Consider the following 122,886-nt stretch of genomic DNA (forward strand, 5'->3'; position numbering starts at 1 on the left):
GACAGGGAAGATGGTTAAAATTGATGGGAAGATGGATGGAGCCAAATACAGGACCATTCTGGAAGAAAACCTGATGGAGTCTGCAAAAGACCTGAGACTGGGACGGAGATTTGTCTTCCAACAAGACAATGATCCAAAACATAAAGCAAAATCTACAATGGAATGGTTCAAAAATAAACATATCCAGGTGTTAGAATGGCCAAGTCAAAGTCCAGACCTGAATCCAATCGAGAATCTGTGGAAAGAACTGAAAACTGCTGTTCACAAATGCTCTCCATCCAACCTCACTGAGCTCGAGCTGTTTTGCAAGGAGGAATGGGAAAAAATTTCAGTCTCTCGATGTGCAAAACTGATAGAGACATACCCCAAGCGACTTACAGCTGTAATCGCAGCAAAAGGTGGCGCTACAAAGTATTAACTTAAGGGGGCTGAATAATTTTGCACGCCCAATTTTTCAGTTTTTGATTTGTTAAAAAAGTTTGAAATATCCAATAAATGTCGTTCCACTTCATGATTGTGTCCCACTTGTTGTTGATTCTTCACAAAAAAATACAGTTTAATATCTATATGTTTGAAGCCTGAAATGTGGCAAAAGGTCGCAAAGTTCAAGGGGGCCGAATACTTTCGCAAGGCACTGTATAGACCTAATAGGTTCCACCTATTGTCAACAAGTAGACCTAATAATACTATGGCAAGCTCTGTCCCTCCAGTTTCCCAGAAAGAAAACGATCAATTCAATGTGTGACAGAACTGGGCGATAACCCTAACTCTAACTCTAACCCATATTGCGATAAATTCCATGAATTGATGCGACCACGATAGATAGAACGATACGATCATAACATAGATATCTACCACAGTTTAACGTTTTTTTTTTATTATCCTTTAAGCTACTACTAGTTTGATGGCTGTAGCCATCAATTGTCCCATTAACAATCAACCATAACTTATTTAATTTCATAACTTATAGGCTAGTATAGACTTAACTTTATCATAATGAAATGCCTGCGATAATTGATCGTGTCGATAGTTTTCAGTTTATCGTCCCAGCTCTAGAGTGACATAACATAATTGAAAACCCATTTGACATTGGAAGTACACATGCCTGACATCTTCCCCTCCTGGTACCTCTCATTTATGAGCGGTCTAAGGCACTGCATCTCAGTCCAAGAGGCGGCACTACAGTCCCTGGTTCGAATCCAGGCTGTATCACATCCGGCTGTGATTGCGAGTCCCATAGGGCGGCGCACAATTGGCACAGCATCGTCCGAGATTGACCGGGGTAGGCTGTCATTGTAAATAAGAATTTGTCTTAACTGACTTGCCTAGATAAATAAATTATAAATCTCAGCCTATGAGAGCATAGCATAGGCCTACTACTCAGACTAGAGCAGGGCTTAGATTAAGTTCACTTTATTCACCAATTGTACACAATGTCCAACCGAAATGAGACTTCCACTTCATCCCAACCTCCGAAAGACACACATACAGTGCATTCAGAAAGTATTCAGACCCCTTGACTTATTCCACATTGTTACATTACAGCCTGATTTTAAAATGTATTCAATCTTTTTTCTCAATCTAAACACTATACCCCATAATGACACATCAAAAACAGGTTTTTCTTATTAAAAAAAAAAACAGAAATACGTTATTTATTTACATAAGTATTCAGACCCTTTGCTTTGAGACTCGAAATTGAGCTCAAGTGCATCCTGTTTCCATTGATCATCCTAGAAATGTTTTTACAGCTTCATTAGAATCCACCTGTGGTAAATTCAATTGATTGGACATGATTTGGAAAGGCACACACCTGTCTATATAAGGTCCCACAGTTGCCAGTGCATATCAGAGCAGCGGAACTCTGGGACAGGATTGTGTCGAAGCACTGGGGAAGATCTGGGGAAGCGTACCAAAACAATGTCTGCAGCATTGAAGGTCCCCAAGAACACAGTGGCCACCATCATTCTTAACTGGAAGAAGTTTGGAAGCACCAAAACTCTTCCAAGAGCTGGCTCTGACAGAGCTCCGGAGTTCCTCTGTGGAGATGGGAGAACCATCCAGAAGGACAACCATCTCTGCAGCACCAATCAGGCCTTTATGGTAGAGTGGCCAGACGGAAGCCACTCCTCAAAAGGCACATGACAGCCCGCTTGGAGTTTGCCAAAAGGCACCTAAAGGACTCTTAGACCATGAGAAACAACATTCTCTGGTCTGATGAAACCAAGATTAAACTCTTTGGCCTGAATGCCAAGCGTCACGTCTGGAGGAAACCTGGTCCCATCCCTACGGTGAAGCATGGTGGTGGCAGCATCATGGTGTGGGGATGTTTTTCTGCAGCAGGGGCTAATAGTCTAGTCAGGATTGAGGGAAAGATGAACGGAGTAAAGTACAGAGAGATCCTTGATGACCTGCTCCAGAGCGCTCAGGACGTCAGACTGGGGGGAAAGGTTCACCTTCCAACAGGACAATGACCCTAAGCACACAGCCAAGACAACGCAGGAGTGGCATCGGGACAAGTCTCTGAATGTCCTCGAGTGGCCCAGCCAGAGCCCGGACTTGAACCCGATCGAACAATCTCTAGAGAGACCTGAAAATAGCTGTGCAGTGATGCTCCCCATCCAACCTGACAGAGCTTGAGAGGATCTGCAGAGAGGATTGGGAGAAACTTCCCAAATACCGGTGTTCCAAGAAGACAAGGCTGTAATCACTGCCAAAGGTACTTCAACAAAGTACGGAGTAAAGGGTCTGAATACTTATGTAAATATGATAGTTATTCTTCTTTTTTTAGCAATTTGCTTTGTTATTATGGGATAGTGTGTGTAGATTGAGGGGAAAAGACATTAAATACATTTTTGAATAAGGCTGTAACGTAACAAAATGCTGAAAAAGTCAAGGGGTCTGAATATTTTCAGAATGCAAAGTACATATATACAGGTTGGAGCAGGGGGGCTGTTAGATACATAGAGGTTGGAGCAGGGGGCTATTAGATACATACAGGTTGGAGCAGGGGGCTATTAGATACATACAAGTTGGAGCAGGGGGCTATTAGATACATACAGGTTGGAGCAGGGGGCTATTAGATACATACAGGTTGGAGCAGGGGGCTATTAGATACATAGAGGTCGGAGCAGGTTAAGTGCCTTGGCTCAGTGTGTACATAGTTTTAATGCATTTACGTAGTCGACCACGGAGTTTGTGTGCGCTCTCATGTGAGTCTCATTAGAGTGGTGGTGGGATACAGACATAATAGGCAACGTGATGGCTGGCACTGGGGCTAACCTCTGTCTCTCTACTGCACACACACACCAGCTGAAATGGTCCTGAGTATTATCACACACTAAACAAAAACATCAAACAAGCAACCATGTTCAGAGCTGATGACTGAGAATCTCCTCATGTGCTGGCTGTCAGATAAAGCCTAGAGTGGTGCTGTAAACCCAGGCTTCTAAAAGTGGAGAGGTACTGCAGGGGGTCCGTGCCCCGATATCAAAACAATATATAAAAACATCTGATTGCAGAAAAAGCCACTTTGGCAGCTGACTGCGTCAACATGAGATTCTGACATGAAAACCACTAGGCAATCTGAGGTTTGTAATTAAATGGTCTGCATGCATTTGGAGGTGAACTCCCATCAGGACACAGCCTGCGGATCAATTCAGGCATGCTGCACCGGTCTATCGTTTTATGCTGTAGTGTTGCACTGTGTCTTTCTAGAGGCATACCTGTCAATCATCACTCACCCTCAAACATTATGCTGCTAAAAACATAATGAGGAACCTTGTAATGCAAGGTAGACTACAGAACACCATGGCAAACATTGGTATGGTCTTTCTGCATAGTCTTGTACAGATGGTCCACACAAGCAAAAATGTCCTGCAAGTAGCAGTCGGACAGGAAGAGGTTTTGCAATGCAATGTTTCATCTCAAATTGTACACCACTGCTTGACAGAAATAAACCTGACCACTTGAGTACAACTCATCATTATGACCCAGTATGGGTGAGAAAGGCAGATATGAATGAACATACATTTTCAGACACTGAGTTCTCTAATGTTAGTACTTACATAAACTCCCCAGAGAACTCAATCAGTGACAGTAGCCTGGGCTCCTTCTGACCGGACAGCCTTACCTCCTGTCCTCTTACAGTTTGAGCATCACTATTAAGGAACCAGCAGTAATGATGAGAGGGCAGGGACACACACTAGGGCAGGCTAGAACTTGAAGATGAAACTACAAATAGGCCGAGTGACCAGAATATTGGCTATGATTTGGTCAACAAATATTTAACCACACTAGCTATTCCAGACTGTTGTCTATTCAAGGTTGTTGTGAAATACTTCAAATGGAGCTATATGTTAATAACAATGGAAGACGTGTATAAGGCTTATGTAGTATTATTGAGAGAAAAAATTGTTAAGCTAGTTAGTACAGTTGCACAACCTACAAACAGTAAGTCATCATGACCATATACTGTTTTGTTTTGGAAACTGAAGCAAAAAGCAAGAGTTTGTAGGCTGTTGCGATTCCAAGACATGCACAGCTGGACAGAGCCATAGAGATCCTATTTAATTCTATTTTGTATTATAATTCTATGGACAGAATATTCCTAGCTAGCTAACTAGGCTTACTGGGTTAACAAATCAAACTTTATGGATGCAAATGCAGAGAACAAGGACTGTAGAGTCTAATCCATGGTAAAAAATAATAATAATAATAATTTAAAAAGCTGAAATGTAATAAAATAATATATACAAAATATGAATTATCTAAAAGAACTGAATGACTAAAAGACTAAGAGCACCCTGTGGAAAAACAAAGATAAAAAGGTGTTAAACATCTCTTTTAAAAAATGCCCAAAGTTTCACAGTTTAAAAACTCAGGTTCTCTGGCAGGCTGTTCCAGGGGCTGAGGGCATAGTAACTAAAGTCTGCCTCTTGGTCCAAGGCTTTGGGATAGTTAAAAGGCTAGTGCCAGAGGAACTGTGGGACCTACTGGGTACATTCTGCATGTCTGTCATGTATTGGGGTGCACAATCGTGAAGTGATTTAAAGACTAATAAAATAATATTGTCTAAATAAATTCTAAAACTTTCAAAATCTATTCTAAAACACACAGAAAACAAACACAGATAATTAAAAACCGGTGTAAGGTGTGCTCTCCATATGGTCTTGGTCAGTTGACAAAACGCTTTCTTGGGTAGTATTAAATCAACCCTGCTAGTAAAACATGGATCATTATTTCAGTGTCAGACTGAGAAAAACACTAATCAGCTGAAATATTCAGAGTAAACACAACAAAATGTTTGACCTGCAAGACAATATTATTACAAATATAAAATGCAACCAAACCTAAACAGTTAATTTAGCTGGATAACTTAGCGACCTAAAAACCTATAGCTATGTTAGCATGTTAACAGCTACCTAGTTTTAAAAAAGCTAAACAAAAAAAATGGCAGACTTTCATAAGGATATTGCCAAGCACTGCTCGTCACTCCCGAAGCCCGAGGAGGAATCCATTCTCACCAATATATATTTAGCTACGGGTGGTAACTAATGGTATATACACGGACCGTCCAGACGTTTACCCAAGGAAAGTTCCAGGTGACAGCTGTCTACCGGGACGTTTAACCGGCGGGGGAGTGCTAGGGCCTAGGCTAATGTAGTCATGCTATGTTGATATTGCTGTCATGAGAAAATGTTAGTCTGGTCCTGGAAGTTTGTTTTCAGACGCAACTCGCGTTCGCAGTCACACAAAATATGCGTGGCAGTTAACTAACGTTAGCTGTGTTTATCAAAATGCCGGTAGCATAGCTAGCTTTTATAATAATGTATTTAGATCGCTAGTAAATCCTCCATGTGGCACCTTGTCTTCAATGCTGTCTTCCCTCCTCTTCAATGTCACAGCTTCCAGATGCCAGGCTAGACAACTAGCCATCCAGCTGCTACGAAAACCCCGGACTTGCGAGGTGTGGTTACAGCCAGTGTCAGATTTCGCTAATGAGAACTTCTACGCTGCGCATCATTTGCGCATATATATTAAAAGAGAAGGACGGGTCATAATATGGAAAGGGAAAACAATATTAATTCCCATACAAAGGCTACATCAGAACAGTATGGACGTATATTATCAGAATCATAAGGCCTGCTCCAGCATCAAAGTGTGTTAGCCCAAAGGCCGGCAGATGGAGATATTGATTGAGTCTTTTCCATCATACCGTCCAACGCATTGTATGCAGCCGGCAATACAATCATATCCCCGTGGATTGGTTTGTACCTAAAACCTTCTCCATGCAGGCTGCAAATGCATCGATTTCCTCCTTAACTAGATTTAATGGCAAGAAGGGGGGAAATATGCGTACTTTCTTTATGAAACACAATTTTCCACAACTAAATGTTACATATTGCATCCTGGTGGTGGAAAATTGAGTTTCATGAAGAAAGTAGTCATATTTTCAGACATTAAATCTAGTTAAGGAGGAAATCGACGCGTTTACAGCCTGCATGGAGAATGTTTTAGGTTGAACCGGTCCATGGGGATACGAGTTTTTGCCGGCTGCATTCAATGCATTTGGACGGTAAAATTAAAGCATTAATACCAGCTCAACATAGCCATCTGCCGGCCTTTGGGCTATATGTGTGGGTATGATGAAAGGTATAGAATATAATTGGTTGCAAATTGATCATACCTTAAGGAATGAGTCCATAAAAACCCCTTTAGCTCCTATTCACTTTATTAGGATAATACAGTACCTAATTAGGGACTACGTTTACAAAGCTCTCTGATCCGTTTATAAAAATGATAATCTCTTACCTGGACTAACATTATCAATAATGTGTTTGAGACACAGTTGAACCTATGCGGCAGGAATCCTAGTGGTTAGTGTTGGGCCAGTTTTCAAAAGGTTGCCAATTTGAATCCCAGAGCCGACAAGGTGAAAAAATCTGATGTGCTCTTGAGCAAGGCACTGAATGCTAATTGCTTCAGGGTCGCTGTTGATAATGGCTGACCGTGATCCCATTATCCAAGGGTGTTACAGGGGGAGTTGGGATATGCAAAAAAAAAACGTTTCCAATTGTGAAATAGGACAAATATAAGCACCCACCAAATTATTATTATTTGCTTGATGGACAGTTTAGTGTAGGCTACATTAAGATCAAATCAAATGTATTTATAAAGCCCTTTTTACGTTAGCAGTTGTCACAAAGTGGTTATACAGAATCCCATCCTAAAACCCCAAACAACAAGCAATGCAGATGTAGAAGCACAGTGGCTAGGAAAAACTCCCTAGAAAGGCAGGAACCTAGGAAGAAACCTAGAGCGGAACCAGGCTCTGAGGGGTGGCCAGTCCTCTTCTGTCTGTGCCGGGTGGAGATAGTACATGGCCATTAAGGCCAGATTGTTCTTCAAGACGTTCATAGATGACCAGAAGGGTCATTTAGAGGTCAAGACAGCAGGCGTGGTAGAGGGAGAGAGAGTCCTCTTTACAGTTGAAGTCATTTAATAGTACAAAATCAAACAAACATTTGATTTGACTCAGTGCAACTGAAATTGATCTGTAATTTCCCAAAACTTCAAAGCAATAAGTTGAAAGACCTCACCAACTAAAACCATGATGTCATGTTATTGTGTGTATGGTTCACTCAAGTCATCTCAATATAAAGAGGTTAGGTCACCATATCATATACTACCAGAGTTGGGTAGGTTACTTTCTGAACGTTATCTGTTACAGTTACTAGTTACCTATCAAAATTGTATTCAATAGCGTAACTTTTGGATTCCACAAATTCAGTAATGTAATGTGATTACTTTCAGTTACTTTTGAATTACTTTCCCCTTCAGAAGCGTTAGAAGAAGACAAAAAGGATCCAACAACAAACTTCAACTTGCTCCTTTTTTTCCATGCTGAATTGAATGTCATTGAGAAAACAGAAAGGTTTCATCATGAAAAAATAACTATCGGAAAAATCCTTTCTGAATTTAAAAGTAATCCAAGAAGTAATCATCTAGTTTTTCAAAGGTATCTGTAATCTGATTACAATATTGTCACTGGTAATGTAACGGATTAATTTTTTGTAAACAGATTATATGTAACATTTACATGTAATCAGTTACTCCCCAACCCTGTATACTACATATATTAAGGAAAGGTAGATCACATGAAATAACAAGAAAAAGGCCTCCCGGGTGGTTAAGGGCGCTGTACTGCAGCGCCAGCTGTGCCATCAGAGTCCTGGGTTCGCGCCCAGGCTCTGTCGTAACCGGCCGCGACCGGGAGGTCCGTGGGGCGACGCACAATTGGCCTAGCGTCGCCCGGGTTAGGGAGGGCTTGGTCGGTAGGGGTGTCCTTGTCTCATCGCGCACCAGCGACTCCTGTGGCGGGCTGGGCGCAGTGTACGCTAGCCAAGGTGGCCAGGTGCACGGTGTTTCCTCCGGCGCATTGGTGCGGCTGGCTTCCGGGTTGGATGTGCGCTGTGTTAAAGAAGCAGCGGCTTGGTTGGTTGTGTATCGGAGGACGCATGACTTTCAACCTTCGTCTCTCCCGAGCCCGTACGGGAGTTGTAGCGATGAGACAAGATAGTAGCTACTACAACAATTGGATACTACGAAATTGGGGAGAAAAAGGGGTAAAATTCAAAAAAAAAAAAAGAAAATAAATAATAATTGGTACTAAATGTTAATTTTCAGTCTATGATTAATGTGTTGTTGCTGTCTATTCCCACCAGCTTCCCCGTGGATTCTCAGGTATTGCAGGCCTTTTAGAATATACATACATACAATAAATCCCTGTAGATATTCAGACACTGCAGGCCTTTATGCCCCATCTCTGTCAAGTCCTTGACGTCCCTCGCCACGGTGGAGCGCAGGCCGAATAGACAGAGCAGGAAGACTAGACCGGGGCAGATCCCTTAGACCAGGGGTGTCAAAGTCAAATGGACGGAGGGCCAAATAAAAAAATCAGCTACAAGACGAGGGCCGGACTGTTCGAATGTTCATTGAACATTTTTTAAATGACGCATATAGTCTAGTGAACCTAATTGAACCTACTGAAAACCTAACAAATATATTACAATATGATCAGATAAATAAAGCAATATTTTCTTATGGCTCTGTCAGTAATCTTTAATTTTCAACAGACACAAAAGACAAATTTCCTTTATATAAATATCCCCATAACATGAACATTAAATGAAAGAAACCGGTATTCAAGGCACCATCAGTAGACTATATTTTCTATTTTAGCAAAAGTGGGCTAAATTTACTTCAAAGAAAAAACAATAATAGCAATTTTCTATCATCCACTCAACTGAAATATTTTTAAAATATAATTGGATTGAAATACAAAAAAATAAAGTGCAAAAATCTATTAATCAAAAACAACACTTTGTTTAAGGAGAAGTAACATGCAGTGAAAACAAATATTAAATTTTAACTTTTAAACTTGAACTGAGTAAAAACTCTAAATATGTGATTGCACAGTAATGTTCACTTGTTTGAGGTTGAGGGTGATACTTGGTGGTGTCCCATCTTTTCCACAAGTTCATCAATGTTCGGGGTAAGGCTCTGAGCTGAAGAAATCCTCAGAATTGAGTGGAGGTGGTCAGCAGTAAGTCGACTTCTGTGTGATGTTTTGTTCAGGTTCATCAAAGAAAACAGTTGTTCACACAGGTATGTGCTGCCAAACATAGACAACGTTTGAGCAGCCTGGATGCGCAGCTGGGGCATTGTGCCGGGGAGGAAACGGGCAAACTCCGCAGCACCCACTGCCGCATATTTTTCCCTCAGTGCATCATTGCATTGGAGCTCAATCAACTCCATTTGGAGGTTTGGTGGTGAGCTTTCCACGTCAACAGCAAATGGGTTACCGAGCAGTTCCAACCTGCTTTTTTGTGCTTCAAAGTCAGCAAATCGGCGTCGAAAGTCAGTGGTAAGCATACCTATTTTATCAGCCAACTGTGTGCTCGGGAACGCACTGGTAGAGAGCTTCTCTTTCATGGTCTGGCAGCTGGGAAAGTGGCTCAAATTTTCTTTCCGCATCTGCGTCTCCCACAGAGTCAGTTTGGTTTTAAATGCCTTCACTGTACTGTACATATCAGAGATGACACGATCCCGACCCTGCAGCTGCAAGTTTATTGCATTCAGATGACTCGTAATGTCACACAGAAAAGCCATTTCACACAGAAACATTTCGTCTCGGAGTTGTGTTGTGTCTTTCCCTTTGCTGTCCAAGAATAGACAAATCTCCTCACGAAGCTCGAAACATCTTTGAAGCACCTTTCCCTGGCTTAGCCATCGCACCTCTGTGTGATAAGGCAAATCACCATGCTCCGTTTCTAACTCCGTCAGAAATGCCTTGAACTGGCGGTGATTCAAACCTTTGGCTCTGATAAAGTTAACTGTGCGCGTGATGATGCTCATTACATGCTCCATTTTCAAGGCTTTACCGCACAACGCTTCCTGGTGTATGATACAATGATAAGCTGTCAGCTCACCTGTCGCGTTTTCCTCTTGCATCTTTTCCCGTATCTTCGCCACCAGTCCGCTCCTGTGTCCACACATCGCAGGTGCTCCGTCGGTTGTCAAACCCACGAGTTTTTCCCAAGGCAGCTCCATCTCATTTACACATCTTGACACCTCTTCATACAAATCATGCCCCGTAGTTGTGCCATGCATAGGACGTAAAGCCAAAAACTCCTCTGTCACGCTTAGGCTGGAGTCCACTCCGCGGATGAAAATTGACAACTGGGCAATGTCAGAAATGTCGGTGCTCTCATCCACAGCCAAGGAATATGCAATAAAATCTTTTCCCTTTTTCACAAGCTGCTCTTTTAGATTGATGGACAACTGGTCTACTCTCTCGGCAATGGTGTTTCTGCTCAGACTCACATTTAAAAAGAGTTGCCTTTTTTCTGGGCAAACTTCGTCACAAACTTTAATCATGCAGTTTTTGATGAAATCCCCCTCCGTAAATGGCCGGGCTGATTTAGCGATCTCTTCTGCCAAAATAAAACTGGCCTTGACAGCAGCCTGGCCTTGTGATTTGGCTTTTTTGAACAGAGCCTGTCGAGATTTGAGGCCTCGTTTTAATTCCTCTGCCTTTTGTAGCCTTTGTTCCATGTCCATATTCTTGTTTTTGTCCGCGTGTTTCGTTTCATAATGTCGTCTCAGATTATACTCTTTCAGTACCGCCACACTTTCTCCACACAGAAGACACACAGGTTTTCCAGCTACCTTCGTGAACATATACTCCGACTCCCACCTTGTTTGAAACCCCCGGTTCTCAGTATCCACCTTCCGTTTTGCCATTTTTGATGGGTATCTGAAAGTTAATTTTACTGTGATGCTGACGACTGCTGTGCCAATAAATATTGAAATGAAGCAGCCTACTGCTCGGTGCGTCACCTTTGCATTGTGGGAAATGTAGTATTGGTGCGTGTAAAAGATCTGCGGGCTGCCGGCTTGCTGCGGGCCGGTTCTAATAATACACATATGTCAGAGTCAAGGCCCGCGGGCCACATCCGGCCCGCAAGAAGGTTTTTTACGGCCCCTGGGATGATCTTGATTTATTATTAGAACCGGCCCGCAGCAAGCCGGCAGATCTTTTACACGCACCAATACTACATTTCCCACAATGCAAAGGTGACGCACCGAGCAGTAGGCTGCTTCATTTCAATATTTATTGGCACAGCAGTCGTCAGCATCACAGTAAAATTAACTTTCAGATACCCATCAAAAATGGCAAAACGGAAGGTGGATACTGAGAACCGGGGGTTTCAAACAAGGTGGGAGTCGGAGTATATGTTCACGAAGGTAGCTGGAAAACCTGTGTGTCTTCTGTGTGGAGAAAGTGTGGCGGTACTGAAAGAGTATAATCTGAGACGACATTATGAAACGAAACACGCGGACAAAAACAAGAATATGGACATGGAACAAAGGCTACAAAAGGCAGAGGAATTAAAACGAGGCCTCAAATCTCGACAGGCTCTGTTCAAAAAAGCCAAATCACAAGGCCAGGCTGCTGTCAAGGCCAGTTTTATTTTGGCAGAAGAGATCGCTAAATCAGCCCGGCCATTTACGGAGGGGGATTTCATCAAAAACTGCATGATTAAAGTTTGTGACGAAGTTTGCCCAGAAAAAAGGCAACTCTTTTTAAATGTGAGTCTGAGCAGAAACACCATTGCCGAGAGAGTAGACCAGTTGTCCATCAATCTAAAAGAGCAGCTTGTGAAAAAGGGAAAAGATTTTATTGCATATTCCTTGGCTGTGGATGAGAGCACCGACATTTCTGACATTGCCCAGTTGTCAATTTTCATCCGCGGAGTGGACTCCAACCTAAGCGTGACAGAGGAGTTTTTGGCTTTACGTCCTATGCATGGCACAACTACGGGGCATGATTTGTATGAAGAGGTGTCAAGATGTGTAAATGAGATGGAGCTGCCTTGGGAAAAACTCGTGGGTTTGACAACCGACGGAGCACCTGCGATGTGTGGACAGGAGCGGACTGGTGGCGAAGATACGGGAAAAGATGCAAGAGGAAAACGCGACAGGTGAGCTGACAGCTTATCATTGTATCATACACCAGGAAGCGTTGTGCGGTAAAGCCTTGAAAATGGAGCATGTAATGAGCATCATCACGCGCACAGTTAACTTTATCAGAGCCAAAGGTTTGAATCACCGCCAGTTCAAGGCATTTCTGACGGAGTTAGAAACGGAGCATGGTGATTTGCCTTATCACACAGAGGTGCGATGGCTAAGCCAGGGAAAGGTGCTTCAAAGATGTTTCGAGCTTCGTGAGGAGATTTGTCTGTTCTTGGACAGCAAAGGGAAAGACACAACACAACTCCGAGACGAAATGTTTCTGTGTGAAATGGCTTTTCTGTGTGACATTACGAGTCATCTGAATGCAATAAACTTGCAGCTGCAGGGTCGGGATCGTGTCATCTCTGATATGTACAGTACAGTGAAGGCATTTAAAACCAAACTGACTCTGTGGGAGACGCAGATGCGGAAAGAAAATTTGAGCCACTTTCCCAGCTGCCAGACCATGAAAGAGAAGCTCTCTACCAGTGCGTTCCCGAGCACACAGTTGGCTGATAAAATAGGTATGCTTGCCGCTGACTTTCGACGCCGATTTGCTGACTTTGAAGCACAAAAAAGCAGGTTGGAACTGCTCGGTAACCCATTTGCTGTTGACGTGGAAAGCTCACCACCAAACCTCCAAATGGAGTTGATTGACCTCCAATGCAATGATGCACTGAGGGCAAAATATGCGGCAGTGGGTGCTGCGGAGTTCGCCCGTTTCCTCCCCGGCACAATGCCCCAGCTGCGCATCCAGGCTGCTCAAACGTTGTCTATGTTTGGCAGCACATACCTGTGTGAACAACTGTTTTCTTTGATGAACCTGAACAAAACATCACACAGAAGTCGACTTACTGCTGAACACCTCCACTCAATTCTGAGGATTTCTTCAGCTCAGAGCCTTACCCCGAACATTGATGAACTTGTGGAAAAGATGGGACACCACCAAGTATCACCCTCAACCTCAAACAAGTGAACATTACTGTGCAATCACATATTTAGAGTTTTTACTCAGTTCAAGTTTAAAAGTTAAAATTTAATATTTGTTTTCACTGCATGTTACTTCTCCTTAAACAAAGTGTTGTTTTTGATTAATAGATTTTTGCACTTTATTTTTTTGTATTTCAATCCAATTATATTTTAAAAATATTTCAGTTGAGTGGATGATAGAAAATTGCTATTATTGTTTTTTCTTTGAAGTAAATTTAGCCCACTTTTGCTAAAATAGAAAATATAGTCTACTGATGGTGCCTTGAATACCGGTTTCTTTCATTTAATGTTCATGTTATGGGGATATTTATATAAAGGAAATTTGTCTTTTGTGTCTGTTGAAAATTAAAGATTACTGACAGAGCCATAAGAAAATATTGCTTTATTTATCTGATCATATTGTAATATATTTGTTAGGTTTTCAGTAGGTTCAATTAGGTTCACTAGACTATATGCGTCATTTAAAAAATTTTCAATGAACATTCGAACAGTCCGGCCCTCGTCTTGTAGCTGATTTTTTTATTTGGCCCTCCGTCCATTTGACTTTGACACCCCTGGTCTAAGGGATCTGCCCCGGTCTAGTCTTCCTGCTCTGTCTATTCGGCCTGCGCTCCACCGTGGCGAGGGACGTCAAGGACTTGACAGAGATGGGGCATAAAGGCCTGCAGTGTCTGAATATCTACAGGGATTTATTGTATGTATGTATATTCTAAAAGGCCTGCAATACCTGAGAATCCACGGGGAAGCTGGTAGGAATAGACAGCAACAACACATTAATCATAGACTGAAAATTAACATTTAGTACCAATTATTATTTATTTTCTTGTTATTTATTTTTTATTTTTTTGAATTTTACCCCTTTTTCTCCCCAATTTCGTAGTATCCAATTGTTGTAGTAGCTACTATCTTGTCTCATCGCTACAACTCCCGTACGGGCTCGGGAGAGACGAAGGTTGAAAGTCATGCGTCCTCCGATACACAACCAACCAAGCCGCTGCTTCTTTAACACAGCGCACATCCAACCCGGAAGCCAGCCGCACCAATGCGCCGGAGGAAACACCGTGCACCTGGCCACCTTGGCTAGCGTACACTGCGCCCAGCCCGCCACAGGAGTCGCTGGTGCGCGATGAGACAAGGACACCCCTACCGACCAAGCCCTCCCTAACCCGGGCGACGCTAGGCCAATTGTGCGTCGCCCCACGGACCTCCCGGTCGCGGCCGGTTACGACAGAGCCTGGGCGCGAACCCAGGACTCTGATGGCACAGCTGGCGCTGCAGTACAGCGCCCTTAACCACCCGGGAGGCTTTTTTCTTGTTATTTCATGTGATCTACCTTTCCTTAATATATGTAGTATACAGGGTTGGGGAGTAACTGATTACATGTAAATGTTACATATAATCTGTTTACAAAAAATTAATCCGTTACATTACCAGTGACAATATTGTAATCAGATTACAGATACCTTTGAAAAACTAGATGATTACTTCTTGGATTACTTTTAAATTCAGAAAGGATTTTTCCGATAGTTATTTTTTCATGATGAAACCTTTCTGTTTTCTCAATGACATTCAATTCAGCATGGAAAAAAAGGAGCAAGTTGAAGTTTGTTGTTGGATCCTTTTTGTCTTCTTCTAACGCTTCTGAAGGGGAAAGTAATTCAAAAGTAACTGAAAGTAATCACATTACATTACTGAATTTGTGGAATCCAAAAGTTACGCTATTGAATACAATTTTGATAGGTAACTAGTAACTGTAACAGATAACGTTCAGAAAGTAACCTACCCAACTCTGGTAGTATATGATATGGTGACCTAACCTCTTTATATTGAGATGACTTGAGTGAACCATACACACAATAACATGACATCATGGTTTTAGTTGGTGAGGTCTTTCAACTTATTGCTTTGAAGTTTTGGGAAATTACAGATCAATTTCAGTTGCACTGAGTCAAATCAAATGTTTGTTTGATTTTGTACTATTAAATGACTTCAACTGTAAAGAGGACTCTCTCTCCCTCTACCACGCCTGCTGTCTTGACCTCTAAATGACCCTTCTGGTCATCTATGAACGTCTTGAAGAACAATCTGGCCTTAATGGCCATGTACTATCTCCACCCGGCACAGACAGAAGAGGACTGGCCACCCCTCAGAGCCTGGTTCCGCTCTAGGTTTCTTCCTAGGTTCCTGCCTTTCTAGGGAGTTTTTCCTAGCCACTGTGCTTCTACATCTGCATTGCTTGTTGTTTGGGGTTTTAGGATGGGATTCTGTATAACCACTTTGTGACAACTGCTAACGTAAAAAGGGCTTTATAAATACATTTGATTTGATCTTAATGTAGCCTACACTAAACTGTCCATCAAGCAAATAATAATAATTTGGTGGGTGCTTATATTTGTCCTATTTCACAATTGGAAACGTTTTTTTTTTGCATATCCCAACTCCCCCTGTAACACCCTTGGATAATGGGATCACGGTCAGCCATTATCAACAGCGACCCTGAAGCAATTAGCATTCAGTGCCTTGCTCAAGAGCACATCAGATTTTTTCACCTTGTCGGCCCTGGGATTCAAATTGGCAACCTTTTGAAAACTGGCCCAACACTAACCACTAGGATTCCTGCCGCATAGGTTCAACTGTGTCTCAAACACATTATTGATAATGTTAGTCCAGGTAAGAGATTATCATTTTTATAAACGGATCAGAGAGCTTTGTAAACGTAGTCCCTAATTAGGTACTGTATTATCCTAATAAAGTGAATAGGAGCTAAAGGGGTTTTTATGGACTCATTCCTTAAGGTATGATCAATTTGCAACCAATTATATTCTATACCTTTCATCATACCCACACATATAGCCCAAAGGCCGGCAGATGGCTATGTTGAGCTGGTATTAATGCTTTAATTTTACCGTCCAAATGCATTGAATGCAGCCGGCAAAAACTCGTATCCCCATGGACCGGTTCAACCTAAAACATTCTCCATGCAGGCTGTAAACGCGTCGATTTCCTCCTTAACTAGATTTAATGTCTGAAAATATGACTACTTTCTTCATGAAACTCAATTTTCCACCACCAGGATGCAATATGTAACATTTAGTTGTGGAAAATTGTGTTTCATAAAGAAAGTACGCATATTTCCCCCCTTCTTGCCATTAAATCTAGTTAAGGAGGAAATCGATGCATTTGCAGCCTGCATGGAGAAGGTTTTAGGTACAAACCAATCCACGGGGATATGATTGTATTGCCGGCTGCATACAATGCGTTGGACGGTATGATGGAAAAGACTCAATCAATATCTCCATCTGCCGGCCTTTGGGCTAACACACTTTGATGCTGGAGCAGGCCTTATGATTCTGATAATATACGTCCATACTGTTCTGATGTAGCCTTTGTATGGGAATTAATATTGTTTTCCCTTTCCATATTATGACCCGTCCTTCTCTTTTAATATATATGCGCAAATGATGCGCAGCGTAGAAGTTCTCATTAGCGAAATCTGACACTGGCTGTAACCACACCTCGCAAGTCCGGGGTTTTCGTAGCAGCTGGATGGCTAGTTGTCTAGCCTGGCATCTGGAAGCTGTGACATTGAAGAGGAGGGAAGACAGCATTGAAGACAAGGTGCCACATGGAGGATTTACTAGCGATCTAAATACATTATTATAAAAGCTAGCTATGCTACCGGCATTTTGATAAACACAGCTAACGTTAGTTAACTGCCACGCATATTTTGTGTGACTGCGAACGCGAGTGGCGTCTGAAAACAAACTTCCAGGACCAGACTAACATTTTCTCATGACAGCAATATCAACATAGCATGACTACATTAGCCTAGGCCCTAGCACTCCCCCGCCGGTTAAACGTCCCGGTAGACAGCTGTCACCTGGAACTTTCCTTGGGTAAACGTCTGGACGGTCCGTGTATATACCATTAGTTACTAAATATATATTGGTGAGAATGGATTCCTCCTCGGGCTTCGGGAGTGACGAGCAGTGCTTGGCAATATCCTTATGAAAGTCTGCCATTTTTTTTGTTTAGCTTTTTTAAAACTAGGTAGCTGTTAACATGCTAACATAGCTATAGGTTTTTAGGTCGCTAAGTTATCCAGCTAAATTAACTGTTTAGGTTTGGTTGCATTTTATATTTGTAATAATATTGTCTTGCAGGTCAAACATTTTGTTGTGTTTACTCTGAATATTTCAGCTGATTAGTGTTTTTCTCAGTCTGACACTGAAATAATGATCCATGTTTTACTAGCAGGGTTGATTTAATACTACCCAAGAAAGCCTTTGGTCAACTGACCAAGACCATACGGAGAGCACACCTTACACCGGTTTTTAATTATCTGTGTTTGTTTTCTGTGTGTTTTAGAATAGATTTTGAAAGTTTTAGAATTTATTTAGACAATATTATTTTATTAGTCTTTAAATCACTTCACGATTGTGCACCCCAATACATGACAGACATGCAGAATGTACCCAGTAGGTCCCACAGTTCCTCTGGCACTAGCCTTTTAACTATCCCAAAGCCTTGGACCAAGAGGCAGACTTTAGTTACTATGCCCTCAGCCCCTGGAACAGCCTGCCAGAGAACCTGAGTTTTTAAACTGTGAAACTTTGGGCATTTTTTAAAAGAGATCTTTAACACCTTTTTATCTTTGTTTTTCCACAGGGTGCTCTTAGTCTTTTAGTCATTCAGTTCTTTTAGATAATTCATATTTTGTATATATTATTTTATTACATTTCAGCTTTTTAAATTATTATTATTATTATTTTTTACCACGGATTAGACTCTACAGTCCTTGTTCTCTGCATTTGCATCCATAAAGTTTGATTTGTTAACCCAGTAAGCCTAGTTAGCTAGCTAGGAATATTCTGTCCATAGAATTATAATACAAAATAGAATTAAATAGGATCTCTATGGCTCTGTCCAGCTGTGCATGTCTTGGAATCGCAACAGCCTACAAACTCTTGCTTTTTGCTTCAGTTTCCAAAACAAAACAGTATATGGTCATGATGACTTACTGTTTGTAGGTTGTGCAACTGTACTAACTAGCTTAACAATTTTTTCTCTCAATAATACTACATAAGCCTTATACACGTCTTCCATTGTTATTAACATATAGCTCCATTTGAAGTATTTCACAACAACCTTGAATAGACAACAGTCTGGAATAGCTAGTGTGGTTAAATATTTGTTGACCAAATCATAGCCAATATTCTGGTCACTCGGCCTATTTGTAGTTTCATCTTCAAGTTCTAGCCTGCCCTAGTGTGTGTCCCTGCCCTCTCATCATTACTGCTGGTTCCTTAATAGTGATGCTCAAACTGTAAGAGGACAGGAGGTAAGGCTGTCCGGTCAGAAGGAGCCCAGGCTACTGTCACTGATTGAGTTCTCTGGGGAGTTTATGTAAGTACTAACATTAGAGAACTCAGTGTCTGAAAATGTATGTTCATTCATATCTGCCTTTCTCACCCATACTGGGTCATAATGATGAGTTGTACTCAAGTGGTCAGGTTTATTTCTGTCAAGCAGTGGTGTACAATTTGAGATGAAACATTGCATTGCAAAACCTCTTCCTGTCCGACTGCTACTTGCAGGACATTTTTGCTTGTGTGGACCATCTGTACAAGACTATGCAGAAAGACCATACCAATGTTTGCCATGGTGTTCTGTAGTCTACCTTGCATTACAAGGTTCCTCATTATGTTTTTAGCAGCATAATGTTTGAGGGTGAGTGATGATTGACAGGTATGCCTCTAGAACACATATGTCAGAGTCAAGGCCCGCGGGCCACATCCGGCCCGCAAGAAGGTTTTTTACGGCCCCTGGGATGATCTTGATTTATTATTAGAACCGGCCCGCAGCAAGCCGGCAGATCTTTTACACGCACCAATACTACATTTCCCACAATGCAAAGGTGACGCACCGAGCAGTAGGCTGCTTCATTTCAATATTTATTGGCACAGCAGTCGTCAGCATCACAGTAAAATTAACTTTCAGATACCCATCAAAAATGGCAAAACGGAAGGTGGATACTGAGAACCGGGGGTTTCAAACAAGGTGGGAGTCGGAGTATATGTTCACGAAGGTAGCTGGAAAACCTGTGTGTCTTCTGTGTGGAGAAAGTGTGGCGGTACTGAAAGAGTATAATCTGAGACGACATTATGAAACGAAACACGCGGACAAAAACAAGAATATGGACATGGAACAAAGGCTACAAAAGGCAGAGGAATTAAAACGAGGCCTCAAATCTCGACAGGCTCTGTTCAAAAAAGCCAAATCACAAGGCCAGGCTGCTGTCAAGGCCAGTTTTATTTTGGCAGAAGAGATCGCTAAATCAGCCCGGCCATTTACGGAGGGGGATTTCATCAAAAACTGCATGATTAAAGTTTGTGACGAAGTTTGCCCAGAAAAAAGGCAACTCTTTTTAAATGTGAGTCTGAGCAGAAACACCATTGCCGAGAGAGTAGACCAGTTGTCCATCAATCTAAAAGAGCAGCTTGTGAAAAAGGGAAAAGATTTTATTGCATATTCCTTGGCTGTGGATGAGAGCACCGACATTTCTGACATTGCCCAGTTGTCAATTTTCATCCGCGGAGTGGACTCCAGCCTAAGCGTGACAGAGGAGTTTTTGGCTTTACGTCCTATGCATGGCACAACTACGGGGCATGATTTGTATGAAGAGGTGTCAAGATGTGTAAATGAGATGGAGCTGCCTTGGGAAAAACTCGTGGGTTTGACAACCGACGGAGCACCTGCGATGTGTGGACACAGGAGCGGACTGGTGGCGAAGATACGGGAAAAGATGCAAGAGGAAAACGCGACAGGTGAGCTGACAGCTTATCATTGTATCATACACCAGGAAGCGTTGTGCGGTAAAGCCTTGAAAATGGAGCATGTAATGAGCATCATCACGCGCACAGTTAACTTTATCAGAGCCAAAGGTTTGAATCACCGCCAGTTCAAGGCATTTCTGACGGAGTTAGAAACGGAGCATGGTGATTTGCCTTATCACACAGAGGTGCGATGGCTAAGCCAGGGAAAGGTGCTTCAAAGATGTTTCGAGCTTCGTGAGGAGATTTGTCTATTCTTGGACAGCAAAGGGAAAGACACAACACAACTCCGAGACGAAATGTTTCTGTGTGAAATGGCTTTTCTGTGTGACATTACGAGTCATCTGAATGCAATAAACTTGCAGCTGCAGGGTCGGGATCGTGTCATCTCTGATATGTACAGTACAGTGAAGGCATTTAAAACCAAACTGACTCTGTGGGAGACGCAGATGCGGAAAGAAAATTTGAGCCACTTTCCCAGCTGCCAGACCATGAAAGAGAAGCTCTCTACCAGTGCGTTCCCGAGCACACAGTTGGCTGATAAAATAGGTATGCTTACCACTGACTTTCGACGCCGATTTGCTGACTTTGAAGCACAAAAAAGCAGGTTGGAACTGCTCGGTAACCCATTTGCTGTTGACGTGGAAAGCTCACCACCAAACCTCCAAATGGAGTTGATTGAGCTCCAATGCAATGATGCACTGAGGGAAAAATATGCGGCAGTGGGTGCTGCGGAGTTTGCCCGTTTCCTCCCCGGCACAATGCCCCAGCTGCGCATCCAGGCTGCTCAAACGTTGTCTATGTTTGGCAGCACATACCTGTGTGAACAACTGTTTTCTTTGATGAACCTGAACAAAACATCACACAGAAGTCGACTTACTGCTGACCACCTCCACTCAATTCTGAGGATTTCTTCAGCTCAGAGCCTTACCCCGAACATTGATGAACTTGTGGAAAAGATGGGACACCACCAAGTATCACCCTCAACCTCAAACAAGTGAACATTACTGTGCAATCACATATTTAGAGTTTTTACTCAGTTCAAGTTTAAAAGTTAAAATTTAATATTTGTTTTCACTGCATGTTACTTCTCCTTAAACAAAGTGTTGTTTTTGATTAATAGATTTTTGCACTTTATTTTTTTGTATTTCAATCCAATTATATTTTAAAAATATTTCAGTTGAGTGGATGATAGAAAATTGCTATTATTGTTTTTTCTTTGAAGTAAATTTAGCCCACTTTTGCTAAAATAGAAAATATAGTCTACTGATGGTGCCTTGAATACCGGTTTCTTTCATTTAATGTTCATGTTATGGGGATATTTATATAAAGGAAATTTGTCTTTTGTGTCTGTTGAAAATTAAAGATTACTGACAGAGCCATAAGAAAATATTGCTTTATTTATCTGATCATATTGTAATATATTTGTTAGGTTTTCAGTAGGTTCAATTAGGTTCACTAGACTATATGCGTCATTTAAAAAATTTTCAATGAACATTCGAACAGTCCGGCCCTCGTCTTGTAGCTGATTTTTTTATTTGGCCCTCCGTCCATTTGACTTTGACACCCCTGTAATAATAAATCAAGATCATCCCAGGGGCCGTAAAAAACCTTCTTGCGGGCCGGATGTGGCCCGCGGGCCTTGACTCTGACATATGTGCCTTAGACAAAGTAGAGGACCACTCTCTCTGGAAGACCTGTGGATGGAGTTTCTTGGGTGAAACTAGCATGACATTGTTCAATGAGGAATAAATAGAAGAACTATCATGATATTGTTCAATGAGGAATAAATAGAAGAACTATCATAATATTATTTAATGAGGAATAAATAGAAGAACTATCATGATATTGTTCAGTGAGGAATAAATAGAAGAACTATCATGATATTGTTCAATGAGGAATAAATAGAACTATCATGATATTGTTCAATGAGGAATAAATAAAATAACTAGCATGATATTGTTCAATGAGGAATATATAGAAGAACTAGCATAATATTATTTAATGAGGAATAAATAGAAGAACTATCATGATATTGTTCAATGAGGAATAAATAGAAGAACTATCATGATATTGTTCAATGAGGAATAAATAGAAGAACTATCATGATATTGTTCAATGAGGAATAAATAAAAGAACTAGCATGATATTGTTCAATGAGGAATATATAGAAGAACTAGCATAATATTATTCAATGAGGAATAAATAGAAGAACTATCATGATATTGTTCAATCAGGAATAGATAGAAAAACTAGGAGGATATTGTTCAATGAGAAATAGATAGAAGTAACATGATATTATTCAATGAGGTATAAATGGAAGAACTAGCAGGATATTGTTCAATGAGGAATAAATAGAAGAACTATCATGATATTGTTCAATGAGGAATAAATAGAAGAACTATCATGATATTGTTCAATGAGGAATAAATAAAAGAACTAGCATGATATTGTTCAATGAGGAATATATAGAAGAACTAGCATAATATTATTTAATGAGGAATAAATAGAAGAACTATCATGATATTGTTCAATGAGGAATAAATAGAAGAACTATCATGATATTGTTCAATGAGGAATAAATAGAAGAACTATCATGATATTGTTCAATGAGGAATAAATAAAAGAACTAGCATGATATTGTTCAATGAGGAATATATAGAAGAACTAGCATAATATTATTCAATGAGGAATAAATAGAAGAACTATCATGATATTGTTCAATCAGGAATAGATAGAAAAACTAGGAGGATATTGTTCAATGAGAAATAGATAGAAGTAACATGATATTATTCAATGAGGTATAAATGGAAGAACTAGCAGGATATTGTTCAATGAGGAATACATAGAAGACAAAGCCTATGTTGGCAGCTATACAATCAAGAGAGTTACATTTGGTTGGCCTGGTCCCAGATCTGTTTATGCTGTCTTTCCATCTCCTACAGCTATACAGCACAAACAGATCTGGGACCAGGCTAACGATTGGTGCCTGCTGATCATTAAAGTAAAACAAGGCATACTATATACAGTACAAAAAGCCCTGCATATGAGAAACCAGCCTACATGCACACAGCAAACAATAGACATACCCAGTAAAGATTTCAAGAGAGTTTGTATGAAACACGTTTTGAGGCCTGATGATGCTGGGGCCGGTGTTCCAGTAACAAAACACCAATACACTGATAGACAAGGACAGTCACACACATTTAAAATACAATTATATACAAACAATACAACTCAAATAATACAATAAAAAAATAATGTGTGTGTGTGTCTGTGTTAGTGTGTCTTAAAGTGTTTGTGTTTTAAAGTGTGTCTGTGTGTGTGTTTGTGTGTTAAAGTGTGTGTGTTTGTGTTTTAAAGTGTGTGTGTTTGTGTTTTAAAGTGTGTCTGTGTATGTGTTTGTGTGTTAAAGTGTGTGTGTTAAAGTGTGTCTGTGTTTGTGTGTTAAAGTGTGTGTGTTTGTGTCTTAAAGTGTGTGTGTTTGTGTTTTAAAGTGTGTCTGTGTGTGTGTTTGTGTGTTAAAGTGTGTGTGTTTGTGTTTTAAAGTGTGTGTGTTTGTGTTTTATAGTGTGTCTGTGTATGTGTTTGTGTGTTAAAGTGTGTGTGTTAAAGTGTGTCTGTGTTTGTGTGTTAAAGTGTGTGTGTCTGTGTCTTAAAGTGTGTGTGTTTGTGTTTTAAAGTGTGTCTGTGTATGTGTTTGTGTGTTAAAGTGTGTGTGTTAAAGTGTGTCTGTGTTTGTGTGTTAAAGTGTGTGTGTCTGTGTCTTAAAGTGTGTGTGTTTGTGTGTTAAAGTGTGTCTGTGTGTCCCCTCACAGTCCCCGCTGTTCCATGATATGTTGTTGAATCTTTTTTTTAAAGATAATTTTGCTGTTTGCTTGAGTAATTGGAGATGGAAGGGAGTGATGGCAACACGTCATTCAGGGCAGGTGGGCTGAGCCCCACCTGTTTTTTTGGGGGGTTGTTGCTGGTTTTGCATGTTATTTTGGCATTAATATGTGTCAGATATCAGTTTGCAAACAATGTAAAAAGTAAATAAATAGCCTCTTATCCGCTAGTTGTCCCCTTATGCCATAGTTTGTACATCTCAATTGTCAGTAAAAACCACATTTGTTTAAGCAAGTCACCATTTCAGCTTTGTTTTTTTTAAGGCAGTAAATGAGGCTGAATGAACTGTTTCGCTGCCGGACAAGGCTCCGCTGATAGCCAGGTGTATTTGATTATGCTGACAATCTGGAATTTTCATTACAGTAATACTTCTCATAAAAACTAGGAGATGCTATTCATCTCTGGTCAACCCTCAACCCAGAAAGACTGGCATGCATGCTGTTGATGTTAGTTCTGTATGTGCAATTAAGGGAAAGGCGTGCTGCTCCGTTTTGAGCCAACTGCAGCTTTGCAGGCATATTACCAGACAGTAATCAAGATGGAATGATACCAGAGACTGAACATCTAGATCTTTGTGTTACACAGATCATCTTTTTGTAACAGCCATACCCCTCCCCATCTTCACAACTTTGTCAATATGACTTGACCATGATAATTGACCATCCAGTGTTGCACCTAGGAATTTAGCTTCCTCAGCTTGCTCAACGGTCACACCCTTTATATGCAACATTATCAATAACATCAAAGGCTGCACTGAAATATAACAATACAGCTCCAACTATCCTCTTTTAATCCATATCTTTTAACCAATCATCAGTCATCTGAGTCAGTGCAGTACAAGTTGAGGGCCTTTCTCTATATGCATGCTGAAAGTCAGTAGTTAACTTGTTCTCTGAAAAATAGCATTGTATTTGGTCAAACACAATTCCCACCATCAGTTTACTAAGAGCATGCAGCAAACTGATTGGACGGCTGTTAGAGCCAGCAAAGGGTGCTTTACAGTTTCACAATTAACACACGTTTGCTGAAACTACATCTCAGGTACTCAAAACAGTTAGCCAATTTCTCCAAACCCCACAGACATCTTGCAAAATGAAACACAGCAATCAAAATAATCTACTCCCTGCTCAAAATAAAAACATACATCAAATTAATCTAACTTTGTGGTAACGAAGATCACACTAATGGGACATTCAAAACACTACTATCAGAACCTATTTCAGTGTAAAGACTATGATTTTGTTGTACTGTCTGTTGTTTGTGTGTACTCAAACTAGAAAGTAACACAATTGCAAAAATGTACGTTTTATATTTCAACATTTATCAACATGTCAAACAGCATACTGTATGCACACATACAGTAAAAATGCAAACATACAGCAAATATATTTTGCATATTCAAAGGAATAAAAATAGGCCTATTTGTACTACTGTACTGTATGTTAGATCAATTGTACAGAATAGATAAAGAAACTCTCAAAATACAGTAAAATCATAAGTCAGGAAACAAATACTCTATTGCAAAAACAAAATCAGTCATATCTGTTGTTTTGGCCCAGCAACAGATTTTCATCAACATCACAGGCAAAATTCTCCTTGGCCAGACAGCGGGGGAAATACCTTCTGGCATGATTCATCCACCCCTGAAAGGATCGGAATGTCACCACAGGCGACATTGCCTGGAGAACAGCCATACGTTCATGGGGTGTGCGATCATACACCTTCCACCCCCATGCGGAAAACAAATCAATGGGATTGAGAAATGGTGAATATGGTGTGAGATTGAGAATTGTAAACCTGGGTTGGTCATGGAAGTAGTAGCAAAACTCGCGTTGTCCCAAATTAGAACATACATTTGCTGCTCAGAATCGCCTGGCCCTCTCTGCTCTGTCTGAAAAAGATTGTCATGTAAAGTGTTCAGGAAATTAAGGAGATGGGCAGTGTGTATGGTCCAAGGGTGGCATGGCAGTGGAGGACCCCATTGAGGCTCATAGCTGCGCATATGGTGACATTTCCCTCGCGCTGGTCAGATACCTCAATGATGGCGCGTTGACCAATGATGCTAAATTGAATCCAGCCTCACTTATGAATATGAGTTTCTGGGGGACAGGACTTGCATCCAAATCCATGATTCTCTGAAATAAGAGTAAACATTGTAATTGCTGTATGGTAAAGTTCACTGGCAACATCAATGAGTCTAATGTTTCAGGAGTGTAATACCACTACATTGCTTACTTGCACATATTCGTACAGTTTATTCTTCACTCTTTGGGAATTCCTTTCAAATGGGACTCTGTAGATTTGCTTCATCTGGAGATGGTGTTTCTTAAGGATGTGAGCTATTGTTGATAAGCTCACTGATGTTTTCAGTGTTTTCAATAATCGGTTGTTGGATTTCCGCAGTGTTATGGCATTATTTTCAACTACCATTTGCACAATGGCAACCTCCACGTACGTGGTGGTCGTCTTTCAGTTCTACAAAAACCGAAATAGCATAAAATACAGTAAACACTACAGTAATACAGTATACAAAATAAACATGTTGCAAAGTAGTATATCTCCGAATTTCATACATACAGTAATACATGATACATTGACTTTGTTTCCCCTTACAGTATGTATTGGAATCTACAGTCTTTACTCAGCTTGATGTACTACTGTCAGGTAGTAAAAGTAGTAGAGAGGTCCAATGTCTGCAGTACATACCAATTCTCATTTTGGAACGTCTGGATGATGGATGCTATGGTGAAGCAGCTCAGATTGGCCAGCACTCTCTGCCCAGCCTCTTGCATGGTCAAACCATGGTTGACAACATGGTCCACCATAGTCGCCCAAATTTCATCAGAGTTTACTCTGTCCACCTCCACCTTTGTCCTGCCTGTTCGGGAGGCACTCTTGGTCGTCGTCACCGGTCTACTGGCTGCCGCCTTTTTTCCTTTTCTGTTTGTTATGTCTGTATTGATTTCACCTGATCCTTGTTTGAGATTTGTTTTAGGGCTATTTAAGCCGGTTAGGCCCGCCTGCTTTAGTGCGGGCCTGTTTTCTGTTTGTCTGTGGATGGTTGCGTGTGGTATGTTCTCTGACCTTTTTGGTGTCCCGTTTTGGGTCGGTCATATTTTTTCGCCTGTTGTGTTGGCGTTGACCACTTTCCCATTGACCGAAATAAAGTCTGTTTTCTATGAATCCTCTGCCCTCTGCGCCTGACTCCGCACCCACCACTCCTAGCTGTGTGACACTTCCACTGTTCTCCAAACACCAGAGTACTCACTGGTGGCCTTTTTTTATCCATAACAAAGGTCTGATTGCAAAGTGAACATTTAAGCAATTAGTGTTTGCACATGTGAAGAGTGAAAGTGATCAATTGGTAATTGAGCTTAGCTTGTTGAACAGTGTTGTTTTTAATTTACACACAATATATTTTAGTTGTGAAGGTTGTGTCAAAGGTAGCGAATTGCGTGTTGTCAAATGTTTATTATAGAATTGCAATCTGAGTGTAAAGCTAAACATGTGCCAGTAGTACTGCAGATCTGGTGTCTGGTTCTACTAAATGAGTTACAGATGTGGGTCATTGTGCCTCATGGGCCAGTTGTGTGTAAACATTTGGGGAAAACTGTAATAATAATAATAATTTATTCAACTTATATAGTGCTATTCATTATATAAAAAAGTTGATCGACGACCAAGAGACTGAAGGTTGAGAAAGTTCATAACAATAGTTTCCACCTCTACCACACTAACTTGACCAAATTCAAAACAGCAATCCTACTCCTTAATTATTAGATATTTTATACAAAGATATGGTTCACTATTCAATGTATTCAATAGTTTTTCCACTTTACTAGTAACTAGTCATTGAAATGACTGCCAATATGTAAAGGTTTTGTTATAAATGACCCATCAACTTCAGTGAACGATGGAGAGGAATTGGGTTTTCTGCCTATGATATCATTTAAGGTATTCCAACTTATTTTTCCATTCTGCTTTATGTAATTTGCCTTGGTTTGGTAATATAGTTTCTTCTTTGTTAAGTTTAGTCACAATTTCTCAATTTACGGTATGTCAACCAATCAGCTGAGTAGCCTGACTTGTTTGCCACCTCTTTTCCATCATTTCATTGAACCATACAAATATTGAATCATCAAGCCAGAGGACTCTAACAGTTCTCACAGTTCATTTCTTAACAGGTGCATGCTTGTCAACAATTTGCATGAATAATTGTAGAAATACTTCCAGTGATGCATCTAGATTTACTTCCTCATACACATCAGAACAGCATAAATGTTTCACATCGTCACCTTAAAGAGTCCTGTCAAGACGTGTGTGTAGGTGACAGGGAAGTCAGGCGCAGGAGAATCAAGCTTGGTGTAATGGAGTAGTTAAATAACGTGAAACAAAAACTCCAAAACCAACGTCCATAATAAAATAAACGTGGGTACAAGAACGCGTCACACGCCAATCCATAAATCCTGAGCATAACAATAAACAATCTCTGACAAGGACATGAGGGGAAACAGAAGGTTAAATACACAACAGGTAATGAATGGGATTGGAACCAGGTGTGTGGGAAGACAAGACAAAACCAATGGAAAATGAAAAATGGATCAATGATGGCTAGAAGACCGGTGATGTCGACCGCCCGAGCACCGCCCAAACAAGGAGAGGCATCGACTTCGGTAGAAGTCGTGACAAGTCCTAAGAAAACATTTTGCATGATCTCTTATGAATTACTTTAGGCCCAACCTTTGGCACTTTGGCTTTCCTTGTTATTATCGCTTTGGGGCAAAACTCTGCAGCATTAGTGAAGATATGATCAATACATGTGGATGTCACAGATCCAACATTATTGGTATACACTCTAGTTGGTTGAGTGATAACCTGGGTCATATAATAGGCATTAGACACATTTAGAAGCTTCCTCTTGAGAGGGCATCTAGTTGCTAACCAGTAAATGTTGAGGTCATCAGGAAAATATACATCTCTGGTAACATCACACACACTAGTAAGCATTGCACACATATCATCCAAATACTGACTGTTAGCACTTGGTTGCCTATAGCAGCACCCCAAAAGACCTCCGGTCACTCACTACATGTGACCTGGTGCCAGGGAAACATGGGTCCCCAAAGCTCTGAGTGTCCCCCTGAACTGAGCAGTTGGCTCGGCCATGACACCTGCATGACACCGTCTTCAGGGCAGATAGTGACAGACACTCTGAAGGATAGATATATACTCTGATCAGACGTGGGTCAAATGTCAAATACGTTCAAATGCTTGAGCTGTGCTTGATTTAGTCAGATACAAAGAGCCAATGGTGTAGTCCCACAAGCAGTGATGTAAAGTACTGAAGTAAAAATACTTTAAAGTACTACTTGAATAGTTTTTGGGGGTATCTGTACTTTTACTTCACTAGATTCCTAAAGAAAATAATGGACGTTTTCCCTGACATCCAAAAGTACTCGTTACATTTTTCAGGAAAATGGTCAAATTCACAAACTTATTATCAAGAGAACATCCCTGGTCATCCTCTGCCTCTGATCTGGCAGACTCATGAAACACAAATGCTTCGTTTGTAAGTTATTTCTAAGTGTTGGAGTGTGACCCTGGTTATCTGTAAAAAAAAGAAATTACAAAAGACAATTGTGGCTTCTGGTTTGCTTAATATAAGCAATTTTAAAGGATTTATACTTTTACTTTTGATACTATAGTATATTTTTAAAATTGCATTTACTTTTGATACTTCAGTATATTTAAAACCAAATACTTTTAGACTTTTACTCAAGTAGTATTTTACTGAGTGACTTTCACTTTTACTTGACTCATTTTCTATCAAGGTATCTTTACTTTTACTCAAGTATGACAATTGGGGACTCTTTCCACCACTGACCAAAAGGACAAACTACAAGCTTAATCAAGCAAAAATATTTGAGATAGGTATTTGACCCTGGTTTGACTCTGATATACAGCAGGCTATAAAGGTTGAAAACATGCATAGGTTGAGGGTATATCCATATACCTCATGCCTACTCGTGTGTTAGCCATGTGTATGTAGTAAGTGACATATTAGTAACACACTAACACACTATTGATATGCACATTATTTTCATCCTAGTATTTGACCACTAGATGACACTTTAGTTCCCTTTATCAGACCAATGACTGTCTGGTTTCAGACCCATGTCAGGCTGTGTCGCAGATTCCTGAGGACAGTTGAGACTCCCATGCAGCAGGTGGCCAAACGTAGCCGAATTGATAGCCAGGACAGTGTCATTCTTACACACCAGCTTCAGTGTCTTGCTTTCACACAACAAACTTAGTACGGTGGTGCTATGAAAGATTAAAACAGCAGTATCATCACTGACAAAGTGACTGTATAATATATTTCAATAGAATTCGATAATAATATTGTATTTTATTCAGTTAAATAGAAACAGACAAATGTCATTCTAAGTCCGATGATACATTTCCTGATATAGCTGATGTGTCCAGGAATACTTTCTTAGATATTTTGTCTCCTAAATTCACAACCACAGTTTATGACCGTTTATATTACCCTGTGGACTCGTCTCACCGAGGCTTGTAGGACACAATGAGGTACTTGCTGGTGAGGTTCCCGACCAAACACTGGATTGATGACAGGTATATGACAGGAACGCTGGTCCTGACACTCTGACCACCACTTTCGGCAGGGACAAGATAACATAACATTCAAGTCATTACGTCTCAGGAGTAACCTTGCCTGAGGCCTAAGGACTTTCATTAGCTCCCAGAGCAGACTTACACAGTCTTGAGGCATACCAGAGACCCAAGTTCGAACCCACAACTTATTAAATCACTGTTGGAGTTATTCTTGACAGTATGTGATTAATATTATTTAGGTGAAGAGCAACATTTTCATAGACTTGTCAACTTTTGGGGCCAACTGCTGATAACTGCTTCTGTTTTGCTTTCATTAATAGAGGACAACTCTGAGTGGTACAGTACTGAACTCTACCTGGATAGAGGACAACTCTGAGTGGTACAGTACTGAACTCTACCTGGATAGAGGACAACTCTGAGTGGTACAGTACTGTACTCTACCTGGATAGAGAACAACTCTGAGTGGTACAGTACTGAACTCTACCTGGATAGAGAACAACTCTGAGTGGTACAGTACTGAACTCTACCTGGATAGAGAACAACTCTGAGTGGTACAGTACTGTACTTTACCTGGATAGAGAACAACTCTGAGTGGTACAGTATTGTACTTTACCTGGATAGAGGACAACTCTGAGTGGTACAGTACTGTACTCTACCTGGATAGAGGACAACTCTGAGTGGTACAGTACTGAACTCTACCTGGATAGAGGACAACTCTGAGTAGTACAGTACTGCACTTTACCTGGATAGAGAACAACTCTGAGTGGTACAGTACTGAACTCTACCTGGATAGAGGACAACTCTGAGTGGTACAGTACTGAACTCTACCTGGATAGAGGACAACTCTGAGTGGTACAGTACTGAACTCTACCTGGATAGAGGACAACTCTGAGTGGTACAGTACTGAACTCTACCTGGATAGAGGACAACTCTGAGTGGTACAGTACTGTACTCTACCTGGATAGAGGACAACTCTGAGTGGTACAGTACTGAACTCTACCTGGATAGAGGACAACTCTGAGTGGTACAGTACTGAACTCTACCTGGATAGAGGACAACTCTGAGTGGTACAGTACTGAACTTTACCTTGATAGAGGACAACTCTGAGTGGTACAGTACTGTACTCTACCTGGATAGAGGACAACTCTGAGTGGTACAGTACTGTACTCTACCGGGATAGAGGACAACTCTGAGTAGTACAGTACTGAACTCTACCTGGATAGAGAACAACTCTGAGTGGTACAGTACTGTACTTTACCTGGATAGAGAACAACTCTGAGTGGTACAGTACTGAACTCTACCTGGATAGAGGACAACTCTGAGTGGTACAGTACTGTACTCTACCTGGATAGAGGACAACTCTTTATTTTATTTATTTATTTTAATTGTATTTCACCTTTATTTAACCAGGTAGGCAAGTTGAGAACAAGTTCTCATTTACAACTGCGACCTGGCCAAGATAAAGCAAAGCAGTTTGATATATATAACAACACAGAGTTACACATGGAGTAAAACAAACATACAGTCAATAATACAGTAGAAAAATAAGTCTATATACAATGTGAGCAAATGAGGTGAGATAAGGGAGGTAAAGGCAATATATAGGCCATGGTGGTGAAGTAAATACAATATAGCAATTAAAACACTGGAATGGTAGATTTGACAGTAGATGAGCGTGCAAAGTAGAAATACTGGGGTGCAAAGGAGCTAAAGAAATAAAGAAAGAAATACAGTAGGGGAAGAGGTAGTTGTTTGGGCTATTTATAGATGGGCTATGTACAGGTGCAGTGATCTGTGAGCTGCTCTGACAGCTGGTGCTTAAAGCTAGTGAGGGAGATAAGTGTTTCCAGTTTCAGAGATGTTTGTAGTTCGTACTCTGTACTCTGAGTGGTACAGTACTGTACTCTACCTGGATAGAGGACAACTCTGAGTGGTACAGTACTGTACTCTACCTGGATAGAGGACAACTCTGAGTAGTACAGTACTGAACTCTACCTGGATAGAGGACAACTCTGAGTGGTACAGTACTGAACTCTACCTGGATAGAGAACAACTCTGAGTGGTACAGTACTGTACTTTACCTGGATAGAGTACAACTCTGAGTGGCTGACCCCTCCTGTCTCAGCCTCCAGTATTTATGCTGCAGTAGTTTATGTGTCGGGGGGCTAGGGTCAGTTTGTTATATCTGGAGTACTTCTCCTGTCCTATTCGAATCTAAGTGTGCGTTCTCTAATTCTCTCCTTCTCTCTTTCTCTCTCTCGGAGGACCTGAGCCCTAGGACCATGCCCCAGGACTACCTGACATGATGACTCCTTGCTGTCCCCAGTCCACCTGGCTGTGCTGCTGCTCCAGTTTCAACTGTTCTGCCTTATTATTATTCGACCATGCTGATCATTTATGAACATTTGAACATCTTGGCCATGTTCTGTTATAATCTCCACCCGGCACAGCCAGAAGAGGACTGGCCATCCCACATATGCTCTCTCTAATTCTCTCTTTCTTTCTCTCTCTCGGAGGACCTGATCCCTAGGACCATGCCCCAGGAATACCTGACATGATGACTCCTTGCTGTCCCCAGTCCACCTGACTGTGCTGCTGCTCCAGTTTCAACTATTCTGCCTTATTATTATTCGACCATGCTGGTCATTTATGAACATTTGAACATCTTGACCATGTTTTGTTATAATCTCCACCCGGCACAGCCAGAAGAGGACTGGCCACCCCACATAGCCTGGTTCCTCTCTAGGTTTCTTCCTAGGTTTTGGCCTTTCTAGGGAGTTTTTCCTAGCCACCGTGCTTCTTCACCTGCATTGCTTGCTGTTTGGGGTTTTAGGCTGGGTTTCTGTACAGCACTTTGAGATATCAGCTGATGTACGAAGGGCTATATAAAATAAATTTGATTGATTGATTGATTGATGGTACAGTACTGAACTCTACCTGGATAGCAAAAGAGGAAGTGCATTCAGTGTTGTCCTTGGTTATGTTTCTGTTTGCGTGGGTGACACAAGTTCTTGCTTGGGACACGGCGTCTGTAGAACGCTGACAGGATGGATACAGAGGACCTGGAGGGACACTTGATAGACAGGGTGTCCCCATCACAGGCATGAGCAGTGTGGTTTCTCAGGACTGAAAAGGAACAGATGGTTTGCATAGAGAAGAGACTTAAACCTCACGCATCAATCTGGTGTCCTGCTGTTGATCAAAATGTCCTATCACCACATCTAAAGAAATTTAGCATCAATTTCACATAGAAATTGTTCTAACAAATAGGCCCTAAACAGCGTGGATGGGGATTATTATGCAGAAATACTGTACTGTAATTTATTCTACATTTAACAGGCAGGCAATCTCAGCCAAATGCCAACAGTACAATATGACGCTGGTCAAACACCATGTCAAATGTAATCTCCCAGGAGTGGTTTTAATCATCTTTTTATTACTTGACAAGCTGTTCAGAGTTTATGAAACATATGTCAGAAATAAAGGATGACGTCACATCCAAGAAGCCGTATAGGGCTTGATACACTTGAACCAAGACTAAATAGAGATAGTAGTAAATAATTTGCCATACAAATCGAAGAACCGACCTTACACAGAATTAGTTTTCTGTTCCTAAGTCATCATCTTTTAACAATGAAATTACATGACCTCTCCTAAACCCTGTTGGCTGGTTTCCCAGAAACAGATTAAGCCTATCCTGGACTAAAAAGCACTTTATATTGAGAATCTCCTTTAATTGAACATGCTTCTTAACCATAGCTTAATCTGCAAGAGCAAACAAACAGTTTGACACATTACACAATGTGTGTCCTGTGTCATTGTCCTCATGGTCACCCAGCCATGGTTACAAGAGGGTTGTGTCCCAAACACTGGGAGTATCTCTCCTGAGCAGTGTTGTAGTATGATACATAGACCTAGAAAAACACATAGGAGAACAGAGTTCCTAATAGAGTTGGATCCATAGAAATAGAATCCCCTAGAAAGGACAAAACGTTGACTTAAATGGGTATTATTCATTCGAGTCATTCTTATTCTATGGTTCGGTCTGCCCTCATCCCATTGTCACGATATCCTGGGCCATAGAAATAGAATGACTAGACGGAATATAATTTCTAGTCATTCTAGTCATTTCTTCTTCCTGACCCCTCTATGACTCTTCCTGGCTGAGTCTGTTTTGTGTTCCCCAGTGACAGGCAGCTCCACAGAGCCCCAGTAGGGCAGTACCAGGTTCTTCCTCACAATAAGCTATTCTTAGGGCAGCTCTTAGCTCACACCCGTACACAGATGTTGATCCCTGTAAGGATCAAATATAATGTAGCAGTAGAGTGACAACGGCAAGCCCCCAGACAGAGGCAACACTGGTCAGTGGCGGTCACCCCTCGTGTGGACTGGCTGTCTATCTTGTCCAAACAAATCATCATGTAACATCTGTTTGTTGTCATGATGATGTGTCTTTCATTCGGCGATAAAGATGTAACCAGGACAACACAAATAAATCACTGCTATTATCGCAAATGGATGTCAATGTCATTCATATTTAACAACAAAAAATGGCTATTACTATCATTCTAGATTCCCTTTGATATGTGTGTTGAAACAGATCGTCGTGATGGCCAAACTCAATGATATGTGTGTTGAAACAGATCGTCGTGATGGCCAAACTCAATGATATGTGTGTTGAAACAGATCGTCGTGATGGCCAAACTCAATGATATGTGTGCTAAAACAGATCGTCGTGATGGCCATTCTCAGTGATATGTGTGTTGAAACAGATCGTCGTGATGGCCATTCTCAGTGATATGTGTGTTGAAACAGATCGTCGTGATGGCCAAACTCAATGATATGTGTGTTGAAACAGATCGTCGTGATGGCCATTCTCAGTGATATGTGTGTTGAAACAGATCGTCGTGATGGCCAAACTCAATGATATGTGTGTTGAAACAGATCGTTGTGATGGCCAAACTCAATGATATGTGTGCTAAAACAGATCGTCGTGATGGCCATTCTCAGTGATATGTGTGTTGAAACAGATCGTCGTGATGGCCAAACTCAGTGATATGTGTGCTAAAACAGATCGTCGTGATGGCCATTCTCAGTGATATGTGTGTTGAAACAGATCGTCGTGATGGCCAAACTCAGTGATATGTGTGCTAAAACAGATCGTCGTGATGACCATTCTCAGTGATATGTGTGTTGAAACAGATCGTCGTGATGACCACACTCAATGATATGTGTGCTGAAACAGATCGTCGTGATGACCACACTCAATGATATGTGTGCTGAAACAGATCGTCGTGATGACCATTCTCAGTGATATGTGTGTTGAAACAGATCGTCGTGATGGCAATTCTCAGTGATATGTGTGTTGAAACAGATCGTCGTGATGGCAATTCTCAGTGATATGTGTGTTGAAACAGATCGTCGTGATGACCATTCTCAGTGATATGTGTGTTGAAACAGATCGTCGTGATGGCAATTCTCAGTGATATGTGTGTTGAAACAGATCGTCGTGATGACCATTCTCAGTGATATGTGTGTTGAAACAGATCGTCGTGATGGCCATTCTCAGTGATATGTGGAGAATTTAACAAGAATTGTAATATTTTCAGAATGAAAAAGACTAATTTATTTATGTTGTTTTTATTTAACCTTTATTTAACCAGGAAGGGCTCATTGAGATTTGAAATCTCTTTTTCAAGAGTGTCCTGGCCTAAATTCCCTATACAGTGCATCACCTTGGCTAAAGCCCTATTGGCCCTAGTCAAAGGTAAAGCATTCCATTGCGAACAGGGTGCCATTTGGGATGCGGCCAGTGTCTTGTGGACGCTTCCTCTCCACAGAGCATGTAGTGCTGAGGGAGCCGTACCAGCATCTACCCCCCCCTCCCCACCCCCACATTCTTTCTCTACAGCAACAACGAAGGTCAAAAACACTGCACTCACCGGAGCAATGTGGAGCGGACCATGATCTGTGTGTGTTCAGAGCCGAGATAAGGAAGAGGGACAAAGACCAGCAGGACCTCCAGAAGCTCCATGGGCTGGTCATGGTGCCCATCCTACATTACAGACCACCAGGGGGGTTAACCACTACGAGATGCTGCTTGGCTGTTACTGACCATGAGCAAGTGGTTAGGATGTTGTGGTGATGATACCTGTTGTCTTAACCCTGTTCACGGTCAAAAATAACATCTGACAGCTTCTGTGTGTGTTCAGATTCAGACTGTTTAATAGTCACATGTACAGGGTTGATTCAGACTGTTTAATAGTCACATGTACAGGGTTGATTCAGACTGTTTAATAGTCACATGTACAGGGTTGATTCAGACTGTTTAATAGTCACATGTACAGGGCTGATTCAGACTGTTTAATAGTCACATGTACAGGGTTGATTCATACTGTTTAATAGTCACATGTACAGGGTTGATTCAGACTGTTTAATAGTCACATGTACAGGATTGCAGGTGTGATTGCAGGATACAATGAAAATCTTAGGCTCCTAGCTCCAACATGCAGGACTAAGTGACCATTGGGGGAGTGAGGGGGGGGTGACCATAGGGGGAGCAGCATGACCATTGGGGGAGTGAAGGGGGGTGACCATAGGGGGAGCAGCATGACCATTGGGGGAGTGAGGGGGGGGTGACCATAGGGGGAGCAGCATGACCATTTGGGGAGTGAGGGGGGGGTGACCATAGGGGGAGCAGCATGACTATTGGGGGAGTGAGGGGGGGTGACCATAGGGGGAGCAGCATGACCATTGGGGGAGTGAGGGGGGGTGACCATAGGGGGAGCAGCATGACCATTGGGGGAGTGAAGGGGGGTGACCATAGGGGGAGCAGCATGACCATTGGGGGAGTGAGGGGGGAGCAGCATGACCATTGGGGGAGTGAGGGGGGGGTGACCATAGGGGGAGCAGCATGACCATTGAGGGGTGGGGGGGACCAAGTAAAATAAAAACAAGACACATTTTTATAAAAAAACGTATAATATACATATTAACAACTACAACAGTGATTCATGTTTTGGGGTGGGGGGGAGCAGCAGGTAAGGTACGTTATTGTTGAGGGGGGTGTCCACATTTATCAATACATGTCAAACAGCATACTGTATGCACACATACAGTAAAAATGCAAACATACAGTAAATATATTTTGCATATGCTACTGTATTTGTAGTACTGTACTTTATGTTAGATCAATTTTACGGAATGGGGTTCCTTAAGGAATCGGGCTATGGTTGATAAGATCACTCTGATGTTATGGAAGATCGCAGGGTTTTCAATAATCTGTTGTTGAATTTCACAATGGCAGCCTCCTGTTCGTCTGTAAATAGACTTGTTCTACCACCACGTGATGGTCGTCTTTCAGTTCTACAAAAACAAAATAGCATACAGTACACAAGATAAACGTGTTACAAAATAGTATAGCTCCCAATTTCATACATGAAACATTTACTTTAATTCCCCTTACAGTATGTATTGGAATCTACATTCTTTACTGTGCTTTGTTCTCCAAACACCGGAGTACTCACCGGGGCCTTTTTATCCATAACAAAGGTCTGATTGCAAAGTGAACATTTAAGCAATTAGTGTTTGAACATGTGAAGAGTGAAAGTGATCAATTGGTAATTGAGCTTAGCTTGTTGAACAGTGTTGCTTTTCATTTGCACACATGAAATTTGAGTTTGTGTGTTGTGTTTTGCCAAATGTTTGTTGTAGAATTGCAATCTGAGGGTAAGGCAAAACATGTGCCAGTAGTACTCCAAATTTGGTGTCTGGTGCTGCTAAATGAGTTACAGGTTTGTGTCAGTGTGCCTTATGGGCCAGTTTTAGTGTGTAAACATTTGGGGAAAACTGTAATAGAGATATGGCTGATCTATCTTCCTGAGATAGGCCTTTCCTTTTCCTTTGCTCTGAGGAAAGGGAAGAGAGAGGTCAATGGCAAGTAACACATTTCCAGCCAGCTCTGCATTTTTCAGTAACACTTCAGATCTCACAGGTCATTCTCACAATGTTTTTGTTAATAGTGATTTCATTGCTCCATATGTTTGTGACTTACCTGCTGTTTCCCCTTTTCATCCTAGATTGACTAGGAAAAGTACATTACCCGAAGAAAAGTTGCGTATCAGCTGTCTAAAAGTAAAAAGGGATGAAAGTAAAAAATAAGTAATATTTTGAATAACAGTAGTGTTCCTGCAAAACTCATTAATAAATATTGTCTTTTAGTAGACAGGTCTATTCAAAGCGACTTAAATGCACACCTGTATGTTCAATAGATGTGACCAGCGTGGTAACCAAACCTACCATTTTTCAAATGAGCTATCAGCACCACTCAGCGCAGTTGTCATAGCAACCAAACATTGATAAATATAACTAGGAAACTCAGTATGTAGGTTCACCATTGCACCAAGTGGAGTGAGGAATGGCACAGTGTTATCAGTGAGAGTTGACTGTCTTGGATAAGAGCAGATAGCTAGTTGTTTATGGTGTAGGTCATCACATTTAGGAATGGCACTCCAGTGTTTTATTATGAACCCTCCCAAACACAAACTCCCTCCTTGTCTCTAGAGGTCAAACAAGATCAAGAGGAGTCACACTCTTGGACATTCCTACTGCAATGGACTGATCCAGTAATTCAAATGGAATTCATAAGGGCTTGGGTAGATACACATCACTGCTGATCCTGTTGAGAAACCCTATTCATCCCACATTTCCACTCTTTCCCTCACCACTTTATGATTCAGTTCTTTTAACATGACAAGTGATCCTGCATACATACCACTGAAATCCAGAACACCTCCCAAGGAGTGTCACTACGATGATTAAGTCCTCTAGGGAACTCCCACTATGTCTACTACACACTTAGAAACAAGGTGCTATCTACAACCTAAAAGGGTTCTTCGGAAACCATTTTTTATTTGATTGCATTGTGGAGCTGGGTGGACTGTAGAATACCGGACATCAATACTTAATGGGAGTACTGGGAGGGGTGAGAAGAGCGTGTGTAAGAGATGAGGGCCGTGATATCCGACTCCAACTACTTCAAACGTGGAAATGTGGGCCATTTCTGATTGAGATGTTGATAAGATTTCAATCTATATTCACCCATTTAAAAAGACAGTCAGATGTTTGTTGACATCCCAATGTGTTATCACTATGCTTTCCACCATCCAAAAGAACAACCAAATTCCAATGGAAAAACCATGTAAGATTTTTGGTTTAGTTGTCACCTACTGTAAATGTATTATAATAGCACTTTCAACCATTTAAAAGCACAACAAAGTTCAAATGGGAATACAATGTCAGATATTTTGTATTTATACAACAAGTTAATGTGTTATTACTGTGCTGAATCTAATAGCACAACCAAATTACCTGGATTGTATTTGATATTACATGAACAGTACATAGCGCGATTGATCAATGCTGTTCAAGAGTCTGCACAGATATTTATATATATATGACCTTTACATGCCATCTTGAACAGGCACACTTTCTATGATTGCATAAGAAAACATTTATAGTTACGTTAACCTCAAAATGTGGTCATGGATGAGTTACTCATTTTCAGGTTGAATAAAGACTGTTACATTAGTTTGTAAGATAGTCTTAACTTTAGCCTATCTACTGTATTAAAAAAGTCATATTGAATTGTGTTAGGTTGACAACACAAGCAAGCAAACACAAGCAATATCAACATTTAAGGTAGATCTACTGCTTGGATAGTTCCATCTGAGCCACTAGTTTAATCCCATGCATGGATGTTTATTTTTGGTTTAGTTGCAGATCCTTTGTTACTTTGTCGACAAGTTAATAGACTATTTACTGTATTGCAAAAGTGATGTTGAATTGTGTTTGGTTGTCAACGCAATTTTGTGCCACTGACTTAGTCTGACTTTAGTTTCAGTTTGTCAGCAAATTAATAATTGATATGTTTGATTCACGTCTCCATCACAACCAGAAATCTAAGTTAAAGAATAGGACTAAATCGAATCAAACTTTAAATGCACTTTTAAAAAACGATGGATGAGAACGTTACAGAGGCATAAACATCATACCCTTCAAAAGGCTAACCTCCCCTGTTATTGTATTGGTGAGAGGTTAGAATGTCTTGGGGGGTATGATATTTGTGCTTATGTAACTTTCTCACTCATAAATATTCACAATTCATTCAGGATTATCCGTAATAATGGTAGCATCCAAATTAAACAAGTGTTTAGAAACATATTCTATTCTTATTTACAAAATGACACAATACATTATTTACCATTCCATTTCTATTGGGCACAAAATAATCTGAAACACAACCAAAACAAACAGCAATTGCATCCAACAAAGTTGTAGATTTCATGCTAGGAATAGGGACCAAATACTTCGAACTACGTTAATAGCAGCCTGGTGTCATAGACGTAGATGTAGATGTAGATGTAACATAGTAAATATAAACTCGGGACACTCAAATTAAATCAAATCAAAACCAATTTAATTGGTCACATACACGGTTAGCAGTTCCTACATTGCAGTAATATCTCACAAGTAATCTAACAATTCCCCAACAACTACCTAATAGACACAAATCTAAAGGGATGGAATAAGAATATGTAGATATAAATATATGGATGAGCGATGGCCGAGCAGCTTAGGCAAGGTGCAACAGATGGTATGAGGTACACTACCGTTTAAAAGTTTCGGGTCACTTCAACATTTCCTTGTTTTTTAAAGAAAATGACATTTTTTGTCCATTAAAATAACATCGCATTCATCAGAAATACAGTGTAGACATTGTTAATGTTGTAAATGACTATTGTAGCTGGAAACGGCAGATTTTTCATGGAATATCTACATAGGCGTACAGAGGCCCATTATCAGCAACCATCACTCCTGTGTTCCAATGGCACGTTGTGTTAGCTAATTCAAGTTTATCATTTTAAAAGGCTAATTGATCATTAGAAAACCCTTTTGCAATTATGTTAGTACAGCTGGAAACTCTTGTACTGATTAAAGAAGCAATAAAACTGGCCTTCTTTAGACTAGTTGAGTATCTGGAGAATCAGCATTTGTGGGTTCAATTACAGGCTCAAAATGGCCAGAAACAAAGACCTTTCTTCTGAAACTCATCAGTCTATTCTTGTTCTGAGAAATGAAGGCTATTCCATGTGAGAAATTGCCAAGACACTGAATATCGCCTTCCGGGTGGCGGATTGGTTTAAGGCCCTGCATCGCAGTGCTAGCTGTGCCACCAGAGATTCTGGGTTTGCGCCCAGGCTCTGTCGTAACCAGCCGCGACCGGGAGGTCCGTGGGGAGACGCACAATTGGCCTAGCGTCGTCTGGGTTAGGGAGGGCTTGGCCGGTAGGGATATCCTTGTCTCATCGTGCACCAGCGCCTCCTGTGGCGGGCCGGGTGCAGTGCGCGCTAACCAAGGTTGCCAGGTGCACGATGTTGGGGAGAAAAAGGGGTAAAAAATAATAATAATAATAAAATAAAAAAACAACCACTGAGTTGCATAGCGCCACATTCAAATAATATTACTACAAATATTTATATTCATGAAATCACAAGTGCAATATTGCAAAACACAGTTTAGCATTTTGTTAATCCACCTGTCGTCTCAGATTTTAAAAATATGCTTTACAGCGAAAGCAATCCAAGCGTTTGTGTAAGTTTATCAATCGCTCAACAAAATATTATGTACACTTAGCATCAAGTAGCATGGTCACGAAAATCAGAAAAGCAATCAAATTAATAATTTATCTTTGATGGTCTTCGGATGTTTTCACTCACGAGACTCCCAGTTACACAATAAATGTTCCTTTTGTTCCATAAAGATTATATTTATATCCAAAATACCTCCGTTTGTTTGGCGTGTTATGTTCAGAAATTCACAGGAAAGAGCGGTCACGACAGCGCAGACAAATTCCAAATAATATCCGTAATGTCCACAGAAAAATGTCAAATGTTTTTTATAATCAATCCTCAGGTTGTTTTTAAAATATATAATCGATAATATATCAACTGCAACTGTCTTTATCAGTAGGAGAGGGAGAGGCAATGGCTGCCCAAACTCTGTTGCGTGAGCAAAACTCATGCGAACACCAGACGCGATGTTATCTTTCTCGCTAATTTTTCAAAATAAAAGCCTGAAACTATGTCTAAAGACTGTTGACACCTTGAGGAAGCGATAGGAAAAGGAATCTGGTTGATATCCCTTTAAATGGAGCGAAGGCAGGCTATGGAACATGCTTTCAAAATAGAAACCACTTCCTGGTTTGATTTTCCTAAGGTTTCGCCTGCAATATCAGTTCTGTTATACTCACAGGCAATATTTTGACAGTTTTGGAAACTTTAGAGTATTTCTATCCTAATCTGTCAATTATATGCATATTCTAGCATCTGGTCCTGAGAAATAGCCTGTTTACTTTGGGAACGTTATTTTTCCAAACATGAAAATAGTGCCCCCTAGCTTCAAGAGGTTAAACCCTTTCCGTTTCCTTACAGTTCCTGCCACTCATCTGCTCCATGCCCTCACCCAGGGGATGTAGGCTGGGGGTTCTCCCATCATGACGCAATGACCCTGACCTTCCCCTCCCCTGTGACTCACCAAGCACCAACATTTCCCACAAACACCCATGTGGTTTCACTAAAATCATGCTGGCCAGTATCTACTGCCTGGCCAGGTATCATGCATTCCTGACATATTCTAAATGTAATTCAATAAACGCTTTATCACACATTTTTCCAGGGAGGGAATACAGCTGTGTTGATGTTGGTAGATGTTAGTTTTATATTTAGGCAACTAACCGTGTAAAGGTTATGGGACATTTTGGGCCAATTTTTTTGAAAAATTGGTCAGAAATCCTAACACAGCATAAATAATATGTCATGTTTATTTGTGTCTCATGCATCTCGTCACAAGATATCCTCAGTGAGCGTTAACTAATGAGCACAACACGTTCAGACTTTGTTGACTTACAGTAGCAGGTATCAAAACATTTCCAAATGAGGTGTTACTGGTTCCCAGTGTATTCCAACACAGTACATGCTTTGTATAGGGAGAGACAAAAACTTCAAAGTGTCCACTGTTATTAGTGTGACAGATCATGAAAACACTGTATTCAATATGGTGCTACGGTTGGCGTTATAGGGGGATATGATGGTTTTATGTCACATGGTAAAACTATATTTCTACATTGTTTGATTAACCATTATTAACTGACAAGTACTAGGACCTATTTTAAGCTCTCCTCATAGAGAGAGCTTGGCACTGTGTTTATATGAGAGAGAACCACACCCATCCTCAGGGCCCTCCCCCTCCTCCTACGTTTAAAATGTGTTCAGAGTGATAGCCTTAAGGAGCCCACAAACAAAACGTCCCAGCTACAAGGGTCTTACACTGCCTCCTAAGATCCATATATAAACCAGCACACTAGAGCACAGAGATATATAGAAGACTCAAGGGAAGAGTGACGTTTTACATTCGTGGACTTGGAGTCTTCAGAGTTAACAGGTTTGTTTTGCTGAGACCTGAGGACACTTGTTGGAGAAGCATTTCTGAACTTTGCACAACACAGCACAGCTTTTGAAAAGAATGGCACAACGACAGAACTCCGACAAAGACCCGACTATTGAACTCTTCATAAAGGTCAGTATTTTGTTCATCCTTTAGTTTAGAATAAGAAAATAATAATTTGTATTAATTCTAACATAGTCTATGCATATAATTTCAACAATATGTGAAAAGATGTAAATCGTGTGATGATTGTAATACAGAAAAACATACCGCAAAATTGTTTCATGTGAAAGCTAATAAAATGTACAAGATGTAATGTAAAGCTTCAGTCACTTCAGCCATAGCCTCTATTTCACAGAATGGCTCAATGCTTGTAGTGTAGTGTTAGGTAAACACTGGCATCTGAGCAAGATTTCATGTTCACTTAACAGCACTCTGAGAGTGTGTGTGTGTGTGTTTTTTTATTTTATTTTACTTGCCTAGTTACCTTTATTTAACTAGGCAAGTCAGTTAAGAACAAATTCTTATTTTCAATGACGGCCTAAGAACAGTGGGTTAACTGCCTGTTCAGGGGCAGAACGACAGATTTTTACCTTGTCAGCTCTGTGATTTGAATTTGCAACCTTCCGGTTACTAGTCCAACGCTCTAACTACTAGGCTACCCTGCCACCCTGTGTGTGTGTGTGTGTGTGTGTGTGTGTGTGTGTGTGTGTGTGTGTGTGTGTGTGTGTGTGTGTGTGTGTGTGTGTGTGTGTGTGTGTGTGTGTGTGTGTGTGTGTGTGTGTGTGTGTGTGTGTGAGAGTGTGTGAGGGTGTGTCAGTGAGAGTGACGGTGGCCTTTATCACTGTGTAATGACACCAGACACTGGAGGCCACCTTATCACCACATGCCCTAGAGGAGCAGGCGGCACACTGGGAACGCCTGCCCCCCCCTGAGGCAGGCACACACACACACGCTCTAACACACATGCACATTCTGAAAACTGAAATAAGATTGCAAATAAGTAGATATGGACTGTATCTTTGTAAAGTCATATACGTACAGTACATAATGGTACATATTTGAAGCACACACACACACACACACACACACACACACACACACACACACACACACACACACACACACACACACGCAGAGAACCATCCCATTTGTTTATCCATACCAGAGGTAGAGTAGCGTTGGTGGGTCAGTAATCAGATTCTGTGGAATAGGTGGGTACTGAGGAGAGCCCATGTCAATTTCTGTAAGCTTCCTCTCCAACTCAATGCCTGCTTTTCCTCTCAAGTAGCAGTTCCTAAAATAACCCAGCCAGTCCCAACACTACAAGTGCGTGTATTTGTGTCTTTGATCATGAGATGAATATGAATTGCATGATAGGACAGGAGATCAGGACTTACTGTAATAGATAACATGGACAATGTCAACATCAACCATTGGAATTTGAATAGGGCTCCCTATCTTATGTGTGACCATGAGTCTTCTGTGTTTGAGGAGTTATCGTATATTTCTGTCTGTGAAATAAACTACCACTAAACTAGCCTTGTCCCAGATGTGTTAGTATTGTTTTGCCAACTACTATGGTCATTGTTTGGTGTGACAATGACCCTAGGAGTTGGCAAGACAGCACAAACAGATTTGGCAACAGGCTATAACTAAACCTAAACTAAAAAAATTATGCTCCTTGTCTTTCAGGCTGGCCACGATGGAGAGAACATGGGCAACTGCCCCTTCTGCCAGAGGCTCTTCATGGTCCTGTGGCTAAAAGGAGTCAAGTTCACCGTGACAACCGTCGACATGAGGAAGTAAGCCCCCGCCTCCCTGGCTTCCCGCCCTTCCAATTCCTGTTCATCTGTTTAAAGGTCGCTCACACAGGGCTCTATAAAGAGTTCAGCAAGAACAAGGATGTTTTTCAGAAACCAAACTGTTTAATGGGGTGTGATACAGAGAGGTGATAGAGGGCGGGGCTTGAAAAACTAAAACATTTGCAGAAAGGAGAAAGAGCTTCTGTGTAGAATTGAACAAACACCTTTTCTTAATCCATCCCCTTTCTTGTGTAAAATTCTCAGGCCCATTACCGGTGAGCAAATAGGATCAGGAAACGTTGAAAGGATGCTGATAATTGAGTGATTGAGGAGCCACTCCCATGCCAGTGTGTTTTACTTACTGAATCATAGATTGCTGGAATCATGGCTTGATAACCTTTGTGTTCGTTGTGACTGTGTCAATGAATGATTAAGCATGGTATCTGTTGAAATAAAAGCTGGAATGATCCCATATATGACCATGTCTACTCCCTTTCTTTTTTCCTGCCCGTTGCCAACCTCTCCACCCAACCCTGCCCTGGTACACTCTAGAAAACCAGCAGAGCTGAAGGATTTGGCACCTGGGACCAACCCTCCGTTCCTCCTGTACAACGGCACCCTCAAGACGGACTTTATCAAGATCGAGGAGTTTCTGGAACAGACATTGGCCCCTCCCAGGTAAAGTATTATTACATTAAAGAAAAAGTGAATGGCACTAACCTTCTTCAAACAAACTCATACTCCTCTCGTTCCACTCCCTTCAGGTATCCACACCTTAGCCCACTCAGCAAAGAGTCCTTTGACGTGGGCGCTGACATTTTCGCCAAGTTTTCCGCTTTCATTAAGAATAGACCAGCCAACAGTACTTGTAAGTAAAGTTTCAGTCAGTCCACATTCATGTTTTAGATTAGACAATGTCTTATGAGGCAATGGAAAATATGACAATTAAATATACTAATGGAATTCCAACAATGCCCATGATTCAGTTATTAAAGCACACTGGCAATGGCATATGCCTTAATGAAATGCTGGTTTGATGTGAATTTTAGGGCCCAGCCCAAGCCTACTCCTGGTCTGTATAGCATGCTCAATAGAGAATCTCAACTGAAAGTGTTTTTTTTTATCCATAAGGAATATCTCCGAAGCTCCAGACCTGTTTGACATACATGCCTGTGTCTCTCTAAATCCATAGTCCATGAGAAGGCGCTGCTGCGGGAGTTCAAGCGTCTGGATCTCTACCTGACCTCCCCCATCCCTGAAGAGATTAACCAAAACTCCAGAGAAAACATCCTTGTCTCCAAGAGGAAGTTCCTGGATGGCAACCATCTCACCCTGGCAGATTGCAACCTGCTGCCCAAGCTGCATGTCATCAAGGTGAAACAAATAGGCATATGACATAAACGGTTTGAAATATGAATTTGATTATTTTCTGGTATTAGGCATGTCTTATGACTATACTACACAACCTATGCAATGACAGGGCCCATCCTTACTTTCTAATCATTTTGGGGTGGCAGGTAGCCTAGTGGTTAGAGCGTTGGGCCAGTAACTGAAAGGTTGCTAGATCGAATCTCCGAGCTGACAGTGTAAAAATCTGAACAAGGCAGTTAACTCACTGTTCCCTGGTAGGCAGTCATTGTAAATAAGAATTTGTTCTTAACTGACTTGCCTAGTTAAATAAAGGTTCAATTTAAATAAACTTTAAAAAATCCTAGGAGAAGTATAACTCAATTTTTAACCATTGGGAACATTCTCTACACATATTCTCTATTCTCCATTACTTTAATAGTGTAATATGACTATTATTGTTTATAGTGTCTCACAATTCAACTGCTTTGGTTTGGTTTTATTTGATAGATTGCTGCCAAGAAGTACTGTGACTTTGACATCCCGGTCCAGTTCACTGGTGTATGGAGGTACCTGAACAATGCCTACGAGAGGGAGGAGTTCAGTCAGACCTGCCCTGCCAACATCGAGATCGAGAAGGCTTACCTGGACGTAGCCAATAAGAGGCTGTAAACCTATAAACAATCTTTAGCCAACAATTACACAACCATTACACAACTATTACACAACATTTCCTCTTTTACTGTTACCATGGAACTGGTAAGCCATTCACAAAACATGAAGGAATTTTGGGAGGGGCCAGCAATCATTATTGAAATATCTCATGTCAACTGTTTAATAATCAACATTTATAAATTCCTGTGTGAGGATGCAGATAGGCATTCTAGAAATCAAAGTTCACAAAGAGACCCCCTCCTGCTTAATGTGCATTAGGTTAATTTAGCACTAGGGCATGCACAAGATGAACAATATGTTTTACAGAGTGTGTAATAGTAGGCTGCTACAGTAACTAAGGTCTATGTATGAAGACAAGTACAGACTATTTATTTCATGTAATTATACTGGCAAATTTCATTATATGCCACACTAAATAGGCCAAGTGTGCAATTTGACTGTTTATCTAATTTAGTGAGTTTCTTTGTCCATAGTGTAAATATATATTTCTTACCTTGTTGTTTATGACCTGCACACCCATACTATAAGAATATATGAGTGTATTCTAATTATGTTTATGTGTGATTGAAACTAGTGATACAAAACCTATTGTTGATAGTTACCATTACCACTCATAATATTAAGCTCTCACCAACAAGACTGCAGTCAACTAGCATGTAAATAAGTTTAGGTATCAGGAAAATATGTTTTACTATAATACAGTACACCTGTTCAAACTATGATGTGAAAGAAAATGTCTGACCCTTGAGTGTGTATGTATGCTTGTTTGTATGTGTGTGTGTGTGTGTGTGTGTGTGTGTGTGTGTGTGTGTGTGTGTGTGTGTGTGTGTGTGTGTGTGTGTGTGTGTGTGTGTGTGTGTGTGTGTGTGTGTGTGTGTGTGTTTGCTGATCATTTCAAAGCATCCCATATACAGTATATGCAGTCAGTGATTTATGTGGTATGATTACACAAAATATGTATTTACTGTGCATTTCTAAATTAGTCTAATTTTAGTGTTTAATGTTGTTGACTTTATTCTGCTTCCAAGCATTGGTTCGAGGCATATACGTTGTGTATTTGTATAGAATTGATATGCAATCTTACACAGTGTTGGTCTCTCAAAAACAAAGTTGTTCCGTTCAATCCAGATGATATATTTCATTTTATTGTCAGCCAGTCTCAACGCAAGGCCCTTGTCAACCGGATTAAAAAATATATTTTCATAAATAATTTAGTCTAGGGTTATAAGTATAAACATTGTGTTGGGGACGTACGTTTAATATGTAATAAGGGACACAGCTTGTTGTCCAGGCATCTTCGAAACGTCTCTTATCCTCCTTCACCGCACAGCTTCTAGTTGGTCAGACAGTATTTCCAGAAGCATGCTATCCAGGGAAGAAAGCGACAAAGATAGACACATGTCAAGATTATGTGCATCAATTCTTTCTTCATGAGTCCTATCATGTTACATCATATACTGTTTGTTTCCTGCTAGGCTATACCCACCGGGCACAGACGTTAATTCAACGTCTATTCCACATTAGTTCAATAAACAACATTGCTTCAACCACTGTGTGCCCAATGGGTAGTTACTCCATCTCACCTTCGACGAGACAGTCCTTAGTTAAACATCCTTACCAAACACTTTATTGCATTGTAAATATGCCAGCATATACAGTGGGGCAAAAAAGTATTTAGTCAGCCACCAATTGTGCATGTTCTCCCACTTAAAAAGATGAGAGAGGCCTAATTCTCATCATAGGTACACTTCAACTATGACAGACATCACATTGTAGGATTTTTAATGAATTTATTTGCAAATTATGGTGGAAAATAAGTATTTGGTCACCTACAAACAAGCAAGATTTCTGGCTCTCACAGACCTGTAACTTCTTCTTTAAGAGGCTCCTCTGTCCTCCACTCGTTATCTGTATTAATGGCACCTGTTTGAACTTGTTATCAGTATAAAAGACACCTGTCCACAACCTCAAACAGTCACACTCCAAACTCCACTATGACCAAGACCAAAGAGCTGTCAAAGGACACCAGAAACAAAATTGTAGACCTGCACCAGGCTGGGAAGACTGAATCTGCAATAGGTAAGCAGCTTGGTTTGAAGAAATCAACTGTGGGAGCAATTATTAGGAAATGGAAGACATACAAGACCACTGATAATCTCCCTCGATCTGGGGCTCCATGCAAGATCTCACCCCGTGGGGTCAAAATGATCACAAGAACGGTGAGCAAAAATCCCAGAATCCCACGGGGGGACCTAGTGAATGACCTGCAGAGAGCTGGGACCAAAGTAACAAAGCCTACCACCAGTAACACACTACGCCGCCAGGGACTCAAATCCTGCAGTGCCAGACGTGTCCCCCTGCTTAAGCCAGTACATGTCCAGTTCCGTCTAAAGTTTGCTATAGAGCATTTGGATGATCCAGAAGAAGATTGGGAGAATGTCATATGGTCAGATGAAACCAAAATATAACTTTTTGGTAAAAACTCAACTCGTCGTGTTTGGAGGACAAAGAATGCTGAGTTGCATCCAAGAACACCATACCTACTGTGAGGCATGGGGGTGGAAACATCATGCTTTGGGGATGTTTTTCTGCAAAGGGACCAGGATGACTGATCTGTGTAAAGGAAATAATGAACAGGGCCATGTATCATGAGATTCTGAGTGAAAATCTCCTTCCATCAGCAAGGGCATTGAAGATGAAACGTGGCTGGGTCTTTCAGCATGACAATGATCCCAAACACACCGCCCGGGCAACGAAGGAGTGGCTTTGTAAGAAGCATTTCAAGGTCCTGGAGTGGCCTAGCCAGTCTCCAGATCTCAACCCCATAGAAAATCTTTGGAGGGAGTTGAAAGTCCGTGTTGCCCAGCAACAGCCCCAAAACATCACTGCTCTAGAGGAGATCTGCATGGAGGAATGGGCCAAAATTCCAGCAACAGTGTGTGAAAATCTTGTGAAGACTTACAGAAAACGTTTGACCTCTGTCATTGCCAACAAAGGTTATTTAACAAAGTATTGAGATAAACTTTTGTTATTGATCAAATACTTATTTTCCACCATAATTTGCAAATAAATTAATTAAAAATCCTACAATTTGATTTTCTGGATTTTTTTTCTCATTGTGTCTGTCATAGTTGAAGTGTACCTATGATTGAAGTTTACAGGCCTCTCATCTTTTTAAGTGGGAGAACTTGCACAATTGGTGGCTGACTAAATACTTTTTTGCCCTACTGTATATGGTATTTTCTTAAGTTGTTGACGCGATACTGTGCTTTTAATTGTCCTCAGCAAACACCTGCTCGTACTATGATCCTAAGGAACACATAAGGAAAGGTGTTGCGACAGAGTCGGTCCAGGATAACGTTGATTTTACTCACCTCTCTTGTTAGTTTTCGGCAAGTTCTGCTCAGAACGAAGGAAGCCCGGAGAGCGAAGCTTGTCGGCTGCAGCGAGCTTCAACACCACCACCTTCAGATCATCAACCTAAAAAAACAGACAGAATATATTTTATTACACATTGATCCATATAGAATGTAATAGAATAGAACAGGTTCACCAGAGGGTTCTTTTGTATCACACAGTCAATAGAAATGTCTAGCACACTTACCATGTTGACAAATTTATCCTGCTGCACAGAATCTTTAGCTCCTAAAGGAAAATTGAGAAAATAAACCCAGTAAATATAGACCTCATCACGTTATATGGGTGACTAGCTGCTTAGAATAAAACCAACTGTCCTTTTGACTAACTCTTCTGCATATGGCAAATAGTCATGGGATATCAGAACATTCACATCCAATCCTTGGTATCTTCATTGAAGGTTTAGTCTCTCCTCACCTGCTTTATTCCATGTATCCCTGACTCCATCGTGCTGCAGCAGGAGAGGGTAGAGATTCTTCACCTCTCTTTGGTCAGTCAATTCAGTGTTCTCTCCATCCTCCACCTCTGCCACCAACTGCTGGATCAGCACTGCTCAGACCAAACAGCTCTCAATAATCAAACAGTATTATCTCAATACTGAGATTCACACCATTGCTGAAAGTTCCAGTAAACCCAATGTCATGTTACTCAGAACTGGTGTTAAAAATCCAGACTCCGAGTGAAGTTAACTGTCAAAATAGCTATTGCCTTCAATGTTCTCAGAGGAAAATCTATCCCCATTTGTCATCTATGGTAGACCCACATTATCAGACAAAAGTTTGCACACACATACTCATTCAAGGGTTTTTCTTTATTTTTACTATTTTCTACGTTGTAGAATAATAGTGAAGACATCAAAAATGTGAAATACCACACATGGAATCATGTACTAACCAAAAAATGTGTCTGTGTACACTGACGACTCAACAGTATGCATGTCGGCTGCAATCGTAAAATAAATGAGACACTTAACATAGAGCTCCAGTCAGTTTTAGAATGGGTAACTGGCAATAGGCTGGTGCTAAATATCTCAAAAACTAAAAGCATAATTTTTGGGACAAATCACTCGCTCAACGCTAAACCTTGTTTAGATCTATTATTGAATAATGTGGCTATTGAGCAAGTTGAGGAGACTAACCTGCTGGGTGTAACCCTAGATAGCAAGCTTTCATGGTCAAAACATACTCAATGGTTGCTAAAATGGGAAAGGTTTGTCCATGATTGGGCATTGCTCTGTCTTCTTGACATCCGTGTCGACCAGACTGGACTACTGCCCAGCTGTGTGGTCATGTAAGGCAAAGAAAGACATAGGACAATTGCAGTTGGTCCAGAACAAAGCAGAACGTATCGCACCTAGATGTACACAGACATAAAGTGTCAGTAACATGCATGTCAGTCCCTCCTGGCTCAAAGTTGAGGAGAGATTGACTGCATCACTATTGGTCTTTGTGAGAGGCATTGATGTGTTGAAGGTACCGAACTGTCTGTTCAAGCAGTTGGCACACAGTTCGGACAGGCATCGGTACAACACAAGACATGTAACCAGAGGTCTCTTCACAGTCCCAAGTTCCAGAACAGAGGCTGGGAAATGCACAGTATTAAATAGAGCCATGATTACATGGAACTCTGACAGCCCAGGTAACTCAAGCTAGCAATAAAACCAGTTTAAAAAAAACAGATAAAAGGACACCTTACTGCACAAAGGGGACTGTGAAGAGACACGGCCATTTTATATATCTTGTATTGCAATTCCGACTGTGATGTATTAGACCTACACAAACGGTCAATAGTTTTAGAACGTCTACTCATTCAAGGGGTTTTCTTTATTTTTTTACTCTTTTCTACATTGTAGAATAATAGTGAAGACATCAAAACTATGAAATAACACACATGAAATAATGTAGTAACCAAAAAAGTTTTTGGTTACCACATGATTCCATATGCGTTTTTTCATAGTTTTGATGTCTTCACTATTATTCTAAAATGTAGAAAATAGTAAAAATAAAGAAAAACCCTTGAATGAGTAACTGTGTCCAAACTTTTGACATGGTTGTAGATAATGAACTGAGACTTTCAGAGTTCAACATTGCCCTCACAACATTATGCAAAGGGATCTAAGAATGAATACCAGAAATCTAAACACTATAAATGATACCAAGAAAAGATGAGACATCTTACAGTATGTCTCATAAGGAAGGTTCAGCTAGACATGCCCTAAAATAGAACATCATAGACATGGTCAGATCAAAAGAATTCAAAGATACCACAGATTCTCTTGCCTACCTTCTTGGGGTTCCAAGCTTGTGTCTGGATACAGTGGTAGAGCATGCTGGCAGAGCAAATAACAGCTAAAAAGTAGAACAGTGCTAAGGACAGCATGATGACAATAGCTTATGTGGCTCTGTACTGCACTACTTTATCTCGACTAGGAACTTCACTTTTATGTCTTACTCGACCATCCATCACGACGGGATCGATACATCGTCATGTCACCCAGTCTCAGTCTCAGTCATCATGAACACAATTCAGGGGGCTCTGTCAAAGCAACTGGGGCCTATCTCTGCTTGTTCAGAGGGCCCTACAAATGTTTCCCCTCCAATAGCAATCAGTGGCCAGTCAGCAACCTCAAATTCTTTATATGTGACTGAAACCATTTTCTTGTTCTAATGGGTTGTTCATCCTACCCCAGACAACATGGTGGAACAACATGTATCACTGTTCTGATCAAGGCCCCTTTTAAGCACAGAGACTCTTTAGAAATATGTTGTGGTCTCTTTGTTTATTTTCTTTGTCTTACACTCTCAGAAAAAAAGAGTATGGTTAGGGTACAGTATTGTTCCCCGGGGTATAAAACCACACCCTTCATTAGCATATTTCCCAGCATGCTGTATTGCTAGTTTATTTTTTATTTTTTAATTCAACATGTTTGTTTTTAGATGCACATTGTGTGTTTTTGCATGTACATTGATTGATTGATAGATTGATCTTATGTTACACAAAGACAAAAAACAACAAAAAGTAATTACTAATCCAATCTATTAGTAATTATTGCACCCGTTACTGAGATAGTTGTTCCTGTTTAAATGGTTTAGCTAATCTCATTTATAAACTGATACTGTGGCAGTCATGCTAAATGCAGGTTGTGGGTGATTAAAGGTTCAGATTTTGTGATTTCCTCACTTCAAACAGGAATAAATATCACTTTGCAAACCAGCATAATGTAATTTAATTGATTTCAGATTACTGTGTTGGGATAAAGCTAGACTGTTAAAGTATGGCTTCATGATATGTGTAATGTATGGTCATAAAAGGTTCTATGATAAAATATTAATTTAGGCACTTGGTGAAGGCTACAGGACTGAAAGCCATTGAATGCAACAACCATGTTTCATCCCCTGAGGCAGTGGTTCCCAAACTTTTTTGGTTACTGTACCACCAAATGCATTTTAATCTGGATGGAGTACTCCTGAAGTACCCTCTCATCTGCATTTTAGTACCCCAATTTGGGAACCACTGCTCTAAAGTATACTATTGGCTCTTAATGGTATGAACTGCGAGGGTACAATTAGGTACCTATAACTAAAGGTACAATGGACATACCTTACAGGGTTCCACTAAAGTAACAAGCATTTGTACCCCTTTAAGTAACAGTTGTCTACATAATTTTGTGTTTAGAGACCATCATTGGGCAAGCTTCAGGGAAATCGCTCACTCTGTAGTCTTCGGCCATTTCTCATTGTCCTAACATGAAGCAACACCCAATTACTGGCAAAGATAATTGTGTGCCCTGCTTTTCTAATGTCAATTTATATGGGAAGTCATTTGAATGTTGTACATAAATAAATAAATAAATATTGTTGTATATGTATTTGCAAAACTATCCAATCATTTACATTTCACACATAACCTTGATCATACATAACCTTGTGATCCGTAGAAAATAGAACACTAAAGTTCAAAAGGGAACAAAGAATGACATAAGGTGGTGTGTCATTGCTCTGAGTTTTAGCGGTCTCTTTGTCAAAATGAAAGGTTTCTAATAAACAGGAAATAGGAGTATGATCAAAAGGCCCAGACTGTTGTAAGTGATTGATATGGTTATCATAAGCGTGTCTGCACAGGTTTCTGTTGAAAGCAATCTGGTGTCTCGCAAAACATCACAGGTGTCAAACTCCACGGGGCCGAGTGGCTGCGGGTTTTAGCTCCCCCCTCGTACTTCATTGATGAATTAAGGTCACTGATTAGAAAGGAACTCCCCACACCTGGTTGTCTAGAGCTTAATTGAAAGGAAAAAACAAAAACCTGCAGACACTAGGCCCTCCATGGAATGAGTTTGACACACCTGGTGTACATCATCTCAACTGCTCATTCTTAGGTGAAACATTTTGCTGAAAAAATTGTGCTGAAAGCAAGAAGAACTTCCTACATACAGTATTGTGGTTCTCAATTTCAAAATAAAAACCATATATGATGTGTCAACGTCTAATTTCAATGTAAGGCTATATAAAATAAAATGTTATATGACGAGTTATGTCATCCATGTAAGTTTGTACCATGGCTTTGAATCTGGTTTGCACCAACATAACTGGAATTTTATATATTCAACACATAGTTTAAGTTGACATAAGACATAATTTTTTGCTTTTTTGTGTTCTTTTTATCGCACCGCCACAGAGATGAGCTGTCAATGATAAGTGAGTCACATGACTTCAGAACCAGGAAGTGGGTGATGAACCCTGAGATGATCCCAGGCAGTGTTTCCTTGTTGTATATAACATTTTTTTTACCAGTTGTAGGTAGGGTATATTGTCATTATGGAGACACCTTTTTCCAACGCATCTTCCATAAAACATATTAATACACTAAAACTGATGCACATCAAGAAATAATGGAGACAAAGCACTGGAAAAAGACGTTGGGCGCATTACATAAATTCGCTCAGAGGTGGTTAAAACTGCATTCTAATGTCGACTGCTTAATTTGAAAGAAAACGGTATCAAGCGAAGTGCTTTATGCATGTTCAGTTATTCGGTCTCGGGGGCTGCCCGAATGGAAATTTGAAGTTATGGGGAAAAGGCCTCAATGAGACTGACATTAGTCTAAATGTGAAGAATTATACATTTGCCTCTGTTGGCCATCAAGTAGCCTTAATGTATATGCCATTGTAGGCTACCATTTGATACAATAAATATGTTGAAATGACGATATCACTGGAGTCATTGCAAATCAATTTGTGGCACTTGTGTAGCCTACCTGGAGCTGGCAAACTAATTTAATAAATATAGCCTATAACTTCAGTTTATTGTTGTTGTAACCTTGTGTTACTATGCAATTATTAATGGACATGTTTAGTTATCTCTATCGCAATTGCCGATCAGTTGATAGAAAGCATCAGATTGACGTTAACGTCAGATTAGGTTACAGGTAAAAACAAAAAAAGTAAACACTGGCTGTTGTTGACAAGTATATTCAGTTCATATACATATTATTAATATTTAATTCAGTGATAGAAATTATTACCCCATCCTCAGTAACCTATTCCAGCAGGCTATTGATAAACACAAGCACTTCTTACCTTTTCATCACCTTGCTATTCATGTTGAATAAATGAGATTGTTCATTTGAACTAAGCAAGCTGCTAAATCGTTCCGTTTACACTTGCCTCATGTCTAGGCCACTGTAGACTATCTGAAATTAGATGTAGGCCTATCAGAGGCTATAGTCTACCTGCTTTTATCAAAGCAAACCATGGCAAAATTGAATTACAATCATAAACCAAGATTTTAATCTGTAGCCCATGCCTATCGGAAGGATAAATCAATCTGCAAATGGGCCATTTGTAGTCTTAACATTTGGCACATAATAACAGCACAATTGCCAGAAAATAGCCTACATTAGTTATTTTATGTTCATTCAAGTTTTTCTTGCTCATAGATTGAGATCTGTCGGGTGTATCTACAGTTATGCACATGTGCAAAGGGGATTTATTTACAATTATAAACCTGGTTCGAGCCCTGAATGCTGATTGGCTGAAAGCCGTGGTATATTTAAGCAATTAGGGTGAGGTATATGGCCAATATACCACGGCTAAGGGCTGTTATTAGTCACGATGCAACGCCAAGTGCCTATGTACAGCCCTTAGCCGTAGTATATTGGCCATATCTCACAAACCCCTGAGGGACCTTACTGCTATTATAAACTGGTTACCAACGTAATTAGAGCAGTTAAAATAAATGTTTTGTCATATCCGTGGTATACCGTCTGATATAAGAAGGCTGTCAGCCAATCAGCATTCAGGGTTCGAACCACCCAGTTTATAACAGACTATATACCAGGGGTATGACAAAATATGACTTTTTACTGTTATAATTACGTTTATAATAGCAATAAGGCACCTCCTGGGTTTGCGGTATTTGGCCAATATACCATGGCTAACAGCTGTATCCAGGCACTCCGAGTTGCGTCATGCTTAAGAACAGCCCTTAGCCGTGGTATATTAGCCATATACCATACCCCCTTGTGCAAATGATCTGGTGAGTTTAATGAGAGCGATTATCTTTTCTCTTGCCACATATTCAAATTCCTTTATTACGTCACGTCATATCTTGCAATAATTATTATTTTGAGGAAACCTACATTTTGCTTCTAACGTCGTTACAAGTTACTATGATATTCTTTCTTAGTTGGCTCGATAATGTTATAGAAAAAAGTTTTATTGTATAAATATGGCCTCCTCTCGCTGTGAAAAAATGAATTGGGCTAGTTTTCAAGCCTTTTGGGCAGGTCTTGAGTGGTCATTGGGCTAGAAATATTTGCTTGACCTGGCAACCGTGATCCCAGTGAGTAGGTAGTAGATTTGTGTCAGTACAGAGGGATAGGCCATTAAGTGTTTTGAGCTTCAGTAAGGTTGGCTTCTTAGCTTTCATACCAATGGTTATCATCTGTATTGCAGAAATGGAACATAAATCACAGAAATTAGATGTTGGCGGTGGCAGCTGCAGAGAAGTATTTGGGTAAACGAGATTTGACTTCTGAAGAGTTACAGGGTGTGTTGAGTGGGGGTGCCCCATCCTTCCAGGCCATAGGCATGGTGCGGGAGAAAATAGAGTCAAAGTAGTGGAATGGGGTAGAGGGTTTTTTAATGAGTGTAGGTGTGGCAGCTGCAGTGAAGTACCTGGGTGTATGAGATTTTACCGCAGAAGAGTTATAAGATGTTTTGAGATTCTTTATGAAATAGCGGTATATAGGTGTATGGTTGGTTGGTGTGCAATTTTATTATCCCCCCCATTTTATTTTTTGTATCATAAATGTAAAGTGATTGAACACAGTAGGTGGCGGCATTCACAAACAAGGTGTGCGAACGCCATGATAGCAAAGAAGAAGAACCCGGAAGTTCGTTGTGTTTGTAAATCCAACAGCTACCTTGCAACCCTGAGGTATATCAGCATACGGAAACCTCCTTCGACAGGAGTGGAAACAAAACAGGAAAGGAGGGAATTCTCTGTCAGCTGCAGTCGTTTGTAGGTAAGTGTTTTCTTGATTTTTTTTTTGGGGGGGGGGGGGGGGGGGGTGTTGAAACGTTTCTCTTACTGAGATGCCTTTTTGTGACTATAGCTAATCTAGCTAGCTATCTGTAACGTTCGCTAGAAATCAAGCTAACTAGCTATTCGCCTTGCTTCATTACTTGAAACCTGCTTGTCAAGTTATAGCTAGGGTAGCCAGCCAGCCAGCCATTAAATAGTTTTATAGTTTTGCACTGACAGTTGAGTCATGTCCTTGCTAATGCTAACAGTAGTTAGCTAGCAACACACTCGAATAACATGAAATGACAGTCATTGTTAGGTATGTAACTAGCGTGTTTTTTAACGGTCATGAGTATCCAGTTTGATTAGTAATATGGTGAATTAATGGTTTGTTCCTACTTTCAGCGTGTACTGTTGACAAACATGTTGTCGGAAGGCAGCTCCTTTGTGAAGGGGATAGCCCTGGGAGGCACATTCTGCCTGTTGTTGTCCCTGTTGGGGAGCTTTGCACCAGGCATGCAGTCCAGCCCAGAGGACCACCACCACCACCACCACATCAAGGCTCCCACCAAGGACGAGCTACAGAGCCTGTCTGATTCCCAGATGGTGGAGCTGAGCCAGAGAGTGCGAGTCTATTGCGTCATCATGGTTCAGCCTTCTGTCCTGGTGTATTGGTCCACAGCCAAGGACACCTGGGGTAAACACTGCGACCAAGCCGTATTCTACAGCTCTGAGTCGGCCAAAGCTCTGGAAGCGGTGGACCTTAACGAACAGGACGAGTGGGCCAAGCTGCGCAAGGCCCTGAAGCATGCGTATGACAATGCCGGCGACCTGCGCTGGTTCTTCGTGGCGCGGCCCACCACCTTCGCCATTATCGAGAACCTCAAGTATCTCATTCTGGCCAAGGACCCCAACGAGCCCTTCTACATTGGCCATGCCATGAAATCGGGTGAACTGGAGTACGTGGAGTACCAGAGCGGCATTGTGCTGAGCTATGAGGCACTCAAGAGGCTGGTGAATGTGTTCAAGGATGAGGAGAAGTGTCCGGAGCGAGGCAGAGCCCTGTGGAAGCTGAGCGAGGAGAAACAATTAGCTATATGTCTGAAGTACACCGGAGTCTTTGCAGAGAATGGCGAGGACACACAGGGTAAGGGCCTGTTCAACAGTAAGAGTGTGGGTTCACTCATCCAAGACAGCATGGACAAAAAAAACTTGGATGTGGTGGAGGGCTGCTGCTCGGACTTAGCCATCACCTTCAGCGGAATGTCACCAAACCAGATGCAGGTCATGATGTTTGGAGTTTACAGACTACGCCCGTATGGGCACAACTTTCATGATTCCTTGATATTCCTGCCCCCTGAGGGCTCTGACAATGATTAAAGTGCAAGGCTTCCCACTTTGGGGCAGATATGGCATTAACCAGACTGCTGCTGTCAAGTGGTGAATAAAGACAGTTTTCTTATTCAGTTTGTGAGCATGAGGGAGGTTGGCAAGTACTCAAGGGAGGCAAATCATTATTCTTAGTTTTTTATACCTTTTTTGAATTTGCACTCTGCACATAATACCATTGTGGAAAAGTAATGAACAGATGAAGAAATTTGAAGAGCAAATGTGCCACACATTCCACAGAGGGCCAAGTGTCTGCAGGTTTTTGCTCCAACCTTGTACTTGATTGATGAATCAAGGTCACTAATTAGTAAGGAACTCCCCTTGCATGGTTTAACACTCCATGGAATGAGTTTGACATTCCTGTAATCTAGAGTATACATAATTTTCATTAACACAATTGAAATTTTTATTGGTATTTGTGGCTGATTTAGTTTAGGCTATTAAACTCAACAAAAATAAACGTCCTCACTGTCAACTACGTTTATTTTCAGCAAACTTAACTTGTAAATATCTGTATGAACATAAGATTCAACAACTGAGACAAACTGAACAAGTTCCACAGACATGTGACAAATAGAAATGGAATAATGTGTCCCTGAACAAAGGGGGGTCAAAAGTAAGCCCGTATCTGGTGGCCACCAGCTGCATTAAGTACTGCAGTGCATCTCCTCATGGACTGTACCAGATTTGCCAGTTCTTGCTGTGAGATGTTATCTCCACTCTTCCACCAAGGCACCTGCAAATTCCCTGACATTTCTGGGGGGGGGAATGGCCATAGCCCTCACCCTCCGATCCAACAGGTCCCAGGTGTGCTCAATGGGATTGAGTTCCGGGGTCTTCGCTGGCCATGGCAGAACACTGACATTCCTGTCTTGCCTGAAATCATGCACAGAACGAGCAGTATGGCTGGTGGATTGTCATTCTGGAGGGTCATGTCAGGATGAGCCTGCAGGAAGGGTACCACATGAGGGAGGAGGATGTCTTTCCTGTAACGCACAGTGTTGAGATTGCCTGCAATGATAACAAGCTCAGTCTGATGATGCTGTGCCACACCGCCCCAGACCACGATGGACCCTCCACCTCCAAATCGATCCCGTTCCAGAGTACAGGCCTCGGTGTAACGCTCATTCTTTCGACGATAAACGCGAATCCGACCATCGCCCCTGGTGAGACAAAACCGCGACTCGTCTCTCAGCATATTGCAGACATTCTGAGCACTGATGGAGGGATTGTGCGTTCCTGGTGTAACTCGGGCAGTTGTTGTTGCCATCCTATACCTGTCCCGCAGGTGTGATGTTCGGCTCTACCAATCCTGTGCAGGTATTGTAACACGTGGTCTGCCACTGCGAGGACCATCAGCTGTCCTTCCTGTCTCCCTGTAGCGCTGTCTTAGGCATCTCACAGTACAGACATGGCAATTTATTGCCCTGGCCACATCTGCAGTCCTCATGCCTCCTTGCAGCATGCCTAAGGCACATTCGCGCGGATGAGCAGGGACCCTGGGCATCTTTCTTTTGGTGTTTTTCCAGAGTCAGTAGAAAGGCCTCTTTAGTGTCCTACGTTTTCATAACTGTGACCTTAATTGCCTACCCGTCTGTCTGTAAGCTGTTAGTGTCTTAACGACCGTTCCACAATTGTAAAAGAAAGAAAAGCATGAAAGTGTTTAAACCCTTTACAATGAATATCTGAAGTTATATGGAATGTTATGAATTATCTTTGAAAGACAGGGTCTTGAAAAAGGGACATTTCTTTTTTTTGCTGAGTTTATAAGGCCACATGGAGTGAACATTTTGAAATAATCTTGAAGTATTGAGATGTCTCTAAACAGTTTGCTACACATGATTGGTTGCCACCATTGTAATAGAAATTGTTGGTGGATTTGTTTGTTTAATTTTGGGGTAACTATTTTACTCACTTGAAACACCCGATTAAATAAATTGGCAGCCATGTTTATCCTCCTAATACCAAAAACTAAATGAAATGAATTGTTCTGCTGAGACTGTTGCTGCATTTAGTCATAATGGGAAATCAGTTCTTACTGACAAGTGCTAAACCAAATACTGAGCACTGTAAAGCCAAATAGGCCTATCTCATAGTGAAGCAGTTTCTTACCCCTTGTTATTGATAAGCTAATAGATCTACACGCACAGAGCTTTCAGGAAAGTATTCAGACCCCTTGACCTTTTCCACATGGTTACGTTAGTCTTTTTCTAAAATGTTTCTTCCCCTAACACAATACCCTATAATGACGATGCAAAAACCGGTTTAGACATTTTTGCAAATTATACAAAATAAAAATATCACATTTACAAGTATTCAGGCCCTTACTCAGTACTTTAAAGCATCTTTGGCAGCGATTACAGCCTTGAGTCTTCTTGGGTATGATGCTACAAGCTTGGCACACCTATATTTGGAGTTTCTCCCATTCTTCTCTGCAAATCCACAAGCTCTGACATGTTGAATGGGAGTGTCACTGCATAGCTATTTTCAGGTCTCTCCAGTTGTTCGTCCAGGTTCTGGCTGGGCCACTCAAGGACATTCTGAACCAGGGTTTCCTCTAGGATTTTACTGTTTTTAAAGTCATCATTGGCCTCATTGTGAAATCCCGGAGCAGTTTCCTTCCTCTCCGGCAACTGAGTTAGGAAGAACGCCTGTATCTTTGTGGTGACGGTGTATTGATACACCTTCAAATGTAATTAATAACTTCACCATGCTCAAAGGGATATTCAACATCTGCTTTAAAAAAACAAAACATTAACAATAGGTTCCCTTTGCGATGCATTGGAAAAGCTCCCTGGTCTTTGTGGTTGAATCGGTTTGTAATTCACTGCTTGACCTTACAATTATCTGTGTGTGGGGAACAGATGAGGTAGTCATTAATGTTAAACACTTATTATACACAGTGAGTCCATGCAATTTATGACCTGATAAGCACATTTTTACTCCTAAACTCATTTAGGATTGCCATAGAAAAGGGGTTGAATACTTAACTCAGGACATTTCAGCTTTTCAATTTAAATTGGTAAAAAAATGTGAACCCTTGCACTTTGACATTATGGGGTATTCTGTGTAAGCCATTGACAAATCTCTATCCATTTTAAATTCCGGATGTAACAAAATGTGGAAAAAGTCGAGGGGTGTGAATACACTATATATAAAACATTAGGAACACCTGCTCTTTCCATGAGACTGACCAGGTGAAAGTTATTTATGTCACTTGTTAAATCCACTTGGAGACAAGTTAAAGAAGGATTTTTAAGTCGAGAGACATGGATTGTTGCCCATTGCAAGACAAAAGATTTTAAATGACTTTGAACAGGGGTGGTAGGTGCCAGGCACACCGGTTTGAGTGTGTCAGGAAATGCAACTATACTGGTTCACGCTCAACAGTTTCCCGTGTGTATCAATGGTCCACAGCCCAAATGACATCCAGCCAACTTGACACAACTGTGGGAAGCATCGGAGTCAATGCCCCGACGAATTGAAGCTGTTCTGAAAGCAAAAGTGGGTGCAAGTCAATATTAGGAAGGTGTTCCTAATGTTTTGTACACTTCTTTTGGGGACTAATGACTGTAATATGGCTAAGTCTGATAATTTTTGAAGGACATACAAATGCTTGTCAGGCCCATTCCTTAATACCCCACTATCTGATAACTGGCAGAAACTGTAACCCTCATTTTGTAATCAGTTAATTTGCGCCAGTATATCTGTGTCCATTATATTTTATGTGGAAGTATTCTATGGATTTTGTTTTCACTGATGTCAAAGCCCTAATTTCATACCCATAACCTTTAAACGCCTACTGAGATTGGAAAGCAGGTATGACAGGTTTTTCCAAGGCCAAGTCTGCTTTTCAGTCGAGACCATGCAAGGAGACAACTTATTTCCGGATCACATCTTCTCTACTGATTTCCCAATGCTGTCAGAACAGGACCACGGCTGTATCCAACAACCAATATGTGGTTCTCAATTGGGAGAAAGTCTGCTTTGTGACCCGAAAAGGGGCCGCCATATGTAGGAGTGTGAATTTGTTAATAAGCAGGTGTGCTATCGAGGAGAAGCGGACAACTGTATCCTCTTGGCTCCCTATCGCTGAAGCCTTTTGAAATCTGCCACACCCCTTTTGAATCATTTCTGAGAAATGCGCACACGTTTAAAAACACGCCTGTATTCATGCCCCATCAAGTGTCATTGTACACCCTGGAATAGATTTAATATGGACAAGTGTCAGCTAGATTGTATGTATGAGAAAACAAGCAACACCTGAAATGTTGAATGTGACCATTTTTATTTATTTGGGGAGTTTATCTTCAGTTAGCCTCCAATTCACTAAAGAGTTATTTGATTTAACATCATAAATCCATGTAACAGCATGTGGTACTATGATCTACAATCCATTTAAAATGTTTTGCTCCTGGTAGCAAGTGAATCCCAACGACATTGGCAAAGAAACCATGAACTGTAAAGACTGTGAAAAAGAAGGGAAAATATCTTGAATGCAGGTTTTTATTTGTGCATTAATTGGGGATTGGTTCAAAGCCTCCAGCTAGTTACACAGCTAAGTCCATTGGTGTAAACAATTGACTGGCAGCCTCACTGTCAAGAGCTTCACGTTGTCCAGGGGGGTTGGTGAAGACATCTCACTTATACGTCTTCATGTGCCACAGTCCATCATTAAGATAGTGAACAGTTTCAACTCCTACTCCCTTGTTGACTTTCTCTCTGCTCACAAAAAAAGTGAAGTGGAATGAGCATTAGGCAAGTTTACAAAAGTACAGTAGGAGTGTGCACATACAAGTACATTTCTGCAGTGAAAATGGGTCTTTCTATAAATAAGGGGGCAAATGTGTGACTGATCAACATTTCAAAATGGTTTGAAAAAATGTTTTATGCAGTTCAACGTGTACTTTAGAGGAATAAAAGTAAATATGCAAAGTGGCCCATAACTCCACCCATACAACATAGACCTTGGACTACACATCCTTTAAGTAGAGTACACATACATTGGCAAGTCAAATTCAGGGACTTTTTCAAGAACCTAATTGTCATTTGTTTATAGGGCCTAATATAGAACCCCCCCAAAAAGCGTAAAGTGTCAAAAGTAGGCCATTACCACTTAAGGAAAACTCCACACAAAAACGTTTAGTCCATTGTTGATATACTGCCAAAATATATAAAGATGTCAGCAATCAGGTTTAAGATATGGAACTTTCAAAATATTGCATTCTGTCCCATATGATGCAACATTTTGTAACTATTGTATAGCAACCATAGACTAATGAAACATACCAAAAATAAGAATGTATTTTTAGGCCTCTGCAATGCATTGATATTCAAATGATTAATTTCTAAAATGTGAGAATATTGTGGACATTGCCTGAATAAATAGACTGGATGCATGGCCATCTTTCTGTAGTCTGTGGCCAACGCAGGCACACATAATGGAAGGATTTGTATCATAAGCCAACAGATGTTGTCGTCCTCAATAACAGCACGTGGTTTTACCGCAACAGAGTAGAGCTTCACCCTTCAATTGAAGCAGCGGAAAACAAACAAAACTGGCCACATCGCTCACAAACAGATCAAGAATTAAATCACTGATAATTATATGGGAGCAGAACTTACAAATTGGCTACAATAATTACAAGGACTTTTCAAACACCAAATTAAGGTCAATATTTGATTTAAGCTAGGCCTATACCAGCAGTCTACTTGAATTTCTGAGCTCCAATTCAAGTTGGCTACTTTCAAGCCCCTGGTATTGTTTAAAATTGCAGGTGTAACAAGGAAAACAAAATGTATTTCATCAGTGGTGTAAAGTATTTCTACCTAAGTTGTTTTTCGGGGGGTATCTGTACTTAACTATTTATATTTTACTTTTCTACATTCCTTAAAATATTGTACATTTTACTCCATACATTTGCCTTGACACCTAAAAGTACTTGTTACATTTTGAATGCTTAGCAGGACAGAAATAGTCAAATTCATGCACTTATCAACCGAACATCCCTGGTCATCCTGGCGGACTCACTAAATACACATGCTTAGTTTGTGGCTTTCCATAAATAAATAAAATGGTGCCATCTGGTTTTTAAATTATTTATACTTTTACTTTTGATACTTAAGTATATTTTAAACCAAATACTTTAAGTCGAATGTTACTGGGTGACTTTTACATGAGCCATTTATTACGGTCAAGTATGACAATTGGGTACTTTTTCCACCACTTTCGTGTTATTTCATTACCAGATCATATTGTGAATAAGCCCACTGGGCTATGAAATGTTATTCACAGTGTATTCAGACCTTGACTTACGTTACAGCCTTATTCTAACTATCCCTCCCCTCTCAATCTACAAACAATAGCCCATAATGACAAAGCGAAAACAGGTTTAGACATTTGCTAATGTATTACAAATAAAACATACCTTATTTACATAAGTATTCAGACCCTTTTATTAGACTTGATTGAACTCCAGTGCATCCTGTTTGCATTGATCATACTTGATGTTTCTAAAACTTGATTGGAGTCCACCTGTGGTAATTTCAATTGATTGGGCATGATTTGGAAAGGCACAACTGTCTATATAAAAGGTCCCACAGTTGACAGTGCATGCCAAAGCAAAAAGCAAGCCATGACGTCGAAAGAATTGTCCGTAGAGCTCAGACAGGATTGTGTCGAGGCACAGATCTGGGGAAGGGTACCAAAAAATGTCTGCAGCATGAAAAGGTCCCCAAGAACACAGTTGGAACCACCAAAACTCTTCCTAGAGCTGGCCGCCCAGCCAAATTGAGCAATCGGGGGAGAAGGGCCTTGGTCAGGGAGGTGACCAAGAACCCGATGGTCACTCTGACAGAGCTTTAGAGTTCCTCTGTGGAGATGGTTGTCCTTCTGGAAGGTTCTTCCATCTCTACAGCACTCTACCAATCTGGCCTTTATGGTAGAGTGGCCAGACGGAAGCCACTTCTCAGTAAAAGGCACGACAGCCCACTTGGAGTTTGCGAAAAGGCACCTAAAGGACTGACCATGAAAAACAAGATTTTCTGGCCTGATGAAACCAAGATTGAACTCTGGCCTGAATGCAAAGCGTCACGTCTGGAGGAAACCTGGCACCATCCCAATGGTAAAACATGGTGGCAGCATCATGCTGCGGGGATGTTTTTCCAGAGGCGGGACTAAGACTAGTCAGGATCGAGGAGAAAGATGAATGGAGCAAAATACAGAGAGCGATCCTTGATGAAAGCCTGCTCCAGAGCGCTCAGGACCTCAGACTGGGGCAAAGGTTCACCTTCCAAAAGGACAACAACCCTAAGCACACAGTCAATGTCCGAGTGGCCCAGCCAGAACCTGGACTTGAACCCAATCTAACAACTCTGGAGAGACCTGAAAATAGCTGTGCAGTGATGCTCCCCATCCAACCTGATAGAGAGCTTGAGGATCTGCGAAACTCCGCAAATATAGGTGTGCCAAGCTTGTAGCATAATACCCAAGACTCAAGGCTGTAATCAATGCCAAAGGTGCTTCAACAAAGCACTGAGTAAAGGGTCTGAATACTTATGTAAATGTATTAAAAAATATTTGTATAATTTGGCTAAAATTTCTAAAAAAATGTTTTTGCTTTGTCATTATGGGGTATTGTGTGTAAATTGGGGGGGGGGGGAATCTAATACATTTTAGAACAAGGCTGTAACGTAACAAAATGTGAAAAGTCAAGGGGTCTGAATACTTTGCGAATGCACTGTATATCCAGAATAATTAATAGGAAAAGCACTGGGTGTTGTGCAATAGTCTATCCTATAGAATTCTGCACAGTAGACTCCGTGTCCAATCCGAGGCGCAAAAACATATGTAAAGGAACTCATTACCTTGAGGCTTTCTCAGTTCAATCTTGGGATATTAAAACCAATGTGGATCCAAGCACAACTGTCTTCACTGGTGTAATGAATGAGACACATTCTGGACATTCCTCAAACATTACATGCGCTATCACAACAGCTGAAAATACCTTCCTGGATCAGATGTGAGAAAATATCACACTTAAATAAATCAGCTGGACACCAAATGCGCATCCAAGTATCAATGCATAATTATTTTAGAACCATGTTAATGACCGTATCAGTTTAGGTTTTAAGGTGACTTTTTTGGTTAGAAGCAATGGGTTTTGCAATCTCATAGATCATTTTGGATATGCATACCCATAACATGAGACACTGAACTGCTACCTGGAAATGGATCCTATTGCAGAAACTTATTTACTGGACTCCTGGAAAACACCACTCACTCCTGTCCAGTTCCATCTGATTTCTGCTTGGATGCTAGATCATTTCTGTTAATGGATGACCAGTATGCCCTTCTCCCTAGGACTCTGATAGGTGCAGAGCTAGTCAACCCAGTGGTGCCTGAACTTTTTAATAATACTAGCTTGTTGACGCTTAGAAAAAATAACCGCTATAGTTACCACTGCTTTATACTAGCATGGGGAAAATCTGAAGGACTTGTCCATGAGTCTGTCAGTAATCAGGTGCTAGCGGCTGACAGACTGGTGGTAGAACAATCTAAGGCAGGAGAATCGGTTATATCAGCCATTGTGACTGAACAATTCTGAGAGCCTTTTCTCCTGGGAAGATGTTTACAGCATTGATAAGCTCACCATCTGTTCCTTTGTTATTCTGTTTTCTACGTTTTCATTGGCTGGTAACTTGTATGTGCCTTTGTGTCAAACGGATTCTCACGCAAAGTGTGAGCAATAATGTTAACCTATCTGTCCCCTCTGCTCCCTATCTGGAAGAAGAGGGACAGAACATTCTTATGACTGAAATGCCATTTCCCCCCAGACAGGGAAGTCTGAAACCCCTGGTTTACAGAGCACCAGGACTAGTTATGCTGAGATACCATAAAAAAGGGGAGATTGTTGCAGAGTACATTTTGATTTGTTATCTTATATAGAAGGGACAGGTCATTCTGTTCCTCATCTTGTCTGTAAGGTTGCTCTGTTCCCTGATATGCTCAAATCGCACTGTTTCAAGTTGCCCTTTTGTAATATAACTAGGGATGCGCAATATATTGGTAAGCAGATCGGAATCGGCCGATATTAGCTACAAATGTCAGCATCGGATCTGTCTAGTTTAACGCTGTTGAGTAAAACCGATGTCAAAGCTGACATGAATACCTATATAATGTAGGTAGATGACGTAATGACGGCACGAAAAATACAGCGCTACATGTGCAACACAGCATTCCTAACCTGGCCCACAATGTCTGCTGTGTGGATCCATTTTCAAGTTTCAAAGGAAACTAACAAAAAGGCCATATGTAACGTTTGTGCTGCTATTATTTCCAGAGGGGAGAAAGTGAAATATTTCAATACCACAAACCTAATCACCCATTTGAAAGTGCATCCCCCCAGACGTTCAGCGACTACTTAGAACCAAAGCAGAAAAAAAACTTGCCACACTTCCAACAACTAAACAGGTTCAAGTCCAGCAGTCATTTGAAAGAGTAAGAACATTTCAGCGAGACAACTCAAAGGCGAAATCCATTAACGCCAAGATAATGACAATCTGTGCTCTGTTGTGGATGTTGGCTTTCGCCGACTGGTTGAGCACCTCGAGCCCCGGTACACACTACCAAGTAGGCGCTATTTTTCAGATGCTGCCCTACCAGAGTTACACAGCATCCATGAGCTACTTGCTATGGGCGTCACTGCTATTAGCTTCACGACTGACATTTGGACCAGTGATGTCAGCCCCATAAGCATTATGAGTCTGACAGCACAGTGGGTCAACAAGGATTACGTACTAAGGAAAGCCGTATTGCTCCAGAATGTGCTGGTTCTCACACCGCTGCTGCCATTTCAATGGCATTTGAGAACATGTTTTGAAACTTGTAAACATGAACACTCCTAACTACATTCAAACAACTGACTGGAGAAATAAGCTCAAACGGTCTGCAGCAGACGTGATACCCTCTGTCATGGCAGTGAAACACCTGCTCAACAAAACTGCAGACACAGACCGTGGGGTTAACTTGCAAAAGTACTCTACTAGAGGCTGTGAACAAGCGATTCGGTGGCATTCTCTGACCTGCTTTACTGTGTCGCCACCTTTTTTGATGCTAGGGACAAGGGCCGCTACTTCGATGCAGACAAACAGGGTTATGTGAAATGTTAGACACAGCTGGACAAGATGGAAATGGACACAGTGCGCACCGAGGAAGAGGACCCATGACAGAAGAGGCCACGGACAGACAGAGCTGAAACTTCACTGCTTGACAATATGATGAAATCCTGGTTGAGAATGAAAAGACTGAACAAATGAACAACGAAACCCAGCAAATAAGTAAAATAAATGGGTTTTGATTGTTTTACAGGTAATGGGGACATATGTAAATGCCAACAAAACTTTTTGGTCCGTGTGTGTTAAATAGTTAACTGTACTAGAATATTTTAAAGGCCTCAAATTTTAAATATTGATTATTGGTATTGGGTATATTGGCAAGGAAAACAATCGGGTATCCGGCAAAAATGTAATATCGGCGCATCCCTAAATATAACCAGTCTGTTTCTAAACTACTGTGTTCTAACTTCCTGTGAAACAATCCATCTATTGATAAGCAGAAGTAACAGGCTCATTCAAAGGGCATGTGCAACACCCCTCCCATCCTGGGTCTGTATAAATGTCTGAAATCTAAGAGCGAGTCGAATTGGTTTTTACCTTGCATGCATGCTTGTAATAAAGCTTTTTATATTGAGATCGGACTGCCTTCTGAGTGGTTTTTCCACCACAATAGCTGCACTGCATTTCTGAGAGCTCTATACAAAAAATAAACTGACAGCTAGATCCAGGATTCTTAAAGGGTTCAAGTTCAATGTATAATTTAACTGATGAATGCTTAATACATGATAAACGCCATCTTAAATGCAAGGTCAGAAAAGTAATGTTTCATGCCGCTCAATTTTGGGAAAAATCCATCAAGACACCAACCATGATAAAGGGTTAAACATCAACTCGTGAATTTGATTGAATATAGCTATGCCCCCTTATATTAATGTAATGACATGAAGAATATTTTTTGCAGATTATTATCAATAACTTATCAACAGCTGAAACAAGTTGTTCAGTGTAGGAAATACTCCCTGGTACCCTAGATTATAGAAAGACCCAAATAGGAAAAAGCACATGATATGATACTTACATGTCTTCTGCAGACATCTTCATGACTCCGACACAAAGGGCATGTTGCTTGCCCTCCGCCATTATGGCCTGAAACCAATTGTCAAGGAAACACCATCTCACATGCACTTGATACTAACAGGAAGAACCAAAAACACCAATGCTGGTGTATGACATCATTACAAGCTGACATAACGGTTCAGAAGGTAAAAATGTGTAAAAACATGTATGGGTCAAACTGCAACATTATACACATTAAGGTTGTAATTGGCCTTGTTTTAGCATCTTTTGGTCAGAGAGTTGAAAGGTCAGTGACTCATACACTCTGGTATCAAAATGCTGGTCTGAGTTTCCCACTTGGAACTCCGACTTGAGGGCCGATCTAGTGGTAAGACATTTCCAACAGGAACTTGGACCTCCTAGTTTCTGATAGCATCATCATGATCACAATGAATATAATTGGATGGATGGGGGCCAGGGGGCCTGATCCTAAATAAACACTTTCACTATTATTCACTGAGAATATAGCCCAGTAAGATGTTGTACTGAACATAAATTATCAACATAAAGCGGTCATAGGAAGGATACAACTACTGTTTCTGAGGCAGAGGGGTAGAGTTTGGCGCCTGGGGACGTCAATCCAGGACACATGATATTGGCTCCACTTAAGACAAACTTGATGGCCCCTTTGTCTACTTGTTGGTGTGGAAGAATAAAGGGGTCTGTAAAATATGAACAGAGAAACTTACTGAACAGTACACTGCAACACAGCAATTCATCAGACACCTGCACATCAAAAAGAGCAGAGGTCTTACACTTATGCAGCAGTCGGAGGGTTGGGTAGAACGGTCCTTCTCTTTGTCTGAAGAAGAGCAATTCTCCATTCACCGTCAATATTTCAATGTGTTCATGGCTGCAGGTTGGATGACGGAACACAAAACAACATGTCAAACTCTTCTCTTGTTCACCCAAGGGGGGGCAATACCCAGCCCTCTTGGCTTCTCAGCCGAAGCATGCAACGCGGCCAATGTGTACAACAATCCCGACACCGTTTCTAAATAGATATCCAGCATCTCCGAACACCTGTGTGTAACGGAAGAAGGAAGCTAGAAAAGTGTTGAACGTTTTTATTTTTTTAAATACTGTTGGCTGCAACAGTTAAAATGTAGAAGTGTTTTTTGCATTTGTAAAATTATTTTGATGTGATATGAAAATAGAGGGCCTTATCTCTTGAACCCAATTGCAATTGAGAATCCATTTACATTTATATGGAGTATCAGACCGTTTTGGATGCCAGAGTCAATTTGCCTCTAGACATAACTTAAGGGCCCAGGATGGTAAGGAGTAGGCTAGACTACACTCCTTCACAGTCCATCTTGGCCTAGTAAAACTGATGTCAACAAATATTAAAAATACAATGGACTTGTTCGACATTGCAGCAGACAGTGCTGGTGACTTGTGACTGACTGATCAACGAATCACCTTGCATGATCATAAATAACTACTAATTATTATTTGTAGATCAGTCAATTAGTCAACATTTACCCACACTGGGAAAGGTGGATACCTAGTCAGTTGTCCAATTGAATGTATTCAACTGAAATGTGTCTTCCGCATTTAACCCAACCCCTCAATCAGAGAGGTGCATCATGGACTTGCTGATCTGAAACCATTGACTGTGCATAGTCTCGAACACAGCCACTGATAAGGGGGAAAAGATTATCTTCTTGACTTACCATCGCACTATTTTGACAGGGTCCTTTTTTGGCATGATATGGTTGAGCCATGACTCAATGTCTGGAAACTGGTCCAACAGCTGGTTTTTGATGCCTTTGATTACAGAGGTCTTCAGCTGAATACAGTTGGAAACATTTTCCTTCTCATCAAATCTGAAACGAGACAATAGAAACACATTCATGTTAGTTTGACCCTTCATTCAAATGAAAGCTAATCAAGAGTTATCAGTTGATAAGTCTATTTGGAAGACTAAGAACATGTTATAGTTAGCTAGCTAAGTGGCTATAGTTAGCTAACTAGCTGCCTGGTCATGTAGATAGCAAGTTAGCTAGGGAAATCATGCGTAATACCTACTTCTTAAACATCCTCGTTGGTCGCGTTTGCTGTGTTCTTCTCTACCTAGACAAGTATATTATTTTTGCTTGATGTTTGACTTTGATGAACAAAAATCCAATAACATGTATTTCAATTCAATAGTCTCCCCACGCCTGTTTCGCAGTTTATAGGCAGCAAGTGACGTCAACTTGCGACATGCATGCGACAGTTTCGAACGAAATACGGCAGGATCCGAACCCGAAGGCCCCATTCGAATATTTTAAAGATGAGCCCTTCCTTCCTCCCTTCTTTCTATACTTTATTCTTTTCCATGTCCTTTCTATATGTTGAAAATACGTTGTAAACCATAACTTTTGACAGTAAACCAAAAAACTTTAGATAGGAAAACATAGTTGGGTTACTTGGGTACATTAAAGCACACTATTAGACCATGTCAGAAGATTTTACTACATGTAGCAGGCAGGTAGCCTAGTGGTTAGTGCGTTAGATTAGTAACCGAAAGGTTGCAAGATCGAATCCCCGAGCTGACATGGTAAAAATGTCGTTCTGCCCCTGAACAAGGCTAGGAACTCACTGTTCCTAGGCCGTCATTGAAAATAAGAATTTGCTCATAACTGACTTGCCTAATAAAATGGAAATACATTTACACCATCTCTGGCGCCATCTTGCGGTACATGACAGTTGTACAGCTAAATAAAGCTTGCTAAGTAGCATAGCCACTTTTGCAGGTCGTCATTAGTTACTACAGACACAAAGTCCTAAACCCCGCCCATTTCTACAATTTATCCTCTGAAATGTATTATTTTAAACCGAACCCTAACCCCACTGCTAACCTTATGCCTAACTCTAACCTTAAATTAAGATTAAAAGCATACATTTTATTTTTATTTTATGGCTGTGCTAACTAGTGGAAACCACTTTTGCAGCAGTAACATGTGGGTAAAGCACTTCCGGTAGGTCATGGAATCGCTTGTAGAAGGTACGTTTTGATATTGAACTTCCCAGGTGTTATGGCAATTTAACACTTGATACATTACATTTTTCGGCTAGAAATAAGTCTCTATTGGATGCCGACAAAACTAACTACCGCTCCACAACGTGGATATTAAAGAGAGGCCAAGCAATAGGAAGCAGTAATCAACCATCTTTCTTCTGCCAGCAGAAATAACAAGAACAGTGAGAGGGTCCAAGTCATTGAGCTGGTCCAAATGGGGCTGTAGTTTGCAATGTATTGTCTGTTTCTTAGCTAGATACTTGTAAAAGACCGGACGACTCGGTTGGAATATAGCAAGATAAACCTTGGAATCGCGACTTGTTAACCCACGGCACATATGGAGGTTTATGATTAGTAGACTGGCTATAGCTATTAGAATTTGTATTCATTTTTTCATGTTTCCAATAGGTTTACCTTCCCCTAATCCCCCACCGCCAACCCAAGAGGCTAGACCAGCAGCTTCAGATGTAAATAACGACAGCAGTATCACGCCTTCGAAGAAGAGGAAAATAAACAGTTCTGAGAGGGAAGACATTGATTCAATCTCTTCATCTCCTAAAACCACAAATTATTCATCTTCCTCCTGCACCTCCACTTCGCAACACATTCAGAAGAAGTTGAGGTTCGAAGATTCAGTAGATTTCATTGGACTGGATGTGAAAATGGCCGAGGAGTCGTCTGCATCGTGTTCTTCTAACAAGATGAAAACAGTTTTTTTGGCTGGGGGTGTTGGGCACCATGCAAACGGGCTGACGAAAACGGCAGGCTCCACTACCTTCTCCAACAGCAAACCTGGCGCTGCAAAGAAACTAGTCATCAAGAACTTCAAAGGTAGTGTGATATTCAAAACATTCTAGTGATGGATGGATGCAAGGAATTGCTTGCTGTAATCCCACTTGTCCCTTATAGTGAACGTTTCTTTTAAAATTGTGTTAATTACTTGGCCTTGCCTAAAATATGTGCTTTAGTCTGGCTAATCTATGCAATTTTACAGTTGAATATGTGTCATTGTAAAATAGGTGGTTCGAGCCCTGAATGCTGACAGCCATGGTATATCAAACCGTATACCACGGATATGACAAAACATTTATTTTTACTGCTCTAATTACACCGGTAACCATTTTATAATCGCAATAAGGCACCTCGGGGGTTTGTGGTATATGGCCAATATACCACGGCTAAGGGCTGTATCCAGGCACGCCGCGTTGCGCGTAAGAACAGCACTTAGCCAGTGGCCATATGCCACACCCCCTCGGGCATTATTGCTTAGTTATAAAATGCACAATGATACACTACTATTTAAATGCCTGACATGATGTAGTTCATTTGTGTGAATATTTTTATTTTTTTAGATGTTAGACTGATTATGTGTAAAAAAAAACCTAAATAAAAAATAAAAAAAACAGTGGTACAGATAAAAGAATGACACATCAGAAAATTACTGTTCTGAAACTGCTTCCCTGTCTCTCTTTCATTTTCTTCACAGAAAAGCCCAAATTGCCAGAGAACTACACACACGAGACCTGGCAAAAGCTAAAGGAGGCGGTTGAGGCCATTCAGAACAGCATTTCAATCAAGTACAATCTTGAGGAGCTCTACCAGGTACCTCAATGCTGCACCTGCCTCATTTCCCTTCAGAACAGCCCTGGGTCATGTTCACATAATATTTTATTTGTCACATGCTTTGTAGACTAACAGTGCAATGCTTTCTTACTGGTTGTTTTTCAACAATGCAGAGTTAAAGATAATAAATATAAATACACAGTGACTAACAAATAACAATGACGAGTAAAAATAACATGGCATTTGGCACCAAACCTGGACTTGTCCAATAAGAAGTGCTTGTTTTCATTGACGAATGCAAAATGTTTTATGCTCCCTGCCCTAATGAAAACTACTCTGTGGTTATGGTTATTATGATGATTGGCCACAGATGGGAAGCCCTCCTCCCCTGTGACCTTGACTTCTTATTCAAACCTATGATTTTGCAGTCAGTAAGCTAAACACAGTCTTAACAAACAAGCTATTTTTTTCTTCATGTCTCTAGGCTAGTATCTTGCGAAAGAGCTTGACAATAATTTGTGTGATATGTCTGCACTGTTTAATAGCTGTGTTGAGTTATGGGATGTTTAGATTACTTGGTGGCGGTGTCTTCTGTAGGATATTACATGCATAGATAATCAAGTGTTTTAGCCCTGAAATGTAATAAACTCTTTAAGCACTCTCCTTTCTGTTTGTTGTTTTAGGCTGTGGAGAACCTCTGCTCCCATAAGATATCAGCCAAGCTCTACAAACAACTGCAGGTTGTGTGTGAAGACCACATCAAGGCACAAATCGATCAATTCAGAGAATATCTTTTTCTGTGTGTGTAAATAGATGGTACTAGAAAGATGGTTCAATATATGTTTAGACACTGCTTAATCCTTGATCACTCAATGTAGGCTTTCATAAGTCTAATTATTTTGTTCAAGTATTTACTAGGGGATAGCTTTTGTCATTTGAACTACAGAAACTGAAATCATGTTCTTATAAAGGTTGATATTGAATGCATGTCCTTTTAATCATGTGTACTGAAAGGACACTGCGGCTGCTTTGTGTTGTTATGCATATGAAACCTGCTACATCCTTGACTCAGTGCTCACGGATGCACTGGACAGTACACTCTTCCTGAAGAAAATAGACAAGTGTTGGCAAGATCACTGCAGACAAATGGTATGTCTAGGACTCTGTCCTTGATAGGATGTAATTTGATTCAATCTCATTCAAATAATTTCCTATAAAGGATTTCTTTCCTCTTTTACAGATCATGATTAGAAGTATATTTTTGTTCTTGGACCGCACCTATGTTTTACAAAATTCAATGCTCCCGTCAGTCTGGTGAGTTTCTCTCCCTCAAATCAAAATTCTGTAGAAAACGTTCAATTTCTAACTGTGTTCTGTCAATAGTAATTGGCTTTGGTTCATATTAATATCACCCCTCTTCCCTTCAGGGACATGGGCCTGGAGTTGTTTAGGTTTTACATTATCAGCGACATGAAGGTCCAGAGCAAGACCATCGACGGAATCCTGCTGCTCATCGAGAGGGAGCGCAGCGGCGAGACCGTCGACCGTAGCCTGCTGCGGAGCCTATTGAGCATGCTTTCTGACCTGCAGGTATGGCTACGCCCCTTCACACAGGGCATGGGAAAGCCTACTCAGTGGATTTCTTGTCCTATTCACCCGGTTAATCAACCCTTAGCCCCTACCCCAGTGGTTCCCAAACAAGGGGTCTTGAACCCATGTGGGGTCATCTGATGAAAATAGGGTCACAGGAGAATTTCCAAAATCCTGAAGGAAAAAAATATATACCAAAAATGTAAACGCAACAATTTCAACAATTTTATTTACAGTTCATATAAGGAAATCATTCAATTGAAATAAATAAATTAGTCCCTAATCAATGGATTTTACATGACTGGGCAAGGGCGCAGCCATGAGTGGGCCTGGTAGGGTAGAGGCCCACCCACTTGGGAGCCAGGATTAGTTTTTCCACACACAAACGCTTTATTACAGACAGAAATACTCCTCAGTTTCATCAGCTGTCTGCGTGGCTGGTCTCAGACGATCCCGCAGGTGAAAAAGCCGTACATGGAGGTCTAGGGCTGGTATGGCTACACGTGGTCTGGGGTCGTGAGGCCGGTTGGACATACTGCCAAATTCTCTAAAACGATGTTGGAGACAGCTTGTGGAAAATAAATGAACATTAAATTGTCTGGCAACAGCTCTGGTGGACATTCCTGCAGTCAGCATGCCAATTGCACACTCCCTCAACTTGAGACTTCATTGTGTTGTGTGACCTGCACATTTGAGTGGACTTTTATTGTCCCCAGCACAAGGTGCACCTGTGTAATGACCATGCTGTTTAATCAATGCACACTAACAGGGATGTAAACATATTTTAGAGAAGTAAGCTTTTTGTGTGTATGGAACATTTTGGGTATCTTTTATTTTAGCTCATGAAACACTTGAATCATTCCCATGGTGAAAGGCTAGGACCGCGACGAACACTATTGCAGAGACTTTTATATTTTCGGCGGCAATTGATATGGTGAAAAAAATGTGTGGTGAGGCACATAAACTCTTATCATTACCTATGTCGGATAACTGGTAAACAAAGAATTTATGCTATTGCTAGCAATCAAGCAGAAAGTCTGACTGACTCAAGCTCCCCAGCTTATGCTTTCCAAATGGGCGAGAGGGCCAAGATGCCCATGCGTTGACTTTTGTCGGGGATGTTATTCATGAGGACATATTGTTCTGTCCCACGATTCCTGAGCATGAAACAGCATAGCGGATGTTGGGATCGAATGGTGGGCTTTTGCACAGATGGGGCTCCATCTACAGTATGGCGGGCAGGCCTCTGCACTCTAGTTATGAATGTGTTTTCCTCTGCCATATGGACACATTGTATGATACACCGAAAAAAACTGCTGGCAAAAGAGCTGAGCACAGAACTCTGAGATACTGTATATGGCAGCAGGTAACTTTTGATTGTAAACTACATCAAACCACATCCACTGTAGGCACACGTGTTCACAACTGTGGAAATATGGGATCAGAGCATGACAATGTTCTATTTCACACTGAGGTTTGGTGGTTATAGAGGGGGAGTATTGGAAATATTTTTCTCATTGGAAGAGCAGTTTGGTACCTACTTCCCAATCCATTTGACTGTGATCCTGGCTCAGTTGACATGCCTGTAAGTGAAATCGAACAGTTGATCGAGCTGTCATGTGCTCGAATGCAGCAGACAACGCATTCACGGGTCACTACAGAGGGGTTTTGGTTCCTGACTCAAAGGGAATGCCCTGCCGTCTCCCTTTTGAGAATTAATGTCGCGTTCAAAACAACTCGGAAATCTCTGACTTCAGTGCGTTCAAGACAACTGGGAACTCGGAAAGAAACGAGCGCAGACTTGGAAAAATCATTTTGAATGGTCATCCAACTCAGAATTCCTAGTCGGGAACTCAGGTCTCTTTTTATAGACTTTCTGACCTAGAAGATCACTAACGTCATGATTTGACCTCGTATTTTTCAGTTCCCAGTTGTCTTGAAAGCACCGTAAAACTCATGGTAGGCTACCTTTCACCAGCTCATATCTGTATGAAGCTGGATTCGGTGCTCTCAACTGCATTAAAAAACAAATATCGACCCAGGTTGGATGTGACAGCAGAGATGAGAGGTGTTGACCACGCCCCCTGACTGAAAAATTCCGACGCGACATGCATCAAGCACATCCATCTCATTAGTGGTGGTGAGATAAGAGAGATTATGTCTGAATAATTTGCAATTGACTGTCATAGCCCCACATTAAAAGTATGTGATGGTGAGTTGAAGACAATCAGAATTACTGTTAGAATGGTTTTAAATTGACTGCCAAAGCCCCAAATAAAATAAAAGTAAACATTGGCTGTTAATTACATTGTTTTCACATGGTTTGGGTCGTGAGAATTTTCAGATATCAAAATGGGGTCCTGGGCCAAAAACATTTGGGAACCCCTGCCCTACTCCCTAAGCATTTGTTTAGATCAGAAAGGATTGGACAGGTATATGAAAGCTGTTTCTCCATTTCTTCCAGATGTGCAGGGTGGATAGGGGTTGATCCTGCACTATGATATCCCTTTGATATTGCCAACCACTTAAACTTTTTTGGTGACAAGATTAGCACACTTGCATGCAAACAACTAATTCTGAGCCTTCATATTCATGCATAATGGACCAAATAATCAAAGACAATCACTGTAGTTTTGAGTTCTACAAAGTGGGTGTGGAAGAGGTGATTATTTAAAAAAAAATCTATCTATAAGTAAGGACAATCTACCATGTACCAAAAAACTGGATGGTATATTTGCTGAAATTGGTTGCGGAATACATTGTGACTCATGTTTGCCACATCTTCAATTTAAGCCTAGAAGACAGTGTGTGCCCTCAGGCTACTGGGGTGGCAGGTAGCCTAGTGGTTAGAGCATTGGACAAGTAGCCGAAAGGTTGCAAGATCGAATCCCCGAGCTGACAAGGTAATAATCTGTTGTTCTGCCCCTGAACAAGGCAGTTAACCTAGGCCGTTATTGAAAATAAGAATTTGTTCTTAACTGACTTGCCTAGTTAAATAAAGGTGGTTGTTGTTGTTTTTTTAAATGGAGGGAGGGAGGGAGTGAGGCTATTCTTGCTACCCAAGAATAGCAGAGCACTCTTTAATCGTTCAAACAGCCAACCAAAAGTGCTTAGCAAACTTTTGGAAAAAATGGTGTTTGATCAAATACAAAGTTATTTTACAGAAAACAAATGAACAACTTTTAGCATGCTCGGCACTGACACAAATGACTAATGATTGGCTGAAAGACATGTATAGTAAGAATGTGGGAGCTGTTTTGTTAGACTTCAGTTCAGCTTTTGATGTTATTGATCATAATCTATTGTTGAAAAAAGGTTGGTGTTATGGATTTGCATCCTCTGCCTTTTATTATGAATTGAGAGTTACCTATCTAATAGAACAGAGGATTTTTGTTAATGGAAGCCTCTCATGCAATTTCAATTGAGTGTGGTGTACCGCAGGGCAGCCGGCTAGGGCTGTTATTGTTTTCTGTTTTTACAACTGACCTTCCACTGACCTGGAATAAAGCCTGTGTGTCTATGCATGCTGACGACTCAACAGTATGCGCATCGGCTGCAACCGTAAAATAAATTAGACACTTAACATAGAGCTCCAGTCAGTTTTAGAATGGGTAACTGGCAATAGGCTGGTGCTAAATATCTCAAAAACTAAAAGCATAATTTTTGGGACAAATCACTCGCTCAACGCTAAACCTCGTTTAGATCTATTATTGAATAATGTGGCTATTGAGCAAGTTGAGGAGACTAACCTGCTGGGTGTAACCCTAGATAGCAAGCTTTCATGGTCAAAACATACTCAATGGTTGCTAAAATGGGAAAGGTTTGTCCACGATTGGGCATTGCTCTGCCTTCTTGACATCCGTGTCGACCAGACTGGACTACTGCCCAGCTGTGTGGTCATGTAAGGCAAAGAAAGACATAGGACAATTGCAGTTGGTCCAGAACAAAGCAGAACGTATCGCACCTAGATGTACACAGACATAAAGTGTCAGTAACATGCATGTCAGTCCCTCCTGGTTCAAAGTTGAAGAGAGATTGACTGCATCACTATTGGTCTTTGTGAGAGGCATTGATGTGTTGAAGGTACCGAACTGTCTGTTCAAGCAGTTGGCACACAGTTCGGACAGGCATCGGTACAACACAAGACATGTAACCAGAGGTCTTTCACAGTCCCAAGTTCCAGAACAGAGGCTGGGAAATGCACAGTATTAAATAGAGCCATGATTACATGGAACTCTGACATCCCAGGTAACTCAAGCTAGCAATAAAACCAGTTTTAAAAAAACAGATAAAAGGACACCTTACTGCACAAAGGGGACTGTGAAGAGACACGGCCATTTTATATATCTTGTATTGCAATTCCGACTGTGATGAATTAGACCTTCACAAACGGTCAATAGTTTTAGAACACCTCAAAGGTTTTTCTTTTCTTTTTTACTCTTTTCTACAATGATGAAGACATTGAAACTATGAAATAACACATGGAATCATGTAGTAACCAAAAAAGTGTTAAACAAATCAAAATATATTTGAGATTCTTCAAATAGCCACCCTTTGCCTTGATGACAGCTCTTCCATTCCTATTTTGGTTACTACATGATTCCATGTGTGTTATTTCATAGTCTTGATGTCTTCACTATTATTCTACAATGTAGAAAATAGTAAACATAAAGAAAACCCATGAATGAGTAGGTGTTCTAAAACTATTGACCGGTAGTGTAGATATTGTGTGTGTGTACTCATTTGTAGGCTGTGTGTGATATAAATGTATGCAGTTCAATCCTTGACTAATAATGTTCTGTATTATGTCATGTTTCATGTGGACACCAGGAAGAGTAGCTGATGCTTTTGCAGCAGCTAATGTGGATCCTAATAAATACCGAATCTCCGACACTGCTGTGTCTAAGACATCATGGGGTGTTTGTCAGCTGTGTTATTAGCGATCAACAACACCCGCGTCGGGATTTGAGTTGATGTATTATCACCTCCCCCACTTAAGAAATGGCTTTAATGACACCCAATGCTCTCCCTCCTCCTGACAGATTTATCAGGACTCCTTTGAGCAGCGCTTTTTGGAGGAGACTAATCGTCTGTATGCCGCTGAGGGACAGAGGCTGATGCAGGAGAGAGAGGTGATTTATCCCCCTGGGCAGTGCAACACCACTGACTGTCTACTCCAGACCTCAGTGCCCTATGTCATCATACATTAGAATATTCTGAGTCTGACTGGAGGCCACATTTTGATAGCCTGGTTCCAGATCTGTTTGTGCTGTATAGCCAAACATGACATTGTACTGCCAAAACTTGACAATGATCATAGAAATTGGCACGGTCTGTTCTTGCTCTTTTGCTAACTCCAATGATCGTCATGTTTGACAGTAAAATGTATTGTTTGGCTATACAGCACAAACCGATCTGGGACATGGCTAGCATTTAGAGTCTTGCATCATCTTACAGTTACTTCTGGTAAAGAAAATATGTGATATGTGGAGTGGTTTTACATGGCACTAGATGTTTGTCTGACCCAGTAAGGATAGGTTGCTTTTGACTTCGTATCCCAAATGATTTAGCAGCTACTTGATGGTTTAATCTGATCACTTCTTAAATATCTCGTCAGGTCCCAGATTATCTCCATCACGTCAACAAACGCTTAGAGGAGGAAGCAGACAGAGTCATCACGTATCTAGACCAGAGCACACAGTGAGTATTCTTTGTTAGAATACAAGGGGTTCGTCTTCCAAGAGTCCATCAGTATTGGTGTCATCTGTTTTCAGTTCCACATTTGACGTAATTAATTTTTGATTTGCTGCTGCCTTGGCACCGGTCTCAACGGGATCTACCTGTCTAAATATAAAGAATGAAAAAAGAGAGATTTGACTCCTCATTTCCTCCCTCTCCTGCATTATTTTTTCAGAAAACCTCTCATTGCCACTGTGGAAAAGCAACTACTGGGTGAACATCTCACTGCAACACTGCAGAAAGGTATATATCAGAGACTACAGACTTACCACACTGGGGCATTTGTTTGCTTACAATGGATGACATTTTAACAGAGTAAAAAAAAATAACGATGCTATTGTCATATCACTTATCACATGAAGAGAACATCAAATGTAAAAATAAAAAAAATATATGGACTGTTTTTTGTTTAGTTACATGAACTAAATTGTCACTAAATACCTTAAACTAAACTACTATTTTCCATCTCTAGGCTTGAATCACCTGCTAGATGAGAACAGAATCCAGGACTTGTGTCTTCTCTATCAGCTCTTCAGTCGGGTGAGAGGGGGCGTGCTAGTCCTCCTACAACACTGGATCGAGTACATCAAGGTATGCTTGAAAACATCAGTAGTCCAAATCTGTAATTTACTCTTACTAATTCACTTTTTGAAGGTGTGGGGATACTTCCTTCCAAGTACAAAACAGCTGGAGATTTGGATCATTCATGTGTATAGTATATAACCTAAAGCAACCCTTGACACCTCTACCAACATCACACAGGCCTTTGGAAGTACGATGGTCATTAACCCTGAGAAGGACAAGACCATGGTACAGGAGCTGCTGGACTTCAAGGACAAGGTGGACCACATCATCCACGTCTGTTTCATGAAGAATGAGAAGTTTGTCAATGCCATGAAGGAAGCCTTCGAGACCTTCATCAACAAGAGGACAAACAAACCTGCTGAGCTCATTGGTTGGTATCTCATGATAATCGCTATGGGAAACATGATAAAGATAGCACTACAACGAGTGAACTGACTGAAAGAGAACTCATCTTTTCAAATTGTCTTCGTTCATAGATGTTTGTGTGCATTATGCTCCCATCAGTTTAAAGCTTCAGAATAAAGCTATTAAGCAAAAATTATATTCCAGTTTTTTTTTTGCAAGTAAACTACAAAAATTTAAATAAAACAACACATGGTTGTATTTTGTAGCAAAACACGTGGATTGGAAGCTGAGGGCGGGGAACAAGGAGGCCACGGACGAGGAGCTGGAGAAGATGTTGGACAAGATCATGATCATCTTCCGATTCATTTATGGTAATGTGGTCCCAACATATTCATTTATGGTCATGTGGTCCCAACATATTAATTTATGGTCATGTGGTCCCAACATATTCATTTATGGTCATGTGGTCCCAACATATTCATTTATGGTCATGTGGTCCCAACATATTTCGCCAAACCATCATCTACTTCCAGGTCCTTTTAACTTTCCTATTTGACAGGACTCTTAGAAGCCTGTTGAAGTCTGTCTTTGTACTTTAACTTTAACCTTTTGAATTCTTGAATAGGAAAAGACGTTTTTGAGGCCTTCTACAAGAAAGATCTGGCCAAGAGGTTGCTGGTGGGAAAGAGTGCCTCCGTGGATGCCGAGAAGTCCATGCTGTCGAAACTGAAACATGGTCAGTGGGTTCCCCATCAGACCTGGGTTCAAATAGTATACATTTTCCATCAAATGGCTGTGCTTGATTGACTGAGGCAGTGGAAAGGTGCTCAACCTACCCCAACCATCCGACACTTCAGGCAAGCTCAATCAAACGCTCAAAAGTATTTTAAATATTTCAAATAGTATTTTAGAACAATTCCACACACAATCCCCCACCACTGTCTACATCAGAATCCACCACTAGGACTGGGAATGATATCACAATACTTAGGTGCCGATACGATATGTATTGCAATTCTCACGATTCTACATGTATTGCGATTTGATGTTCCAAACATATTGCTCACTATATGGGTTCTAACTTCGGCTGGCGGTACGGTGGCGGTAGTGCCAAACACACGTTAGTTTCCAATTTCAGCGTGTAAAAACTGATGCTCTGGCGTTTTCCACCCCATGCAACAGGTTCAATTTACTTGCTGCAGAGAGACATGAGAGAGTATGAGAAGATTAGTTTTGATCAGTCATATAAATATAAGTCCTGGAAACATGTTGGCTCACTATTTAAAAACTATATACAGTACCAGTCAAAGGTTTGGACACACCTACTCATTCAAGGGTTTTTCTTTATTTTTTACTATTTTCTACATTGTAGTAAAGACATCAAATCTATGAAATAACACATGGAATCATGTAGTAACCAAAAAAGTGTTAAACAAAACAAAATATATTTTATAATTGAGATTCTTCAAATAGCCACCCTTTACCTTGATGACAGCTTTGCACACTCTTGGCATTCTCTCAACCAGCTTCACCTGGAATGCTTTTCCAACAGTCTTGAAGGAGTTCCCACATATGCTGAGCACCTGTTGGCTGCTTTTCCTTCTCTCTGCGGTCCATCTCATCCCAAACCATCTCAATTGTTTTGATGTCAGGTGATTGTGGAGGCCAGGTCATCTGATGCAGCACTCCATCACTCTCTTTCTTGGTCAAATAGCCCTTACACAGCCTGGAGGTGTGTTGGGTCATTGTCCTGTTGAAAAACAATTGATAGTCCCACTAAGCGCAAACCAGATGGGATGGAGTATCACTGCAGAATGCTGTGGTTGCCATTCTGGTTAAGTGTGCCTTGAATTCTAAATATATCAGACAGTGTCACCAACAAACACCATCACACCTCCATGCTTCACAGTGGGAACCACACATGCGGAGATCATCCGTTTACCTACTCTGCATCTCACAAAGACACGGCGGTTGGAACCAAAATTCTCAAATTTGGACTAATCAGACCAAAGGACGGATTTCCACCATTCCAAGCAAGTCTCTTATTCTTATTGGTGTCTTTTAGTGGTGGCTTCTTTGCAGCAATTCGACCATGAAGGCCTGATTCACGCAGTCTCCTCAGAACAGTTGATGTTGATGTGTCTGTTACTTGAAATCTGTGAGGCATTTATTTGGGCTGCAGTTTCTGAGGCTGGTAACTCTAATGAACTTGCCCTCTGCAGGAAAGGTAACTCGGGGTCTTCCTTTCCTGTGGTGGTCCTCATGAGAGCCAGTTTCATCATAGCACTTGATGGTTTTTGCGACTGCACTGGAAGAAACTTTCAATGTTCTTGACATTTTCCAGATTGACTGACCTGCATGTCTTCAAGTAATGATGGACTGTCGTTCTTTGCTTATTTGAGCTGTTCTTGCCATAATATGGATTTTGTCTTTTACCAAATAGGGTTATCTTTTGTACACCCCCCTACCTTGTCACAACACAACTGATTGGCTCAAACATGTTAAGGAAAGAAATTCCACAAATGAACTTTTCACAAGGCACACCTATTAATTGAAATGCATTCCAGGTGACTACCTCGTGAAGCTGGTTGAGAGAATGCCAAGAGTGTGCAAAGCTGCCATCAAGGCAAAGGGTGGCTACTTTGAAGACTCTCAAATATAAAATATATTTAGATTTAACACTTTTTTGCTAACTATATGATTCTATGTGTTATTTCACAGTTTTGATGTCTTCACTATTATTCTACAATGTAGAAAATAGTACAAATAAAGAAAAACCCTTGAACGAGTAGGTGTGTTCAAACTTTTGACGTGTATGTGTGTGCGTGCACTTGGAAAGTATTCAGAACCCTTCGGTTTTACCACTTTTTGTTACTTTACCCCTACCTACATGTACAAATTACCTCGACTAACCTGTACCCCCCACATTGACTCGGTACCGGTACACCCTGTATATAGCCTCGTTATTGTTATTTTATTGTAACATTTAAAAAAAAAAATGTTTTACTTTAATTTATTCAGTAAATATTTGTTTAACTATATTTTCTTAACTGCTTTGTTGGTTAAGGGCTTGGAAGTAAGCATTTTATGGTATTCAGCGCATGTGACATACAATTTGATTATTCTAAAATTTATTTAAATACATTTTTTGGACTAAGCGAAAACAGGTTTTTATTTTTCTACTTTTATAAAAACAGAAATACCTTATTTACATAAGAATTCAGAGCCTTTGCTATGAGGTTTAAAATTGAGCTCCTGAGCATCCTGTTTCCATTCATCCTTGATGTTTCTACAACTTGATTGGAGTCCGCATGTGGTAAATTCAATTGATTGGACATGATTTGGAAAGGCACACACCTGTCTATACAGTGCCTTGCGAAAGTATTCGGCCCCCTTGAACTTTGTGACCTTTTGCCACATTTCAGGCTTCAAACATAAAGATATAAAACAGTATTTTTTTGTGAAGAATCAACAACAAGTGGGACACAATCATGAAGTGGAACGACATTTATTGGATATTTCAAACTTTTTTAACAAATCAAAAACTGAAAAATTGGGCGTGCAAAATTATTCAGCCCCCTTAAGTTAATACTTTGTAGCGCCACCTTTTGCTGCGATTACAGCTGTAAGTCGCTTGGGGTATGTCTCTATCAGTTTTGCACATCGAGACTGAAATTTTTTCCCATTCCTCCTTGCAAAACAGCTCGAGCTCAGTGAGGTTGGATGGAGAGCATTTGTGAACAGCAGTTTTCAGTTCTTTCCACAGATTCTCGATTGGATTCAGGTCTGGACTTTGACTTGGCCATTCTAACACCTGGATATGTTTATTTTTGAACCATTCCATTGTAGATTTTGCTTTATGTTTTGGATCATTGTCTTGTTGGAAGACAAATCTCCATCCCAGTCTCAGGTCTTTTGCAGACTCCATCAGGTTTTCTTCCAGAATGGTCCTGTATTTGGCTCCATCCATCTTCCCATCAATTTTAACCATCTTCCCTGCTGAAGAAAAGCAGGCCCAAACCATGATGCTGCCACCACCATGTTTGACAGTGGGGATGGTGTGTTCAGCTGTGTTGCTTTTACGCCAAACATAACGTTTTGCATTGTTGCCAAAAAGTTCAATTTTGGTTTCATCTGACCAGAGCACCTTCTTCCACATGTTTGGTGTGTCTCCCAGGTGGCTTGTGGCAAACTTTAAACGACACTTTTTATGGATATCTTTAAGAAATGGCTTTCTTCTTGCCACTCTTCCATAAAGGCCAGATTTGTGCAATATATAACTGATTGTTGTCCTATGGACAGAGTCTCCCACCTCAGCTGTAGATCTCTGCAGTTCATCCAGAGTGATCATGGGCCTCTTGGCTACATCTCTGATCAGTCTTCTCCTTGTATGAGCTGAAAGTTTAGAGGGACGGCCAGGTCTTGGTAGATTTGCAGTGGTCTGATACTCCTTCCATTTCAATATTATCGCTTGCACAGTGCTCCTTGGGATGTTTTAAAGCTTGGGAAATCTTTTTGTATCCAAATCCGGCTTTAAACTTCTTCTCAACAGTATCTCGGACCTGCCTGGTGTGTTCCTTGTTCTTCATGATGCTCTCTGCACTTTTAACGGACCTCTGAGACTATCACAGTGCAGGTGCATTTATACGGAGACTTGATTACACACAGGTGGATTGTATTTATCATCATTAGTCATTTAGGTCAACATTGGATCATTCAGAGATCCTCACTGAATTTCTGGAGAGAGTTTGCTGCACTGAAAGTAAAGGGGCTGAATAATTTTGCACGCCCAATTTTTCAGTTTTTGATTAGTTAAAAAAGTTTGAAATATCCAATAAATTTGACCAGAGCTTGAGAGCATCTGCAGAGACGAATGGGAGAAACTCCCCAAATACAGGTGTGCCAAGCTTGTAGCGGCATACCCAATAAGACTTGAAGCTGTAATCGATGCCAAAGGTGCTTCAACAAAGGATCTGAATACTTACAGTTGAAGTCAGAAGTTTACATATACAAAACTCCTGACATCCCAGTAAAAATGCCCTGTCTTAGGTCAGTTAGGATCACCACTTTATTTTAAGAATGTGAAATGTCAGAATAATAGTAGAGAGAATTATTTATTTCAGCTTTAATTTCTTTCATTACATTCCCAGTGGGTCAGAAGTTTACATACACTCAATTAGTGTTTGGTAGCATTGCCTTTTTAAATTGTTTAACTTGGGTCAAACGTTTCGGGTGGCCTTCCACAAGCTTCCCACAATAATAAATTGGTTGAATTTTGGCCCATTCCTCCGGACAGAGCTGGTGGAACTGAGTCAGGTTTGTAGAACTTCTTGCTCGCACACACTGTTTTAGTTCTGGCCTCAAATGTTCTATAGAATTGAGGTCAGGGCTTTGTGATGGCCAATCCAATACCCGGACTTTGTTGTCCTTAAGCCATTTTGCCACAACTTTGGAAGTATACTTGGGGTCATTGTCCATTTGGAAGAATTGTGTGAAGTGTACCATTCCCTCCTGCAGCAAAGTACCCCCACAACATGATGCTGCCACCCCTGTGCTTCATGGCTGCGATGGTGCGGCCTTTCAGGTTATGTCGATATAGGACTCGTTTTACTGTGGATATAGATACTTTTGTACCTGTTTCCTCCAGCATCTTCACAAGGTCCTTTGCTGTTGTACTGGGATTGATTTGCACTTTTCGCACCAAATTACGTTTGTCTCTAGGAGACAGAACGTGTCTTCTTCCTGAGTAGTATGACGGCTGCGTGGTCCCATGGTGTTTATACTTGCGTACTATTATTTGTACAGATGAACGTGGTACCTTCAGGCGTTTGGAAATTGCTCCCAAGGATGAACCAGACTTTTGGAGGTCTACAAACAAATTATTCTGAGGTTTTGGCTAATTTCTTTAGATTTTCCCATGATATCAACCAAAGAGGCACTGAAGGTAGGCCTTGAAATATATCCACAGGTACACCTCCAATTGACTCAAATGATGTCAATTAGCCTATCAGAAGCTTCTAAAGCCATTTTTAAAAGGTACAGTCAACCTAGTGTACGTAAACTTCTGACCCACTGGAATTGTGATACAGTGAATTATAAGTGAAATAATCTGTCTGTAAATTTCTTTTGGAAAAATTACTTGTCATGCACAAAGTAGATGTCCTAACCGACTTGCCAAAACTATAGTTCGTTAACAAGAAATTTGTGGGGTGGTTGAAAAATGAGTTTTAATGACTTCAACGTAAGTGTATGCAAACTTCTGACTTCAACTGAATGCAAATGTAATATCAGGTTTTTTTATTTATAAATTGGCCATGATTTTAAAAACCTGTTTTTGCTTTGTCATTATGGGCTAGTGTGTGTAGATTGATGAGGGGGAAAAACAATTTGGATACATTTTAGAATAAGGCTGTAACGTAACAAAATGTGGAAAATGTCAAGGTAGGTGTATGTGATTAATATATATCAGTATATATGTGTTTATGTATTATTTTATTACAAAAATACTTTCGAGTCAAAGTATCAATATAATATTGCAGTACGTAACTATATCAATCCCCCCCATCACTAGCTACTACTATTAACTGTACACATAGAACTTTGACCAACAACGATGAAGCATGTGACACTGAATGAGACTAGGGACTCGTAACCTTGGTCCTTTCTTTAGAATGTGGAGCGGCATTCACCAGCAAGCTGGAAGGCATGTTCAAGGACATGGAGCTTTCCAAGGACATCATGGTGCAGTTCAAACAGGTACACATGCTTTTGTCCTTCTCTGTTTTAGGACAACATAATCAAAGACAGCTATCCATATGTAAAAAAATATATAATAATTGTCTTTGCAACTTGTTGTTGTGGCAATATTTTCACAACTAACTTTAGAATTATTAGCCTAGATGTGTCTCATTAGACATCATTGATTGGTTGGTTTGTTTCTCCCTTTTCCTATTACATAGTGTCAAAACCTCCCTGGTAACATTGAGCTGACGGTGAACATCCTCACCATGGGATACTGGCCCACCTACGTCCCAATGGAGGTCCATCTGCTCCCAGAGGTTAGTGCAAGTATCAAACCCTTCAGGCTCTGTTATTTTATGACCTGCTATGTAATACATTTGGTTTATGTCACACCATGTTCCCTTTTTTTATAGTGCAGTACTTTTGACCAGGGAACTATATAGGGAATAAGGTGCAATTTGGGACAAAGCCATAGTCATTGTCTATGATTATTTGAACACTCTTTCTTGGCCAGATGGTGCGGCTGCAGGAGATTTTCAAGACGTTTTACCTCGGCAAGCACAGTGGCAGAAAGCTCCAGTGGCAGTCGACATTAGGCCATTGTGTTTTAAAAGCTGAATTTAAAGAGGTACAGTAGCTAGTCATTTTTATTAATTTAGTATGTTAGGCAGAAATTCATTGTGATAACATTTCCTTTTCCACAAACAGGGCAAAAAGGAGCTTCAGGTATCCCTGTTTCAGACACTAGTGCTGCTCATGTTCAATGAAGGAGAGGAATTCACCTTAGAGGAGATCAAGCTAGCTACAGGAATAGGTCTGTATGATCACAATGTACTCAGTCATGACACAAATCCTAATGGATCCAATATAGCAGTCCTCTTGAGACATTTTCAGACATGTTGCTTAAACTGTATCAATTATTATCACTATCATCTTTTCTATTTGATTGAAACACAAGCTTTTGCCCAGTCTTTTTGGTTTGAGTTTGCGTTGACCTAAAGTGAGATGTGTGTGCAGAGGATGGCGAGCTGCGGCGGACCCTGCAGTCGTTGGCGTGTGGCAAGGCGCGCGTCATCCATAAAGTCCCCAAAAGCAAAGACGTGGAGGACGGAGACAAGTTCTCGTGTAACGATGACTTCAAACACAAACTCTTCAGGATCAAGATCAACCAGATCCAGATGAAAGAAACGGTATATTCTCTTTCTTTCTCAGCAGGGCTGTAGTCATTAGGAGGAAATATTTGTCATGTTTTTATTGGACAGGTTTGTTTTAGTGCATAATGAATATGTCCCAATGCTATTTAGATGGGAATATGAGTCTCAGTCCAGTCTAGTTCTAGCACTAACGTTTCTGAACTATGCATTGCCCCTTAGAGGCGGGTGTTCAAGTCTGCTACTCTCCACTATGTTGTAATAATAATATTATGCCATTTAGCAGACTTTTTTTTCCTAAGCCACTTAGTCATGTACGGTTGAAGTCAGAAGTTTACATACACCTGAGCAAAATACATTTAATCCCAGTAAAAATGCCCTGTCTTAGGTCAGTTAAGAACACCACTTTATTTTAAGAATGTGAAATGCCAGAATAGAGAGAATTATTTATTTTAGATTTTATTTATTTCATCACATTCCCAGTGGGTCAAAAGTTTACATACACTCAATTAGTATTTGACAGCATTGCCTTTAATTTGTTTAACTTGGGTCAAACGTTCAAAGTAGCCTTCCACAAGCTTCCCACAATAAGTTGGGTGAATTTTGGCCTATTCCTCCTGACAGCGCTGGTGGAACTGAGTCAGGTTTGTAGGCCTCCTTTCTCGCACACGCTTTTTCAGTTCTGCACACACATTTTCTATAGGATTGAGGTCAGGGCTTTGTGATGGCCACTCCAATACCTTGACTTTGTTGTCCTTAAGCCATTTTGCCACAACTTTGGAAGTATGCTTGGGGTCGTTGTCCATTTGGAAGACCCATTTGTGACCAAGCTTTAACTTCCTGACTGATGTCTTGAAATGTTGCTTCAATAGTATCCACATAATTTTCCATCAGGATAATGTCATCTATTTTGTGAAGTGCACCAGTCCCTCCTGCAGTAAAGCATCCCCACACCATGATGCTGCCACCCCGTGCTTCACAGTTGGGATGGTTTTCTTTGGCTTGCAAGCCTCGCCCTTTTTCCCTCCAAACATAACGATGGTCATTATGGCCAAACAGTTCTATTTTTGTTTCATCAGACCAGAGGACATTTCTCCAAAAAGTACGACCTTAGTCCCCATGTGCAGTTGCAAACCGTAGTCTGGCTTTTTATTGCGGTTTTGGGGCTTCTTCGTTGCTGAACGGCCTTTCAGGTTATGTCAATATAGGACTCGTTTTACTGTGGATATAGATACTTTTGTACCTGTTTCCTCCAGCATCTTCACAAGGTCCTTTGCTGCTGTTCTGGGATTGATTTGCACTTTCTGCACCAAAGTATATTAATCTCTAGGAGACAGAACCCGTCTCCTTCCTGAGCGGAATGGCGGCTGCGTGGTCTCATGGTGTTTATACTTGCATACTATTGTTTGTACAGATGAACGTGGTACCTTCAGGCATTTGGTAATTGCGCCCAAGAAGGAACCAGACTTGTGGAGGTCTACAATTTTGTTTGATGTCTTGGCTGATTTTCTTTTGATTTTCCCACGATGTCAAGCAAAGAGGCACTGAGTTTGAAGGTAGGCCTTGAAATACATCCACAGGTACTCCTCCAATTGACTTAAATGATGCCAATTAGCCTATCAGAAGCTTCTAAAGCCATGACATCATTTTCTGGAATTTTCCAAGCTGTTTAAAGGCACAGTCAACTTAGTGTATGTACTCTTCTGACCCACTGGAATTGTGATATAGTGAATTAGAAGTGAAATAATCTGTCTGTAAACAATTGTTGGAAAAATTACTTGTGTCATGCACAAAGCAGATATCCTAACCGACTTGCCAAAACTATAGTTTGTTAACAAGAAATTTGTGGCGTAGTTGAAAAATTTGTTATAATGACTCCAACTTAATTAAGTGTATGTAAACTTTTGACTTCAACTGTATATATTTTACTTTTAGGTGGTCCCGGGAATTGAACCCACTATCCTGGCGTTGCCAGTGCCATGGGCTACTAACTGAGCTACTTCATCAATCTCACCCATTTGATTCTATCTGTACTGTCTATCTATAACTAAAAGGAAAATGGGTGGGGGAGATATAAGCCACTCATTCATTTGGTGGATTGTCCTTGGTAGGTGGAGGAGCAAGCCAGCACCACGGAACGAGTTTACCAGGACCGGCAGTATCAGATCGATGCCGCCATTGTCAGGATCATGAAGATGAGGAAGACTCTGAGCCATAACCTCTTGGTGTCGGAAGTGTACAACCAACTCAAGTTCCCTGTCAAGGTGAGTGAACAAAGAACAAACGTGTGAAACACATGACCCTGTGTGCAAGAAGACTACTCACTCAGGGGTGGTTTTCTGAAAGCAATGTAGGGAACGTGGTACTTTATTTACACAGACTGACCTTCCAACATACATTTTGCAATTGTTACTCCGGTCCCTGTGCATAACCTGGTCTCAGAGCATTTTGTATTATTCTGTATGCAAATCTAACAATCCATTTAGTATTATATGTTACGTTTTGTATGGTATTTATTATTTGTGGATGTCCATCACCCATTTCGTATGATATGTTACGAATTACAATTCAAATTATATGTTAAGAATTAGCGAAACGTACAATGTGTTACGAATTTGCAAAATGTAACGAATTTGCAAATCGTATGATATTTTTTGAAATATATCAAAGTGGCTAAGGTTAGCTCGCTCACTAAATATATCTATGTGGCTAAAGTTAGCTAGCTCACTAATGTTAGCTGGGTTAGGGATAAGTTTAGGAGTTAGCATTTTTACCTTTATTTACCTTTATTTAACTAGGCAAGTCAGTTAAGAACAAATTCTTATTTTCAATGACGGCCTAGGAACAGTGGGTTAACTGCCTTGTTCAGGGGCAGAACGACAGATTTTTACCTTGTCAGCTCGGGAATTCGATCTTGCAACCTTTCGGTTACTAGTCCAACGCTCTAACCACTAGGGGAAGGGTTAGTTAAAACAGAAACTCAGCTTAAAACCACAAACAGCAAGCAATGCAGATGTAGAAGCACGGCGGCTAGGAAAGACTTCCTAGAAAGGCAGGAACCTAGGAAGACACCTAGAGAGGAACCAGGCTCTGAGGGGTGGCCAGTCCTCTTCTGGCTGTGCCGTGTGAAGATAGAACATGGCCATGAAGGCCAGATTGTTCTTCAAGCTGTTCATAGATGACCAGCAGGGTCATTCAGAGGTCGAGACAGCAGGTGTGGTAGAGGGAGAGAGAATCAAAAACAGCAGGTCCAGGACAAGGTAGCGCGTCTGGTGAACAGGTCAGGTTTCCATAGCCGCAGGCAGAACAGTTGAAACTGGAGTAGCAGCACGACCAGGTGGACTGGGGACAGCCAGGAGTCATCAGGACAGGTAGTCCTGAGGCATGGTCCTAGGGCTCAGATCCTCAGAGAGGAGAGGGAGGGAATTAGAGGGAGCATACTTAAATTCACACAGGACACCACATAAGACAGGAGAATTACACCAGATATAACAGACTGACCCTAGCCCCCAGTGGACACTGTGGCCCCGTCCGATGATGTCCTCGGAGACCCTTCCACCCCAACCAACCTCCTTTTGTTTTTGCCTTAAGTAACCATCTGTCTTATGTTACCAAACAAAACTGATCATACCAAATGGAGTGTCTCGGCTATATGTACAGAATAATATGAAATGCTCTGAGACCAGTTTGCTGTGTGACTTGGTGGCTGAGAGAAAGTGCCTTGTTAGCTACGAGGCTTTAGGAAAACTCATGTATGATCCAAGTACATTTCCAAGCACTTCAGAGTGGACTGTAATTTTGAGATTTTCTGTTTGCTGACACTCACTTTCTCAACAGCCTGCTGACCTAAAGAAGAGAATAGAGTCTCTCATTGACAGAGATTACATGGAGCGCGACAAGGAGAACCCCAACCAATACAACTATGTGGCTTAAAGCGAGTTAGACAGAGCGAGGGATGAAGAGAGGGAGATGGAGAGCAGGTGGTCTAGTCAGGCTGAAGGCTTCCCTGAGCACTCTGTCCCATGGATGCTCTTCCTCTTGCTCTTCTGCACACATGGATGTCAGCGTTACCCTCTTTAACCCAGCAACCGACAACTGAATGGATACTGCTCAGCGGGATTTTATCAGGGGCCTGTTTTCCTGTGGACTGCATGCCCATTAAACAAGAATATTGTCCATTCATTTCTCAGTGCCCCTCGGTGAGAATTGGACTAGCTACCTTGGACAAAAAAAGACAAACCAATGTTGTTCAGTTTGTTCTTTTTTTACAGAGAGGGAAAAAAAGTATTTATTTTCAAACTTAGATCTCTGTCCATTGTCATTTGTTTATGGCATTCTGTCCCTTGTTTTTAAGTCACTACTTTATTTGATTTTAATTCACTCTGTACTGTCCCATGCAAATGTCCAAACACCTAACATGGCTCTTAACATACTACACTTGGAAGAAAAGAGAAATACAAAAGTAAAGCTTGTCTCATCAATCAATGTTGTATGTGAGACCCATGGATAAACATTCACAGTAGGATATTATTTTTCCGTGGTTGATTTCAGTGTCAAATATGCGCACCTGCAGCCAAGTCAAACAATTCTCAGTATCTATTAGTCGCAACCTACTCCTGTTTATTAACAGCAACAACAGCAATCAATGGGACGATTGTTAAGGAGCAATATGAGGAATTGACAATATGTGCCAAAAATAGAGCACTTGTTATATGATTTGTTAATGCTGCTAAACAAACACTTTAACTTGTACATGTTATATGCATTTAGTTTTCCATTTTACTTTAGCCCTGACTGTTTCAATGTTTTCTTTTTTTATAGACAAGACTTTACAAATGTATTAATTTTAGTTGCGAACTTCGACAGAGATTATGTACTATTAAAAGCACAGCCACATCAGCCCCTGTTTCCCTTCATGTTCCCAAGTATGATATCTCTTATGTTCCAAGCATTATATTCTTTGTAAGTCCTCTCTGTAGGCCTTATGGAAGGCCATGTGTTTGTGGATAGATGGAGTTGTTTGATATCTCAACAGATGAAACTGTTTATTGAGAAATCATGCTTGACTGGACTTTATGCCCTGTCTGAATAACTGTTTGTCTTACTGCTTCAGATTAAAATAATTGTCAGTGTTTATATTTTGTTTCCCCCACTTCATATCTGTTAATTTTCATAGACATCTCACCCCCCCCCCCCCCCCCCCCCCAATAGTAAGATAGTATTGGCATGTAGTATATAATATTGGGTTACCAACATATCAGCTGCACCTTTTTATTACAAGAAGTTATCCATATCAGAGTTTCTAAACCATCTTTGTCCGTATTGTCATACAATGTAAATAGTAAAATGTGTTCCCTCAAAAAGAGGGAGGAAATAGTATCTTTTGATTGGTTGTTTGGGTGATGTGTGTCACAAAATAAACAGGAACATGATTCTACAAAATCCATATTTTGTCACTTATTCAGGGGGAGAAGTAGCAACTAAGTTTATTCAAAGCACATTTATTGTGGAGTTCCGATACGTGCTTAGTATATAGGAAGCTCTGCCCGCAGGTCATATGACTTTAATTTCCTGGTGCTTTTGCGGTAGATGCACATTTGGAAGGTAGCCGAAGTCGAACGCTGTTTCCGGGTGAAGTGTTTTGGCTACCAAGTTATCATGTTTTGGTGCGCGTTTGTGGTTTTCTTCCTGGCTCTTGGAAATGGTATGTTTAGACAATTGAAATTAATATTGCTTTGTGTCACCGTTGGCTAATATTGTGGGTCACAAAAGAGGAAACTTTCGGTGCTCCGTCACTTCAGGCCTATCCTCTACCAGATTGTTAGCTTGATAGCTATTTATTTTCTACGCCAGTAGTTAGCAAACTATAATTTAGTTTAACGTTGTTTCAAAAAAGAAAATGCTGTCCATAATCTCAGACTTGAAGTTTATGGAACTGTCATGCTTATTTAGCTAGGTAATGCGCCTGTTGTGTTATTTAGCAGTTGCAGATAGGACTTCTTCCCGGATGGACAGGGAAAATGACGAGTTTTTCCTCTGTCTTTGGCTATAACCCAATGTCATGTTTAGACATTGTATTTGGCTTTATATCGTCATTATTGTGTCTATCAAACCTTAACCTGTCAACAATCCACCAGTTCCATTCACCCAATTTATTTGGAACATGTGATAAGATGACTTGGCTCAGAACACCTATCTAGCTAGTTACTAATCTGCTAACGTCGTTAGTCACTTCGTTGCATGACATTTTCGTAGTTCGCAACAGCAACCAGTTACTGTTGTAAATCCAGTTCAATCCAAAATCTTGGTTTAAAGAAAATTAAGGATTCACACCTCGAAGGTTGTATCTTATTTAGCTAGCTAACGTTACCTTGCAAGATTGTTGATCAGGAAGTTGTCTCATGACCTAGCTACAGATTTTACCCCAGATAAAGTGATATACCAAAGATTGGTGTCCATTACAAGAGAGCCCCATACAAACTAACCTGCTTTCCTGTAACGCCAAGTAATGGACACCAACAGTCGTTGGTTTTTAACATTAGCTCGCGTACAATCTGTAGCAACTCATGACCAAGCATCTCTTGATTGCCCTTTCCCAACAGTGTTGTTCAATTGTGAAACGGCTGCTGACTGCTGTGAAATCTTAAACAAGGGATCAACTAGATCCAGCCGTCCGGGGGGAGGAACTTAACAATAAATACGTTTAGACTACAAATTGACTGGAAGAAAGCTAAACAGATCATATTTGACAAAAATATAATCATTTCAAACCTTGATTAAATTTGGAGACATTGCCCTGCTTAGGGTGATGTCTTTCATATGGGATGTTAAAATGGGTGTGCATCGACTGGTCAATCAAAATCCCATAAAACTTATTGTGAGAGTAGGGGTGTTCACCCCCCTCATGGGTAAAGCCCCAACTTGGCCACATTCCATCATGGCCACCTAATCATCCCCCTCATTCCTAATTGGCATATCACTCCTCATGTCCCCACCTTGTGCCGGAGTAGATGGCTGCTGTTTTACAGGTTCCTAACCAATTGTGCTATTGTGTTTTTTGTGTGCGTTATTTGTAACTTATATTGTACATAATGTTTCTGCCACTGTCTCTTATGACCGAAAAGAGCTTCTGTATATCAGGACAGCGATTACTCACCTCGTACTGGATGAATACTTTTTCTTAAAGAGTCAGCTGAGAAAGATTTACTTCAGACACTGGCAAGGCCCAAATCCCCATCATTTGCATGAAGAAGAGCCAAGATATCGGGAACGTAGGTCAGGGTCCCTTGTAAGGATTTAACGGCGAGTGGGTAATCCGCCTCTACCATCAGTCCTATTAGCCAACGTGAAATCATTGGATAACAAACTGGATGAGCTCCGATTTTAAGACTATCCTACCAACGAGACATTAAAAACGGTCAAATATTGTGTTTCACCGAGTCGTAGCTGAATGACGACATGGATAACTTACAGCTGGCTGGATTTTCCATGTATCGGCAAGATGGAACAGCTGCCTCCGGTAAGACGAGGTTGTCGGTCTGTGTCTATTTGTCAATAACAGCTGGAGCACCGTATGTACATACCCCAACCAGAAGCTATGGATTACAGGCAACATCCGCACTGAGCTAAAGGCTGGATTTGCCGCTTTCAAGGAGCGGGACTCTAACCCGGAAGCTTATAAGAAATCCCGCTATGCCCTCCAACGAACCATCAAACAGGCATAGCTTCAATACAGGACTAAGACAACACCAGCTCTGACGCTCGTCGGATGTGGCAGGGCTTGCAAACTATTAAGGACTACAAAGGGAAGCACAGCCGCGAGCTGCCCAGTGACACGAGCCTACCAGAGGAGCTAAATGACTTCTAGGTGCGCATTGAGGCAAGCAACACTGAAAGCACGCATGAGAGCACCAGCTGTTCCGGACAACTGTGAGATCACACTCTCCGTAGCTGATGTGAGTAAGACCTTTTTAAACAGGTCAACATTCACAAGGCCAGGCTGATTACCAGGACGTGTACTGGCAAGTGTCTTCACTGAAATTTTCAACCTGTCCCTGACCTAGTCTGTAATACCAACATGTTTTAGGCAGACCGCCAGTGGCGGACTGGCCGCCAGGTGCACTGGGACAGTTCCCGGTGGCCTGAGGGTTGTTTTGGCCTGCCATGAATAGTAAACTTGACAAGCGACAATATAGCAAGCAGGAATGAGTTGACGGAGAATCCACACATCAGGCGTGACTCTCCCTCTCGCTGCAGTGTCCCCGTGCCAAAAATGACATCAGGTCTCTCCGCGACGCACATAGCAACCGTCAACCTGCTTCTCTACCGACAACATTTTCGACAAGTCACATGGCGAAATGGACGGCCAGAAAAGGAAAGGTGGAGCAGAGAGTGAGAATAAAAAAAGAGAAAGGCCCTTGCCACAGACGCTGCAAAATAAGCAACATGTTTGCCAGTAAGGGACCAGTAAGGGAGTCAAAAACACTAGCTAAAACACACACCCACACGACACCCAGCATGGTTAGCTAAGTAGCCTAGTTAATAATAGTGACACAACGGCCAGTAGGCTAAACAGTTTGCATGTCTTCGTGGAGGAATTATATCATGGCAATGAGTGCAACAGTGATCATAATGACATTGAAGGCAATATGTTTCAACTAGTAAAAAATAGTAAACCTAGACTATGGACATGCCAGCATTCGGCAATGGACTCATTCATGATTCATGCCACATAAGCGAGGGAAAGTGCACATACACTGTACAGCGAAACAGGCTACAGTAATGTAGCCATAATACATCCATGAATGTAACACAGTAGCCTGTGTGACACAGCACAGGCAATGACAAAGATCATTGGCGCCATTAGTACCAGCATTACAAGTTACTACAATAATATACAGCTCTGGGAAAAATTAAGAGCCTACTGATACACTAATGATAGTGAGTCTGATAATAGTATTTTCTTTGCAAAGGTGGAGAAGGAAGCAGCAGCAGCACTAGAGCGTCTGCGTCAGTTCAGAGTCAGACTCAGAGCAGGAACCTTCAGGTACAACCTGAGCACAAACCTAAACATATAGGCTATGATTTTAGGTTAATATGTTCTTTATTTATGAGATTATCAGTAGGACTGTAATCGGGGGCATACAATCGATGACTGCACAAGTAATACAAGTTTAAGTTTAGGTTATTTACAATGTTAATCTCATTCTGCAGAGCAACCAGATGTGCAGAGAGAGAAGTTCAGAGCCCAGTACAGGGAAAACAGAAAGAGACAGTGAAAGCACTGAAAATCCATTTGATTATTTTGCCCATCCTCAGTCCAAGGATTTTGACTTATTTTTTTCAGTACCACCCAAAACAAACCCCTCAGTCATTCCGAATGTATTCCACTCCAAAGATGGCACAAACAGAAAATGGCTGACATACAATGAAGTAACTCACTCCTTGTCCCTGCTCAATATGTCTTTCGTTCGCAAAACCTTCAGCCAGTGATAGTGCATTTGTCAAAGGAGGCATGTAGGCCTGAAACATGCCCATCAGAGCGTACAGGAACATGAGAGAAGCAAGAACCATAGAGAAAGTGCAGAAGCCTTTTTCCTCAAAGCCAGCAAAACAGACATCCGTACCCTTCTGAGTGATAAGCAAATGTCAGTTCAACTAAAACAGGTCAGAAAGAGGAGGCAGGTCATGGAACATGTGATTGATGTAGTTAAAGTTATTGCTAAATGTGGGCTTAACTACGGAGGACACAGACACGAAGCTGCATATAACTTGGAAAACATGGCTGTCAATCATGGCAAGTTTCTTGAGCTTATATTGTTGCTAAGCAAATATGATCTCTTCCTACCTGAGCATGTTAGTGATTGCATTGAGAAGAGCAAGAAGCAGATGGAAAGTAAAGGGAGAAGGTTCTTGGTAACTATGATGTCCAAAACAACAGCAAATAAAGTAATTGAAGTCAGAATGTTGATTCAGTAGACACTTGCTGTTGAAGTGAGAAAGGCAGGGATGATCTCAGTACAAATGGACACAACACAGGATTTAACATCCAAAGGACAGTGGGTAGTAGTTCTGCGATATTTCACTGATGTCCACGAGAGACTCATTGCTGTCATTGACCGTGAGTCATCGACTGGACAGTACTTTGTGGACCTTGTGAAAAAGACCCTTGAGAGATGGACAAAGATATCAAACAGTGTGTTGGTAATGCAACAGGCGGAGTAGCTAATATGCAGGACAATACAGGGTCTTCTCTGCATTGCTAACAGGAGAGTCTCCTAACCAAGTACACATGGTGTCCTCAACCTTGTGCTAACTGACACCACTGGGGTTTGGCAAGTGAATCCCTTTTCTCACTATTGAATGACATTGCTGTGTTCGTTCAAGATTCCTACAAGCGCATGAAGCTATGGGAGGAAACCAGTGAGGACAGGAGACGCAGACGGCTTGATGCAATTGGTGAAACACACTGGTGGGTCAAAGTTGATGCCTTGAGGAAAGTATTTGGAGGCTTTGCAAAGCCTGACCATGCACTTTACACGGATGTGGTCATCACGATGGAAAGAATTGAAAATGATGCGACCATAAAACCTGCCATCCGATGCAAGGCCCAAGGGTACAAGGATGCTCTCCTAAAGTATGAAACCATACTTACAGCTGAGGTTTTTCTCAGGATTCTTGAGCAGATGTCCCCTCTCTCTAAATACTTGCAAACAAGTGGCATGGATATCGTAACAGCACAGCACTTGGTGACAGGAACAGAGGATAACCTGAAAAAGTGTGCCCGAGTCTTTGTGGGTGTGAAGAGGGCAGCAGACAACTTTGTTGGGTGGGCCAATGGCATTCTGGAGGAGCAGAAGAACTGTGATGCTGAAGCTCAGACTGCTCTCCCAGAGAAGAGAACAAAAAAATGAAGAGAACCAGGTGAGTTGGCAGAAGATAAGTCCATTGCTAATGCTGACATGGATTACAAAATCAAGATCCACATTGTGGTACTGGACACTTGTTGAAAGTACAGTGCTGTGTGCAGATGTCTCCTGCATGAATCCGAAGCATTTTCCTGAGATCAGAGAAAAGTGCCTTCCAAAGACAGCCATGAAGGAGCTCAGCGAATGCTTACTGGAATTTGATGAACATGCCACTGTTGAGGCATTGCAGGCTGAACTGATCAGCCTTGCACAACAGTGGGAAAGACTGAAACAGTCAGCATTGGAGGAGGACAACACCAGGGCTGCCGCCGCCAGTGATGAATCATGGGAAGGCTTTGAGGATCCTGATGAAAGTGTGGAGTTGGTGAGCAGAAGTTGTTCCACGTGTAAAAACTGACCGATGTGCTGCAATCTTCTCCTGTCTCAGTACAATCTGCTCAAGGAAGTGTTTCACATCATTGGTTTGGGCTACAAGTTCCTCCTCACCCTATCCATCACTCAAGTGGCTTGTGAGAGGACCTTCTCCACCCTGAAATTCATGAAGAACTGCCTAAGAACCTCCCTCACTCAAGAGAACCTTGACACGTTCCTTTTGATGGCAACCGAGAGGGAGATTCTTATGGGACTTGACAAAGATGATGACATTGACAAGATGCCAGTGAGTTACTGTGCCACCTGCTGGTTTACTAGTGGTAATTACAGGCTGACATGGGTGAAAGACAATTTGCTGTGAGTTAAAGCTTTTGTACAGAGGCATGTTTTTTTTGGACTTTCGTATTATACTTGAAGTTATGTAGCCAATGTTCAATTTCATTGACTCAGTGTTTAGATGTGTTTATTTTTGTGCTGTTTGCTTTATGGGCACCAGTGAGTGAACATTGTAATCTAAATTTTGTTGAAGAATGCTTTTTTGACTTTTGTATTATACTTACTTACATTGTTGTACCTTATGTTCAGTGAATGTGTGTGTGAAGTTTTTTGATATGCTTGATGCTTGAATATAGAGAATCATTTGAGCTAACTCTGTATATCTCATTCTCTTTAAAAAAAAGTGTAGGCTAATTGTTTTGTGTGTCTAGCCTTGTACATTTGTATGTGCTATGGTTGGTGTATTCCTAGTGAGATTGATGGTGGACCCATAACCATAGTTTACCTTACTCAGTGTTCAGATAGGCTACTTGTTGGTCAGTCCCAAATGTTTGTATTTTGTAATGTGGATAACTTTCTTCCCCAATGAGCATAGTGGCCAAATGTATAACTAGTTTGGTACCCGTTACTTTAACAAATAGGGTTAGCCTACAAAATTAGCCGTCTGGTGGTTTGCGTGAACAGGGTGTCCTGGGATGGAGTCAAATTCCTGGCCTGAATTGTTGTTTCAGTCCGCCCCTGTAGACCACCATAGTCTCTGTGTCCAAGAACACCAAGGTAACCAGCCTAAATGACTACCAACCCGTAGCACTCACGTCTGTAGCCATGAAGTGCTTTGAAAGACTGGTCATGGCTCACATCAGCACCATCATCCCAGAAACCCTAGACCCACTCCAATTTGCATACCGCCCCAACAGATCCACAGATGATGCAATCTCTATTGCACTCCACACTGTCCTTTCCCACCCGAACCAAAGGAACACCTATGTGAGAATTCTATTCATTGACTACATCTCAGCGTTCAACACCATAGTGCCCTCAAAGCTCATCACTAAGCTAAGGACCCTGGGACAAAACACCTCCCTCTGCAACTGGAGCCTGGATTTCCTGACGGACTGCCCCCAGGTGGTAAGGGTAGGTAACAACACCTGCCACACTGATCCTCAACACATTGGCCCCTCAGGGGTGCGGGCTCAGTCCCCTCCTGTACTCCCTGTTCACTCATGACTGCACAGCCAGGCACAACTCCAACACCATCATTAAGTTTGCTGATGACACAACCAGTGGTAGGCCTGATCACTAACAACGATGACACTGCCTTTCGGGAGGAGGTCAGAGACCTGCAGTGTGGTGCCTAGGATAACAACCTCTCCCTCAATGTGATCAAGACAAAGGATATATGATCGTGGACTACAGGACGCCCACATTCTCATCAAAGGGGTTGTTTTGGAGCAGCTTGAGAGCTTCAAGTTCATTGGTGTCCACACGACCAACAAACTATCATGGTCCAAACACACCAAGACAGTTGTGAAGAGGGCACGACAACACCTATTCCCCTTCAGGAGACTGAAAAGATTTGGCATGGGTCCTCACATCCTCAAAGTTCTACAGCTGCACCATCGAGAGCATCCTGACTGCTTGCATCACTGCCTGGTATGGCAACTGCTCGGCCTCCGACCGCAAGGCACTACAGAGGGTAGTGCGTAAGCCCCAGTACATTACTGTGGCCAAGATTCCTGCCATCCAAGACCTCTATACCAGGCGTTGTCAGATGGAGGCCCTAAAAATTGTCAGACTCCAACCACACTAGTCATAAACTGTTCTCTCTGCTACCGCACGGCAAGCGTTACTGGCGCACCATGTCTAGGTCCCAAAGGCTTCTTAACAGTTTCTACCCCCAAGACATAACTCCTGAACAGCTATTCAAATGGCTACCCGGACTATTTTCATTGACCCTCACCTCCATTTTTACACTGCTGCTACTATCTGTTTATTATCTATGCATAGTCACTGTACCTACATGTACATAATACCTCAACTAACTTGTGCCCCAGCACATTGACTCTGTACCGGTACCCCCTGTATATAGCCTCATTACTTTGTTGTGCTTTAATTATTTATTTTTACATGTATTCTTTACATGTATTTTATTTTAGTAAATACTTTCTTAACTTATTTTTCATAACTGCATTGTTGGTTAACGGCAAGCATTTCACTAAGGTATTCGGTGCATGTGACAAATACAATTTGTTTTGATAGCTGATGTGTGGTGAGCGTTCTGGCACAAAAATGGCTACTGTGCAGCACTGAGGTGGGTGCTACACATTGATAGGGGGAAAGGTTAGTTTCCCCCTACTATGTAAAGCGCTTTGAGTACCCCAGTTGGTGGAAAAGCACTATATAAATCCAATTAATTATTAGTTGTATTATGATCACGACTCTCTATTATACTTGGTAACAGATTTCAAAAATGAAAATCACTTGGAGCGGATTTCCTGGTGTTTTTAGTCTTATGTCCAACAATAAAAAAATATATATTAAAAACATGATGTATTTTTTGTTAAAATTTGGGGGGGCCAAATAAAAGAAGTTGGGGAACCGTGTCTTAAACCCTCCCAGTTAGATAGACAGCAGCTGCTACAGCAATCACTTGTCTGCCACGATTCACTTTTAATATTCAATACAGTCAGAATCCTAGTTTTGTTTTCAGTAGTAAATCTCTGATCGCCCCCCCATATGCATAAAGTTTATATTTACATCAATGTGTTCATTTGGCCTGAGAAATGGCCCCAGAGTCCTCTGTTGCAAGCTAGGGCCTCTGATATCAGGTCACTCGGGGTGACGTGGTCCCTGTCACTCCAGGTCAAGCCTAACCGTGACCTACCATTTAGTCCCATGTGAGAGTAATCTGCTGATGAACGGTTTATTCAACAGTTTAAAAATGAAGGTTAGGAAATCGTTAGCCCATGGCGTGTTCCCCACTCTGACATTTACAGTGATTTGAGGCCATTAGGCTACTTTTATATAAGGGAAGTAGAAAATATCCAAAACGCATGTTTGACTAGCCTACCTATGCTGGTAAGATGTGCGTTTACCTTTAATATATTGAAAAGGGGTTTATTTACACATCTGCCTCATCTTTTTTTGTCTTCTCATTATGAAATGCAAGACTTTATTTCTATTGCAGAACTCCACCTGTCACATGCGACTGAGGTGTCAGTCAACAACACAGAGAATAAATTATGCCTCTACGCCAATTTGATGGTCAACTTCTCCGTCGCCTATGAAGTTGGTGTAAATAAGGTGCGTAATCTGTATATTTACTCCTATTTAAATTGTTTTTAATTTGCAGGCTAGTACATCTAAGCCTTTAGAGAACTCCTAAAACAGTCCAGGTATCAAGGGAGAGGGATGCTATGCTACTAGCCTCATGCCATGAATATGCATAGCCATCGAAAGACAACTCCGATGTGTTTTTTTTTTTTTTTTCAGTCATCATCTGTCCTACTTATATCAATACACTTTTTACAACTTAAGCATTACTTGCAGCCACGTGAGTGCTAGTTGGCTACCGAACAGAACATTAAGCGAGCTAAGAACAGCCACACAAATAAACGGACTACATGAATATTGACTGTGGGTATAGGGGTGTAGCCCAGCTGCTGAGAAATGTCTTCTGTTCATCCGTTTTCTGTTTAGTTTTTTCCCCCTGTTGACTAAATAGTTGTGAGCCAAAATATTGACACCCTTGCACTTTTTTCAAGTAATGAATAATTTCTTCCTGAAAAGTCTTGAAATGAATACATATTTTGGTATCCACATATTCATGTATTTGGTTTGCAGTTGAAAAAAAAAGAAATCTGAATAATTTACTAAATGTTAGCTTATTCCACAAAGAAATCATAAAATGGCCCGGACAATATTATTGGCACCTTCTAGAAGTAGTTACAAATAAGTAATTTCAAGCAGGTGATTCTCCTTTACTTTGGAATTGAACTTGTCTGTGGTGAGTTGCAGGTGTCTACTATATTAAAAAAATTACTAATTCAACCAGTTTGAATAGAGAAAAGGACTCATTCTCCTATTTCGTGTCACTGTGTACCACAATGAGCATAGGGGAAAGAAAGAAAACCAGAAAATTATTTGAGGTCAGATACAAGATTGTAGCCAAGCATGGACAATCTCCAGAGACCTTGATGTTCATATTCCCACTGTATGTAATGTTAACAAGAAGTTTGAGGCCGATGCCACTGTAGCCAACCTCCCTGGACTTGGCCACTAAGGGGGCCCTTAAGGGATTTATATGGTAGTAGACCCAAGAGGACCCCACTGCTGAGAGAAAGACCTACAGTGCCAAATAAAGTATTCATCCCCCTTGGCATTTTTCCTATTTTGTTGCATTACAACCTGTAATTTAAATGGATTTTTATTTGGATTTCATGTAATGGACATAAACAAAATGGTCCCAATTGGTGAAGTGAAATTAAAAAAATTACAGAAAATTGCTGCATGCATATGTATTCACCCCCTTTGCTATGAAGCCCCTAAATAAGATCTGGTGCAACCAATTACCATCAGAAGTCACATAATTAGTTAGATTGCACACAAGTGGACTTTATTTAAGTGTCACATGATCTCGTTATATATACAGTTGAAGTCGGAAGTTTACATACACTTAGGTTGGAGTCATTAACTCGTTTTTCAACCACTCCACAAATTTCTTGTTAACAAAATATAGATTTGGCAAGTCGGTTAGGACATCTACTTTGCATGACACAAGTCATTTTTCCAACAATTGTTTACAGACAGATTATTTCACTTCTAATTCACTGTATCACAATTCCAGTGGGTCAGAACAGTACATGCACTAAGTTGACTGTGCCTTTTAAACAGCTTGGAAAATTCCAGAAAATGATGTCATGGCTTTAGAAACTTCTGATAGGCTAATTGACATAATTTGAGTCAATTGGAGGTGTACCTGTGGATGTATTTCAAGGCCTACCTTCAAACTCAGTGCCTCTTTGCTTGACATCATGGGAAAATCAAAAGAAATCAGCCAAGACCTCAGAAAAGAATTGTAGCCCTCCACAAGTCTGGTTCATCCTTGGGAGCAATTTCCAGTGTAAATCAATCCCAGAACAACAGCAAAGGACCTTGTGAAGATGCTGGTAAAACGAGTCCTATATCGACATAACCTGAAAGCCCACTATTCAAGGAAGAAGCCACTGCTCCAAAACCACCATAGAAAAAGCCAGACTACGGTTTGCAGCTGCACATGGGGACAAAGATCGTACTTTTTGGGGAAATGTCCCCTGGTCTGATGAAACAAAAATAGAACTGTTTGGCCATAATGACCATCATTATGTTTGGAGGAAAAAGGGGGAGGCTTGCAAGCCGAAGAACACCATCCCAACACTGAAGAGCGGGGGTGGCAGCATCATGTTGTGGGGGTGCTTTGCTGCAGAAGGGACTGGTGCACTTCACAAAATAGATGGCATCATGAGGCAGGGAAATTATGTGGATATATTGAAGCAACATCTCAAGACATCAGTCAGGAAGTTAAAGCTTGGTCGCAAAGGGGTCTTCCAAATGGACAACGACCCCAAGCATACTTCCAAAGTTGTGGCAAAATGGCCTAAGGACAACAAAGTCAAGGTATTGGAGTTGCCATCACAAAGCCCTGACAACAATTTGTGGGCAGAAGAATTTGTGGGCAGAACTGGAAAAGTGTGTGCGAGCAAGGAGGCCTACAAACCTGACTCAATTACACCAGCTCTGTCTGGAAGAATAGGCCAAAATTCACCCAATTTATTGTGGGAAGCTTGTGGAAGGCTACCTGACGCGTTTGACCCAAGTTAAACAATTTAAAGGCAATGCTACCAAATACTAATTGACTATGTAAACTTCTGACCCACTGGGAATGTGATGAAAGAAATAAAAGCTGAAATAATTATTTATCTATACTATTATTCCTACATTTCACATTCTTAAAATAAAGTAGTGATCCTAACTGACCTAAGACAGGGAATTTTTACTGGGATTAAATGTCAGGAATTGTGAAACTGAGTTTAAATGTATTTGGCTAAGGTGTATGTAAACTTCTGACTTCTTCAACTGTACACATGTTCTGACAGCCCCAGAGTCTGCAACACCACTAAGCAAGGGGCACCACCAAGCAAGCGGCAATATGAAGACCAAGGAGCTCTCCAAACAGGTCAGGGACAAAGTTGTGGAGAAGTACAGATCAGGGTTGAGTTGTAAAAAAATATATAATTAATTTTGAACATCCCACAGAGCACCATTAAATCCATTATTAAACATTTAAAAAATGGAAAGAATATAGTACCACAACAAACCTGACGAGAGGGCCGCCCGCCAAATCTCACGGACCAGGCAAGGAGGGCTTTAATCAGAGAGACAACAAAGAGACCGAAGATGTCCGCTGTGGAGCTTTGCAGCTCCTTCAAGGTTATTGGAGTATCTGTCCATAGGACCACTTTATGCCGTACACTCCACAGAGCTGGGCTTTACAGAAGTGGCCAGGAAAAAAAAGCCATTGCTTTAAAGAAAATAAGCAAACATGTTTGGTGTTCACCAAATGTCATGAGGGAGACTCCCTAACCATATGGAAGAAAGTGCTCGGGTCAGATGAGACTAAAATGTAGCTTTTTGGCCAATGAGGAAAACGCTTTGTCTGGTGCAAACTCCACACCTCTCATTTCCCCGATAACACCATCCCCACAGTGAAGCATGGTGGTGGCAGCATCATGCTGTGGGGATATATTTCATCGGCAGGGACTGGGAAACTGGTCGGAATTGAAGGAATGATGGATGGCGCTAAATACAGGGAAATTCTTGAGGGAAACCGGTTTTGTCTTCCAGAGATTTGAGACCGGGACGGAGGTACACCTTCCAGCAGGACAATGACCCTAAGGATACTGCTAAAGCAACACTCGAGTGGTTTAAGGGGAAACATTTAAATGTCTTGGAATGGCCTAGTCAAAGCCCAGACCTCAATCCAATTTAGAATCTGTGGAATGACTTAAAGATTGCTGTACACCAGCAGAACCCATCCAACATGAAGGAGCTGGAGCAGTTTTGTCTTGAAGAATGGACAAAAATCACAGTGGCTAGATATGCCAACTTATAGAGACAAGAAAAAATCATTTGCATCTTCAAAGTGGTAGGTATGTTGTGTAAATCCAATGATCCAACCACCAAAAATCTATTTTAATTCCAGGTTGTAAAACAACAAATTAGGAAAAATGCCAAGGGGGGGGTGAATACTTACGCAAGCTGCCTGACTGCAATTTGCCAAAACACACCTGAACATGCCAAAATCTGTCTGGGAGAATGAGATGAGACCAACTTAGAGCTTTTTGGTAAAACACACCATCTCTGTTTACAGAAAACAAAATGAAGCCTTCAAAGAAAAGAACACCTTCCCTACAGTCAAACATGGAGGTTCAGTGATGATTTGTGGTTGCTTTGGGTGTGTTGAACGTATGCATGGCATCATGAAATCAGGACAATACCAAGGCCTTTTAGAGCGCAATGTCGGACCCGGTGTCAGAAAGCTGGGTCTCCATCGAATATCATGGTTCTTCCAGCAGGACAATGACCCCAAGCACCCAGGAATGGTTCAAGACAAAACGCTGGACTGTTCTGAAGTGGCCAGCAATGAGCCCAGATCTAAATCCCATTGAAAACCTGTGGAGAGATCTGAAAACAGCAGTTGGTAGAAGGCACCCTTCAAATCTGGGAGAACTGGAACAGTTTACATGAGGAGTGGGCCAAACTTCCAGTGCAGAGGTTCAGGAAGCTCATCGATGGCTATAGGATGTGCTTGATTGCGGTTATTTTGACCAAATAGTCTAGGGTGTGGATAATTTTGTCAATGCCATTTCTGTTTATTTTAAATGGATATATTAAGTTCTGAATAAAAAATAAAGGTTCTGTAATAACAGTGAAATAAAGAATTGTGGAGTCCAAATACTTTAGTCAATTTCAACTTATTTTGGTGGGACATTGTGAGTTACTTGAAAAAAGTGCAAGGGTGCCATTATTTTGGGCCACAACTGTATCCTGTAATTGTCATGGCTTGTCTATTTCACCAGGGTTCATCAAAGTTATAGCCCTTATATAAAATGCTTTTTTTCTTCTCTTTAACTCCCATCTCAGTCTGATTTATAGGCCTAGATATTTCCCAGGATATAAAATATATTATTTTGTTCCTTTTTTTCCTCCTAATCCATCATAAGAACGGACACACTGTTAAGTTATGTCAACAATACTATTTTCTCATGACCTAAGCATCTGAAATAGCCCTGTTCCTGAGAAAGTACTTGACAGGAATGGGATTCCCCTCTTGTCACTTTCTTAATGACTGTCCAATATTTTCGGCCCCTTTCAGAGTGAATCGGTTCTTTTTGTACTGCCTGAAAATGTGACAACAGAAGGGAGCATCTGCAATAACACAACATCAACATTGAAACTCGGTTTTGGAGACGGGCACAGCTGGGCGGTTGAATTCACTAAGGACAACAAAACGTACCAAGTAGATTCCATTGTCTTCACCTACAACCTCAATGACTCAAGCGTCTTCACCAACTCCACGTCAAACGGTAACTAGTGACTACACAGCCTTGTCATGATACTGTTCATTCATGATATACCAATTCGGTACTGTAGTTGATATGACGCATACTGATATTTGACTGAATCTCTCTTGGGTTTAGAAACCAAGTCTGTGACAGCAAAGCCAAGGATCACCAATGTGGGTGTGGATACCTACTACTCCTGCAAGAGTGAAAATGTCCAGAGAGTAGAGTCTGTCACTCAGACACTGTATGATGTTACTTTACAGGCGTTTGTCACAAACGGCAGCAAAAGTGACACCGGTAGGTTGTACGAGAACAAGCATCAGGCCATTGTAGGATCAACTGTGACAAAATGATCTGATTTATTGTGCATTATGTCAAACACTATTACTGTGTCTGTTCTCCAGGTTTGAAGTCTATTCCATTTCAATACAATATCAATTCAAGAAGTGAACTGAATATCAGTTTACTTACTGAATTGATCCCAACCCTGTTTGTTCTCTGAAAAGTCTTTCTCTGTCCTTCTTACACAGACACTGTATGCACTGCTGACCTAACCTCCACCACTGTGGCGCCCACCACGACCGTTACCACCACAGCTGCCCCCACTTCTACCCCTACCCCTACACTGCCCACACCCACCACTGGAAATTACAGCATCGCACCCGACTTCAACAGTACAGCCTGCTTAATGGCCACCTTCGGCCTGCGGATCGGCTTCAAGCAAGGAGACGTATGTATACACATAGTATAGCCATTTTAAAATGGGCTGTTTTGATGTTGTCATGCAATTGCCTGTTCAGTAGAAAGGGTTCAGACATGTTTGTCGCAGAGAACTTGACTTGTCTATGAAGATAGGTTGTTGTTACTAGTATGTTAATATTCTTGTTGTTTATCAACCTGTGTTTTCTGTTGAATGCGTTGGTGTACAACTGACTAGGTATCCCACACTCCCTTTCCCCTTTATTAGAAAGTGGAGACCATCAATCTGGTGCCCAGTGCGACTGAAGTGGGCGGGGCTTGTGGGGTCAACAGCAGCATCCTCATACTGACATCGGACACAATCACCATCATGTTCACTTTCAGCAACGTAAGTTGACGAGGCCAAATATCTGAAACCAAGGCCGTTATTATCCTGGTTGTCTGCATTTAACTTGTAGAAAGCTGGACTAAGGCGGTAGGATGCAGCGTAAGGTCTGTTTGTCTCCTGTTCAAGGTGTTTCCTTGCTCGTTACAGGACAGCAAGAAGTTCCACCTGCACGCTCTGAACGTCACAGTGAAACCAGCCACTGGTAGGCAACCTAGCACTACAAACCCTTTCAGAAAGCACTAGTGTAGTAAACCAAGTCCCTATTTGAACGTTAGTATAGGATCAACTTTATTGTCCGCCAGGGGAAAGTTGTCTTGGACACAGTGCGGCTTTATAAGAAATAAACACTATACATTACATACATACACAGTATATACAATGCATATTAAAACCTCTACTCTCTTTGCTCACTCTGTGTGTTACGTCCAGGGGTGGCTGTTGTTGCAGCCAATACCAACATGTCCATTTGGGTGGCGGCGGTAGGCAGCTCCTACATGTGCAACAAGGAGCAGACATTAACTGTCACCGAAACGCTCACTCTCTACACGTTCAAGCTTCGCGTCCAGCCCTTTGGGGTTGAAAAAGGGGAATTTGCTACAGGTAGGTGACTCTGAGATGGTGAATTGTTATCAATACCTTTGTGTTGTATTAGCTATATGCTACAGTTTACTAGGGTTACTAGAGCCAAATGCAGCAAATATGCTTGAAACTGAGGCATAGGCCATAATAACCACTCTTGGTATCAGTAGAATAGGTCAACTGTCCAGTTTGGTGAGAAACAGCTAAGTATTTAGCGCAGCAGGTAGCCTAGCGGTTAATAGCTTTGCGTGGGTAACCGAAAGGTTCCTGGTTCGAATCCCCGAGCCAACTAAGTAAACAAAATCTGTGCCCTTGAGTAAGGCACTTAACCCTAATTGCTCGTTTAAGTTGCTCTGGATAAGAGCGTCTGCTAAATGACTAAAATGTTCATATGTATTTTATACTATGCCATGTTTCTGCCCCTGCTTAAACTGATTAACAACCAAATGAGCATGAGAAGATGAGATGTTCCGAGTCATGCTCATTGATTCTCTCTCTCGTCTGCAGCCCATGAATGTTCACTGGATGACACCAGCATCTTAATCCCAGTCATTGTTGGTGTCGCCCTGGCCATCTTGATTCTCATTGTAGTGATTGCTTACGTGATTGGTCGAAGGAAGACCTATGTGGGATATCAAACCCTCTAAAAAGCTATCTGTGATCATGAATCCAGAACACAGTTTGATCCTTGTGTCAGGGGGGTCCCAAAACCTGATCCTGGATTGGCTGTGTAATCTTTCCATTAATGACTGACTCACAAACTGGAATAGTCAGACTATAGTCTCTTTACTTCAGCCACTCTTAAGAGCTGCTTTTAGACTTGAGATTAGGCTAGCTTCACTTAGGTTTAGACTTGAGTAGCGTTGTTCAGGTAATTCTGAATACTCAAAACGCTCTCCAGGACCAGGTTGGACCACCCATGTTCTTTGTGTAATTTCCCTTTTTGTTTGATTTGCTTTGTCTGTGTGTCCCCCCCTTTGTTGAAAGGAGCAGTGCAGGATTCTCTGCCTCTGTACAGTAAAGAAGGCCTTATTTATTGCAGCATATCTGAAAGTGGTTGTTTCCTATGACACTCCATTTCCCTTGCATCACTTTCCAGATTCTTGTTCAGTGTAGGCTCTCTTTTGATCAAGTAGCACATTTTATAGAAACTCCAGTCAGAGTACTTGTGCTACTGTTTGCACATTTTCACGAGGAGTTGTGACAATTGGGTGCTGTGCCCTTGTCACTGTGAATCATGCTCCCTCCCCCTCTCCTTCACCTTTTTTTGTTTCATACGTTTTTATTTAATGTCTGTGTACATTTTAGTTTAACCTTTTTCTTTTGTGGTTTCATTCATCCTCACAATTCATTGTAGCAGCGCAACATTTTGACAACTTGAACATTTTAGAATTTGCCTCGCAGCTCAATGAGACGACATTGAGTAGCTTTGTTGATTTGTCTCAGGAACTCCTTACTAACTAACCAGGATAAAGGTCTGCTGCTTGGCTCTCCTCTCTCACCTTACTGATAATCCACTAGTCACAGTAGTTTGAATCTGGAAAGGGAAGACTTTACGACTGAAATCTGTGTGGCCACATTAAAAAACAGTGATATTATTGGCATGTAGTGCCTTCTCCAAGTTGACGCTACCAAACAAGGGATCTGTCCCTATATGTTCACACACGGCACTAGTTGACATAATGTTTGCCACTAATGTCTGTCTGTCTCAGAATTATGTGTTAACCCTTTGACTGACTGGCTCATTTTGTGAGGTGTGAAATCTACCTTGAAGTGTTACTTTAACTCTGAAAAGTCCATGAGGATGTAAAAGATGAACCTGAAAGGAGAAATGAAACCAAACCCCCTCTCCCGTCATGACATGTTGGCATTAGGTTTCAAAAAGGGATAGCTGTAGTTGACTTATTTGCTGCCATTCAAATGTGTTCTTCGCAGATGGTGATTATTTTGTACATATAAATGCATTAAATCGTTCAGTAAGTTTGACGTAAGTTCAAAATGCATGCTGCAATATTACACCTGTGTATAGTATAGTCTTTGCTCCAGTGTTGCGCCAGAAAGCTGCCAGTTAGTAAGGGGAACTTGTAAACAGAGCTGGGGGCAATTCCATTTTTACAATCAAGTCAATTTCAGTAAATTGATTTCTAATTCCAATTGTCCTCTCTGCTCTTCAGTGAGGAACATTTGAATGTGAATTTTTGTTTACTTCCTGAATTGACTAAAATTAAATGGAATTAACCCCAACCCTGCCCAGTTAACCCCTTGTAAGTTGTACCTATCGACATAGAGTGGTAGTAAAGGACATTGTCCACAGGATGTGTATATTTTTGTACTGTTAGGATGGGATACAGTGGGTATTATGTTGTAGTGTTGGTGGTCAGCATGAGGCATGAATACATTTGATTGCTGCCTTTAGTTGCTTTTGAATCAACCAATTTTTCTTCAGATTATGTGAATGATTCATTTATTCCTTATCAAATATTATTTTTGATTCTTGCATTACAGTCCGGTGTGATGTGTCTTGGAAAATTGACTGCTTTTCTACAAAATATGATTACTATGATATTGGCTTCTCAGACCCTGTATAAAGTCAATTCTAAAATACACTTTGGAATCTTAACATTTACTACTCCCAATTTTCATTCACTTGACAATGTTATGATTGTGACAAATTTGTGCCTTACTCAATGAAGCTTGTCCATTTGAGATTCATTCAGGTTTGATATCTTTACATTTAATGGATTCTCCACTAGTCTAAATGTCTTCTATTTTATGAATTCAAAATGCATCATGTTAAGAAAAGGGAAATCCCTATTTCAGGAGAGGCCCATCCTCCAAATGTAAGATGCATTGTATTTTCTTCTGTGTAACTCCAAACAAATGTTCATTTTTGAATTCCTTTTCAATAGGCTTTTAGCTGCAATAAATGGGAATGGAAATTGTCCCCCAAAACAATGGCGTGGAACATGTTTTTATATTTTACAATTATGAAAATAAGTGTTATTGGTCCCTGGTCATTTTAGTAAATTGCTCTTTGTTTTCCAACTATTCTTGACTGAGAAGCCTCCTAGTATGACCATTTTCATGTTTCACCTTTCTTCCACCCTGCAACGTCCCTCATGCCCACTTTCTTTACTGTCACCCAGCGGAGGATTGCGGAGACGACACGACAGGGAGCTGGATCGTTCCTATAGCCGTCGGGGTTGCTCTGGCTGTGCTGATCCTCATTGTATTGATCGCATATTTTATTGGGAGAAAGAGAAACCAAGGCTCTAGCTATGAGCACTTCTAAATGACCCCACTGGCTATGCTGAGGTTGTATCTTTCCTCATCAGGATACATGTTGATTTTAATTTAACTACAAATTGATATGTGCTGTGCATAGTTAACCTTAATGTACAATTCACCTGAAGCAAAGCTCTTTCCCATGAAACAATGAGTTGGAGAAGATGTTTGTGTTAAAGAAATTGCTCGGCTCCATTGATAACATTTGGCATGTAACAGTTCTTGTAGATATATTTAGAGTTGATTGGCTGACTCTTATTCCTTACTTATAACATGGTTGACTATAGATGGCAGATGATGGCCAAATATTTTCCTAACTGCTGTCACTGCCCATGTTCTGACGGAATCCCCGGTGTTGTTGTAGATCTGCCATCACCGAATATGCTCTGACAGAACCGCCCCCATGTTGTTGATGAATGTCTGGGTTCTGATCTGATGTCTTGCTGCTTTTCGAGCCTTGTCACCCATGTTGTCTGTGAAGAGCTTAACCAAATCCTGTTTCTTCTCTCTTCACTAAAATGTGTTTTCTGCTAACTAATTGCTAGCATGCTAATGTCGCTAACCCTTCTTCTGTCTCTTCTCTGTGGCAGCCGTGGAGTGCTTCATGGACTCTGATTTGAGCTTTCTGGTGCCCATTGCTGTGGGCGTGGCCCTCTGCTTCCTAATCATCCTTGTGCTTATCTCTTACCTGATTGGCCGGAGGAAGAGTCGCACCGGCTACCAGTCTGTATAATCTAACCAATCCCAGCTGCTTCTGCCTCTACCCATTCCTTCCCATCCTCCCCCACCCAAGCCCGTCACAACACGTTGGCTCCCCATCCCCAAAGCTTCTATGGCATCCGATTGAAAATGGAAGGAAAAAATGTATCTTTCCTTGACGTTACCCCCAGCAAATTCCCTGTTCAGACTCCCACCCGAAGTATCACCCCACCCAACAGTCATTTTGAAAGTTGACCGTCTGTTGCTATTTTTTTTGACACCAACAATGACTGAAATCATTTACCATCAAAACCTGTCAACATAATCAGTGGTATTGCACCAGGTGTGTGTGGATGTAAATTGCACAGAGTGAAGTATCATGGGTCATCTTAATAACAGGCCATCATCAGTTTCTTTATTCCCAGAGAGGCTCATATGAATGAGGCTGTTTGTTCTCACTGTTTTGTGTTGCATTATATTTCTGTGTTTCTAATTAATTACTCTCTTGTATAGAATTAATTATGTTGATTTTGGATAAATAGGGACTTGAACTTGTGCAAAGAATTGATTGAAAGTTCATAGATACAAATCGAGGCATTGCTATTCATAAGTAACCATTGTTAAATATTTGTAGAATTTGAAAATATCCTATTTTTGTGAATTCCCTGTATTTTGAATGTTATTATACCACCTGCACTAATCTTCTCTTAGTGTCCCTTTATTGTACTAGGACTAACTTTACAAAGACGCGTACCAACCAGCATTTGGAGCAGTTGCATAAACATGTGATTTTGATGTTTTAGAGAAAATATAATGTTAAGAAGTCCCCTCTCAGGGAAAGGAAGACAGCGGTATAGACTCCGGTCGTGTATCACAAATGGCTCTGTTAAGACGGAGGCTATAGGGACTCTGCAATAGACTAAACTAAATGTGATGTTGGTTTGCTGTTAGGAGTGTCCTTATAGCCTTTTCCTCTAAAGGTGTTTACTACCTGGATCATGTTCAGTAGGTAGGGCGTTTTGAAACTTAGTGAAACGGGGAGGTACTGCCTGAACAATAACCTTTTTTCGTTGCAAACAGTTGCTACGGTGTGTCCTTCTGAACACTGCCCAGGCCTCATAATAGAAAGTATAATAATTTACATATTCTAGCACAAATTATTTTATGACCAAAGCTTGGACAGAAAGGAAACTTATTTCCGGACCTCTGCATTTCAGAGCAGGTAAATGAACAACCTGAGTTTTTAATAAACCCGTGAAATGCATTGTGTTTGACCAAGGATGATGTTTCTATTATCAGGCTTGTTATTCTGTTCCGTACCAATACATAAGACCTCTGGTTAATTTTGCCCCCAAGATGTGGTTTTGTGCTTTTTTTTGTTGCACTAGTATTCCCCTCAACCAAGCCTGTCTAAATCTGATGAAGAATGTTGAGATGATGTTAACTTGTTGAACTTCAGTTGGAGCGGAGAATTAAAATAGTTGCTTTCCTGTTTTGTAGCACTTTGCCTCTTCTTTCGTTACCCACTGGTGTTTCCCTTTCCTTTTACTGCGCTTGTTATGACAAGGACATTGTGTGTGTGTTGCATACAGTTGTAAATCTAGCCCTGGCAATGTTACACACTTCTTTTTTTTCTTTTTCTTTTTCTTTCTTTTTTTAACCTTTATTTAACCAGGAAGGGCTCATTGAGATTAAAATATATTTTTCAAGAGCGCCCTGGCCAAGATGGGCAGCACCAAGTCATTACAAAAAAAATTAGACAGACATGAAACTACAAGTAATCTAGTAAAAACCATGGAATTCACAAGAGTATAAAACAGCAAATTAAAAAAATTGACAGGTCAGGGAATCAGCCTCAAAATCCTTCATCAGTGATTTAAAAACACCAATCGGGACAAGTTCTTCCAGTTTAAAAGTATTTTGTATGGTGTTCCAAGACGATGGCGCAGAGAACATAAAAGCCCTTTTACCAAATTCAGTTCGGACATTTGGAACAGTTAGCAGGATAAAGGCCAGCGAACGAAGAGAGTACCCACCACATTTCTGAACAATAAAAATTCACACACAAAAAGGTAGTAAACTCAAAATGGCTTTGTAAATAAAAGTAAACCAGTGACTGAGCCTACGAGTGACTAGAGACGGCCAGCCAACCCTGGTATACAAACTGCAGTGGTGCGTAAGGGTTTTGCAGTTTAAAATAAATCTAAGTGCCATGGTAAAGAGTGTCAATTGATCTCAAACATTGAGCGGAAGCATTCATATATAAAATATCCCCATAGTCTAGTAAAGGCATAAATGTAGCTGATACTAGCCTCCTGGCTTCAAAAGAAAAACAGGCCTTACTCCTAAAATAAAATCCCAATTTCAGCTTCAATTTTTTTGTCAGTTGTTGAATATGCAATTTAAAAGAGAGGCCGTCATCAATTAAAATTCCAAGATATTTATGAGGTTACAACCTCAATCTCCTTGCCCTGACAGGTAGTAATAGGTGAAAGGTTCAGAGGTCTATTTCTTGCATTAGAAAACACCATTAGTTTAGTTTTGTCAGTATTGAGGATAAGCCTCAATTGACACGGTATGTTGAACAGTAGAAAAAGCAGTTTGCAAGTTCTGGAAAGCTTTTGTAAGAGACGAGGCACAACAGTAAATAACAGTATCATCAGCATAAAAAAGAGGTTGTGCATTTTGGACATTTTTGTCTAAATAATTTATATAAATAAGAGAGGACCAACTACAGAGCCTTGGGGCACACCATTCAAGACAGACAATTTAACAGACAAACCCATCAAATTGAGTGCACTGAGTTCTATCAGACAGATAGTAAGCAAACCATGCAACTGCATGCTCTGAAAGACCTACACTCGACAATCTCTGCCTTAGTATAGCATGATCAACTGTATCAAACTGTATCGAGAGATCAATAAAAAGTGAGACACAGTGCTGTTTTTTGTCAATGGCTTCAGTGATATCATTTAAAACCTTCATAGCTGTAATTGTGCTATGCTTCTTCCTGAAGCCCGATTGGTACATTGATAAAATAGAGTTAGTAAATAAAAACGAATGCAATGTCCAGGCCCATAGATCAGACTTTGATCAGGATCATGACTGTATAATCTCTATTGGCATGACTGTCGTCCAGGATACATTGCAAATGGCACCCTATTACCTAGTGCCTTCAGAAAGTATTCATACACTTTGATTTGTTCCACGTTTTGTGTTACAGCCTGAATTCAAAATATATACAGTGGGGCAAAAAAGTATTTAGTCAGCCACCAATTGTGCAAGTTCTCCCACTTAAAAATATGAGGCCTGTAATTTTCATCATAGGTACACTTCAACTATGACAGACAAAATGAGGAAAAAAACCCAATCAAATTGTAGGATTTTTAATGAATTTATTTGCAAATTATGGTGGAAAATAAGTATTTGGTCAATAACAAAAGTTTATCTCAATACTTTGTTATATACCCTTTGTTGGCAATGACAGAGGTCAAGCGTTTTCTGTAAGTTTTCATAAGGTTTTCACACACTGTTGCTGGTATTTTGGCCCATTCCTCCATGCAGATCTCCTCTAGAGCAGTGATGTTTTGGGGCTGTTGCTGGGCAACACGGACTTTCAACTCCCTCCAAAGATTTTCTATGGGGTTGAGATCTGGAGACTGGCTAGGCCACTCCAGGACCTTGAAATGCTTCTTACGAAGCCACTCCTTCGTTGGCCGGGGCGGTGTGTTTGGGATCATTGTCATGCTGAAAGACCCAGCCATGTTTCATCTTCAATGCCCTTGCTGATCGAAGGAGGTTTTCACTCAAAATCTGGCTCCCTGGCTCCCAAGTGCATAGGCCCACCCATGGCTGCACCTAATTTAATTGACTGATTTCCTTATATGAACTGTAACTCAGTAAAACCTTTGAAATTGTTGCATGTTGCAATTATGTTTTTGTTCTGTATACATAAGTATTCACACCCCTGAGTGAATAATTTATAGAAGCAACTTTGGCAGCGATTACAGCTGTGAGTCTTTCTGGGTAAGTCTCTTAAGAGCTTTCGAAACCTGGATAGTACAATATTTGCCCATTTTATTTTCTAAATTCTTCAAGCTATGTAAAATTGGTTGTTGATTTTTTGTTAATCAACCATTTAAGTCATGCCGTAGATCTTTTTGCAGATTTAAATCAAAACTGTAACTCGTCCACTCAGGGAACACTGTCTTCTTGGTAAACAACTCCAGTGTACATTTGGCCTTGTGTTTTAGGTTATTATCCTGCTGTCAGGTAAATGAATCTCCCAATATCTGGTGGAAAGCAGACTGAACTGGGTTTTCCTCTAGGATTTTGTCTGTGCTTGGCTCCATTCCATTTATTTTGTATCCTGAAAACCTCCCCAGTCCTTCACAATAACAAGCATACCCATAACATAATGCAGCCACCACTATGCTTGAAAATATGGAGAGTGGTACTTAGTAATGTGTTGTATTGGATTTGCACCAAACATAACGCTTTGTATTCAGGACAAGAAGTA

The 122,886-nt window shown here is 41.0% G+C and overlaps 5 protein-coding genes and 1 pseudogene across 10 annotated transcripts; 4 read left to right on the forward strand and 2 right to left on the reverse strand.

Moving 5' to 3' along the window:
• Nucleotides 1-29,340: 29,340 nt before the first annotated feature.
• On the reverse strand, nucleotides 29,341-43,478 carry LOC139365841 (protein eva-1 homolog C-like; annotated as a pseudogene).
• Nucleotides 43,479-44,240: 762 nt separating this feature from the next.
• Nucleotides 44,241-49,803, forward strand: LOC139366384 (chloride intracellular channel protein 2-like). The gene is made up of 6 exons (XM_071103818.1): nucleotides 44,241-44,561; nucleotides 46,125-46,234; nucleotides 46,787-46,912; nucleotides 46,999-47,102; nucleotides 47,427-47,608; nucleotides 48,092-49,803. The coding sequence occupies exons 1-6, from the start codon at nucleotides 44,508-44,510 to the stop codon at nucleotides 48,251-48,253; spliced, it is 738 nt and encodes a 245-aa protein (XP_070959919.1). The 5' UTR covers nucleotides 44,241-44,507; the 3' UTR covers nucleotides 48,254-49,803.
• Nucleotides 49,804-59,050: 9,247 nt separating this feature from the next.
• Nucleotides 59,051-62,544, forward strand: LOC139366385 (C1GALT1-specific chaperone 1-like). 2 transcript variants are annotated; one of them, XM_071103819.1, is made up of 2 exons: nucleotides 59,051-59,197; nucleotides 59,602-62,544. In XM_071103819.1, exon 2 carries the CDS (start codon nucleotides 59,620-59,622, stop codon nucleotides 60,574-60,576), a length of 957 nt encoding a protein of 318 aa, XP_070959920.1. In that variant the 5' UTR covers nucleotides 59,051-59,197; nucleotides 59,602-59,619; the 3' UTR covers nucleotides 60,577-62,544. The 2 variants fall into 2 exon arrangements, with proteins under 2 accessions (XP_070959920.1, XP_070959922.1); XM_071103821.1 differs by having other exon boundaries at nucleotides 59,098-59,193; nucleotides 59,602-61,060.
• Nucleotides 62,545-64,856: 2,312 nt separating this feature from the next.
• LOC139366386 (MCTS1 re-initiation and release factor) lies at nucleotides 64,857-74,436 on the reverse strand. Its single transcript, XM_071103822.1, has 6 exons — nucleotides 73,849-74,436; nucleotides 73,494-73,646; nucleotides 72,573-72,670; nucleotides 72,346-72,479; nucleotides 71,780-71,847; nucleotides 64,857-65,307 (listed from the first exon to the last, which is right to left on the reverse strand). Exons 1-6 carry the CDS (start codon nucleotides 73,857-73,859, stop codon nucleotides 65,226-65,228), a joined length of 546 nt encoding a protein of 181 aa, XP_070959923.1. The 5' UTR covers nucleotides 73,860-74,436; the 3' UTR covers nucleotides 64,857-65,225.
• Nucleotides 74,437-74,747: 311 nt separating this feature from the next.
• LOC139366387 (cullin-4B-like) lies at nucleotides 74,748-97,980 on the forward strand. 3 transcript variants are annotated; one of them, XM_071103824.1, is made up of 21 exons: nucleotides 74,748-74,809; nucleotides 75,233-75,655; nucleotides 76,311-76,426; nucleotides 77,071-77,174; nucleotides 77,467-77,536; nucleotides 77,628-77,701; nucleotides 77,815-77,977; nucleotides 83,020-83,109; nucleotides 83,595-83,677; nucleotides 83,892-83,959; nucleotides 84,189-84,307; nucleotides 84,479-84,671; nucleotides 84,913-85,017; nucleotides 85,272-85,382; nucleotides 91,317-91,402; nucleotides 91,606-91,704; nucleotides 91,902-92,015; nucleotides 92,096-92,201; nucleotides 92,405-92,577; nucleotides 94,650-94,802; nucleotides 96,376-97,980. In XM_071103824.1, the coding sequence occupies exons 1-21, from the start codon at nucleotides 74,791-74,793 to the stop codon at nucleotides 96,469-96,471; spliced, it is 2,565 nt and encodes an 854-aa protein (XP_070959925.1). In that variant the 5' UTR covers nucleotides 74,748-74,790; the 3' UTR covers nucleotides 96,472-97,980. The 3 variants fall into 3 exon arrangements, with proteins under 3 accessions (XP_070959925.1, XP_070959924.1, XP_070959926.1); XM_071103823.1 differs by lacking the exon at nucleotides 74,748-74,809 and having other exon boundaries at nucleotides 74,991-75,655; XM_071103825.1 differs by lacking the exons at nucleotides 74,748-74,809; nucleotides 96,376-97,980 and having other exon boundaries at nucleotides 74,991-75,655; nucleotides 94,474-94,650.
• Nucleotides 97,933-119,859, forward strand: LOC139366388 (lysosome-associated membrane glycoprotein 2-like). 3 transcript variants are annotated; one of them, XM_071103828.1, is made up of 9 exons: nucleotides 97,933-98,242; nucleotides 107,302-107,417; nucleotides 112,528-112,738; nucleotides 112,853-113,014; nucleotides 113,248-113,447; nucleotides 113,685-113,804; nucleotides 113,952-114,006; nucleotides 114,234-114,404; nucleotides 114,891-117,335. In XM_071103828.1, the coding sequence occupies exons 1-9, from the start codon at nucleotides 98,128-98,130 to the stop codon at nucleotides 115,028-115,030; spliced, it is 1,290 nt and encodes a 429-aa protein (XP_070959929.1). In that variant the 5' UTR covers nucleotides 97,933-98,127; the 3' UTR covers nucleotides 115,031-117,335. The 3 variants fall into 3 exon arrangements, with proteins under 3 accessions (XP_070959929.1, XP_070959928.1, XP_070959927.1); XM_071103827.1 differs by lacking the exon at nucleotides 114,891-117,335 and adding an exon at nucleotides 118,259-119,859 and having other exon boundaries at nucleotides 97,947-98,242; XM_071103826.1 differs by lacking the exon at nucleotides 114,891-117,335 and adding an exon at nucleotides 117,530-119,859 and having other exon boundaries at nucleotides 97,972-98,242.
• The last annotated feature ends 3,027 nt before the right edge of the window (nucleotides 119,860-122,886 follow it).

The sequence above is a fragment of the Oncorhynchus clarkii genome, chromosome 14 (genome assembly GCF_045791955.1).
Source record: "Oncorhynchus clarkii lewisi isolate Uvic-CL-2024 chromosome 14, UVic_Ocla_1.0, whole genome shotgun sequence".
Classification (NCBI taxonomy): domain Eukaryota; kingdom Metazoa; phylum Chordata; class Actinopteri; order Salmoniformes; family Salmonidae; genus Oncorhynchus; species Oncorhynchus clarkii.

What these genes read in the sequence shown, in the direction of transcription:
- LOC139366384 (XM_071103818.1), top strand. Translation starts at nt 44,508, where the DNA reads ATGGCACAACGACAGAACTCCGACAAAGACCCGACTATTGAACTCTTC. An exon ending in CTATTGAACTCTTCATAAAG is followed by an intron (nt 44,562 to 46,124) that starts GTCAGTATTTTG and finishes CTTGTCTTTCAG; the next exon opens with GCTGGCCACGATGGAGAGAA. An exon ending in TAGACCAGCCAACAGTACTT is followed by an intron (nt 47,103 to 47,426) that starts GTAAGTAAAGTT and finishes CTAAATCCATAG; the next exon opens with TCCATGAGAAGGCGCTGCTG.
- LOC139366385 (XM_071103819.1), top strand. Translation starts at nt 59,620, where the DNA reads ATGTTGTCGGAAGGCAGCTCCTTTGTGAAGGGGATAGCCCTGGGAGGC.
- LOC139366386 (XM_071103822.1), bottom strand. An exon ending in CCTGTCAAAATAGTGCGATG is followed by an intron (nt 72,671 to 73,493) that starts GTAAGTCAAGAA and finishes TCCAACCTGCAG; the next exon opens with CCATGAACACATTGAAATAT. An exon ending in AAGATGTCTGCAGAAGACAT is followed by an intron (nt 65,308 to 71,779) that starts GTAAGTATCATA and finishes TTTTGTGAGCAG; the next exon opens with AGAGAAAGTCAACAAGGGAG.
- LOC139366387 (XM_071103823.1), top strand. Translation starts at nt 75,172, where the DNA reads ATGATTAGTAGACTGGCTATAGCTATTAGAATTTGTATTCATTTTTTC. An exon ending in AAGATCACTGCAGACAAATG is followed by an intron (nt 77,537 to 77,627) that starts GTATGTCTAGGA and finishes CCTCTTTTACAG; the next exon opens with ATCATGATTAGAAGTATATT. An exon ending in CAAGCTAGCTACAGGAATAG is followed by an intron (nt 92,202 to 92,404) that starts GTCTGTATGATC and finishes ATGTGTGTGCAG; the next exon opens with AGGATGGCGAGCTGCGGCGG.
- LOC139366388 (XM_071103826.1), top strand. Translation starts at nt 98,128, where the DNA reads ATGCACATTTGGAAGGTAGCCGAAGTCGAACGCTGTTTCCGGGTGAAG. An exon ending in TCATGTTCACTTTCAGCAAC is followed by an intron (nt 113,805 to 113,951) that starts GTAAGTTGACGA and finishes TGCTCGTTACAG; the next exon opens with GACAGCAAGAAGTTCCACCT. An exon ending in AAAAGGGGAATTTGCTACAG is followed by an intron (nt 114,405 to 117,529) that starts GTAGGTGACTCT and finishes ACTGTCACCCAG; the next exon opens with CGGAGGATTGCGGAGACGAC.